Raw genomic sequence first — 121,617 nt, 5'->3', positions numbered from 1 at the left:
TAAATTATTATAATTAAAATAAAATTTAACATAACAACTTAAAATTATAATTTCAATCTTATCACGTGCATGGCACGGATTATTAAACTTGTTGAAAGATATAAGTAGATAGTGTATATAAATTATAATTTTAATTTATAAAAGAATAAAAATGTATTCTATTCTTTTTTATTCATTAACTGAACATTGTTTAATATACTGGCTCTTCAGAATAATTGATTCTTCTATTTTTTATATTTATTAATTTGAAATAAATATTAATTCGATACTTAAAAGATTTTAACGCTGATAAAATGGTCTCTGATTTTTTATATCAATAAAATAATTTTTAAAAAATTTTAAAAATTGACAAGCGTGTCTCTAAATTCACTGCAATACATTTCTAATGACAAAAATATCGAAGTCGCCACTGAATTTTGATTATATGACATATTTCATTGACTAATTATTGAATTGTCTTTTATAATTAATTAAATAATTACAAGCCGGAAAAATTCCCAATTCTTTTGTCCTAAGTTAGTCTCCTCCATGTTGAGTTTATCTTGCACCTTTTAGAGTTCGTCTCCCTATTCTTCTATTGTTGTTCCAGACATCACCATTATCATCATTATCGGTCTAAAAATTAGAGTCATATCTTTCTCAATTTATGATCCTCTCAATGATTGTATTTCTATTATATAATTTGATTAGCTAAACAACAAAACAAAAAATTCAGAAAGAGAAACAAAAAACAAAAATTGAAGAATAATAAAAAAAATTAGTTCAGCAGCAACTCTAGGAATACAAATTATGTTCATCAGACATCAGCATTCATTAACTCCATTAATAAAAAAAATTCAGCATAATCTAGTTTTAATTTTGTTCATATTCAAAAGATAAAATGCGAAGAGGTTGACTTACCAGAAGGAAGAGTGGCCGATGGCGACGAAGAACGATTTTGTTGGAGGTGGCGACAAAGACTGGACTGCAATGAAGACAATTCTCCTCTGACGCGACGAAGGTGATGCTTCTACGTATGATACGACGATTCTGCCTCTAACGATTCTCCTCAGGCACACAAAGACTACGTTCTCCTCAAGCTGAGTCAGGCAGACGATGATGATGTTCTCCTTTGTTGGTCAAGCGCGCGAAGACGACGTTCTCCTGGACTGGGTCAGGCACGTGACAACGATCTCCTTAGGTTGGGTGACAGGCGCGCGACAACGGTTTCTGCGGTGACCTTGAGAGTGAGAAGGAAAAGCAGTGAGAGGATGAGCTCGGCGGTGAGAGGGGAGGGAGGTGGCAAACAACCGTGAAAGGGGAGGAAGGTGACAGACGGTAGTGACAAAAGAGGTCGAGGCATATTTTCCAACTTAATAAAACTTAGGGTTAAGTATTTTTTTTCGTCCCTAAGGTCTAAGGCTAAAATCAAAATCGTCCCGACCTTTTTTCGTTATTAAAATCATCCTCAACGTTACAAAACGTTATAAAATCGTCTTTTTCTACTTCAATTTTATTTTTTTTACCAAATCACCATTAATAAATAATAAAAATAATTAAAGATAATATTAAAAAACTAAAAAAAAAACCACCCCCACTCCCGTAACCCCCATCCCTTCCTCATGCCCCTCTCTTCAAAATTTCATCTCCAATCCCAACCCCAATTCTTCTTCTCTCCGTTTTCGCCGCCCTATTTATTCGCTTCTTCTTCCGCAGTGAAGCAGGAAGAACAACAACGTTCTGGTTTGATGACGATGAAGTTTGGTGTAGTAATTGTCATCAACAATAGTTCTTCTTTTTCATCTTCTTCTCCTTCTTTTAACTCCTTTTCCATTTTCCTTTTCCATTACCATGCTTACATGGATCCACAATCTTCTTCTACTTTGCATTTGAATAACCCATTAATTCATGTTTTTGGGAAACAACAACAACAACAATAGTAATTCGTTGTTTCTCTACCAGCCACAGAATTTCAGAGATTTTGATACCCATAACAGTTACAGTGGTGGTGGTGGTTAATAGTAGTGGTGGGGTTTTGGAACTTCGAACGAAGTTTCAAGAAGCTGTTCGTCGTTCTTCTTTTCTTTTTATTTTTTTAATATTTGAACAACATAAACATCATTTATTTTTTTAATTTTTTAAATTTCTGTTGTTTTGCTGTTTTTGGATATAAAAACTGAAATTGTAATTGATGATTATTAAATTACTGTTTAATCTAAATTTTTTGTTGATTATTTTGTGAATGTTGATGTTAATTTATTTTGGGGCTATTGTTGTTACTAGAAAAAAAAAAGTGTTGTGAGTAATGAATGGCTATGGTGGCAATGGTGATGGTGGTGAAGAAAGGAAGAGGGAGGAGGTGGGAAGGGATGATGATGATGTGAAGTGGAGATTTTTTTTATTATTTTTGTTTAAGGGTAAAATTGTCTAAAAATAATATTTTTAGACAAAAGGACGATTTTATAATGTTTTGTAACGTTGAAGATGATTTTAATAACAAAAAAAGGTTGGGGACGATTTTGATTTTAGTCTCAAATCTTAGGGACGAAAAAAGTACTTAACCCTAAAACTTAGGGTCCGTTTGAGAAGTTTTAAAAATAACTTTTTTAAGTTTTTGACTTATGAAAAGTAGTAGTATTAATGTCTGGTGCAATTTTCAAAATTAAATTGCAGCTTTCTAAAAAGCTATTTATGAAATTATAGAAAAGTTAAAAAAAATGATTTCTCTCATAATACTACTACTTTTTATCACATTTTTTATAAAATAAGCACTTTTAAAATTAAAAACTCAAATACAAAATAACTTATTTATAAGTTACTTTTAATATAGTTATTTATTACTTAAGTTATTTTTTCAAAAGTAACTTAATTAAGTTGTTTTTCCAAATTAGACCTTAGAACAAAAGATTGGAGATTTTCAATTTTTAAACTAATTATAAAAGACAATTTGCTAATTACCTAAAGAGACATGCCATATGAGTGAAATTTGATGGCCACCTCAGCGTTTTTGACGTTGAAAATATGTTCTAACGAACTTAGAAACACGCTTGTCAAATTTTAAAATTATTCTATGACTATTCAGATTCTTTTAAACACCAAATTTATATTTACCTCTTATTTAATTTATTTAGATAATTTTTAAAAAACAATATTAAATTACCGATTAAACTAAGAGGCAAAAGAATCAAATATTATGAAGAAGAAGATTTAATTTATTTTAAAAATCATTCTTAATTTTAAGTTTTTTTTAATAATCGTTAATTACCGTGAAATAAATTGTTAATCAGCAGTTGTAAATTGCAGTCAAAGCACAAAATCCCTCCATCAAGAAAAGTTTCTATTCTGGTATAAGTGTTATATTTTAAAAAGTTATAATTGAATTTTGATATGAGATTAAAATTTTTAATTAAATATTTTTAATTTTTTTAAAATACAATTTTTTAAAAAATATTCGTTTATGTATTTGATATAAGATAAAATATAAAATATTTTTAAAGTAAATATTTTGGAATTAATGTATTTTATAAAAAAACTAATAAAAATTTAATTATAAAATACATAATTACTTGAAAAGCATAATTCGTGGCTTCCAGCTAATTATAATGTCAGTGTCTTCAGGGCATCCCAAGTAATTCGCTGCAACTTCCACCAGACCAGATTATCATGTGTCTTCATAGTTGATAATTTACTTTTCACTAAGCTAAAAAAAGAAACAATTTTATTATAAAAAAAAATACAACTTTTCCCACACTATTCCCATTTCCCAGTTGCCACTTCCCTTTCACAAGCCTTTTATTTTTTTTAGCGCCATCAAATTCAATTGAAAACAATTCTCCGCCACCCTTAACCTCCCTTCTCATTCTCAATAAATCTTTGTTCTCAAGCTTCGTCTTTTCCGGGTTCCCACATGTTTCTCCGATCCCAAACCCCAAAAACCGTTTCGGTCTCATTGCGAGGGGCTTCGGCTGCTCAAACCAACAAAAACGACACTCACAGCAACCAAAACGACACCCCCATCCCCACCCTCGTGTCCGAGTTGCGAGCCACCATCACTCGCGATTTTGACCGAGTCGAACGCGCCTTGCTCGAAAGGGAATCACGTCTCATCGTGGCAATTCAACAGAAGGAAAAGGAAATCGCGTCCCTCAAAGTGAAAGACTGTATCCAAAGCTTGGATAAGTTGAACCCCGAATCACATCTCAGGGAGTTCAGAAATGGAGGAGCAAATGTTAAGAAAGAGGAGAATGTCGGTTCTGATTCGAGCGTTGCTGGAAAGTGCATGCATTGTTTGGAGATGAAGGACGAATTGGAGAAAGAAAAGGATGTGAGTGAGTCTCTTAGGGATAGGAACATGCAGTTGGAGTTTGAAAAGTCTGAGCTCTTAGAAGAGAAGAAGAAATGGGATGATCAGAGAGGTTTTGTTGAGGATCTTATGAAGAGGATCATTGAATTGGAAGCTGAGAAGTGCGGATTATTGGAAGAGAAAAAGAAGTGGGATGCTGACAAGAGTGGGATTGATGGATTGAGGAAGGAGGAGAGCCATGGCGCCCATGAGGCGTATAGGAAGAGGAAGTTCATTGAATTGTGTGAGAGGGTTTCAAGGTTGAAGAGAGAGACTGCTGAGGATGATAAGTTGATATCTTTGGATGACAATGGAGGTGCTGATGACGGTGATGGGAGCAACACTGAAGAGAATAAAACGGTTCAGATTGATGATAGTGTTGAGAAAGATTCTGTGGAAAGGAATGAAAATGTTGGTCATTCTTCAAGAGATTCAACTATACTGATCATACCAAGCAAAGATGGTCTTGGTGTAACTGCTGCTTCAGGTAATTGGATATATATATACGCCTTGATTTTAATTGCAAGTTTACTGAATTGGTTGGAATGAATGTAATTTGCAAAAAGCTTTGTGGATAGTATATGGTATAATTTATATAGAAAATCAATTTAGATTAGTATAAATTTAAATTACTATAGTTAGATTTAGAATAGAATAAATTTTTAAACTAGTGTAGTTAGATCAGTATAAATATTAGTATAGAAATTAGTATTTAAAATTAGATTAAATTAATATAGAAATTAAGAATTGAAATAAGATAATATTAGTATAATTTTAATTCTTTTAACATAATATACTTTTATTTAGTAATTTCAATCTTCATTTAGGATAACTAACTTTAGCTTAGGGTTTAAGTGTTATTATTTTTCATATTAGTATAAATAAATTATAATTTTATTTTAAGTGGCAATGTTATAAATATTTATGTTGGTATTATGTTATTTAAATTTAAATTTAAATTTCTCAGTTTAGGATTATTATGCTTTAAGGCAGAAACTCACCTGCAGTCGACTGCAGGTGAAGTTGCTTCTGGATGGCTGACACGTGTTATTATATGGTTTAAAAAAAATCGATTTATTTTATATAAATGGTTTATTTAAAAAAATCGGTTTGAATTGAACCAAACAGTTACTTTTATTCTCTTCTTCTTCGTTTCACACGTAAAATTCGTTCTCTTCCAATCCCTTTTTCAGAACTAATATGAAACTTTCAATTAGGTATGTTCCTTTTATTTATATTTCTTAATCAAATTTATTATTTCAAATGTATTTCTTAATTTATGTTTTTTAATGATGAAAATTATTTAATAAATACGTACATATTTATGTCATCACACCATTTTGATGTTCAGGATCATAAATACCAAGATAATTCATGGCAATTTCATGTGATGGAAGACAAAAATGTAATTATGGTATAACGTAGACTAGTTTGATAGCATGAACATTGTTGAAATTTTGGCATGATCTCTTTCATATTTGTTATATATCTCTTTAGTTGGTGATGTTATAATTTATTGTGATGATATGATGGTAGTTTAATTGTATGAGTTAGGTCTTTTTTATTTGGTTGAATTTTTTCTATGGCTATCCTATTCTTGATGGCAATGTCAAAATAAATATTTTCATTAGTTGTTCTTTTTTTTCTCTATTTTTGAATCAATTTTATTTTGAAAAAATTTATTAAAAATTTTTGTTGTAAACAAAATTAATAATATTATGTTCAATTATTTAAGGAGACCAAATTAATATTTTGATTAGATACTTTTGTTTTATTGAAAATAAATTCTAATTTTATTAAAAAATAAATTCTAGTTGATAAATAAAAACACAAAAACGTGCATGATAGTGAAATCATAATTTCTAGATAAGTAAATTATAGTTTTATTATCTTAAAAAATAATTTATTTATAGAATAATATTGAAAAATCAACAATAATTTGCATGAAAATAGTTTATTAGTAAAATAAAAGTTAATTGATTGATTACCATAAAATTTAATTTAACGATAAATTTGCAATTGAACATATTTTTATAACTTAATTTAAAATCTGTTTACAGCTTAATTTAAAAGCAACTGAAAATGTAAGTTATGGGAAACAAAACAAAACTCATCAAGAAAATAGAAACAGAGACACAAAAAAGGACAGATAATATTATTTATGTCATTTCTATAAAAAAAACCGTGAATTTTGTTTCTTTTTCAGAATACTAAATTTTACTTTTTCAAACAATTTGTATATATATATTTGACAAAAATTAAATAAAAAAAAGTTCAGATAAATTTAAAGAAAAATTGGTCAATATGAATGAAGAAAAAGAACATATCAAATTCATCTGTTAGGAATTTAGGAATAACACGTAAAAAGAATTTAAATTATTTTAAAAGTAGTTATTTGGTCTATTCAAACCGATTTTTTTAAATAAACCATTTGTATAAAATAAATTGGTTTTTTTTAAACCATACAGTAACACGTGTGAAACGATCCAGAAACAACTTCACCTGCAGTCGACTGCAGGTGAGTTTCCAATATTTAGTCGTTGAATTGTGGAAATTATTTGTTATTTTTTCTTTTCATTTTTGAAGTTGTACATTGTGTGCAGAGATAGAACCCGATTTGCGAAGAGATTACGAAGACACCTTGTACACTAGACAAGGTAGAGCACATTGCAGGAAGGCTTGAGCAATTGGTATAGAACTTATATTTTGTTTTATTGTGTTTTCTGCTTTGCAACATTTAATCTAATTGGCTATTCTTTTTTTATAGCCTGCCAGAGTCTTACGGACGCGACGACGCATACCCACGCAGCCGAGCGAGCTAGTCAGGCCGCTCCTTAGACGAGCAGGTTTTGAACATGTGGCCTTTATCCTTCAGTTCGAGCATGATTATGCGTTGGTCTCTGCATTAGTTGAGAGGTGGCGACCTGAGACACACACCTTTCATTTGCCGTGTGGGGAGATGAGTATCACTCTTCAAGACGTGGCTTATCAGTTGGGGCTTCGGATTAGTGGAGATCCTGTTAGTGGTTGCATGGCAGGCTGGGAGCTTTTTTATGAAGGACGGAGCATTGTTGACATATGTCAGCAGTTACTAGGAGCTGTACCAGGACCTGCTGATAGACAGAAATGGAACATCAACTTGTCCTGGTTCAGAGAGACTGTGTGCGGGAATTTGGAAGAGGACGCAACGCCTGAGCGACTTCTTCAGTACACCAGAGGGTATATTATGCAACTTATTGGGGGATTCTTATTTCCGGATCAGTCCAACACCCGAGTTCACCTCAGGTGGCTGCCTCTTTTGGAAGACCTGGATCAATGTGGTCAGCTGAGTTGGGGTTCTGCTGTGCTTGCCTTTTTGTACCGCATGTTGTGCCGGGGAACATGTTACACGCAGCATAACATGGGTGGTTGCATGAGCTTGTTGTTATCGTGGGCTTACCATCGTATCCCCTCATGTCGCCCAAAAGGATTTGACCAGCGGAGGTTTCCCTTGGTTGAGAGGTAATAATGTGATCTGTTTTTTTGTTTTTATTATTTGAACTTACGGTGTATGGATGTATATTTCTTGATAGCTCATTACATTGCAGGTGGGTTGGTTATGAGCAGCGCAATGACTCTGAAGAGTTTAGACTTCGGTGGTGGAGACGGCTTCTCAACAACCTTGATATTCATAATGTATGTGTTCCTTGCATTTGTCATTTTGTATACCAGTTGCCTTGTTATTTACTGTGTTATGTGGATATTGTGTAGGTTGAGTGGATCCCGTATGCTGACCCAGATATCCAGCATATTCTGCCACCGATTGTGTTTGAGGGTGAGGAGTCATGGAATGCCGTCTGTCCACTGTTGTGCTTTTCGATTGTAGAGTGGCATCAAATGGATCGTGTTGTGAGGCAACTGAGTGGTTTGCAGCACATTCCTACACGTCCACTGAACATTGATGAGATGCACGTGCACGATGGACGATTTGGTAGGAACGAGTGGTACCCTGACTACTTGAGTGGTTGGTACGACATGTGGCGGGACAGGGGGCTCAGTCGGGTGCGTATTTATCACAGCATTGATCTGCGTCCCTCGCAGAAGTACATACAATGGTACCTCGGGTGGGCACATCTAGTCTTGGTTGGGCACGGTGACCAGCAGGATCCTATAGCTGGACGCATACCACCTGATCTGTCAGATTACACGCCCCATGCTCCTGAGATTCGACAACCAAAGGATGGGGATTTACCAGAGTTGCATCCTGGAGGAGGGCGACAGCTTAGGAGAGTCAGACGCAATGCTAAGCACAGACACGAGGCTCACCCGAGAGAATAGGAGCCTAGAGATGATGATATCGGGGTTTTGCGATTCACAAGTGCTATCCCTGAGGATTACCTTACTCTTGAACCACTATGTCCAACACTGTCTTTACAGGCCGTCGTAGATGGACTCGCCAATCCAAGTCATCAAATGATCCACCTATATAGCAGTCATGCTTGAGACAGCCTACTCATGATTAGCCTGATCCATCCTATTGTTGTGTGCCTCAATTCTAGTCACTGGATCTAGTATCGGCATTTGTGAATCAAGGATTTGGTATTCAACCGGGACCTATGATGGATCAGTTTTAGATTATGGTCGGATCGTCGTTTTCAGGTGCAGCAGGACCATCGCTTCCACAGGTAGAGCATGCCGCGTTGTAACGTCTGGGGGTAGCCCGGCGTATTATGTTCAGGAATGTGCACTGATGCATGCCTCTCCCCCACCCTCAATTTATGCCTCACGACATGTGAATGATCCTCGTCCTGAGATACCTCCTCACTTGTGGGTCTTACGGATTTCATGATACCATATTTTAAAGACTCTAGTGTTGATGCACCACGCGGCAGAGGGCAGAGGGACATCCGTCCCCTCCGTCCCCTATGTGGGACGGGAGGCTGCCTCGAGCCACCACTTCCTAGGCGTGGTGGACACGGAGCCAAGGGTAGTTGTTATTACGCTTATTTATTTATGACTAGATCCTTTTATGAGGCATGTACACCTAATGTTAGATAGTTTGATGAACTTTTGTTATTTTTTTTTTTGGTATAGTTTGATATCTGTATAATTCATTATAAATGTCATAATTGATGGATAAGATTGCATAATAATATAGGAAAATTATCACCTGTGCAGCACCTGAAGTGCGGAAGCGGAACATGATATTCATTGTACGAAAGTGTAGCCCGCTAATTGTTTGTCGTATAGTGGATAAGATAATTACGCAAATGACGTTTGTGAATGGCGGAACTAACTCAGAAACAGAAAAAAATTAAATAAGCTGGTTGTGGTTTGATGGCTTAAGAATTCTTTTTTACGGTTGGATTTTGGTGGGTTTGGAAGCACCGAAACAATTATGTATTCAATTTGAATAACCGTTGAAACAAGAAAAAGATAGTTTATCTTATACGTAACTCAGCTCAGTGATTTTCTTCAACTTCAAATCAGTTAAAAGAATGTGATTCCCTCTTCTCTTTTGAGTGTATAACAACCCTCCTTTAAATATGACAAAAGTAAATTATGATGCAAGCTTGAGAATTGAAGACCATATTGAAGGGTGTGAATCTCTAATTTGAAAAAATTTGGACAATTGATTACTAGGTCATTTGGGCTCTATTATTTGTGATTGCATTCTTAGAGCTTTTTGCTATTTTGTATGGTCTTTTATTAGTTTGAAAATATAATTGTAAAAATGTCATCTGTAAAATGGTGGATCCAAAAATTTTTCTTCTAGATTAGTAGGTGTTGGTTTGGATTAATTTTTTTTAATGAATTTTTTTTAAATAAAATATTTTTATTTAATTTAAAATCTATTTGGTTAAGTCTTGTAAAAAAAGTACTTTTATTAAAAAAATAAATTACTTTTTTTTAACTAATAATACTTTACTTTTAAAAGAAACAAAAGTAAAGACATTTTTAATATTTAAATTTTTTTTAAAAGTCTATTTAAATATAAATACTTTTTTTTAAAGCCAAGTTAAATTATCCTAAAAAGCATTCTTGGTGTTCACAGAATATAAATACTTCTACATGAAAATTAGAGATATTTTCAAGAAATTGCATTGCAAAAGAAATGCATATTCTACGCATTGCAGTGCAAATGGCACTGTAAATCTTATTGACAAACCAAACTGCTTGGAATTGTATTTCTCAAACGGAGTGACTTTATTCTTGACTAAAACCCCAAAGTGGTCCCTGAGATTGGGCGAGTTACTCATAGTTGTCCCTGACTTTCAAAATTACCTAAAAATGTCCCTCACATTAAGCTCCGGGACCCATAGTTGCCCTGCACCCCTTTCCGGCGCACAGTCAGCAAACGGAGGGATGAGCTGGCACCTCCCTTGCCATGTTGGAGCCAGCAACGGCTAGCTGATGTGGCAAATCGTAAGTTTGTACCCAATGTGGTCCTCAGGCCATTAAAACCCTAAAAGCTAAGAATCATTATTATAATTAGTTTCTCTTCTTCCCCTCTCCTTCGTCCCATAGATCTGGTCCACCATTGTCATTTAACGGAGATTCTACTGAAGCTCTGAAGCAATGTTTAGAGGTGAAGGGCAAGCTAGTAGGAGCTCGATACAGTCAACAAGCAATGGATACAAGGCAAAGAACCAAAATCGTAGCAGGCCTACGCGTGTACCAGAACGGTGTGGTTGCGGCTGCCGACCTGTGCTCCGGTGGTCGGGGACAAATTCCAACCCAAATAAGCCATTTTTTGGGTGCCCAAATTGTAATGTTAGTTGTAATTGTTGAAATTTCCTAATTTTTCATTCCTTCCCCAAGTTCTAATTTGGTTATTGAAACATTTGTTGATTGCAGACAAATGGTAAAAGATGGTGTGGTTTGTTTGTTTGGGCAGATGTTGGGCAAGAGGCTGTGCCTGCAAAATCAGAAAGTGTTAACTATAATGATGAACAGAAGATGACAGAAGATTGGAGGCTGGAGAAATTAGAATCGGATGTTAGGAGTCAAAAGTTTATGATCAAATTATTGTTTCTGGTTGTTTCTGTTATGCTGTTGTTGTTAGTAGTGGTGTTTTGGAAACTTTGCTATCAAGGTTGAGTGATGATGTGATTGAGTTCATATGTGTAATATTTGCATGAATGAAAAAAAGTTGCTGAACATGTAACTGTGTTAGCCAACCTGTTAGAGATATTAACTACTTTTTGTACCACTAAAGTTAATCTGAATGTTTAGCAATAGCAAAATATAGCAATAGCAAAATATATTCATCATTTTAAATCAACAAAGTCATGAGTCATAAGTTTTGACTGCCTTACAAAGCCATAAGCAAGGTACTGCTAACAAGATAAACATAACCATATGTTTGGTAACAAAATACTCATGAAACACAAAGTGAACCTAACCGAACAGCATGTTAAACCAAATTACTTTCACATTGTCTTATACAAAATAACTCCCAATACAAGAAGCATATTATAGAAAAGTCTTCAATCTTTCTTCCTAGGTGCCTTAAATCCCGAAGTTGGAATGAACTTTAGGATACTGCCAAGTCTTGTAGCTGTTCCTGAGCTAGCACCTTGCATGGGATTAATTGGCGCATTGGCAGAAGTTGGTGAAATAGATGATTTTCTCTTTGGTGGCAGCTTATCCGGTCTTGAGTTAGTGATAGTACATACTTCAGCAGCCTACAAGAATTGTAGTATATGAGAGGATGCCTTATAATTACATAAGACTAAACGGTTGAGGAGTGGGAAAGATAAATTGATTACCTGCTGAGACTCCTCTGGTTCAGAGTAAATTGGTTGAGAAAGCTCAACTTCAACTGGTTGGACATTAGTGTTTATAGAGTCAGCTGGAGCATCTTTACCAACGTTGGCTTCATCAGCAGCATTCTGATCAGGTTGAGGAGTGGGGTCAGGATCAACAGCATTCGAACCATCTTCAACAACATTGACTTCAGATCCACCTGTTTTCTTAGCAGCAGCTTTTGCTTTTGCAGCAGCAGCAGCAGCTTCAGCAGCAAGAGCGTCTGCAACTTTTTTCTTTTTACAACCCCTTTTGGTGTGGCCTTTCTCCCCACAGTAGCTGCATGTGAATGGTGCAAGCTGTCTCTTTAGATTTGTGTTGTCCTTGGTGGAAGTGGGTTTGGATTTCTTGTGGCCACTTTTAGCTTCATCTGTGTCCATCCGCCTTTTTTGTTGTAACTTACCTGGTCCCCTCTTAACGTTTGGAGGTTGGGGCTTAAGAGATTCTGAAACCTCCCAGAAGGTCTGCCCAGGAATGAGATTGATATGATGCTGATATGTCTCCCTATATGATTCCATAGTAACTAGTTTGTGGCAAAAATCTTCTGGATTTTTGTTTACCCTAGCTAGTGCAGCACAGGCATGCACACAGGGTATTCCTAAATTGAAAACATGAAGGAATCAAGTAAGTGCTTATTGTATGGTAGTAATGTATGAATAAACGCTACTTTCCAAATAATAAAATCTACCTGTCAGCATCCAAAATTGACATGTGCAAAGGTACTTTCCTAGATCAACAACATGGTTGGCTGGGTAACCATGCACCTCAAATTTCTCATAACCTGTATCACCTGTTCATATTGGGTGCCAATGTCTTGACTCTTTTCTCACTTTCTCCAAACGACTGTGAATTACTGGCGGCAACTTACCCACATGATTAGCTAATTTAACCTTATTCTTCGCTATTGTTCTCATGACAAACATTCTCACACCTTCAAGTAAAGTAATAATTGGCTTGGCCTTGGCCTCTTTAATTTTGGAGTTGAATACCTCACACGCATTATTACATATGCTATCTAATTTAGGCCTGTGACTGAATTGACTCCTGGTCCAGTGTTCCCCTCCCCACTGTGATAGATATGCCCATGCATCCTGGTTGATGCGCTTGATTTTGTCCATGTTGTCTCTGAACTCTTGATACGTGGTGGCTCGTGCACACTCCCACAACAAGGATCTTAGTTGTAAATCCTTCCATTTCTTGTTAAAATTCTGCCATAAGTGCCAAACACAAAAGCGGTGATGGACCCGTGGCATCACCTCTTCCATTGCTGGCAACAAACCCTGAGTACCAAATCAGATACCATATCAGCATAACAGTCCCATGACCATAATTCACACTCACTATAACAGTCCCTGACTTCTGACAAATTACACATAATAGTCCCTTACTTTTGACAAATTACACATAACAGTCCACGATTACTACACATACACCAACAAGAATGCATACAATTCCCTAGTGAATAAACAGCATAGAACTTCAACAACAATTTTTATCTCTACTCATTAATAACAAATTACACATAATAGACCACGATTACTACACATACACCAATGAGAATGCATGCAATTCCTTAGTGGATAAACAGCATAGAACTTCAACAACAATTTTCATCTCTACTCATTAATAACAATGAACCTTTTTATAACATACTAATGAATTAGAAAATACCTTCTGCATGTCAGAGATAAAGCACCATCCATGTTGCCTATAGTCTCCAAGGTCCTGGTGAAGCAACTCAAGAAACCACTTCCAATTCTCTTTGTTTTCTACGCCAACAATTGCCCACGCTATGATGTAGATATGGTGATTGGCATCCTGACCCACTGCCGAAAGAATTTGGCCACCAAATTGAGTTTTCAAGAAAACACCGTCGATTCCAATCAACGGTCGGCATCCGGCTTTGAAACCATTCTTGCATCCATTCAAGCACACATACATTTTATCAAATACTGGATCAGATTCTGGTTGGGGAGTGCAACAAATTTCAACTGTTGATCCAGGATTAGTCTTGAGAAGTGTAAGACCATAATCCCTCAGCATTTTGTATTGTTCCTTTTCATCCCCGAACACAGCATTTCTTGCATCAAACAGGGCCCTTGAAATTGAGTTCTTGTTCAATGTCAAGTCAAACCTTGACTTGAAGTAAGTGGCAGCATCACAATGCTTGAAATTTGGGTACTTCCTAACCTTCTTCACTAGTTTACTGGCCACCCAATTTCTGTTAGCTGCCCTGTTCTTGTCTTCCCTTGGGCATGTATGATCATTAACAAATGTCTTTATTTGCCAACAAGTATCTTCATGATCCCTGGATGCATACACCACCCATGGACATCCTTTCACCTGACATGTAGCCCTCATCCTCACATTGTCATTCTTCCTGAACCTAACCCTTCTGCCCTCTTGGATTGTGAACTCCCTAACAGCCTCCTTAAAGTCCCATTTTGTGTTGAATTTCATGCCAACTTCCAGTAATCTTTCTTCGGCCCTTGGCTTATACAAACTATCTTCGTCACTATCATATGAATCAGAGGATAGTGCATCACCTCCCTTTTGTCGTGCTTGCAACACTGCCTTTCCCTTAGCAACACTCCTCGTACAAGGCCTTGAATTAGTAGGAGGTTTTGGATTTTGATTAGTAGGAGGTTTCGGCTGTGGATTAGTGGAAAGTTTTGGCTTTTGATTAGTGGGAGGCTTCGGTTGTGGAGGAGTGGAGGGTTTTGCCTTTTGATTAGTGCGAGGCTTCGGCTGTGGATTAGTGAAAGGTTTTGGCTTTTCATTAGTAGGAGGCTTTGCCTGAGATTGATCATTCGAATTGGCAAGAGGTATCTCCTGACTTGGAGAGTTTGGATTCGTCAGAAATTCTGGCATAGTTGGAGGTGTTGGATTAATAGGAGGAGTTGGATGAATCGGAGTGTCAACTGTGTTGACAGGTATTGGCTTGTTTTGGGGAGATTCAGTGCTGAGGTTCCTCTCTTTGTCATTAGGCACAGCCCCTTCTTCTTCTGCAAGAACCACTCCTGTATTGTCCATGCCCGCCTTTTCCTGCTGATCTTCTAAATAATCTGGAGATGACACCCCATGTTCGAAATACACATCCACCAGACCATTATTCTTCTGAGCAAGGAAACACATCTCCCTAAGCTCGTCGTCACTCTTTAGATTCCTTAATCCAGTTTCTAACTTCCTCCCGGGGACTAGCCACCAACACTGAAGGATCTTGTCATAGCCTAACTCCTTGTAATAATTCCTTATGAAGAAAACGTCCAAGGTATCCTCATCCAGATCACCTAGGCAAGTTACGTTGTCAGGGGTATACCTCAAATTTCCTTCATCATCTTTCTCAAAATTTCCTCCATGATGAAACATGATATCCAATAACACATCCATCTGCACCAACAAATCAATACCATTGAATCACCACCATGCATTAACCCAATGTTAAAAATATCTCTGTTTCATTGCCAAAAAACAGAGCATACACACACCAAACCCTTTGCCCTAACTAAAATCCCTCAATACAATCCTTTAAGGTAATGCAACCATAAAACTATAAGACAACCCAACACAGTAACAACGCAATCATACACCTTCATCATTTATGATTGATGAAATAAATTAAAAATTTTTTTCAACCAACACATACCTTCAACGGCGAAGAAGACAGACAAACCACTTGCCTCCAAAGGAACACCAAACTATTCAAATGACCTGTGGCAGTTGAGGAGACGGAGAAGATGAACCTAACTCGCTGTCATTGATGAGAGAACGGGAAGACGAAGACTGAGCGTGAAGGAGAGGAGACGAAGTATGATAGTGTTCAAACAAATATGCTGAAGGCAAACCGTTTTCAAGGGCTCCTTCTGTATGAACGACGTCGTTTACTTCTTCATTGGGCGCCAAATCCATACTGCGTCGTTTCAGAAAGCTCCAGCATGGCAAGGGAGGTGCCAGCTCATCCCTCCGTTTGCTGACTGTGCGCCGGAAAGGGGTGCAGGGCAACTATGGGTCCCGGAGCTTAATGTGAGGGACATTTTTAGGTAATTTTAAAAGTAAGAGACAACTATGAGTAACTCGTCCAATCTCAGGGACCACTTTGGGGTTTTAGTCCTTTATTCTTAAAAATTCTCATTCTCCTTAACTTTCTTTCCCGTTATTCGGAAAAAAGAAAAAAAAAATCTTGTTATCAAAATATCCGAGACAGAGAATGAGAGAAAAGAAAAGGAAAAATCAGTAAGCAATCAAGAAAAAAGATTAGTAAACGATGACTTATTGACTTAATCCCAATCTAAATGCGTAGGTTTAGCATGCAATTTTAGTAATCACTAATCACTATCAGGGACCAACAGTCACCTTCCCACTATTCCCATTTCTCAGTGACATGAAATAAAATTGAAACATTTCTCCACCACCACCACCTCCACGACGCTTATCCTCCCTGCTAATTCTCAGTACATTTCTTTTCTTAGGCTTTACAACACACTCTCATTCTCTCTCTCTCTGTTTTTCAAGCTTCGTCATTTCCCCGGTTTCCACATGTCCCTCCGTTCGCAAACCCCCAAAACCGTTCCCGTCTCACTGCGAGGGGCTTCGGCTGCTCACACCAACCAAAATGAAACTACCATCCCCGGCCTCGTGTCCGAGTTGCGAGCCACCTTCCTCACTCGTGATTTTGACCGAGTCGAACGCGCCTTGCTCGAGAGGGAATCACGCCTCGTCGCGGCGATTCAAGAGAAGGATCAGGAAATTGCGTCCCTCAAAGTGAAAGACAGTATCCACAGCTTGGATAAGTTGAACCTCGAATCGCAGCTCAAGGAGTTCAGAAATGGAGGATCAAAGGTCTTCGTTGAGGTTAAGAAGGAGGAGAATGTTGATTCTGATTTGAGCGGTGCTGGAAAGTGCATGCATTGTTTGGAGATGAAGAACGAATTGGAAAAAGAGAAGGGTGTGAGTGAGTCTCTTAGGGATAGGAACATGCAGTTGGAATTTGAGAAGTCTGAGCTCTTGGAAGAGAAGAAGAAATGGGATGATCAGAGATGTGTTGTTGATGATCTTAAGAAAAGGAACATCGAATTGGAAGCTGAAAAGTGTGGGTTATTGGAGGAGAAGAAGAAATGGGATGATGCTAAGGGTGGGATTGATGGGTTGAGCGAGGAGGAGAGACATGGTGCCGATGAGGCATCGATTGAGTATTGGAAGAGGAAGTTCATTGAATTGAGTGAGAGGGTTTCGAGGTTGGAGAGAGAGACTGCTGAGAATGATGATGATGATGATGATGATGATGATGATGATGATGATGATGATGATGATGGAGGTGGTGGTGGTGGCGGCCATGATGGTGATGGGAGCAACAGTGAAGAGAATAAAACGGGTGTTGAGAAAGATGCTTTGGAAAGGAATGAAAATGTTGGTCTTTCTTCAAGGGATTCGGCTACACTAATCATACCAAGCAAAGATGGTGCTGGTGTTACTGCTTCAGGTAATTGGATAAATAATCTTGATTTTAATTGGAAATTTACTGAATTGGTAGAACTGGATGGAATGCATGTAATTTGCAAAGCTTTGTGGATAGTGTATGGTATAATTTATTGGAAGAATCTATTTGTATATCTTTTTTTTTTTCATCTGTTTTTTTCTTTTTCCTTGAAAAAAATGGTGGAAAATTATACTAAAGGATGTTGAGAAGCTTGTGGGGTATAAAATTCTGAGGATCAAAATTGAGTGTCATATAGCGATACTAATTTTTTGTGTGAGGTTTAGGTCATGACTCTGATTTGTTTTGTAAAAAGTAAAACAATGGCGTTTTTGGTGATTGATTGTGTCAATATGAAACATAGAACTATATCAATTGATGATTGTTTTTTCTTTTGTATTTTGGGAATTTCATGTTGAGATAGTTAAAAGAAGGGAAAGTAAAGGGAAGGTTTAAATATTAAGGAAGGAGAGTTTAGTTAATTATTTGCCTCCCCGTCGGTTGCGTTGATCTCAACTGCAGTGGTGGCGGAGAGGTTGGTATCGTTAATAGGGTGCCAATTTCTTTACTGTGTGGGGCACCGGCTAGTATGAATGATGTATTGCCGGATGATGATGACGATGATGATGTGGAGCTAGACATCATTGCTGATGATAGTGGCGATGACATTACAACGAGTAATCCAGCTGGGGCTGGCGGTGGTTCTTGCTCTGGGTCTCAACAGTACTCTTCGCACTTTTCATTTTTGGACTTGGATGCCATGAGACAGGAGGGGATTCCTGGGGAGCCCACCGGATTTGGTGCCAGAGATACCCAGGGTACCGGAGGTCTTATAGAGTTCCAGGTTGGTCAGCAATTTCAGGATAAAGAGGAGGCTGTGTTAAGCGTGAAGACGTATAGCATCCGACGCGGGGTACAGTACAAAATGGTGGAGTCCGATTATCGCTGGTACGTTGGTAAGTGTATCGAATTTGGGAACGGGTGCGCATGGTTGATTAGGTTAAGTCTCCGACAACGCAAGGGTATTTGGGAGGTAAAACGGTACAACGGACCTCATACTTGTCTTGCAACGTCGATCTCGAGCGATCACAGGAATCTTGATTATCATGTGATATTGGCTTTCATCATGCCAATGGTTAGAGCTGATGCATCTGTCTGCATCAAGGTACTGCTGAATGCGACAGAGACATATTTTGGGTTCAGGTCGACTTATAGGAGGGTTTGGTTGGCTAAGCAGAAGGCTGTGACATAGATTTACGGAGATTGGAATGAGTCATACAACGAGCTGTCGCGATGGGTCTTAGGTGTGCAGACGATACCTGGTAATGTGGCAGTGCTAAGGACGAGTCCTATTCGAGGGGGGGCAGGTGGACGGCTCGCAAGCCTATTTTCATCGGCTTTTTTGGACGTTCCCACCATGTATTGAAGCATTCTGGCATTGCAAACTGTTGGTGAGTATTGATGGGACCCACCTGTATGGTAAATACGGGGATACACTGCTCGTTGTAATTGCACAGGACAAGAACTCCAACATCCTGCCGGTGGCATTTGCACTCTTGGAGGGTAAGAATGCGGAGTCTTGATTGTTTTTTCTATTCCATCTCCGCCAGCACGTGACCCCGCAGCCGGGTATCCTGGTGATATCAGATAGGCACAATGGAATCAAGGCTGCACTTGAGGCTCCCGACAGAGGTTGGCTACCACTTGCTGCATATTGTGCATTCTGTATTCGACATGTGGCCACAAATTTTGCCCTCACTTTTAAGGGCAAGGATGCAAGGAGGCTTCTTGTGAATGCGTCCAGACGCATACCCTGCTACCGTCACATGCTCGTAATACATCGGTGGGGCTGCAACAAGAATGTACCACAATGTCTCTCAGTTCGGAACATATTCATACAACTTCATTCACTAATGCACACTACCAAGTAATGTAACGCCTTAACATGGAAAATAACACCATATATCGATCAAACTGGGCCTATCGAGCAAATATCTTTAAATCATATTTCTTAAAAAAAAGAAAAATATTACGATACAAAAATTTGGATTACCGATTACTATTCATGTTAAAAAATAATCTTACTTTTATAAAGTTTGACCAGTTGTTGTCCTTACTTCTAACACTATCCTATTTATTTGTGATCACTAATAAATTACTAGCAAAAACCACTTATATAACAATCCTATCTAACTTAACGACCCTACATAATGACTATCATTCTAACATATAAAAGGCAAGAATATGAAAAAAAAAACTCATTAAATCCTAAATTAAAGGAAAAAGTTCGCACTAACCTCCTCATTGATGACAACGGCTATATGAGCGACTCCATTCAAACGATAAAATCTGTCCGGGTTATCCCCCATTAACTGAATATTCTGTTCAACCCTTTCTTGGAGTCGTTTGGAAACACTTTTTTCTGGGATTTGGTGGGTCAGGGGTTTAAAATAGTGGTTCGAATGAGGTTGTCTCGAACACTATTTATAGGCAAAATCATTGTAATTCGAATTGGGTTGTTTCGAAATACCATAGGTAACTAATTTGTGGGTAATTCGAGTCAGCATGCTTCGAATTACTATGTGAGTTGAAACCAGGTGCTTGTTCGAAACATACCAATTCGAACTAGTATGTAATTCGAATAAGGGTAATTTGAATTACTATGATGATTTGATCGATGCCTAATTCGAATTGCATTCAAACTACAGAAAAACATACTCCTGGTAAATCCTTGTGACATTTTTCTCTTGTACAGAATTGTGTAAAATCTATCTCAACTTGGTTGATATGCGTGTTTTGCCCTAGTTTTAGCGTGCAATTTTAGTAATGACTGATCACCTTCCTACTATTCCCATTTCTCAGTTGCCAGTTCCCTTTCACAAGCGTCTTTTTGAGCGCCATGAAATAAAATTGAAACATTTCTCCACCACTACCACCTCCACGACGCTTAACCTCCCTGCTAATTCTCAATACATTTCTTTTCTTAGGCTTTACAACACACTCATTTTCTCTCTCTCTCTCTCTCTCTCTCTCTCTCTCTCTCTCTCTCTCTCTCTCTGTTTTTCAAGCTTCGTCATTTTCCCGGGTTTCCACATGACCCTCCGTTCGCTAACCCTCAAAACTGTTCCTGTCTCACTGCGAGGGGCTTCGGCTGCTCACACCAACCAAAATGAAACTACCATCCCCAGCCTCGTGTCCGAGTTGCGAGCCACCTTCCTCACTCGTGATTTTGACCGAGTCGAACGCGCCTTGCTTGAGAGGGAATCACGCCTCGTCGCGGCGATTCAAGAGAAGGATCAGGAAATCGCCTCCCTCAAAGTGAAAGACAGTATCCACAGCTTGGATAAGTTGAACCTCGAATCGCAGCTCAAGGAGTTCAGAAATGGAGGATCAAAGGTCTTCGTTGAGGTTAAGAAGGAGGAGAATGTTGATTCTGATTTGAGCGGTGCTGGAAAGTGCATGCATTGTTTGGAGATGAAGAACGAATTGGAAAAAGAGAAGGGTGTGAGTGAGTCTCTTAGGGATAGGAACATGCAGTTGGAATTTGAAAAGTCTGAGCTCTTGGAAGAGAGGAAGAAATGGGATGATCAAAGATGTGTTGTTGATGATCTTAAGAAAAGGAACATCGAATTGGAAGCTGAAAAGTTTGGGTTATTGGAGGAGAAGAAGAAATGGGATGATGCTAAGGGTGGGATTGATGGGTTGAGCGAGGAGGAGAGAAATGGTGCCGATGAGGCATCGGTTGAGTATTGGAAGAGGAAGTTCATTGAATTGAGTGAGAGGTTGGAGAGAGAGGCTGCAGAGGATGATGATGAAGATGATGATGATAATGATGATGATGATGATGATGGAGGTGGTGGTGGTGGTGGCGGCGATGATGGTGATGGGAGCAACATTGAAGAGAATAAAACGGGTGCTGAGAAAGTTGCTCTGGAAAGGAATGAAAATGTTGGTCTTTCTTCAAGGGATTCGGCTACACTAATCATACCAAGCAAAGATGGTGCTGGTGTTACTGCTGCTTCAGGTAATTGGATATATAATCTTGATTTTAATTGGAAATTTACTGAATTGGTAGAACTGGATGGAATGCATGTAATTTGCAAAGCTTTGTGGATAGTGTATGGTATAATTTCTAGGAAGAATCTATTTGTATATCCTTTTTTTGTTTCATCTTTTTTTTTTTCTTGAAAAAAATGGTGGAAAATTTTACTAAAGGAAGTTGAGAACCTTGTGGGGTATAAAATCTGGGGATCAAAATTGAGTGTTCATATAGCGATACTAATTTTTTGTGTGAGGTTTACGTCATGACTATGATTTGTTTTGTAAATAGTAGAACAATGGCGTTTTTGGTGATTGATTTTGTCAATATGAAACATAGAACTATATCAATTGATGATTATTTATTCTTTTGTATTTTGGGAATTTCATGTTGTAACTTAACTCTGTAATTGAGATAGTTCAAAGAAGGGAAAGTAAAGGGAAGGTTTAGATATTAAGGAAGGAGAGTTTAGTTAATTATTTGCATCATGGTTCTTTTGCTATTAGATGAGAATCTAAGTTTGCATTTTTGTTTTGGATGTAAGCTTATGCTGGTGTCTTCAGTTGGGTTAGACCTTTGTAACCATTTTTGTTGTATACTGCTTTTTCTGTTAGGCATGTTATTGAGTGCATGATATCCACATTTACTTGAATTAGATAAGGCATTACCTTCTATTCCATGGCATTAACATTTGCATTCAGTTTAAATCTTTTTGGAAGTTCATTTACTGTGATTATGAAATTGCAAGCTCCAATATCTTATGGTTGGCCACTTAGATTTTGTGAATTTTGTTTAACGCAGAGTTTTTTTCGGTGATCAATGTAGCATTAATCTCATTAGTAGATCAATCCATTTTGTGTTAGAACTGGTATCACATAGGGATAATGAACAATAAGCCATAACCGAATTGAGCAGAGGATATGAAACATGTAACTGGTTTCTTTTTTATTTGAGTCATGTTGCCTTAAGTACTTTCGTTATGTTAAAGAAATGCCTATTCTCATATGTATGTCTAACTATGGTGGAAAGTGGAACTAAATGTGCTCAATTACCAAATTAACTAGATGCTGGATCTTCATGAATTCTGTAATAATAAATTAACAATTTGGCTTCAGAGTATTTCTTTTCATTTTCATAGCTTGCATATTCTGTTGGCAAATGTAATATCATGGCACTCTAACATATATCACTTTGTTTCCAGCAAAGGGAAGTTTGGGGACGGCAGGTTTCATCTACATAGACAGTGATGAAGATGAGTGTAATTCACAGCGAACATTGCAGAGGAAAGACACTAAGCCGAAGGTTATGGCGGATAATGAGATTCTGAGTTCTTCAGGTGCTGTCAAGCGAAAGCAGCGTCCAAGTGCTTCTATAAGTGATGTCGGTAGGAACAACGACGTCTTGGATGGCTCAGATTGTGATACTGCCAGTAACAGTTGCAGTTCTTCTGGTTCATTATATGATATGGATCAGCTTCCTTTGAGTTCACTTACAAGTAAAAAGAGAATGAGAACTGAGCCAGACACTCTTTTGGTTCGAACTCTTCACCAAAGTAAGTGACAAGCGTGTGCATAAGAAATAATGTCTTGAATACATTCGCTTTTGCTGGGCATTTCGTGTTTTGTCTATATCAAAATGTAATGAAACGTTCCCTTTGAAAAGAAATGTCCAAAAGTACTTAATTTTGTTTCAATTTTAATAGCCTTCCCCTAGTCTCTTGGATCAATTCTTCTGGGAAAGCAAGAACTATATTTTCCACTATATGAGTATATGTTGCTTAAGATGTAGTCATGTAGATTATTTTATTTTTTGTTACATAAAGATCTATATTTTCTTCATAGGATTTCGATATACTTATTGCTCATGTGCTTTATTATTTAGTGTCTTTCTCTTTCCTAAACATGGACGTGTATTTATCAGTTCACTTCACAAGCTATCTTGTTGAAGATCTTGTACTAAAGTATCTAGTCATAGATGTAAAAACAACCTAAAAAACCACCTCCTTGATATTCTAGTATGTTTCTGATGTGATAGCTAAAAGCTTACATTTATAATGATCTCATACTAGTTGCAAGGGCTTTTCATTGAGAACCCATGTTTTCTTGCCCCATTGTGAACTGAGTTCATAATTCATTTATGCGTTTTATACTAACAAATTTATATCCTTATGTGATATTTTTAAGTTATTTAACGTTAGCGTTAAAAAGTTAACCGCAAAAATATCATTAAAATATTTTCAAATGGTACAAAATAAGCAAAAAATATAAATTCTTTATAAGCAAATTGTTAGTGTATTTGATTCGAAATTTTGTAAGAGTGGTTATATAATTAATTAATTATTTAGAAAGCACATACAAAAATCAAAACTAAAATTTTGATCTTTATATATTTTTTTTTTGATCAATTTTAAAAATGTTTTTGACCATTCACAAAAAAATTGCAAAAAAAATTTATTTAATATAAAATTACCAAAGTATAAAGATAAAAATATTTTATTTTTCGATCATAGTTACAAAAAAATAAAAAATCACATCAAAATTCAACTTCTAGAGTTTTATTTGAGAATATAATTTAACGATTTAATATTTTTCTTGATTTTTAAATTATTTTAAGATTATTTGGAGAGTTATTTTTTGTCTCCAATTTGATAATTGGTGACATTTTTGTGGTTTACTCTCATTTTTTTCATTGAACCAAATCACACCAAACCGAACCGGACCGAACCGCCAATACAAATGAAATGAATATCCTATTCCTATCCCATGACCGATCCCCCTGCATAAACCCAAGCAGTAACACGCACAAACCTGGTGATTCTCAATCCGCTGAACAGTGTTCGCTCTCTCAATCATTGTGTCAAGAGTATTTGTGCATGAAAACAGCTTTACATTGAACCACAACTACGGAATTATATTTAGCTTGCGAAATTTCGAACTACTTAATGATAAATTTCAATGCTTTTCATTGATAGGAGGGGGATATTCTAATTAGTAATTACCATCCTTTCCAACTACATGGTAGACCTTGACCTGTTTGTTCCGGGTGAGTTATTTGCTCCAATCGTTCTGATTCCTCTTTGTTTTTTCCTTGCCCTTTGTTTTCCCAATTTGCTTTGTTTGCCGGTTGATTATTACTCACGCTTCCTTGTCTCTGTCTTTATTATTGTTTTTGGTTTTAATTTTTATGCCCTCAAACTGTTTGATGAAATGTCACATTTATGCTTCCAAATAACGATGGGTCTGGTCTGGTGAGTGATAGAATGCACTCATGTTTTCCTTTCCTTTTGATGCCTTGCATATATTAGCTCAGTGATGTTGATTGTTCTTCTAGTTTTTTTTAGAAAGAAAAAAGTTGTAAGAATATTGTAGTTTGGTATGCTTGAGACCTATGCATATATAGCACCAAATTGTGTAGTAGAGTAATAGAAATTGTTAATTTTTGTTAACATCAGGAGAAGCATTATTAAGAACTTGGAAAAAGAGGCGGTAATGCGTTAGAGCAGTTAGTTTGTTCCGATGGGGTGGAGATCACGATCCTACGCTGGCCTCTTTCTGTCAGTAGTAAGGATTGTGAAGTCACATTCGGTGCCGGTCTCTCAAAAGTGGGTATTATTCTGACTTTTTTGATGGATAATTGTTTATACATTTGTGTGTTGGTGAAATATTGGTTGAATGTCACATATGTGTTGCTCTTTTGGTCTTTCCAGGTCCAAAGTATTTTATTATTCAGCTCCAGGTGTTTTAAAAGGTTGTTTTAGTAATGTCTATGTGATGAATTTTCAAGGTTAGATTCACAATCTCCTACTGATAAAATTCTTAATTCCTGTTCACTTCGACTGGATGGCAGTAGTTAATTACTAGATGTAGCAATTTGTATATTCATGATTAAATTTCTGAAAGAACGTAGAATTTCTGGCTTACAATTTTAAAATTTGTATTTGGAGGATCACTAACTAAATGCTTCTTTATTTTCTTCAGTTTTAAAATTTTGTGATTAAAAACATATCTCATTGATTTCCATGGAAGATTTGCGTTGTTTTGCTATATATTGTGCATCTTTTAAGGTTTTTTCTTTTGGTAGAAAGTCGATAAATTGTGGACTAAATTCAGGTCTTGTGCAAACATAACGAATAAAAAGGGACTGCCCTAAAATATTGATTTTCTTTTCTTTACTTCACTGAAATTGGTTAGAAGACTCAATTTGATCTCGAACTTGTTTAAATGACCTACTAAGTCACTAGCAAATGTTGAAGAGCTTCTTAATTCTTGACTATAAGTTATTATTGGAAGTTCCTATAATAGCTTATAGTAACTATGTAAGAGTGACAGAGAGATAATAGATAATACTGTATGCATTTATATACTATTTTCTTCGGCAACGTGTCTACCATATTTAATGATAGAAATCCCAAATAATTTGTAAGCAGGATTAAACTTGATCCCTTACGTAGGAATTTGTTTTCCTCCTCAGACCATGAATATTATCATGTCCCTAAATAAAGGAATATATATATTCCTTTTGTGTTATGGAAAACAAAGACAAATAATTCCTCAAGAGGGGTCCTCCTTGGACCTTGATACTGGTTCTGGTTGTACTATGATTAGATGAGATTTTATAAAAGATGAAATGAGTTCCTTCTTTTTATCCATGATTATTTATTTATTTATTATTCTTTTTGTTGTGTTACATTGATAAATCTATTCACTATTTTGTTCTGTTTAACTAATGATCTGTATTTCCAGCAATTAGAACATATGCTCGAGGTGGACGCAAAGGTTATGATCTCTTTAGCAGCAGAAAACCAGGGAGTGCAGATTTCAGGAAAGCCTGGGCGACGGAGATGGATGAAGATAACACTCTATGGACAGGAAGCGAAGATGAAACTGATGAAGAAAATGACTCAAAGAGTCATCTTGATAAAGAGATTAGGAAGGCAAGACAGCAAGCTAAAGAACACGCAGATCTGATCGATGCTGATGACAGTGATGAGTTAAGAAGTGTTTGGTCTGACACCGATGAAGAGAAGACGCTGTGGACTGGTGATGAAATGGATAGTGATGATGACATTCCTACAGAAGCTTATCCAAATGAAAAAAGTGATAAGTACATAGATAAATTGTTTGAGTTTGATGAAATGCCGAAATATAGAACCATCTCAGAGATGTTGAAAGCCGAACAAGAACCGGAAGAGTTATCACCAGGAAAGCAAGCTCGGAAGATCGCTGTTGAGAATGCTCTCAAGAAGCTAAAGAAAGGTCCAGATGGGAGGTACACCAATGTATGGGAAGTAATGAGTGACTTGGACATTCTTATTGGAGCATTTGAGAATGTTGTTTCAGGTCCAGAGTATACAGAGCTTCGACAAGGAGGGCCTAAACAATTGAATATGCAGTTTTTCAAGGACATACAAGCACGTATGAGAGATCCAAATTACAAATTCTCACCTGAGTTGAAATTGAGACCAAAGAGTAAACTGGTCCCGAGAAAAAAATGGCAAAAAGCACAGGCTAGAAGGAGAAAAGCACAAAAGAGGTAAAAGCCAATGGGCTTACATTCTAGTTTACCTTTGTACCACTTATGCTACTTTTTTAAGGTAATGTTTGTTTCCAGAGACTGGGATTGGGACTTAGTATTGTGTTTGGTGGCCTAAGACTAGAACTAAAATTTCAGTCTCGGAATACAAAATTCCCTTTAGTACCTCCAGAAAATGGGAACACAGGGGGCTGAAATTTTTGGGAATGGAGATAGAAACTTTAATAACATTTCCTCTCAAAAATACCCTTATTTAACTTTTCAAATTCCAAATCTACCTTTTAATCTCTGTATTTATGTTAAACTAAATATAATATGGAGACAAAACTCAGTTCAGTACATTTTACATCAAACACAGTGCAAAGACTTAATTTAGTCTTTGTTTCCGAGTCTCAGTTTCCCTTCCAAACGTAGCCTAATAGATTAGAATACAACAACAACAAAGGCTTATTCTATTAGGGTTGTTTCTGAGTTGGGGTTTTACGGGAAAAAGGGAAGGAAAGGAAAGGCTTGTAGTGTTAAACTTTAAATTTTTTACATTACAATCCCCTTCTTTTCCTACTCTTCCCATCCCTCCAAAATGCCAGCTCGCAAACAACCCTCTTAGACAGGGTCGGCTACATAATTAAATCCATAGTTTAGTCAATTTATAGTTAAACCTTTGTAATATTGGATGAGAATGATGTATACCAATTGATTAGATATTTCACTATTTAATCCATGCATGAATATTCTTAGTATACATATATACAGTGATGCAGAATTCTAGTAGTCATATTTAGTATGTATTGTGTGTATATTTGATTAGTCTTGAAGTCATGTCTCTCTTAGTTTTTAGCTCTTTGGAGTATATAATTTTATGGTTTCCAATGCTATGAAATTGAAATTCTAACCTATAGTACCGATGCTAGGAAAAGTATGTAGTCAAAACTGAAACAAATGTTAGTGAAGTGCCTTGTGTAGACTATAGCAAATGTCTACGATAATAATTGATGTATTCTACTAGACTAAGGACTTTTATTAATAGTAGCTTATAAATAAGTTATTTTGTGTTTGGATTTTTAGTTATAGAAGTACTTATTTTAATGTTGTAACGTTTGGATAAATAACTCAAAAAATACAATTTTTTATACAAGAAAATAAATATTAAAATAACGATGATAACAAATATTTTTTAATATTGAATGTTGATTTTACCTAACCTAATCACTAAGATTACAATCAATTAGGCAATTAATTTTTTATTTGTTCTTTTATTAGTTCCATTTTTTTTAGCGCTTTCAGCATTCGGTTTCCCACTTAATATCCTTAGAAACTAGTTATTCTACTTCACCTCACCCATAACGGTGTTCTTGTATGTGGTGAATAGTAACAAAATTCTAATTCACAATAATCTTGATGGCAATGCCAAAGAAATTATTGTGTAGTTAGTATTTGTTGTTTTATTGTGTATAATATGGTAGGTGAAAATAAAAACAAATGTAAAATCATTAAAATGTGTGTCAATGTATATTTTGTTGCTGTTTTTTATTTTTTATTTTTTATTTTTTTACTCCTATTAGAACTCCCTCCTCCTTTATTTGGGTCAAGAACTTACTAATTATAAAAATAATAGTAAGCTATATAAAAATAAAATCATATGTGAAAAAATAAAATTAAAACTGAGATTTCATACCACACACAATGTTAAATACAAATTTAATAATAAAAATAGAGTGGTAAAATGATAAAAAAAATACTGGAGGGTCAATACTTTCAACAGATGGGTGGAAGGCCAGTATTTCGAGCAGAAACAGTAAATATTTTTTACAAAAGTGGTATAATAACTCATCGAGAAGGAGAAGTCATATATTTCTATTTCTTTAAAAAAACTGTAAATTAACTTTTGGGGATAATTCAAAAGTAAAAAAAAAGTTTCTGCTACTTTCCAAACGGGCTCTTATAATATTAAGTGCATTTGGTAATTGTTGAATTGAACACAAATCATTTGGAGTGAAGTAAAATTTCAGTAAAAACAAATCAATTAGTAAGTCAGTATTTACTTAGATTTCGCTCTAAAAATGGTATGGTCATGCATGTAAGCAAGAAACTGGGTTGGTTTGTATACATGCTTAGCAGTACAAGCAATTAGTCCACACAATTCAATCTCTCTCACTTCCAAATCACAATTCAGAACCTATACATACTTGATGTTATTCTTTCTTCAAAACATTCTACTTAATGATCTTGTCCTTGAAGGTGGTTTGCGAATAGGAGGAGGATAACAACTAGGATTGTTCTCATAATTTTTACCAAATTCCATTCCTCCATACCCATATTGCTGTACAACAAGCACAGAAGAGTAGGAACCAAAGCTATTTGATGCCACTAAGTCCCCAATAACACCTAGTTCAGGGAAATCAGTCCAATCCAACATTTCAGACAACACCCTTGAGTGCCTACCTTTCCCTTGTCCCAAAACATATAAATCATAACGCTTTTGATCAAATTCATTAACCACTCTAGGGATATCATCATCACTTTCCACATATCTCTCTTCATACTTTATTGTATCCTTATTGTTCACTCCCATAATCCTAAAATTATTCACACAGCTATCATCCAACTCTCGTTCCTTATTCTTATCTAGCACTGCTGATAGTAGTTCCTCATGGCCAGATTCCTTTTTTTGATCCTCCATTGCAGCCTTGCCACACAAAATAATCCTCACCATAGTGAGTTGTATCCTGTGGTGTCCTGCCATCCTCCACGCAATAGCCAAGGCTTCGCGATCATCAGGACCCCCAATGAATAACATGATGATGTGCAAATTGGCATTCAACAATGAATTAAGGCCGCGATCAACGAAGATCCCCACGGAGCATGGCGCATCTTTCATCACATTCTGGTTTATCTCGCTAAACACTTCTTTGGTTACTTCTAGGTTGCCTTCGGAGCTCCAGTGCTTGTGAAAAGGAAGGAGTACCAATGATGCTTGTTTCTCCATTGCTAGATTGTATATGTCACGGTTAATCGTCGCAAAAGGTGACATGATCATGCTGGTTTCAGCATGGTTGCCGCTATGCACTTGTGCAAAGAAATGGAAATGACTTGCTATCGTTTCCATGTCCTCAAATGATTGTGATTGTGATTGTGATTGTGAGAATCCGAGCGAGCTTTGATGCTCGAGTTGAGCAGAGACAAGGCTAGTGACACGACCTTTGAGCTCAACGAGTTGAACTGCTGTCACTCGCAAAGAGGAGACACTGATACCACTTAAGGCTTCTAGGATATTCACCATTCCGCTGGCATGGCGAGGATTGTGCACACAAACCAAGATTCGAACTTCTGTTTGAAATCCTAGGTTTTGTATGGTCCTTAGCAGGTTCATCCTATAGGCCGTTTTTGGCCTGTAAATGACGTTGATTATTGGAGACACCATGAAAGTCATTATCAGAATATTAAGTGTCATGATTGAGAATGCATATGCACTTATAAGCTGAAATGGGGAAAAAAGAATAAATGCGTCAGTGTATTGATCAATAGAAAGTGAAAGTCTTGTAAAAATAAGTGTCATTTCTAAAGTATACTGTTATTTACATATGACCATGATAATAGAAAGTGATAAAATTATCTCTATCTAGTTTCAAATAACTAAAATAGTAATGGGAGATAATTTATCTGATATAGAGGAGAAGATAAACTATGAAGTATTTACAGAGCACATTAATCTTTTATGCTCTCGCCATTAATCAAGTGGTGTTTTAGATGAACATACAAGATAACAATGAATTGATGATATTATTAAGTGTGTTATATGGGTTGATCCAAATTTAGATCTTGTCACATCCAATATCAGTCTTTGGCGTCATTAAATGAAATGGATTAATTTTGATTACAACTGTGATTCCATATATTGGAAACATTAATCTCAGATACCATTTGTCATTTATACATTGAGGGAGTTAGACAAAAAAAACACAAGAGTTATATATATATACACTTAGAATAAACTACCGTTTTTTACTATAAAAGATTTAAGCACTGAAAATTTTAATAATAAAAGATATAAATTGACTTGAGATCTATTAAAAAATAGATGAGTAGTTCAACAAATTAATTTAAAATAGATAATTTGTTGGGTAGTTTTGTCAAATGATTTAGATAGTTTTGTTGAACTAGCTCAATTATCAAAATGAATCAGTTTATAGTTTTCATGATTAGAGTCATTAATATTTGAATTTTTCATGATAAGAAACAATAACAATGCTATATATACTCAAGATTAGATGAACAGAAAAAAATATATAGCATTTTTCTAATCAATTTAATTAACCACCTTATTATCCCATGCAATGTTGAGCACTATGAGTGACAAGACGCCTTTGGTGTTCATAAGCAACCCAAAAGCCAAACTCTCTCTGAAAGGCATACCATAGTAGCGAGTAACTGCAAATGTTGTAACAATCTTTGTGAAGATAGACAAGATCACTATAACAACAAAACCCAAATCTACAGTCTGCAAAACCTTAACTATATTGCACCTCAAGCCACCACTGAAAAAGAACAAGGGTGCTAAGTATCTAGATCCAAAATCATCCGATCTCTCCATCAACATCTCTGTGAAGCTTCCTCGTGGAATGGCGAGGCCGTAAATCAACGCCCCGACGAGGGGATTCACGCCGAGGATGTCGGTAAGCCCCGTGGAAGCGAAAAGCCCCATGATCACAAATGACAACTGGTAATTAGTCCAGTCATGCTTGTTTGGTTTCTTGGCCACTATCTTCTCTAGCAAAGGGCGTAACACAAAGTGGCTTAAGAGAATAAAAGCTATGACACATAGCATTGAGAAAATTGCTCTATAACCATTAACAAGAAATGGAAACACCAATGCAAACATAATCCAGTTATAGAAGTCATTGTGTGTTGCTACTGTTAATGCCAATTTTCCAAGCCTAGTGTAGAGAAGTTTAAGGTCCACAAGAATGTTTGCAAGAACAGGGAACCCTGTGATACTAAGAACCATAGACCATATAAAATAGCATTGGGGTCTATTATACTCATATGTTTCAACATAATTTTTTAAGAATTTCTTGTCCACTATTATTACCAAAGAATAAATTCCAGTTCCCAATATCATTGGAATCAGAGTGCTGCAAATTGCAATGATTGTGGGCTTTTTAGGTGCTCTTAAAACAAAATCTAAGTTCATCTCAAGCCCAGCCATGAAGACATAGAAGATGAGACCCACTTGTGCTATGGTTGAAACAGCAAGTAGAATCTGTATAGGGAGAAAATCTTGAAATAACTTATTACTCCCTCCCAATTGAAATATTGAACTTAGCAACATACCTGCCTATTGCAATAAAATATAAATTAAAATAATATCTTTTACTGATGATTAACAATGTATTTTAATTTAGAAAATAAAAGAAAAAATATTATCAAAATATAATGGTGTTACTTTAATTTTAACAGTATTTGTATAAACTTTTATACACACTATAGCTATAGACACCATAAACTCCACCTTTCTAGTGAATTCAAGTTCTAATTTTTAGTCATAGTATAATAGACACGGAAATAGACATGAATAAGGTAAACCTCATATATTTTTTTTCTATTCATTTGTTGAATTTCATTAAAATGCATTTGTATTCTCCAATATTTATGTTTCCTTTCCATGGTTTTGTGCTACTCTTATAATGTCACAAAATAAATTAAGATGTAACTGAATAATACCCAAAAAAGAATAGAAAATAAGTTTTATAATGCCACTTACAAGAAGATCAGAAACGAGATGAGGCTGACTTAAGGGTCTGAGGAGGTAGTATACCAAACGCGAGCTAAAAACAACGGTAATGGTTTCATAGATAAATATAGGTAAATAATTCTTTAACAGGTCCTGTGATTTCCATAAACATAATTATTATTTTCATTTTAAATCACGTGCTGCTAAATTTTCATACGCAATCATTTTAAATTGGTTTTTTATTCGTCAGAATTTTAACATCTGCATGTAACTTTTTTTTTTTCCCCGATAGAAATACCAATATAATGAAACCTTAGAAAAGTTATTACCATATAAATTAGTTAACAACTTAACATGACAACTCAAAATTTTATAAATTTTTTTTTCAAATTTTAATACTCTAGTGTAGGACTTGTTTTCTTGTCTATTTCTTTCTTGAATCCCGTTACGTAAAAGATTAGCCACCTATATAAAACTAAAAAAATGAACTATCTTTATATTTTTAATTAAATTTATACATAATATGATTAATTAAATTAAATTTATACTTATGAAAAATATAATTATAAGAACAAAAAATAAAATACGCATTAGTTGAATAATGAAGGATAATTTTTGTTATTCATAAATAATTAATTATGTAGCTGCAAAAATTTGATTATTTTGATGATTAATTATTCTTTTAAAATATATGTGAAATATATATAAATATAGACAGATTTATAATTGCTAATTTGATGGTTGATTTTTAATGTTAGCATAGTATTTTTGCTTTTACAAAAAAATTAAATATTTTAATTTTTTAGTTTCTTTTATTCAATATTTTTAAACTACTTTTTAGCTTACTCTTATGCTTATAAATTAGATGATGTAAGTCTTTATGTTGTTTATGAGAAAATAAACTTTTTTATCATAAAAATTAAATACAAACAATTTTAATTATAAAAATATTAAATTAATTTATATTTTTACTATTAAAATTATTAATATTAAATTTTTTATGATCAGAAATAATTTAGACAAAAATAATAATTTAGCAAATTTGGATGATTAACTATTTAACTACTCTTGGATGATCTGTCATTGTGAGCACTCTTTGATGAATTTAGTTAAAAAGTGCTTTAAAAATATTCGATAAAAGAGTAAAGAAAAAAGACTTTTTTTTAATACATTGAGTAGATAAAAATTTAAAAGTCTTGTTAACAAATATTCTGAAGAGATTAAAAAAATAATATTACATGACTAATAAAATTAATAAAATATTTTTATATTAAATTTTAAATTCTAAAATTTAATAATATAAAAATAAAATATTAAACTAAAATATTGATAAATATTTATAAGAAGTATCTCTCCCCTAACCTTTATTTTCTCTTTATTATTGTCCTTTTCAAACACGCATGCATTTATAGCTATTAATCTAACGGTTGGCACCTAGGATTGATTACTAATAATGGTGTTTGTTGCAGTACTATAGTAGAAGAGTATATATTTAAGAGATTTAATTTTTAGCACATGTATGTTGGTCCATATTTTTTCACTTACAAGTTATAAATACAAGTGCAATTAAATCTTCTAAAAAAGCATCACATACTATATAACACAAATCAAGGAATAATGTGGATACTGATGGGATTGTGTATTGTGGCTGTGTTAGTGATCTATGTATTTCATTGGATTATTATTCTTAAAGACCCAAAATTCAGAAACAGATCTTCTCTTCCTCCTGGTTCATTGGGTATTCCATTCATTGGAGAGACCCTTCAGTTCATGATTCCAAGTTATTCTTTGGACATTCACCCTTTCATCACAAAGAGAATCCAGAGGTATGTACTAACTTATTCAGAACAAAATTCAACTTAATGAAATGTAGATTGGCTAAAGTTTTTATTTTATATTTTTATAATAATGTCAAAAAGTTTGGATTTAGTTTTTAGGCAGTATGAAATTGTAAAAACTAATGTTCAGTCACATACAAATTTATAAAGTAGCTATTTTTCGAACGTATTACTTGAATTGTAATTTAAATACATAAATTTAATTATTAGATGATGTTTTAAGGTTTCTTACCAACGCATTTTATATGTCTTATTAGACTCCTACAGTTTTTACTTTTATATATATACCGCTATCATTATAAAGATGAAGGGAAAAAAAACAACTTTTTTTCATGTTGATTGAGAGGTATTTTTGCGGGCAGCGAAAATAGTAAGTTACATTAATTCAAAAAGCGTTTTCATTAAAGAAGGTGCTGAGTATGCTGTCTGCAAAGGTGCCTCTCACGTAGTACACAACAACAACAACAACTACTACTACTAATAATAATAATAATAATAATAATAATAATAATAATAATAATAATAATAAATCAAGACATTCTGGATAAACAATTTAAAACTCTCACAAATTACAAATAAAATTTTTATAAAACTAATTTTTGTTATTATTTAACAAATTTTTTAATAGAGGAGTCGTATTATTTTAAAATAAAAAGATTGAGAATCGAAGTGTCTTTTTTTGGACAAGGGGCCATTATCCTTCATGAAAATGGATAAAAAATGTCAAATATTTTAGACATGTGGTCCTTTGTATATCAAAATTTTTTTATTGTGCATTAAAATTTATGTGCTCTAATTTTCTAAACATATATAAGAGAAGAAAAAAATAAAAACGATGAAGTCGATAATGATGATAATAAAAGAGGATGAATCGAAAAAAAAAGAAGAGAAAAAATCAAACAACAACAGAAAAAAAGAGAAAAAAGAAGAGACGACAATGGTGGTAGCAGCGACAATGATGATAGCGGTAGTAGCAGTGACGACGACAACAACAACAATAACAAATGAAAAAAATATGCTTGAAAGCAATAGTATCTACATATGTACGAAGGAGAAAAAGTACGCGATAACTTAATTAAAAATTTGGTTTAAAATATGTTTAGATGCCTAATTTTATTGTTTAAGAAAATAATTTTAAAAGAATGACATTTTAGTATTGAATTTTGAAAAAGATGGTACATTTGTAAGAAAACCTAAAAAAAAGGTTAATATGTTAATATTTGGGTTTACTTTTTTTTTCCCCATAAAAACAAGTGAGCATGTCTCCTCTATTTTCACCCAATAGGTAGGGGTGTCCATGGATCGGATCCGATCCGCATATCCGCGGTGTTTATCCGAATCCGATCCGAAAATTGCGGATATGAATCCGATCCGCAAGGCTTTCGGATCGGATCGGATCGGATCCGATCCGCACACTAATCGGATCGGATTGCGGATTTTGTGTTGATATCCGCAAAATTAAAGAAATAAATAAATAAATATTCTTTTTATATTTTATTTCAATTAATAATTATCATATATATTATATTATTTTAATTTATTATTTAAAAAAATATGTTTAATATTATTTTAAAAGTAAACATATTTAAAAGAATAGAAAAAATGAATTTTATTGATATTTTTTTAATAAAAATAAGCCTTTAAAAATATTTTTGTGTTTTGCGGATATATCCGATATCCGATCCGATCCGATCCGCAAATGTGCGGATCGGATCGGATCGGATCGGATCCAACCTTAAAAGTTGTGGATATTGGATCCGATCTGATCCGATGATTTTAATGCGGATCGGATCGAATTTTTGGCCATATCCGATCCGATCCGATACGCGGACACCCCTACCAATAGGAATATAGAAGATGTAACACCTTACCACGTAAAGTCTTACGCTATAGTCATAAATCAAAGATGATGAGGTATTATGACTTCTAAAATAGAAAAGTACATACATATATTTCGAAGATAATAATATAGCTAGGAGCTTATGAAAAAAGATGACAAAACAAATAATCACATTACATTCAAAACATTGAAGATATAAAGTGTCAGTAAACAGAAACAAATGAGACATATATATATATATATATATATATATATATATATATATATATATATATATATATATATATATATATATAATTCAAAAGGAGATACATAAAAATACTAGTCTCGACCTGCGAAGATAAGACTGGCTAGAAAGTATATTATAGAACTAGAAGTTAAACAAAACATAATCCTGTTTATCCAAAGATTAACCTCTAAGAGGGATATACATATACATATATCAAAAGTGGAGAAAAGTACTATATAAATATAAATAAATCCGAAAGTAAAGTCTTCGCTTCATCAATATTCCAGCGCACTTAGAGAGGTGCTTCATGTCCTGTATCTGAAAACAAAATTCGACAACGGGTGAGAACCCGAAGGTTCTCAGTAGGATAATAATTCCAAATAGAGACTATATAAAAAGATATGAACCCGCTAGACAATCCTAAACTCCAATCAACACAAAGTTCAAGCCTAGGGTTCTTTTCTAAACCAAACAGAAAAAACTCTTATAGATACTTTTAGTTTATCCTTTACTTGTCTCTTCACTTATAAAATTCTTTAATACAATAACAATTCTCTCATAGTTACAGACAAATAATTTTAAGTTAAACAATGTATTCATCGGCCTTAAATCAATACTACCATAATCTCTTTTCTATTTGTTAATCATCTCAATCTCTAACGATTGTCAACTCACCAAACTTGGCTACGATTCAAAATTATAACTCTCATCTCATCATTCATCTCATATTAAGTGGAACAAACCATAATCCTTTCATCTACTCAAAAAGTACCAATCTCAATTAAATTCATTTTCATCATCAAGCCATATCAATACATCTCATTAATAACAACTCTCAGCATCACCACCGCCAGTATAAAGGATTTATCAGTTATTCAAACACATACAAAGCAATATAAGAAATACACAAGTAGAGAGAACAGATAAAGCAATTAGGTCAGGTAACATATAGATATAATTAACCAACAAGGCAACCCAAATACAAGATACACACCCAATCAAATACACATAAATGCAAATGATGCATACCTGTTCTACTGGCCATGAGCTCACGTGTCGGATAAACTACAAGAATCCGACACACCCGATAGCTAACCCGGACATCGTCTCACTATACAAAGAGAATTCTCAACCTTTCAGGAGGGAATCCTCAACCTCCGCAATTAGAGAGAGATTGTGATGTAACGGTAGAAAATTCTCAACCTAGCTTGTTCATGCCACAGCCAGAAATTAAATCGAAAGGAAGTCTCAACTTTCTCCTTTCAATTTTTTGATATAACAAGAGAGGAAATCCTCATTCCTCAACCTCAGCTTATCTATCATAGCAAGAAAGAAAATCCTCATCTCAACTTGCCTATATGTGAGCAGAACAAAGCCACCGTCATCACCATATCAATCCAAAACTTATTTCAATTCAACATAATCAAACATAACCAAAATTCAAATTAATAATATAGAATTGAATCAAATGGAATCCTCAACCTTCTATCCAACTCCCCGGTGCAACAAGAGAGGGAATCCTCAACCTCAAATTTGTCCACCGCAACAAGGGAATAAATTATCAATCTCAACTTGTCTATCATAGTAAGAGAGAGAATCCTCAATCTCAACTCGCCTTTACGTGAGCGAGACAACGCCACCGTCCTCACAACGTCAACCATAATGCCTTCTCAATTATAATCGTAATACGAGAGAGGAAATCTTCAACCTCAACTCGCATATTCATTCCGGAATATAGTGTCCACCATACTCTTGGAATATAGTGCATATCATACTTTTCAGTCATAATCTCGTCATAATCCCCATTCACATATACAAATGTATAATCTGAAGGAAATCCTCAACCTTCCTAATTTGTTATCAATTTATCAAATTTAGGTTCATTGATCCCTATCTTTTATCAATTATCAACTCCATTAACTCATGAGCGGGATAATATCACCGTCCTCATCACGGGTGGAACGAATCACCATCCCCGTAACCATGTCATCCGATTTAACCAAGCATTTATCCGAGAATAATTCAATTCAATACCTTCAATATACTCTCACTTATTCCAGGGCCTAAAAACTATTTATCGGACCTTAATTGGGGGTTACAAAAAGTTACAAGTTTGTCGGGAAAGCCAAACAGTCAAAAACAGAGTTTAATTGAGAAAATAAGACTTGTGCGTACGCATCACCCTTGTGCGTACGCACAACTTGAAAAATTCCTGAGCGTGCATATGCATACCTCTCATGCCTACACACGAGCATTTTTCCTCGCTCTGTCTTGTGCGCACGCACCATACTGTGCGTGGACACCATACTAGAAATTCTGATTTTCTGGATAATCTTAGAATTGATCTTAAACCTTAAATTTTTAATCATTCATAACTTCCTCTACAAAATTCAATTTTTCAATATTCGTAAACCATTTTAAAGCTCTCATCACCACCTTAATTTTAGATAAATTTTATTGAAATCCAAACTTTGGCACCCGTTGAATTTAATTAAAAACTCATTTTTACCAAATTTACAAAAGGCTCATTTCAACAAATTTCCAAATCCAACTTAGTTCAAACTATTCTAAAACTTCTTCGATGCATTTCAACACTCATCCATCATCTTATAACCATTGAACACCTAATCAAGTAAGTTCTAACATAATCATTCCAATTTCACAAGTTTTCTATCAATAATCAAATTAACAATTCATCATATAACCAACTTCTCATTATTCAAATCAACAATTCACTCTAATGCCATTTTTAAACACTTCAAACACTCACTTATCAATCCCTATCCATTTCAAGCGGAATCGACCCAATCATAACACATTTAGCACATTCCTTCAAACACACTCATTCACAACAACAACATACAACACTCTCAATTCATCCAAAACTCATTAGTTTAGCAATCAATTCACACATGGTAATCACTACTTACCATGACTTACCTAATAGGGAATATCACACCCTATCTCGACCCCCGACCCAATTCTCATCACTTAGCCTTTTATAGGCGAATATATCACAACACTTTTCAATTCAACCATACATATGCATCATTACTCAAATTCATGCTAATACACATTATCATTTCAATCATCAACCAACACAAAATCCACACTAAGCATCAATCATTCACAACAATTATTTTTATTCAATGCTATCTAGGGATAATTAACCTAGATTTTCACATAGTGTTACATGGTGTCTATCTAAAATTAAGATTTGTACCTTAATGATAACGTTTTCAACCTCGAAAAAATCTTCTCCGATAATTTCAACCTCACCACTCCGATCCGCAACTCAACTCCATACCAAATCAACCCCAAGGCCAATTCCAACAAGGCAAGATAATTCACACAATCTAATCACAATAATTATTCAATATTTATGCTAGGGTTTTACTTAAAATTATGGATAATGAAGAGAGTTAAGCTTTCTTACCGTATCTCACGTAATCTTTGGCCGAAACTTCATTAAAACTCAAGGTTGAACCTTCTCTAAGCATTTAAAAAATCGAAATTCCTCAACAACTCAACCCAAAATGCGAATTGAAAGGGAATGGAAAACTGGACAGTAATTTTATGTTTATTTATCATAATACCTAGATAGAATTAAAGAGGGATTCAAGACAAACAGGCGCAAACGACTTGTCAATCGAAATTCCGGATCAAAAGTTATGGACAAATGAAGATGATGATGAATAGTGCCAAGGATTTTGAGCTCTCACATCTTTTCTCTCTTCCTCTACCATGTCTCTCTCTCTGTTAAAGGGGGAAGATGCTGAATTCACTAAATTTGAGGGTTATATACCTTGGGCTTAGGCTAAATATGGGTTCAATTTAATTGTTTTAGCCTGTTGGCCTAATTTTGTACCAAAATTTTTAATATTAATCTTTTTAATTCGTATTCTAAATATTTTCACTTTTTCAAATTATAAATTCTAATTTTTTAATCTTCTTTACTCATACTTAATTTATTAATAAATATTTTTTAAATTTTATAGAGGACATCCACCATTTACAACAATTATTTATTATTTTTTTGTCAACAGCTTTGGTTCCATATTTCGAACTAGTTTATTTGGTCAACCAATTGTGATATCAACAGATTCTGAATTCAATAGTTACTTGATGCAGCAAGAAGGTAAATTAGTTGAATTATGGGCAGGTCCTGTTACTAAGATTTTTCAACAATCTGATGGATCTGGAATACCTTTTTCTAACATCCACAAGTACATTCGAAGTATCACTTTAAATCATATTGGTGCTGAATGCATAAAAGAAAAGTTGATTTCTCAATTTGAAGAAATGTTTATAAAGACTTTGGATCAATGGTCAACTCAAACATCAATTGATGTTAAACAATCTATAACAAAGGTATATACATTATTGAGCAATTCTTTCAAAATAAAATAAAAAAATTTTAAATTTTAAAACAAATTAATTCAACTTTATTTATCAAAATATTTTTTATAGTTATATGAAAAATCAAAACACTCTAGAATGATCTGCATACAAAATAAAAGCAGATCGAAAAAGAGTACTCCAATTTGCATACAAAGATCGTCTTAGAGTGATCCGATTTTGCATACAACTCTAAAAAAATATATTTAGATAAATAAAATTAAAATAATTTATTTTAAGATTTAAATTTTTTTTATTTTAGAAAAATTTTCATATATATTGTTTTGCTAGCTAAAACTATTTCGGAAAACTAAATTATTGAACCATCTTATTATTCTTGTGTTGCAGATGAACTTTCGCTTTTTTGCAAAGCATTATTTTGGATATGATATTGAAAATTTATCTAGCAATTTTGAAAGGATATCAGAAGAATTATTCACAGATTTTACAGAAGGGTTGAAGACAATTCCATTAAATATTCCAGGAACAAATTACCACAAATGTTTGAAGGTATGAAATCTTAAAAATTAAAATACCAAATTTGACTTCTATATCGTCCTATCCACTTATATATATATATATATATTACTAAAAGTGAACTTTTAACTAAGTTTATATGAATAAAGTGGCATACTCTTTTTTACACATTTTTTCCCAACATAGAACATCTTAATTATAAGATAATCAAAAAAATAATTATAATGTATTATTATTAATTAAGTCTAATTTTTATTAAAAAGTGTTAATTTTTTGTTTATTCAATTTTTCATGTAATCAAATTAAAATTATTTTTTTAAATTGGCATGTATTTTAATTTTTAGGTTTAATTATTCTGTTAGTCTCTATAATTTTACCAAAATTTTAATTAGATCCTTATACTTTTTTTTCTTTCAATTGGATCATTACATTGCTTTAAAATTTTTTATTTTATAATTAAGTCCTTCCTAGTATAAAAAAATTAGAGTTAACTGAATATTTATTCGTAAATTAAAGATATTCATAATTAAAAACCTAACTAGATTTTTTACTGTTTGTATTTTGAAAAAAAATATTCTATTATTTTTAATGTATTTGATATAAAAAAAACTTAATTACAAAATTAAAAGCAGTGTAGAGATCTAATTAAAAAAATATTATGACCTAACTAAAAATTTAATAAAACTACAAAAATCAACAGAATAATTAAACCTAATTTCTATAGGTTTGTCAACAAACTAACGAATCCAATTAAATAAAAATATATTTTCTGGTCATATGAGTTTTACCAACTTGGCCATAGTATAATAATATTCTAGATTTTCAATTTTTTTCTTTACTTTTTGCTTTTTTGTTCTTTCTAAATTTCTTATATTTTTATCTTAAACATTACATGTATATAGTTGTTTTTCTATCTTTCTTTTTAGGGTTAAGTAAGATTTTATTCTCTAAGGTATAGCCCGAAATTTTTTTTTGTCTCTAACCTTTTTTTTTTATACAAAATCGTTCCTAAAATTCAGCTAAATTTTAAAATCGTCATTCGAACCAAAATACCCTCCTCTTTCTTCACCAAAATACTCAGTTTTTATTCTTCTTTTTCTTCTCCATCACAGTAACATATCTTCTTCTTTTTCTTCTTCTTCATTAAAGCATCAGCAACAACAAAAATGAAGTAGAAACAATGTAATAAACATAAAAAAGCAAAAATAAAAGCAGAAGCAGAAATATTTTTCTTCTATATTCAAAATCAGAAGAAATAAAAAAAACAGAAATAGAAGAACAATGAAATCAGAATGGAATCAAAATCAACAACAACAATAGAATCAAAATTAGAATCAGTGTAATTAACAAAATCAACAAATCAACAATGTAATTAACCAAAGAAATAGAATAAGAAGAATCAACAATATAATTAACAAAATCAACAAATTAGAAGCATAATTAGAACCCTAGGGAGGAGCAGCGGCGAGGAGGCAAACCAGCAGCGAGCGACGAGAGGTAGCGGCGAACAGCAGCAACTGGCGAAGAATAGCGACGAGCAGTGAGTGGCGAGCGGCGAAGAGCAACGGTCCCCCTGCTTCTTCTTCTTCTTCTTTTTCTTCTTCCCTTCCCCGTGGTTCCCTTTCTTCGTCGCCCCACCTTCTTTTTCTTCCCCTCCCCCTCCTCCTTCTTCTTCTTCTTTCCTTCTCCGTGGTTCCCCCTTTTTTTATATAATTTTTTTGTTATAGTAGTTTGGTCTAAAATTTTAAAATTTTAATAAAAATAACGATTTTGTATGAAAAAGAAAAGATTGGGGACGAACAAAATTTTTGACTTATATCTTAAAAATCAAAATCGTACTTAAACTTTTTTTTAACTACTACTTTGGTTCATGTTCATTCAAAATACTTTTCAAAAATTATTCTTATATTTTCCTAGATAATTAATCATGATTACACTTGCATTGTAAACACATTTATTTTCACAATCAGATTTGTGTTTTAAAATCTTGATAACTCAAGTATTAGTAATATTCTAATCAAATGATTCAGGTATGTAGTAGTAAAATGTCTTATATGTTTGTCTTTTTTCCTAAAAAATATTCAGATTATACTTTTATTTCTAATTGAGTTAAGAATGGTAAATGATAATATTATTAATGCTTATTTATTTTTGATACGTAACCTATACTTCGATCACCAAAAAATTCAGTGTAAAACGATAAAATCGGACCCAATAAACTTGAAAAAGGAGACGTGGTCAGCAAAATCTGCTCATCTCAAATAGAATTCGATAACCAACCCAAAATCTCGGAACTATCCACACAACTGGCAAAACATCATCTATAAAGCTGAATACATAACCTCGGCTAATGACCAGGTTCTACTTTTAGTTTTATATTAGCTTAGCATATTCATTAAACCTTTTTATTGACTTGAGCGTCGGAGTATCTTTTGCAGGTATTCCCACTGCGGTATTCAGTTCAGGCCGACGTATAGCTCTCTCTCCTCAACGACACATTGCTCGGAATTGCTATAGCTCGGCCACCCTTGCATGGACAAATCACTAGGCACCCACCGTGGGGCCGGAATTTATCTAACCCCACCGTCTTCTTTTTCTAGCTTTTTACTCTTTTTTGCAGGATTCCCGATCCTCAAGCATGGCCGATAATGGGATCCAACAACCCACACAAGCAGAGATCCTAGCTCAGATTGCTGAGCTTCAGGCAGAGATTCAGAGGATAGCTGAGCTTTCTGCCCATAATAATGCTGGAAAGCATGAGGAAGAAAACTCCAAAAGCTCGGCTCAGGGCAATACAGATCCCCTGAACATCATCCCGCCAAAGGAAAAGCTAACATTGGACAACCCTTTCTCCGAAGAGATCACCAATTTTCAAATGCCGAAAAATTTCGTGTTGAGCCATACAAGGGGTTTGGTGATCTCCGCGCTCCTGTTAAGAAATTCCAATCTATGATATTTTTTAACGGCGCTAACAATGAGCCTGTGCTTTGTCGAGCTTTTCCTACTTATCTTGATGGTGCTGCATTACTCTGGTTTTCCAAGTTGTCTGCAGGTTCAATTTCTTCTTTTGAGGAGCTGGCGAGATCTTTCATCGATTACTTTGTTGCATCAAGAATATATGTGCACGGATCAGACTACCTAGGCACAATCAGACAAGGACAACACGAAAGCCTAAAGGACTATATGACTCGGTTCGGTGAGGCAACCATGGAGATTCCAGACTTAGACCCGGCAGTCCGACCTATGGCACAAAAGAAAAGAAACCTAGGGGAAGAGAAAAAACAAGCAGCACTAGAGAAAACCAAGAAGCTCCTCAATGTAGGTTTCATTAAGGAGATCCACTTCACCACATGGCTCTCCAATGTGGTAATGGTAAGGAAAAGCTCAGGTAAATGGCGCATATGCGTCGACTTTACAAATTTAAATAAAGCTTGTCCTAGAGATGCTTATCTGTTACCTTGCATTGATAAATTAGTAGATAATGCTTCCGGTTTCAAAAGCTTAAGTTTTATGGATGCATACTCTGGTTATAACCAGATCCTAATGCACCCAGAGGACCAAAGCAAAATAGCCTTTATTATGGAACATGGGAATTTTTGTTATAAGGTAATGTCCTTTGGTCTAAAGAATGCAGGTGCTACATATCAAAGACTAATGGACAAGGTATTCCGACAACAAATAGGTCGGAATATGAAAATTTACGTAGATGATATGGTAGCAAAGACACCTGCATGAGGTTCACATTGCGACAGCTTGTTGGAAGTTTTCAATCAAGTTCGAGCATACAACATGAGACTCAATCCAGAAAAGTGCGCCTTCGGAGTTCAAGGAGGAAAATTCCTCGGCTTCATGTTGACTTCACGAGGGATTGAAGCAAACCCAGAAAAGTGTGGTGCAATACTGAACATGGCAAGCTCGAAAACAATAAAAGAGGTTCAACAACTTGCAGGAATAATAGCTGCTCTGTCACGTTTTCTACTTGCAGTGGCAAACCGATCATATCATTTTTTCCAAACAATCTCTGAGAATAAGAAATTTTCATGGACTGAGGAATGTGAAAAATCTTTTGTGGAGCTTAAACAGCTCTTAACATCACCTCCAATACCCCAGAGACCAAAAACAGGTAAACCATTGCATTTATACTTATTAGTATCTAACCATGCCATAAGTTCGATTCTAGTTGTTGAAACAGGAAAAATGTAGAGGCCAGTATACTTCATTAGCAGGTTATTACAGCCAACGAAGATAAGATACCCGAAAATAGAACAGCTGGCACTAGCACTAGTCACCACAGCAAGGAGACTAAGTCACTATTTTCAAAGCCACACAATAATAGTACGAACTGACTAACCTCTGAGGCAAATATTAACCAGACCCGAGCTTGCTGGATGATTAATCAAGTAGTCCATCGAGCTCTCCGAGTTTGACATTCAATACCAGTCAAGAAAAACCCTAAAATCACAAACACTGGCCGACTTCATCTCGGAAATGACTGCCGAGACACAACGCACAGAGATAAGTTGGAGTTTACACGTAGATGGAGCATTAAACAAAAAAGGAAGCGGAGCAGGCATACTACTAAAGGAATGAGACAAAGTAATAGCTGAGCAATCACTATAGTTCTACTTTACTGCAAGCAATAACCAGGCAGAATATGAGGCTCTATTGGCTGGACTAAAGCTCACCCAACAACTCAAAATACCTCGGATAACAGTTTATTGCGATCCTTACTGGTAGTACATCAAATCAAAGGCGACTACCAGGTAAAAGATCCTTTGTTAGAGAAATATTGGCTCATAACAAAAGATCTTATTTCAAAGTTCAATGAGTTTAATATTATTCATGTAAACCGAGAACAAAACACTAGAGCTAATGTATTATCCAAATTAGCCACTACTAGACAGACAACACACACACCAGCACTATCATAGTTGACACTTGATAAATCGAGTTTTGAGCTAACCACAATATCAAGTATCACACAGGCATAGGATTGGAGGACACCTTTTCTCGAATACATCAATGCAGATATAGTGCCAAAGGAGGAATCAAACCTACCGCTCTTTCGAAGAAGAGCAAGCTTTTACACAGTAATAGGAAACACCCTATACAGGCGAGGATACTCACAAACCCCCACGAATTTGGATGAAGCTGGGTAGGAGCGCAATTCAACCAATACAAAACACCACACTCAAACTCGGTAAAAGGAAGTCTAACACCTAAATCAGTAAACAAACAACTATACATATAGAAGAAGGACCAGTCACACAAGCGGCCACAAACACGGTCACCCTCCCCACAAGGTAATATCTCTATATCAATACCACTACCCTCCCTAACCCAGATACCCGAGCCAAGAAGTTTAACAAAGTCATAATCATTAAACTGAGAGACATAACTTTTAACCATTGGGTCAACCCAACTACAAGGATCATTTGCATCAACCACAACCTTTTCTTTCTCCATCAATCAGAAGAAACGAAACAAAGTAGGAAGTAACAGAAGAAATAAAAAGTTAACACTCACCTTTTTTAGACATTCTGTAACCAGACATATAAAGTTCCCAGGAAAGCAAAATTATTCAACAAAAAACCAAAGGTTGCAAGCACAATTATTACAACAAATGACTAAGCAGTTACATATGGAACGTTTTTAATCTTAACCGTTAAAGAAAACCAAGTTCAAACACCTCTCAATCACACGGTCAGGGACACCTAGAAGCACGCAACACATATCAAATCAACCAGTCATTTAAGGCGCGAAGAACAAGGCAAGAATTAAATGCAAAAATGTTTCAAATCTTTGCATAGAACCAAGCTGAGCTTGGGGGCTACAAGATATGGACACAACAACAAATCCATGGCCGAGGTATACAATATGACAACTAAAAGCTCGCCTTTGTCCTGTCCAAACCAAGGCAAGCTTGGGGGCTATGATACGTAACCTATACCTCGGTCACCAAAAAGCTCAGCGTAAAATGATAAAATCGGACCCGATAAGCTTAAAAAAGGAGATGTGGTCAGCAAAATCTGCTCGCCTCAAACAAAACTCGATAACCAACCCAAAATCTCGGAACTATCCACACAATAGGAAAAACATCATCTATAAAGCCGAGTACACAACCTCGGCTAAGGACCAGGTTCTACTTTCAGTTTTATATTAGCTTAGCATATTCATTAAACCTCTTAATTGACTTGAGCGTCGGAGTATCTTTTGCAGGTATTTCCGCCGCGGTGTTCAGTCCAGGCCGATGTATAACTCTCTCTCTTCAACGACACATTGCTCGAAATTACTATAGCTCGACCACTCTTGCATGGACGAATCAATTTTGATTATGCACTTTAGTATCGACGTCCGAATCAATTCCTAAAAAAAATTGTTTCGTATTAGTTTTTAACAAATTTTAATTATTAAATTGGATTTTAAATTTTATTTCGTTGGACAAATCAATTTTTACATTATATTATTTGTCTATAAAAAGAGATTGATATGAAAATTTTATAAATTCTTAAACATTGTTATGTCTTTATTAAATAACGATAAAAACAGTTGATTTGTCTAATTTTTTATTAAAATTTAACATTAGGATTGATTTGTCTAATAAAATAAAATATTAAAAACCAATTTAATAGTTAAAATTTTTAAGACCTAAAATTTTTAATTAAATTTTTTTGAGGCACTTATTTGGAGTATTACTCAATATTGAGTTTGGTAAACTAATATTTGATGGCATATGTAATTCAGTCGACTACTTATTTAGCTTTCATATATGGTTTTTATCATTGTTTTAAAAACGAATCAAACTGAATGGTCGAATCGGTTTAAACGAAAACTAATGTTTAATTTGGTTCGATTATCAAGCAAAATCATTCTATTTTTAAACCGATGACTGCAAAACTATTTGAAAACCAATGAATCAAAGCGAATCAGAACCCTATTTTTGAACCCATACGATTTTTGAATTGGATTTCGATAAAAAAAAAAAAGAAGAAGAAAGAAAAAAGAATAAGGCCTATCATAAAAAGAAAATATATTCTAAACAATAATCTATCTAATAAAAGTTTCTACTTACTTCAGTGCTGCATAAAAATATTTTCAATTTTCCCTATAAAAATAACAAATTTGACATTAATCTACCAACTACAATATATTTATCATACAACATAATATAAATTTTAAAACTAATTATAAATCTACCAATTATACCTAACTATTCAAATGCCCCTCAATATATATGTTGTCTTCGTTCAAACGATTAATATCGCTAATGCGTTGCATTGTTTTCTTCTTTTTCTGTATCTTCTCTTCTCTTTTTCTTTTTTGTCTTATTTTCTTCCTCTTCTTCTCTTTACTAATAATGAAATCTTCTCTTTACTAACAATGAAATGAAATGAAATTAAATGAACTAATATATGGACATTATCTACATTATATATAAACAACACTAACCTAATTCCGCAAGCTATGACTATGAAAAAGTGAAACAACCTTCTCCTCTTCTTCGAGTTGCTTGCACAGAGTGCAAAATTGAGCCGAAAAAAGTTTGTATTATCTATTTTACTTTCCTTGGATATGAAATTATGTCTCAGAAGTTAGTAGATTTAATTATTTTGTTAGTCTTATAATTTTACTAAATTTATAATTAGGTTTTTATATTTTTTTTCAATTGGTTATTTACTCTGTTTTTAATTTTGTAATTAGGTCATTTCTATTATAAAAATTATTAGAGTTAACTAAATATTTTTTTACAAATTAAAAATATTCATAATTAAGAACTTAATTAAATTTTTGATTATATATTTTTTAAAAAAATATTCTGTTAACTTTAACATTTTTTTATAAAAAAAACTTAATTATAAAATTAAAAATAATATAAAAACTAAATTAAAAAAATATAAAAATTTAATTAAAATTTAATAAAACTATAAAAACTAATTTAGTATTACTTATTTCGTAGCCAGTAACTATAAATTGGCTTTCTTAGTGAATTTTACAAGTACAACTAGTGAAATAAGGGTGACTGTGAAATTGTAGTATACTACGTAAAAACATAAATATTTCTATTATTATCTAACATGTGGAAGATAAGTAATTTTATTTATTAAAAAAACCAACCATAATATTTTACAAATATATTATTATAGAGTGAGGGTATGAGAATGATTGAAAATGATTGTGTGCAAGTAAAATTAATATGTAACATTGCTCTTATGGTAGAAAGGTAAACATGAATAATTTTGTAGGTTTAGGTAATATATGCCTTAAAGACATATGCTAAAGTTATTATTGTTAGTAGAAGTTTTAAAATTTTTACTTTAATAAATGAATAATAAATATATTAAAATGTTAAATTTTGTATATTTTTCTGTATAAATTTTTTAATTAATAATATTAACATATATTCTTAGAGCATAATAATACTTGATTTCAATTTAATTTTATTTTGGTCTCACAAAATGCAATATTAAAATATATGAGGTCATATGTCATGAATAGTAATTTAAGATTAAATTTAAAATTTTTCATTTTAATATTTAATTTTAATTTAATTTAACCTTTATACAAGGTTGCAAAATTTAATTGACGGTCTCTTTATACTAAAATCATTATCATTTCTTTAATAATTTTCAATAGAAAGTAAAATTTTAAAACAAATACTTTCTATAATATTAGATTTAAACTCTGAAAAAGCTCTATTAAAGTTGCTCTTGAGGCACATAATACTTACTTATTACATCCTATTTTTTTTCCTTAAACATCCAAGTAGAAAGGTTAAAATGTGGGAGGATGCTCTCATAAAGACGCGTAAAATATCTTTTTATAAAGATACTTATGTGTCACATTATTATTGGACGTGTTAATGAACCGATTATTTTTAAATTTTTTAACAAACTAGAATAAAACCGATTTTTTTATAACCATAACAATAAACTCAATTATTATCAAATTTGATTGAACTGGTCAATTTACATAACCCATTGAATCATTGTTTTTTTTGTTTTTATAAAACAAAAATCAGGGATATATTTGTCTTTTTTATCAAAAATTTTAAACATGATTCGATTTAAATTGTGTAAATCGGTCGGATCAAATGGGGTCTAATAATTATAACGCAGACAATTAGATTTATTATTATTGCTATAATAAATTAATTTTTGTTCTGATTTTAATAAAAATGTCCAATAATACCATGATATATGTAAATGTCTTTAAAAGAAGACATTTTTAGTATCTTTATCCAAGTGATCTCCTAAAAGATTACTGATGTTTTCTTTGAAACTGAGTTCATTCAGGAATGGAGAAAAGCATTTAAAATTATCAAGAATATTTTAGAGGAAAGGCGCAATTCGCCAGAAAAATATGGAGGAGATTTTCTTGACCAGGCAATTAATGACATGGAAAAGGACAAAATTATGAATGATGACCAAATTGTGTACCTCGTATTAGGGATATGGTTTGCTAATTCTGCATCAATTTCATCAATGGCACAATTAATCTTCAAGTTTTTATCAGAGTATCCTTCAGTCGTGGAAGAACTAAGAGTATGCAATTATATATAAGTTCATACCAAATGTCTGTATCTACTATCAACTAGAGTTTCTCACTAACCATTATTTTTCTATGTATCTTAGGTAGAACATGAGGAAATTCTAAGAAGCCGAGACAAATCAAGAACTTCATCATTGACATGGAATGAATACAAATCCATGAAATTTACACGACATGTAGTTTAAAAAATACCAATCTTAATTGCTTCTTTTTAATTTTAACTTAATGAAATTTTGTTTGGATGGTATTAAATTGATAAAAAATATTTTTTAATGTATTTGATAAATTTTTAATAGTAAAAATAAAAATATTAAAAAAATAAAAAATATTTTTTTACGAGCTATAATTTATAACTTTTTAAAAAATCTATTTAACTTAAAAATATATTTTAATATAATAAATAAATAAATAAATTATTTTTATTTATTGTATCCAACATAATTAATAAATAAAAAGATATTTTTGTATGAAATATTTATACATCATTTTTTTTATTATTTTTTTTAAATATTTAATTTTTTTTTAAAAACTCACTCAAACAAATTCGAAAATAAAGAAGGAACTTTAATCATTTATATTTATCTAAAGAAAACATTAATTGGTTTGTTTTATTCTTTGTAAATAAGTAATTCTTACTATGCATATTTCAGGTAATGAATGAGACCCTTAGGTTCTCAATTTTGCTTCCTGGAATATTAAGAAAAACATTGAAAGATATTCACTTTAAAGGTATACTACTACCTACAGTTCTCTCTAAATATCCCAAGTTCTGTAAGATGATGATATAATATGTTTAACTTTTATAATTTTACAGAATATATAATTCCTGCTAATTGGATCATCCTGGCTTTTACACCAAATCTTCATATGAACTCAGAAATATATGAGGATCCACTTACTTTCAATCCATGGCGCTGGAAAGTGTGTATGAAATTTTCATTTCCTTTATTTATCTTATTACTTTGTTAACTTGATCACTAACAAATATTTGTTCCATTTTTTGAATGCAATGAAGGAGCTTGACTCCTTCACTGTGTCCAAAAATTTCAAGCCTTTTGGTGGAGGATTGACACAATGTCCAGGAGCTGAGTTAAGTAGAGCTTTCATAGCCACCTTTCTTCATGTTTTGGTCACAAAATATAGGTAACACATTAAACAATAATTCTCATAAATGTTCATAAAGCTATGCACAAACATATATATAAACTTTTTGTTAATTATCATCAGGTGGACAAAAATCAAAGGAGGAAAAGTTGTTCGGAATCCTATTTTGGAATTTAGTGATAGAATTCACATCAAGATTTGGGAGAACCGTGAGAAAACTTAAAGTTTTATTCAAGTTCAAAAAGAAGAGACATCAATAATTCAATATGCTAAATTAAATAAATAAACTATGAGCTTTGAATTGTCAACTCAATGCTTAAAAACATCTCTCTTTCTATTTGTAATTGTAACGTTTTTTTTTTCTACGATATTTTTCAACCCGGGAGGATACCCCAATTTGTAAAAGTACTATATATATGAGAGGTTTTAAGTTGTAGTTTAATTTGCACAATCATTGTGTGGTTGTTGCAATGCAAATCTCTTAAATTGTTTTTATAACTTCAAATTAATTTTGTCTATTGTGAACCATTGTAGCCTTGATACACTTAGATTGCAATCAAGTTATGTAAATTTAAACGGACTAAACAATAGAACATTAAAAGATAAAATATGATGTTTTTTACTTCACACAAGCTTAGTTAATAATCCCTTCATAGTCTTAGGCCTTATAATAAAACCGGTTAGGATCAAAGTAAAAACACACTTTGTACAAGAATATTTAAAGGGGGGTTTGCTAACATATGTTATAAGAACATATTTTAAGAGTACCGAATATGCTGGGATGAAAGTGAGCACATAATGCAAATGAGAAAACATGCCTAAAGATACTTTGTTAGACTTGGTTACAAAAATGACTTATTCATCTAGCATTTCTGTAAATATTTTATTAAAGGTTATTAAAAAGATATATTTTTTATATTTTCAATACATTCAAAAGATCAAAATTTAAAAATTTATTAGTATTATACTATTAAAATAACTTTTTAGGAAAAAAAAGGCTAAATCCATATGTAAATTTTAGAAAATATTTTAGTAATTTGATTTTTGAATTTTAAATATGTTCAGTTCAGTTTTTGTATTTTATAACTATAAATAAATCGATTCTTTTGTCATTAATATAATTAACATAATATTTATGTGCACAACTAATTATCATTATATAATAGTTTAATACTTAAGGACATTGGTCACAAGTCACAACACATCCCAATATAAATACCAACCATGCAATATAATAAAAAGTTAAAATTTTTTCATTCAAACCTATATATGGAGGGAAAAAAATTTCTTTCTATAAAACTCTTTCAAAAAGTAACACACAAGACAGGAAGAATGAAAATGCACTTAACCTAAATCTATTCAAAGAAGTGACCATATCAAGTTAAGGAAAACGAAGCAGCTGTTTTGCCTAAATAACATGTAACTTTCATTGCACAAAATAATAGAGAAACTAAGAAGATGCCCTACCATCAATTCAGATACATTTTGCATAAGCAATCAGATGACCTAATATCTACCCAATTGGATCTCATTTGTAAACAATTTACAAAGGCAACAATAGGATTTTTCGCCTACTTTCTTAATTAATCACCAGCAGATTTTCTTCTGTGGCTTCAATAACGTGGAACAGAGACCTGCCACAATAAGTTCTGAAGTTATTTAATCCACTATGAGTCTTCCGAACTTGCAAGCACATTTTTGAATCAGCACTACCTTGCAGTCTTGCACCAAATCGTAACCAAGGTAGACCTTTGGCTCTCTCACATGTATGCAGGCCTTCTGGGATGAAAATTCAACATCCAATGATAGGAACCGAGTTCTAATAAGTTCAATTCCTTTGGAAACATCAAGACAGCAATGCCACATCATAGCTGCAAAGCTAGGTCTGGTTGCTGTGAGTCAACGACCCCTGAAGATTGCTTTGCAGGCGATCCTGGAGATTGGAAGCCAATATTCAAGTCAGGAGGAAGTGTTTCCTGCTTTTGTCTTGGTTGGGTAGGAGGACTTAGACCTTGCCAATGGGACTGCATTTGGAATCTAGATAGGTCAGCCGATGCCAATTGAGGGATGACCATAGGTCTGTTTGGAAAATGTAAGGCAGCAGGTTGCGGTGCAAGTGCTTGAAATGGAAAATTGTTCTTGTCAGATTGGAAAGGCAATGATCCAGAAGGAAAGTTCCCCCGAATCTGGGATGTATGCTGCTGCAACTCTCTTGACGAATTGTACAATGAATATGCAGATATCTGATTTTTGGGTGAGCTCGAATTGTCAGGTACTTGCTTAAAGCCTCCTGCCCCTACAGACATCCATGCACGAGCAGCAGCAGCTGCTGCTGAAGCATTGGCCGAATCATCTCTCTGTCCAGGTCGATCCGATGGTATGACTGGCTGAGTATTAGCCCGGGAATGATTTGAAGCTTGTTGTTTTTGAGCCCTTTCAGCAAACATTCTCATCAACTGAACTGGGTCACTGACACTCTGCTCCTTGCCATGGACAGGAGGAGCTGCTCTCCCTGCTTGGTTTGATGTACTTTCGGATGATGGACCAGTCACCTCTCTATTAGAACTGGTATTCATGACTTTTCCATTCGACAATTCTCCACTAACAACTCCATTAGTGTCCGGCTGTTTGAACAATACAGATGGAGCAGCATTCAAGTTCCTTGATACCATTTCTCTGGGCTTAGACAAAGTTGGAGGAGCATTACTTGGAAACTTAGCAACTGAATTGGAATTATTTTGATTAGCTGAAAGTGCAGAGTTCAACTCCACTTGTTTGAAACCTTGAGTCTCAGACTTGCTGAAACTCTTTGATTGGACACTCTGTTTCTGATTATCAAGATTGTCAAGGTCAGCAGAAGTATTGGGCCTTATCCCTGCAGAACCAAACAAAAAGGGTTTTCCCTCTGATGCAAGCCCATTGGGAGGACAAATTGAAGACTGCTTTCCCTGAAAAACTTGCCCATCGCCATGGTGTTCAACGGTGGGTTCCACAATCTTACAATTTCTATCACCCTTTATAAATTCACTCCTAGAATGCAACTTCCTAACCAGACTATCATCCTTTTGGATACGGTTGTTAAACATTAATACTGGGGTTGAAAGTGGTTCATACTCTCCAACCCAACCACGACCAAATTTATAGCCATCTGGCAGCGTCTGCTGAATCTTCTGGGAAGCAACTTTCCAAGCAATAAGCCCTAGACTAGCACTAAATCGAGCCAAACTCCTAGCATAGGAATAATCTGCATGAAGTCCAACCTATATCCAAAAAGAAAAGAATGATATGAGAATGATGATTTGAAGAAATTAATTCAAAAATTAGAAATCAGTGCTATTGATACATACAGTGACCAGATGCTTTGGTTCAGTCTCAAAAGTCATAAATATTGAATCTGATCGTGTAATTGATTGATTTGACATATTATAAGATGCACGACGATCCTCATCAAGCGCTAACGACCGCCTTCCCATCTTAGAGAGAAGACCTCTCCCTGAAATAAATACAGCAATAGACTTAAGCGAAAACAACATAATTTTGACCCCATTATCCTTCTCTCAGAAAACATAGATGAAGGCATAGCGTATGAGTGCAGACGGATGAGAACAAGATCCCCTGTTTGAGATACCTGAAAAAACATCTTCAGCTTTCTCTTGAGTTGCATCAATCATGAAAGCATTAGCCTCTAGAATTCCATCAATGATTCCAGGCCTCTCACAGCTACCCCCTTGCACTGGATAAGATGTTGGCTGTAGATCAACAGTAGTAGCAAGAGTTGCCCCTGAGGAGAAATCAGAGCCAATAGGTTCCTGTGAGGGTCGACCTGGTGGCCTCTTTCCTGGCTTCTTAACCAAAGCATTAGATCTTGATTTTTGTTCCAGTTTCAGCTCAGCCTGAGAGCGTTCAAAGGCTATCCTTAACTTCTCAAACTTTTTCCCCCCTTGTTCTTGTATTGCTCGTGCCTGAAACAGATACAGGTCATAAAGTTCACACAAAAATGGTTAGTGATGCGGTGATGCCACACTTGTTGGTAGAGAAAACAAGTATTGCGCTCTTTACCTGTTTGTGGTATATAGTCTCTGGTGCATTGTATTGCATTGCATTTGAGCAGATTAAAAATACATCATTCTGTATCCAACAATTTCATGCACAAGTAAGCAAAGTTACAGTATTTTTTGTCTTGCAACTTTTACTCATTCAGGAAAAAAAATCAAGATTTTCATGCACTAGATCCTAGAGGGATCTCATAGTAGAAAAGTAAGTTCATTATCATGTTTCTTGAATATCATGTATAACCATTGTAATTGATTATGAAAAAGCCAGTCCAAAGGGTTTACATTCTAATTTCAAACACCGAATACTTTTTACCGACGCATTGTTGACAAGCTCCCCAATCTTACAGAATCCACTAAATGAAAAGAGAGAGAATGTAACCAAATAAAAAAAGAAACCGAGAGAGAAAGCAGTCTGCCAGTCCCTGATGTTCAATTTCAAGTCTCACTCAATTCCGGGAATTGTAAGCAGGCTCATGATCACACAACATTGCAAAACAATAAAAATCTCAAACAAAAGACAAAAGCTCCTCTAATAACAAATTCACAAACAATCAAGAAAAGTTCTTATGCACCTCAAATTGCTCCAAAGTAGAATAGGATCCATTTGCCAACTTCTTCCTTACAGTGGCAAAGTCCATGGGATGCTCAATCACATCATGATAATCGGGGAGCTGCATGACAAACAAAAATTGAGCTTCCAACCCAGGGGTGTCTTCCAAAAGCAAGAGTACCAATTCAAAGAAAGAAAATCTCACACACCTCTTCGGGATCAACCGGCTCTGCAAACACACCATAAGTGTCCTTCCTGCCATCATACAGACCCAAAATTAGGATCACCACGCAATCATATGATAAAGCAAAACACAGACAAAAGATCAAGCACGAAGTGGGAACACCGAGAACCCATACTTTTGAAGCTTGTCAAGGATCAATTCTAGTGTCCTCTTATCAGGCAAGGGAATCCCAGATGTATAATTCGTTGGAGTTCCTAACAACGAAGACCGGAAAAAACAAAGCAAAGTCAAGAGAGAAACAGAAGCATGTGTATTATCGAACCCTTTTTATTACCCAATCCTACCATCCCTTAAACTTCAAAACTAAAAAAGAAAAAGAAATTAACAAATGCACCCTCCAACAACAACATTACCCAATTGAAATCACACAAACCTGAAGCACTGTGGAGCCCTTTCAAACCCACTTTTCTGCCTTTTGCCTGTCATCATAACAAAGAAACACAAATACCAAACACAATTAATAATGTAATTCAAAAACGTACTGCAAAGGACCAAAAAAACGCACACTCTTACATAATTGCCGTGGGAGTTCGAGTAGACACAGACAGAGACAGTCATAGCCCTATCTGTGAGAGAGAGACACACAGAGAGAGAGAGAGAGAGAAATAAGGTTTTGTGGATGGTAGTTTTGACAGTTAACTTGTTAGTTTCTCTCTCTCTCTCTTTCTCTCTCTCTCCGACTTTGACTTCTACTTTCACATTATACTCACCATTTCTTCTTCGTCTTCTGCATCCTCGTTCTCTTCCCGTCCTTCAATTTCATCACAATCACCTCTTTCTTCTTCTTCTTCTTCTTCTTCAAGCGCGTGTTCAGCACGTGAATAGGCGCGAGTGTCCTCTTCCTCTTCTTCTTCTTCGGCTTCTTCTTCAGCGTCATCTTCTCCTTCACCTCGAGCTGCTGCTGCTTCTTCGTCGTCGTCACTGTTGAGCTTCTCAACGAGCTTAAGCTTCTTCTTCTCGCGCCTCCTCTCGTCCTCATCCTCGTCGAGGTAATCGTCATCGTACTCAATGATGTTGTACCTCACATTCCGGCGCCGGAGGCTTCGCCGGATATCCGACTGCTCGGCCGATTGAGACTCGGCGGAGCGCCGCGCCAGATCCGCCTTCGATGGCCTTCCCTTCTTCTTTCTCTTCCCGATCTGACCCATCAGAAAACCCGCTCCCTTGTCCCCCACTTTCTCTCTCTAGTTTCTCTCTCTAGAAGGTGCTACTTTCTCTCTCTTGCTTGGCCTTGTCCTCCTCCATTTCCCATTTTCCTTTGCTTTTTTTCTTCGATGGAGGCGCAGGTTTGCTAGCTCCGAACCTGAGGCTCGGGTCAGTCAAAAGAAGTTGAGTGAATTATTAATTATTTAATTTTCAGCAGATAGGCTCGGATCAAAGAATAAGAAAAAGAAAGAAAAGTTAACATTCTTTTTATTCCTTGAGTTTGAATAAAAACTAAAAAGTAAAACAATCTACTTAAAATCACCAGCTACTAAACATGATTATGTGTGTTTGTGTTCATATCTCAATGTCTTATTTCTGTAAATAAATGTAGCCGTACAGGATAGGTCTTTTAGTAATTTTTTTTTAATCAAAGATAAAAAAACTTAAATTCATAATAAATACGAAAAAATTATGCCATTTGAATTATAATTTATTAACAGATAAATTTTATAGTTTACAAATAACATAAATTATAATAAAAATACTTTTAATTATTAAATCATTTACAAAAGCATTTTTTAAATTTTTTAATAAAAATACTTTTAAAATATTTGAAAACATGACAAAGCTATAGGTAAATCTATAATAAATAATTATCTATCAAGCTTAAAACGTGTACTCAACAAACCCTATAATAATGAATACTTTATACACTTATAAATTTCTCACTAATATTGTATCAAATCCCAACTTTTAGGAATGCGTGCTCTAAGTAATTCTTAAAGCAAAAAAATGATATCACACTATTTCTTCACAACAACGAACACTATTAATACACATGTATGTAATATTCTTCTCCAAATGTGTATTAACCTCCGAATTTTGTAGAGACACCGATTATAATTATACATTGAAGTAATTTCATCTTCAAGAATCAACAAAGAGTTACACAACTCTCTTTTTATAATTTGTTATACTCAGAGAGAAAAAAATCAAAATTCTCTAAAAAGTATCTATTTATAGGTATTTATCTTTGTGGGTGCCACAAAATTAGTGATAACAAATTATTTTATCAATTAGTTGTTGTAGGCTTTTTAATACTTATCTAATCAATTGTATTATATATCGAATCGATACGTGTTTTTTAGTCATTGTATAAAATATTTAAATTTTTACTCTTCTAATCATTTGGTCTAACCGATTGATATAACCCATTAACCGAATGATTACACATTAACATATATAAAAAATCTGTTATAAAAATAGATTATAACTAACAAAATTAAGCAGCTTTTTTTAATAACTCCGTTATAAAGAGTAAAATTAGTTACTTAGGGGTGTTAGTAGTGGAAGCGCATGTATATATTTCACTCTAATGTGCTAAGATTAATGAATAATATTTTCTAATTCTTTCTGTATAGTTTCATTCTTCAGTTTATTTTTTTTTGTTTATTTTACATGCTAACACAGAGCGATAAAAATTCATAAAAGAAGAAATCATCAACAACCCATCACTTTTTATTTTCCAAACATTTTATACACCCACTGCAATAATTGTAAAACTACTTTTTATTCCTTCACCTGAAAAATTGAACAATGACCTTTTTTTAACTGGGGATATTCTACAATCTTTATAATTTCATGTCAAAAATTTAAAGATTACTTAGGTATTATTTGGGTGTAATATGAAAAATAAGAAGAAAGAAAATAGAAGAAAAAATAAATACTTTTTGTGGGATTAAGTACGATTTTGGTTTCTAAGGTATAGGTAAAAAAAATTATTTTAAACTTTTTTGTATAATAAATCGTCCCTAAAGTTTAAAATCATTATTTTTACTTAAATTTAAAAATTTTGGACCAAATTATCTATAATAAAAAATTATAAAATAAAAAAAAGAGAGAAGAAGAGTGTTTCTACTCTTGCGAATAAGGAATGGAAGAAGAAGGGAGAAAGGAAAAGTAAGAAGAAAAAGTTGTTCACGATCTACCTTTACTTCTGTTTTCGCCGCCAAAAATTTAAAACCAAATTAAATTTTAGGGACCATTTTAAAACTAAGTTAAGCTTTATGGATCATTTTGTATGCAAAAAAAAAAAAGTTGGAAAGGAAAAAAATTTTCGACCTATACTTTAGAGACCAAAATTATACTTAACCTTTCTTTGTGTGATGTTTGGATGAAGATAAAATAGATGAAAAGAAAATAAAGAGAAATTTTTTTTGTTTGAAGAAAAGAAAAAGTAAAAAAAAAAAGAGAAAATTATAATAAAATAAAATTACATTAACACCCTTACCTATATTATATATAAAATATAATTTATTATTGCTTTTTCTATGTTACATAAAGGGTAAATTTATAATTTGCTAACTTTTATCAATTTTCTTTGTATAGTTGAGAAAAAAATTTTGACATGGATTCCACATCATTTTTTTTCTCTTCCACCTAATTTCTTTTCTCATCCAACCAAAAAAAAACTTATTTTTTCATTCATTTTTTTCTACATTTTCTTTATTCACAAATTCGTTTGATCCATACATAGTATTAGAAAAAGGAAATATTTCAGTTCGCTATATCTCAACAGCAAATGCACAAGCTCAAAAAGAATCAAAGACATATAGAGAATGAAGACTTGATGACTAAAATGTTGTTTCATGGTTACTTTAAACATCGAGTTCTTGACTGTCACTTTACTCATGAAATTTGGAGCCGACTTCATACACAGTTTACATCCCAAATCACAGCACGTATTAGACAACTTCAATTACAATTGAAGTCAATAAAAAAAGTGGGATCAACATCAGATTACCTTCTTGAAATAAAAAAAAGTGGTTGATTCTCTTGCTACTGTTGGAGCTCCCTTAACTAGTGCAGAATACACCAATGTGTATTCTTAGGACATCAAGAAAGAAGGAAAAATTCGAAATTTTACCTACACAAGTGGAATAGAAATAATGGGCTCGGCAAGAGTTTCGCGTAGCCGCCAACGGCACGCGAATCGAAGTACCATAGTGCAAGATATGGCGGATTGAAGTGAGATGTGAATAGTGTTAATAGGGTTTTCTCTCTTTTTTTTCCTTTTCTGCATGTGTTGTGTTTTGTGGCTGAGTGTGGTTCATTAATTGGGTTATATACATTGGGCTTGGGTCTAACTTGGATCTGGTCAAACCCATTAGTGTTTTCAACCCGTTTGGCCCAATTTTGGGCTAAACCTTTAAAATTAATGTCCGATTTTCAATTTCTAATATTTTTCTGAGGTTTTCTACTGTTTTTATTTATTCTCGCCCAGTACTAAACAGGCCTAATTCTCGTTCTAAATGTTTGGAACCTACTTTGGACAATTTAATTATTTAATTAGATGGTTAATTAGTCTCGGTTCTTACAAACACTACTTGAAATAACAATGCAATCACAAATTTAGCCATCATTCAATCTGCAGAAAATTGAAGCATTACATTCTTTTGTTCTTGCTAACCAAGCCAGGATCATCATTCTTTGGCAATACCCTTGGAACGAGTTCTGCAGTATGAGTGTTTGAGTCCTAGATAACAACACATATCAAAAGCATTAGAAATATAAAATTCTGAAGCAACACTCGTTCATCACGATAAAAATAAATACACCGTTTACATGAAAATGAGAATATTATAATATTATTACCCTAACAACAGCATAAAAAAGTCGGCATTTAGCAGGGGGTTAACCTTCTAGTTCATTCCTGTCTCTTTATATGCCAAATTACACTCTTTAACCAAATCCCTAAACTCAAATTATAAGAAAGATAATATTTTCTTCTCTAGAAAAGAAGGGGGAGACGGAGTGAGACTGATATGGGGAGGAAAGGGTTGTCAGTGAAGAGCTGAGAAGGGATCCCTTCGAAGACCTCGAGGATCACGAAGTCACTCTGTAATCTGAGAAAATTGAACAAAAAAGAAACAGAATATATAAAAAATTGATAATTTATTGAGAGATATAGAATATATAAAATTGATATTTTAAATATTTTTTAAAATATATAAGTTATAATTTATTGATATAGAATTATAGACTATGTTCTTATTATTTGAGCCAGTCGGCTCGTGAGTTTTCGATGAGTCAAGTTTGAGTTTAAGAAATATGCTCGATTGTTAATGAGTTGAGTCGTGAATGAAGCTCAATTTTCATGAGCCGAGCTTGAACTTGGTTTAGCTCGACTCACTTCTAACTCTAATAACAATTGTTATTACTATAACATAATAGTTTTAAAACATATTTAGTATATATTTTTTAAATATTTATAAAAGCTTTTTTTAATTTATAATATTTAATATTTAAAATAAAATATAAAATAAAAATTAATCGATATTGAAATTCTTAGAACAGTTATTAAACTGTTCCGAAAACATACTATAATTTCCTATAAAGTAGACCTTATATAACTCAGTATAAAAATATTATGAGATCTGCTATATATACAAGTCTTTTTGGTATATAAGTTGGCCCAAATTTAACAAAAACGACTTTCAGTTTAGATTTCGTGTAAACACGCGTTTCCCTAATTCTTGAATAACGCAAACGGTTCTTTTCCCTCAATCAAAATCGCAACGCTCAAAATTCAAACAAAGATCAAAATCTCTCAAAATCGTTGCAAAAAGTGAAAAAAGTTGCGAAGTTGAATTCGAAAAGAATTATGAGAAGACGAAAAAGAAGAAGCAATAGAAGATGAGGAGGAGGAAAAGAAAGAGCTTTGAATTATGTAGAACTTATCAGCACACATACACCAAAAATTCTTAAACAATATACTAAAATATATTCGTGTTACACCCAAATTTGCTGCAAATATAGAAAAATATTTTCTCTAATGTTGTATTTTTTTATTTATTTCTTTCTTTTAGTTGAATGAATGTAAGTTCATCCTCTTCCAAGTAATTTTGCAGCATTATGTGTTTCTTCTTCTTCTTCTTTGTTTGATATTTTTTGTTTTTATTATTGTTAAGAGAGTAAAACATAAGAAACTTGAGAAGATAAAACAAAAAGAAAAAGATGAATAAGAAAAAAAAGAAGAAGATGGTGATTTGATAAAAAAAGAAGAAGAAGAAGAAGAAGCAGAAGATGAGGAGGAGAAAGATGAAGAGTTTTGAATTATGCAGAACTTATTAGCACACATACACCAAAAATTCTTAAACAATACACTAAAATATCTTCGTGTTACGCCCAAATTTGCTGCAAATATAGAAAAATATTTTCTTCTAATGCTGCATTTTTTTCCTTCTTCTTTTCTTATTTCTTTATTTCTTTTAGTTGAATGAATGTAAGTTCATTCTCTTCCAAGTAATTTTGTATCATTATGTGTTTCTTCTTCTTTGTTTGATTTTTTTTTCTTATTAAGAGAGTAAATCAAGAAGAAACTTGAGAAGATAAAACAAGAAAAAAAGATGAATAAGAAAAAAAAAGATGATGATGATGATGATTAAAAATAAGAAGAAAAAGCAGTAGAATATGAGGAGGAGGGAGAAGAAGAATTTTGAATTATGCAGAACTTATCAACACACATACACCGAAAATTCTTAAACAATACACTCAAATATCTTCGTGTTATGCAGAAATTTGCTGCAAATACATAAAAATATTTTCTTTAATGCATAACTTTTACATTACATTCAATTCAAACTATCAACGACGAACAACAATTTTCACAAACAAAAATAACATTATTCATCTATATAATCATAAACTACTAACGAAAACATTAACTAGAATCGAACCACATCTCAACTACTTGATTAGATTCAAAACAATAGTAAACTTCGTTCTAGTTCAATTGACAATCTCAACTTGAATTATTCATTATCTTCAACAACGAGATAATTGTTTAAAATTGATTTTAGAGCTTGATTTCAAAAATGTAGAGAACGAACGAAGAGAAACGCAGAGATGGAAGAGAACGTAGGTCGAAAACGTTGAGAATATTCGAAAACAAAAATAAAATCATTTCGAAAAAAGCAGTTATATATTCGCGCATTGATTGAAAATTTAGTTAGATTAATAGGCACATGAGATAAATTAGAGTAAAATGACTTATATGGACTTATATAGAAAAATGATTTGTACCTGGAGAATAATTAAAATATTATTTATATATTAAAATTAATTATCATATATTAATATATAATTATTTAATTTATTTTTAATATATATATATATATATAATTATATATATATATTATATTATATTAATAATTAATTTGAGTATATGTAAACAAAGCAATCAAATGACGCGAGATAAGCATAAACACCACAAATCTCGTACACTTCAAAGAAGCTTACCCTTTCATTAAAAGCTTTGTTTAATGTCTACCTAAAATAAATAAATAAATAAAAAACAAAAACTTTATCACTTACAGCATAGAACACACCACTTGTATTCTATAGTGTTCCGGGTGTGGAACCTTTGAAGCTTCTTCCTCAGTTTCAGAATTACAAGCTCCTATCTTTCTAAAATAATGGCTTCACTTTCTCTCAACATGGTTTCAGTTCCACCAAGAACAACAACAATCTCATGCACAAGAACAAGGGTGCCTTCACTTCCTTTCTCATTCACTAGTAGGTTGACTCACCACAGCACTCACCACAGCACTTTCTGGTTTTCTTGGTTGTTGAAAGAGTACAACATTGGGTTTCGCAAAGTACCATTTTGAGTGTTCTTATGTAACATGTACTAATTTGCTTAGGTTTTGTTTTTCATGAATCAAATGACACTCAATTTTGTTATTTTTATGCTTTTTTGGTGCTTGTGTGAAAATTGATTTCAGGGAGGAGATTAAACTATTAGAGCAACATAAACCGATACAAATAATGGTCATTTGTGCTTTCTTGAGTTACCATTTTGATGTTCCTTTTTCAATTGGTCATGTTTTTCTTAACATTTTTTCTTTCTTTGTTGGGGAGGTGGGAGGTTGGGATTGAGCAGTTAAGTCTCAGGCACCGGATAAGGCTCCGTCGAAAGACGGTTCAAGCATCAATCAGCTTCTTGGTATTAAAGGAGCTGCTCAAGAATCAGTGAGTTAATCAACTGTGTGTTTTTTTGTTGAGTTGTGATGGTTAGAAATTTGGGTTTAAATTTTCATTATGAATGCACAAAATGATCTCAAATAGATTTAATAAATAAAGCTTGATTAGCACCACAATTTCATGCACATTTTGCTTATATAATATTTGTACATTATGAGTTATATAGTTTTAACTGATAACCTGATTTAGTGAATTCACTGGCTTTGTTTTGTCTATCTGCTGATCTTGATTCATGATTTGATCATGTTTGATTTGTTTCTAAAGCATCATTTCTATGATTGAACTGTCTTTGACAAGTTCTTAATCATTTTATTGCTGCAGGTGAGCTGGTCAGGCTTTGTTTGGGACACTCACATCCGACATTATTGTCCTGACGTTACTATACAGCATTCGAAGGTTCTTTTTCGTTTCAATGTACATTGTACTCTCTCTAGAAATTATTCATCATACTAAACCATTATTGTGTATCTTTATTATTTGTGTGTTGTTACCTTGATGACAGTTAAATTTAGTTTTGCAAGATAGAGTTAAAATAAAAATGCATTTAAAACTATAAAGTCGATATTACAATAGGTCTAAATCATATTAGGAGACCACTTTAATAAAAGATACTAAAAATATCTTTTTAAAAGATGTTTATATATGTCATAATATTATTGGACATTTTTATTAAACTGGTTAATACTTTATTTTTTAATAAATTAGAATAAAATCGGTTTATTATAACAATAATACTAGACCCAATTGTCCGCATTCAATTTGATTCGATCGATTTACACAATCTGAACCGAATTATGTTTAAATTTTTTGATAAAAAGATAAATATATTCCTAATTTTTGTTTGAAAAAAAAAACAAAAGAAAACGATAGTCTAGTGGATTTTGTAAATTGGTCGGTTCGAACGAATTTGATAACAATTCAGTTTATTGTTATTGTTATAAAAAATCGAATTTATTCTAATTTGTTAATAAATTCAAAAATAACCGGTTCATTAATACATCAAATAATAATACGATACATAAGTGTATTTAAAAAAGACATTTTACGCATTTTTATAATAGCATCTTCTATCATATTAAGCCATGTTTTTGTCAACGAATTTGTATCCTCTAAAATTTGAATTTCACTTTATTTCACTTTAAAGAATAAAGTGTGATCTTTTACCATTTATTTCATAAGTAGAACCAAGAATAAATATGAAAGAGAAACTATTCAAAATAAAAAATTATATTTTACTCTTTAAAATAAAATTCAAACTTTAGAGAATTCAAATTGTTTGCGAATAATAGCGTCTACTCTCTATATTCCAGATGGTCCTTTTGAGTTTTGACATTTTTGGTACACTCACAAATCAATGTATATAAGAATTGGATTTATTAGTGTATCAGAATTGTCAAAAGTCAAACTGCCATTTATATGGAATTGACGGTCTAGAAGGTGGCAGATGATTTATAATTTAAAAACGGAAATATCTAAAATCCCGCCTCTCTCACTATCCCATCCCCGCTCTTTCCCTCTCCTCCCTCACTCCTTTCCCGCCTCTCCCTCTCTTTCTCTCTCTTCCCCATTTTCTTCCTTAAAATCCCTAATCCCTCCATTTCTTCACCTCTCTCTCTCTCTCTCTCTCTCTCTCTCTCTCTCAGCCGCTGCCATGAACCGAAGGGTTAGAACAACCATCCCTCAACACCACCACAACTTCCACAAGTACCTAAAACCGGGTGCCCTAGCTCGAATCCGCGATTCGCGCATCATCAGCGCCAGATCTCATCGGATCGGCTCCATCTGCCAGATCCCTCTCCGTCGCACTTCTCCTCCTTCCTCCCCGTTGCATACTCCGCAGGACACCACCGCCGCTCAACCTCAGGCCAACGCTGCTGCTTCTTTTGACGGTTTCCCGTTCTTCGTTGCCAGAATCTACGGACCTCGCTGTCCGCAGCGGAAGAAGCTCATGGCCGCCAAGTCCGTTATGTTCGTTCCCGTCAGTCCTGCCGCGGACTCTCCCGATCTGGTCATTGACTCCTTCGGCAGTGACTTCATTGTGGCCAATTAAAAACGTCGTTTCTGATTTTCTTCTTTCAGAGGCGGTTATTCGGCTATAGTATGTAAAGTGGTTTAGATGTGTAGATCGACGTGCTCTTTGTAGTACTTCTGTTCGATTAAATGTGCAAAAGAATTGTTTAGATAGGGTTCAAACTCAAATTAATAAAGTGCAATCATGATGATTGGATTTGAATGGTCAATAGATTCGTTTTGAGGAAAATTGGAATTGCAATCTCTGATTTCGGTATTTTCTTTATAATGCAGATCCTCGTAAGGGGCTTAAGATTTCAACAGTATGCTTGTTTATAAGCATTTACTTCAATTTGTTTGATGATCAATTGACTTATGATAGGTTCATGTTGAATTTACTTTGTTCTGATGCCATTAGTAATTAGCGATAATAGTTCTATTTATTTTGCCACTTGTCTGTTACGGTTTTCTCGTGTTTATTAATTTGATACAATTATTACTGTTTGCGATAATAATGTTGAATTTACTGCTATTTATGTTGACCTAGGGAGTTTATATGTTATTTTAACTTTTTCTTTTCTCCATCGCGAAATGACATTCATGTTAGTAAGAATTCTGATTTCTCTGATAAAGCTGGAATGATATAACTTGATTCACTTTACTCTTGTCCTGCTATTACATGGAAGCTTTGAAAATCTGTTTTTTGTTTTTGTTTTTAATTTATACTCCATTATTTGTGTTAAAAATCCTATATATTTGAACCATTGTAAATTTGTAATAATGTGTCTTCCGTGGTCTGCATTTCTACTACAGTCTTCAGTTATTGAAGAAATTTAACTATATATGCCTGGAGATTGTAGAGATTTTGCTTGAACATGCATTGCATAAGGGAAGAAGCAATAACTCTCTCATTGAGGTACATGAAAATTTGATCCTAACTTAATACGTTATTTCACTAAGATGTTTGATACATTAATATACTGTGTAATCAATAAAACCACGACATGTAAACCAATTATATGAACAGGAGTTTGGCTTCCATGTGTACAACTAATTTAGCAAGAGCTGAAGATTTTTTTTTTAAGTAGTTTCTTTGGTGAATCATATTCCCTAACAAGCTTGCAGGATCAAATGAAAAGAAATCATATTTCAAGATTTAAAAGAAACACGATGAAGGGCTGAAGGCTACAAAGATAAAAGAAAAGACAAACCTGCGTTGGTTAAGAACCAGAACTATGTCACTATTGAGGATTAAAGTTATTCTATGAGCAATGTAATAACTGTGCATTTTTGAATCTTGCTTTGCTATTTTATTTCAGGTGTGAATTCTTGTGAGAGTCAACATTGTGTGTGTCTATACATCTTTTGCTGGCTTCAGTACATGAATACGAGAATCTCTCCCTTTTGCTTGAATTTCTTGGGTGAATACATCTAGGTGGTAAAATGGTACATAATATATACATGGTGAACCTATAGCATTTCTCTTTTTCACATCTCAGATATACTGGCATGCTATCTTAAGTATACAACAGGTGATCTTTATACTTTTTTGCCTCAACTAAGCAACAAAATCCACAGCTAATGAATGTGGGAAGGATGGAAAACTCTACATGATGGTGCATAGCTTGCTAATGTTGTTGGTTCTGTGAGTTGTATTCAGTTGTAGAGGAGAAGCCTTGAAGAAACAGTTACGTTTTCTCTGTGGAATCTCAAGGTCATAGGTTCAAGTTACGGAATCAGTCATTGACAGTTAGATCAAGTTAGATTGCCTACATTACACTCAATTGCCTTCCCAGATCTTGTCTAACGCGGGATTCTTGTGTTTTTTGCAATTTGTATTCAGAAAGTGCGATCTGTGTATTAGTTTCTAATTTATGCTGTTTTCAATTGTGAACTTCGACCCCCACAATGTTAGTTTTTAAACTAACAAGTTTGGTTTTGATAGGTTTGTACAGTACAGAGGGTATAGAATATGTGGATGTTTTGGTGCGCAAAGCATGTAATATTGTAATGTATCACTGATGATCTTCATAGAATCATAGCAATATTAGAGTGGTGACTCAAGAAGTATAGAAGGATATATGTAATGTCTTATATTGTGTTTGTTATGGGTATTGAATTGTATTAAGGATAGGCGAAGTCTATGGTGTAGATGCCAAAAGACATCCACACTTGCAGAAGTAACGTGTTTTACTTTTCTAAGTGACATTTGGCGTCTTTTTGTCTTATACTGCAACTTTCAGCTTTTGTCTATTTAAATATAGTTAATTATGTCGTTAAATTTTAATGACATTCATTTTTTTTGGTCACATAATAGGCAGAATAAAAAATTGAACAATGTATTCAGTTGGGCTAATAAATCTGTCCAAGCATAGCTTTTTCTGTTTTTCTTTTTTCTAATTATGCACAGTAACAGTATAAAGTGCAAAATAAAATCATGCAACATATTGTTTGGTTCCTTTATTAAATTTACTCATCTAACAATTATTTTTCTGATTATAAAAATAGACTTTATAATGTCACGACTCCTTTCAAGAAATATATAACGGTCATAAAGTTGCTAAATTTTTTTTAATTTTTTAATCATACTTATAAAAAATTATATTAAAATCAGATATTAATTAGGTGATACGTATTTTAAATATTTGTAATATAAAGAATTCAAATATTATTTAAAAATTATTAGTTTATATTTTTAGAATGTTCAATTTAATTTGATATATTTTGATTTTGTTTAATTAGTTATTAGATTGGGCTTTATATTTATAAGCTTATGTTTTTTTTAACCTAAAAAAATGTTATAAATACCTCCTATAACTATTGTAATCGTCGAATTGAGTGATTAGAGATGTGAAAAGTCTTTTTTGGTTTCATGATGAAATCATGGTGTAGACAAGTGAGGTTGAGTAAGTCTTTGTTGTTGTTGCATCAGAAAATTAGTTGAATGTTGAGTGTGTCCTTTCGATTCAATTCTCAAAGTATAGTATAGACAAGTTAGGTTGAGTGAGTCTCTTTCTTATTGTATTAAGAAATTGAATTAAAAGTCAAGTGATCCTCTTTGTATTCAATTTCAATTTATCATTTGTTTTCTATTTTAATTTTAATATATTTTTTATTCAATTTCAATTCTTGTTTTTTGTTTATTTTAAATTCTATTCTGTATCAATAGACCTATTTAGAATATATGTTTAACTGTTAAATACTTTATTACATTTTAAATTTGAGCTTTATTCTAAAGTAATATACTCTTAATTCTTTAGAATTGAATACTAATAAAATTGTACAATAATAATATAAATATTAGTTAATATATAAATATTAATTAAATTATCAAATATATTTTAACCTTAAATAAAATTAATTTTTCCCGCGTAAAAGTAAAATAAAAGGATATTTACAAACTATATATATTTTGTAAAACTTAAAGTTCTAACTCACAAATCGTATATCTTAATTACTCACCAAATTAATAAATATATATTTGTATAGCAATAGGATTATAAATTTTAGCATTGAGCCGAATAAAATATTTCATCGTTCAAAAAAGATATCAAGGAAAAATTTAATAAGCCCAACTGAATGATTTTATTTGATTCCATGTATATCAAAATCTGAATGTCATTAAAATTTTAATAACATAATTAATATTATATTTAAACAGACAAATTCTAAAAATTACCGTACTTTTACTACACAATATAAAAGAGGGTCCATTTACTGTATAGATGCATGTTTGTACAAATTTACAGATTTTGATTTAAAAGCGTGTCACTAAAAGTGTTGCTTAAAGAGAAAGTGTTACCCTTAATCGTTAACTTGGCTCTGATACCAATTTTTAAAAGTAAAACGACTTTAAAGATTGTTCAAAAGTATTGACCATAATTCTGGTTTTTATAGTTTTTCAATCTTGTTTTAGTTTATAATATTCTTTTTTGCATGGATTATTGTATATAAAATCTTTTATCTGTTTGTCTTTTTCTTTAATATATTTTCTTAAATTCTCAAAAACTTCTTTTATTTCTACACTTTCTGTTGTTTCTAAATATCTTTTTAATTTTTCAACTTCATTCTCCATTTTTTCTTTTAACAGTTTTAATTCTTTTAAGTCATAATATGGTTTTCCAGGCATTTATAAATTTTTTAAGTTTAACTCCAACTTGTTTATATTTATTCTTATTTCTAACCTTTTTATTATAAGGTCATCAATTTCGATCTGAAGATTATTTAATTCCCTTTTATACTCCTTTATTTTACTTTTTAATTTTTTCGCCCTTTCCTTTTTATTTTATTTTCTGGTCTCTCAATCTTTGTATGCTTCATTATTTATCTTAGAATTTTTGCAAATTCTATCATCGATTCATCACTATTTTCTAGAGATTCTATTAATTTTTCTAGCTCTTCGACTTCTCTTTTTAACTTGTCATAGATTATTTTTAGAGCTTCAAATGCTCTTTGATTTATTTCAGAAAACTGTAAATAATTCAACCGATTTTCTCTTTTAAAGAGCTCTTGTTTTTTGTCTTGATAAGTTACATATATTTTTTCTTTATTTATTGTCATAATTTAATGTTTAGGGTTTCATTTAATTTTTCGACCTTTTTTGTTAATTCTTTTATTTCAGAATTTTCTTCTTTAATCTTTAACTTGGATAAACTTAAAGGGCTATTAATTTTAGATTCTCTTATTTGAAAATTCGATGAAACTAATTTTCCTGATGGTTCTTTTAATAATAGAACTGGATTTTCAATAGCTTTATATTTTGGTATTTCTGTTTTTACAATTTTCTGAAATAATTGATCAACATAAATTCTTTCTCTGTTTTTAAATATTATACTATGATGGCTATTTGTTAAAGCATAATTTATTGCATATGTAATTGAAAATGGTTCATCGTCTTGTTCCATTAGATTCTTTCTGTGAAATTTATAAGCCAAACTTATAGATCTTCCAATATTTTCAGTTGATAAAGGTATAACATATCCAAGATGGGCATTGAATTTAACATTTACGTTTGCCAAGTTTCCATGAACAATTCCAATTATTTGATCTATTGGGTCATCAGTAATTCTTTTGTCACAGATTGCTAAGCTTATTGGTGAATTAATTCCTTTCATATATGTAGATTTGATTAAGACTTGTATAGTACTAATATGAATCCATCCAATTTTAGATCTTTTTTGTTGATCCTTAATTTTCTCAATCTGTTTACTCAATTCTTCATCATTTATCAAAGCTATTTCAAGTTCTCCATTGGCGGATTTTATCTTTATAGGAGCTTCAAGTTGAATTTTTCCATAGTATATTATATTTTTTCTATTAAAAACTTCTTTTAAAAGATTTTCTTTATTAAAATTTTCATTTGATTTGAGATTTAATTCTATTTTTAGAACAGCCTGTTTTTCATTATCTAATAAAGCATATAATCTATAATAATCAGATTCTTCTGTTAATTCTAAACTTTCTAAATAATTCATAACTAAGAGATTAGGATAAAGGCGTACCTTTCTGGAGAAAAACTTCCTTTATTTAGAATATTTTACATAAGATGTTTTTATCTCCAGAGGAGAGATTGTAGATACTAACTCCAGAGGGGAGTTTAGAATTGGTTTTTCCTAAGGGAATTCTTCTTCAGACTATAGAATCGCCTCGGCAGCTTCCTCCTTGCTCTCCTAGCATATGAGTACTCTTAGCCTTCTGTTTTCTATTGTCTGATGCTTCTACAATTGCCTAAGCAACCTATTTATAATAGTTGGGTTTGATGGACAATTCCCATCCTTACCCTTCTTATGACGTCATTGCTTACGTCATTGTTTGTTCTCTTGCACCAGCTACATTGTTGGTGCTCTATGACCTAAGTGCTTACGTCACTATGCAATAATGTTAAGAGATGCTTCAGATGCACTGTCCTCCTCTTTTATCATGTTACCCTCAGATGCATTGTCTTCTTCCTTCATCATGTGAGTTGATTCCGTTTCATTATTGCTTTCTTCAGATAACTCTGAGACACATAACTAGCACTTGTGGTCTTCTCTGTCTTTTATCAAATAGCAGAGATTCCTCTTTATCCCTTCGGGGAGCTTTTCTAAAAGTCCAGATAAGTTATAGAATGCTGATTCAAATTCCACCAAGAGTCTCATCTCTCTTTCTTCAATTTCATTCCTTTTACTGGACACAAGCAGAGTATTTCTACTTTTATAATTAATCCTTGTGTGAGATTCCTTCGTTATTTTTTGAGTTCTTTCAAAGACCCTTGCTAACGTGCTGGCTAGCCTTCCTTCATGACTGTAAATTGTTAAATCTTGAATATGATCAATTGGTTGAAAATTTTCTGGGAAGACGGACATGAATATTACTTGGTGTGCTGGAACCAAGCATTCTTCTTCTTCATTAAAAATAGGTTGACTGTTTGTAAATTTTAGGGATATATCCCTTGGATTTACATTGTTAATCATATTTTTAAATCTCTTTACTGCATCAACGAATCCTGCAGGAAACTCACTAATAATTTTTAGATCATTAAAAATTAAAATTGTATCAATTAATCCATATTGGAAAAACTGATAGGTGTCAGACGGGGAAGCATCTGGAAATATAACCAGCTTTGTTAGCTGTTCTTTGGCAATAGGATAATATCGCAAAATTGCCCTTTTTTCTTCAGTCCAATTCAGGACTATGTTAAGGGTTTCTCTGAGATTTGTTCTACAGACCCTTTTCTTTTCCTTGATTTCAGCCCTTGTAGGAATATTTCTTATTATCCCTGTTCTCTGGGTTTGAATTGGAGCTTTATCTGCTCTTTTTAGGGTTTGCTCTGGATGGAGAGCTTCATATTCCCTGAAGGATTCCTTTGCTTCTTCTAGTGTTAAAAACCCTCCTTTATGAATTATCCTTGATTGATGTGTAAATGGTGCTGTTTTTTCCCAGGCATCATATACTCCTTTCATGGGGCCATTATAAATTACATAATATTTTTTATCTTGGGTGGATTTTTTGATAATTTCAGCAATCGTTTTATTTTCTGAAATTTTTTCTTCACCTAATTTGTCCTCCACCACGCTTAGCTGGCTGAACTCTGATGGTTTTGGTTGTTGTGTTGATTTCATTGCTTCGACGGCCTTCTTGAGGGATTGGATCTATGTCCTTATTTGCTGACAATGCTTACATTTTTCGAGCTCTCGTTCATATTTTTGAATTTCTTGATCTAATGCGTTGTAGACGAACTCCATTCTCTTGTTAATGTATCTGCAATAACATTTTTGTTACCCTTAATATATTCAATTTTTATTGGATATTGTAACAAAAATAATTGCCATCTTACCAATCGTCCGTGATTATAATCAACTTTTAAATTATATCATATGAAACCTGTTAGGTAACTTGAATCTGTCCTTAATGTAAATTCTCTGGGTAGTAAATCAATTTTCCATTTCTTAAGAGATTTAATTGCTGCTAGAGTTTCCTTTTCATGAGTAGTATATCTCTGTTCTGTTGGAGTAAAAGTCCCTGAAATATATCTGCAAAGTAATTCCTTTAGGGAATATTTAGAATCTAGTGATTCTTTTTCTTGTTCCAAACTTTTTATAGCTTTCTTAGCTTTTAGACATCCTGACCAGGTTATGTCTGAAGCATCTGTTTCTACTATTAAGTAGTCATTTTCTTCTGGAATATAAAGTTCTGGAAGTTTTTCACATAGTTCTTTAATTCTTTGAATTTGCATACTATCTTTTTCATCCCATTTTCATACTTTTTTAGTACTTATTTTTGGAAATAAGTTTTTAGTGTATTCCGTTATATTCTTTAAAAATCCTTGATCAGAAATATAATTTATACACCCTAAAAATCTTTGTAATTATTTTCTATCTTCTATTTTATTAGGAAATAAATTTACCTTTTCGAGAACATTTGGTTGAAGTTTTAGCTTTCCTTGAGTGGATAGAATTAATCCAAGAAACTCTATTTCTTGTTTTGCTATTCTTGCTTTCTTTTTGCTAAGGACTAATCCTTTTTCTTTACATCTTTCTAAAACTATTAATAATTTTTGAAGACGATCTTCTTTATCTTGTTTTGTAAAAACTAGTATATCATCAATGTACACTAAAACAAATTCATTTAACTCTTTTAGATTTTCTTCCATAAATCTTTGATAAATACCTGGGGCTTGTTTTAATCCGAATGGTAATACATTCTATTCATAGAGCAACACACTTGTTGATTCTTTTGTTGGGCAAGTAAAAGCAGTTAATTTCTTTGTTTCTTCGTCTAAACGAAGTTGCCAATATCCTGATTTTGCATCAAGAGATGAAAACCAAGTTGCTCCGTTGATTTTTTCTAGAATAGAATCTTTTCTTGGCAGTTTATGAGCATCACCAATAGTTGCTTCATTCATCTTCTTATAGTTAATAACCATTCTTCGTTTTCCCCTTTTAATTTCATTATTGTTTTCGACATAAAAGGCTGGAGCCGCATGAGGACTTTTACTTAATCTTATAATTCCTTTTTCCAAAAGATCTCTACATTCTAATGAGAACTCTTCTCTATCTCTTGCGGAATAAGGAATTTTATTTGGAACATTTATTTCTTTTGTAGGATCTTTTAATTTAATGCTTACTAATTCGTTATTTGTATTTTTAATATCTAGAGAATTTTTAGCACAAATTTCATCCCAAAGTTCTTCTATCTTTATTTCAAGATTATTTTTTGGAATGTTTATCTGAAAGTATAAATTTAAATAACATGTTTCTAATATAGAAAATATTTTAAATTTTAAGATTTTATCTATAGTAGTAGTTGGTATTTTTATACGTTTTGATTTTTGATTTATTGAAGAATCGTGTGGAGCTTTTAAAACTATATATGTTAATTCTGAATGGATGATATAACTTTAAAAAGTTATTTCCTATGATAAAATCCATTCCAGAATCTAACATATATATAGATGGAACAATGAACCTATAATTTTGAATAAAAATTTCAGCCATCTCTACTTTTTGGTCAATTTTATGTATTGATTTGTCAGCTATTCTAACTCTTAAAGGTTTCTTTAATTTTTTCCAATCAAGTTTTATATTTGAACTAGCAAAGCATTGTGTTGCTCCAGAATCTATAAAAGCATTTATAAACTTTTTTGTTATTTTTATAGTAATAAATGTGGCATTATTACTCAGTCTCTGAGTCTGTTTCTGAGACATATTCAAAAATATAGTCTAAGTTATCATCAGATTCCTCTAACGGTTCCATGAAACAAGACTTAGCAATTTCTATTTGTTTAGTAAGATCCTTTTTATCCTTCTTTTTCGGACATTCATTTGCATAGTATCCTTCTTCTTGGCAATACCAACACTTACAGTTTTCTTTTTTATTCGGGCAATAGTCACTTTTTTGTCTTTTGTTTTTATTGTTATTTCTTTTTTTAAAATACCTCTTTTTTCTCCAGTTTGGATAGTATTTTCTTTTTCTAAATTGGTATTTTCTTTTTCTTTGAAAATTTTTATTAAGCCCATATTTTTGGGGTATCTCTTCATTATCCTGACAGCAAATTCTAATTATATTTGCAAATCTTTTTTGAGTTGCTTCTTGCATACAACGTTCTTTTATTTCCTCTCTTATTGCAGAGGTTGCTCCACCAAAATTATTTTCAATTGTCCCTCTATTTATTTCTCTTATAAATCTTCCCATTATAAATTCATTAGCAGGATATGGAAGTTTTGTTATATACATACTAAGATAATGATTTTTATCTTCTTCTTTTAATTTGTAATAATGTATTCTATATTCACATATATAAGACTCCACATTACATAGATCATATATCTGAATATTAGCTAAATAATTTTTTGCTTCTTGATATTCTTTATTATAGACTTCTTGTCTATGATCTATAATATTTTTTCCAAAAAATTCTTTGTATAGAATCATCATTATATATAATATCTTATCATAAGCTGTTGTTTTTGTTGCTAACTCTTCTATTATTTGGTTTTCTATTGATGTCATATAATCTCTTATAGTTCCTTTAGTATGAAACCCTATGTAATTCCAAATATCTCTTCCAGACAATTCACTAAGTTTTGGATTAGTAAAGGCTTCTAATAAAAAGGAATTCAACCAATTTTTGAAAATTTCTTTTTCATTCTTTTTACAATCTAAGTCAAGCATTCTTTCTCCTTCCATTTCCTGAATTTTAGGAACGTATTTTGACGGTATTTTTGTATATTTTGAATCTTTATTTATAAATCCTTTTTTAAAAGCATAATTATCAAAACCTGTTTCCCATTTAAATTGAGATTGATTATCCTTAGATGTTCCAACTTCATTTTTTACTTGTATTGGAATTGCTGGTTCTTCGTCACTTGAATAATCTAGGATGTATTTTTCGTTTTCTATATTTTCAGGATTTACGAATTCTTCTTCTATTTGAAATCCATGTTCCATAATATTATTTTCTTGAGCCATTTTTAATTGTTTAAAAAGCATTGTAACTTCTTCTAATTTTTTTTCAATATTCATAATTTCAATGGTGGTTTTACTTTTAAATCTGTTATGTTAATTATATTTTGACATTTTTCTTTTTTGGGATTCTCTTTTTCCTTATTTCTTTGAAATTTTATGGATACTAATATTTCTTCAAGCATATCTACTATAGAATTTAATTGCAGATTAAAAGTATGATAAAGATGTGGAGAATCATTTTCATGGTAATATTTTTTAGAAATTCCGTGTGAAAAATAAGTTTTTTCAGGTTTTTGAAGTTCTTCAATAAAACTTATAGTAAAATAAAGATTTTGAAAAAAATCATTTTGTATTGATTTTAGGAATTCAGTGTCATTACAATTAACATTAATTAAAATCATTAATTTTTAATCTATTAATTTTGATAACTTAATTATTTCTTCTCTTAAATCTTCTAATTTACTTTTTTTCATAAGGTGACGCTTTTCTTTGTAAAGAGTTACGGTTTTAAGTAAAAAGTGTGACTTTAAAATGTGTAGTTTAAATTTTGCCACGTAAACACATCTTTAAATTTTGATCTGTACCCTATAATTCCCTTATAAAAGATAGTACAAATTACAGATGCCAAATATCACTCGTAAAATCAAAACATGTTATTTCTACGTGTATAGATATGTTTTGACATTTATACCATAAACTTCGCCCAATGGATACCAAAATCGCATATATGAGTTTATGGATATGCATATGTACTTACATGAAAGATCGATTCTATCAACACAATTTGAAAAGTTTGCCTTTTGTCATACTGGGAAAATAAATAAATAAATAAATAAATAAATAGTCAAATTTATTTTTAAAAAATTAATTATTTTTTAAATTAATTTTTAAAATATTTTTTAATTAAATTCGTCTTTTAAAATTTTGAATTAGTCACGTTAATTTTTTGGTGGCGTTAAAATTTGTTGTTGTGAGTTATTAGAGGAGGAGATAGTGAATCAAATAACGTAATTCTTCAAAGCGTGTGTTATATACACTTTCTTTTAGGCTTAATTTGTTCCCACCAATATACAATGGTGTATAAAATGGATTATTGGCGAATTTTTTGTAGAATACAATGAAGAACACTTGACTAGTTTATGCACTCACGCAGTCAAACCTTACACTAAATGATAATTTACAGGATAATATTCTCTATTATTTCTTTTGCGCATAAAGAAAGTGTTGAGTTGGATCAATTTGCAATAATGAAAATGAGGAATATTTATATATACGGAATACATGCAACATGCAGCTACGTACTCAATAGATACAATTTTTCAAATAGTTACAACCTTTCAACAACAGACATAACTATTCAAATAGTTGCAACCTTTTAACAGGCATAACTTTTAAATAAGTCACAATTCTACGAATAGATGTAAGCCTTCACACATATTTTAAAAATGGTGAAAACTCAGGTGAAGTCAACTTCACATGAAGTTGATATCTGAGAGCGTTAGATGAAAATTTAGTCAAATCAGTCAAATCATCTAACGGCTCTTAACTATCAATTTCACGTGAAGTCGATTACACGTGAACTTCCACCTTTAAAAATATATCTCACAGTTGTTACATGCTAAATGATATAGGTATGTCTAAAATAAGTACAATAATTTTATTTGTATTAAATATGCCACAATTATATAAACTATCATATTTCATTAAATGAAAATCAAAAGCTAATATAAAAAAAAGTATTGATAGATTTTAATAAATACTGAAAATCTTGGTACATAAATAAATATCTTTAAATATACAATACTTTAAATAATAATATAATTTTTTATTTTTAAATAAATAAAAATAAAACACATAAATACAAAAAATATGAGTATTTTTTATTTATTAAAATTAATTATTATATAATAAAATTTTATAATATTAAAATAATATTTTAAATTGTAATATAAAAATATAAAATAATTAAATTTTATTTTATATTATTCGATAAATAATTAAATTATTATATTTAAAATTTATTAACAAACTACTTTTGTTGAAAATATTATTATATAATCTAACTTTTTATCAAAATATTTGTGAAATTTAAAATATTTATAATTTTTTTAAAAATTATTCGTTAATTCTTTTATAATTTTTTTTCTTTTTTTTTTAGTATTACAATTTTAACTAATTATTAATTAGTATTAATTGTTCACACCGACTATTCATTACTTCAAGAATCCTAAGTTCTACAATTTTTTCTTTGTTATTTATTTATTTTACAATAATTTCGGTACATTTCAGTTTTCACCCATTTTGCTTCAAACTTTTCAGCCAAAAATTGGTTTGTACGTACTATTGAATATTCGAGTCAACTAATTAGGCGAACCAAATTTGGAGTATACACTTGACAAACCAAATGGCCAGGTCCCATGCTCCATGTGACATTTTAAGATGAGCCAAAACTTTATTGCTGTCACTGAAGTCAGTCAAAACTCGTGCATTGATAATATGTAAGTTGGTTATATGGTTCGAAATTGCTTTGAGGTTCGATCGATTCTTTCGAAGTCAATAAAAAACGACTAAATATCTGGTAGCATCCTCACAAATAGTTGATCATGAACAAGTGGCGATTTTACAAGCTGGATTATTCAGAATAATAATACAGAAATAACATAGAAGAAAATATAGAATTTTAGTTGAATAATATAAAATTGTACGACCTTGAAAACATAGGTTATATCATCATAAAATTTGTGTGTTTGCTTCTCATGTTTTATTTATCTTAGTAAAATTTAGATTAAATTTTCATACCATGATTTTCACTGTTTTAGTTCTTTAAATTCAAAATTCACTAAATTAATTTTTGAGATTAAGCTCTAAACATCATATTGGTTCGTGGCGTTAAGTCAATGAACGAAATATTTAGTTAATTCTGATTTTTCACATCAGACACGGGACTAAATCTTGGTTTGGTAAAAACGTTTTTAAGAGGTGACAAGCTCCTCTGTGTTTGGTAAATAAAAAATACCATGTGCTTGTGCAGTTTTGAAAAGATCGAGATATTTTTAAAAGTAATTAAGTTAGAATTTTTAAAAATTGGCTTGTACTTTTTAAAATTTAAAAGTTTAATATAACCTCATATATTAACTAATTTTTAAATTTAACACTTAAATTTATGTCATTTATAGTATTTTTAAATTTTAAAAGTTATTTTACCAAACATAATTGTTATTATTTGTGTTTATTAAAAATTATTTTTAATTTGATTTACCAAACATAAATTCTACAATTTTTAAAAGTAAAAGTTTTATTAAACTAAGCCTAAATGATGTCGTTTCGTTTTGGCACTTAAATAAGGCAAAAACCAGGGATTTTATGAGAATAAGGAGAGATTAAATGGTTTGCACATCGTATAAATTCTTTTTCGTCTTCACACTTTTAAGTTGTTTAAGTGACAAAACGAAACGACGTGATTTAGGGTTTGTTTGGGTGAACTTATAAGAAAAGATTTTTTTTGAGTTATCTTCTTTTAAAAGATTTTATGGAAAAATAAAAGTAATTTTATGTTTGGGTATTTTATGCAAAAAGATCTTTTTATTTATCGATTATGTTTTGGCATAATAATATAAAAGTACTTTTTTGTTTATTTATTATATGAAAAATATCTTTTTTTTAAGAAAAAAAACTTTTAAAAAAAGATATAAATTATAGTTTCTCAAAAAAAATGTTTTTTTTTATTTTTCTAATGTTTTTATTTTTACTACTAAAAATTTTTTAAACACGCTAAAAAATAAAAAATATATTTTTCATTGAAAATTTTTTTTTAATCAAAATAATAGTATAATCAAAAAGTACTTTGTTAATTTAGTGCTAGAAAGAATCTAAGAATTAATATAATGTCCAAAATTAGATTTTGAAAACTAGTATAATAAATTTTAGATTTAAGAAACTAAAATGGTAAAAACTATTTGAAAATCATTCTAGAGATTTAGTATAAAATATTTATGTATTTCTCTTTAAAGTTCAAGTAATTATTGTTAAAAAAATTTATGTGTTTGATTTTTTTGTCTTTTAAAAAATTTAAGTATTCATTTAAAAAAAAATTGTGTTTATCGTTAAAAATTTTTTAATTTCTGCTTTAACATAAATAAATTTTATGCTTATTTTTTTTATAAAATTTATGTATTTATTATTAATAAATCTTTATATTTGCTTCTTATTTTTCTTTTAAAAAATGTATGTTTATTTTAAAACAAAATTTCTGTATTTATGTCACAAAAAAAGGATATTTCTTTAAAGTAAATAATAATAAATAGGATACAATAGAATAAAATTTAAACTCAACTCTAATTTTACCTTTGGATTTAAACTCCTTAATCCAAATGCTATATGTATTTAAAAATTTTCAATCTAATTCTATTTAACCTAATGTGTAAAAAATAAAAATAAATTTATTTTCATTCAAACATAATGTCTAGTCTTTTCATATTTCATAATATTAAATATTTTTTTTCTAAAGACGGTATTCATCTAATGGTACATCTAATGGTACGTGGTCGAAAATGATCGTTGAGAAATATGGTCAGCATTTTTTAACGGGTTAAGAATTTCTATTGATACAGTCCACCATGTTCAAAAGTCGTTATGATTCTAAGGGAGAAGACAATCACAAAAATAACTCTAAGACCATGCGTCTTTAATTCTAGAACAATCGATCAAACAATGAGTGACTGTTTCCGTTGCTTCATAATATTAAATATTATTTATGTATAATTAGCAAATTAAATTATTAGTTTATTAGCGCTAAGTATTTGGAAAAAAAACTTTCCATTTTATGAATTTTCCAACACATGGAAGACTTTCCTTTTCTTTTTCTTTAAGGAGAAGAAAGAAAGAAAGAAAGATAGAAAACGCAACCTACAAAGTTGGCGCTACTCTCCTGGAGTGAAGAGTAATGCGGAAACGTATTGCGTCGAAAGCAACGACAACGTGATCATCTTCCCATCATTGCTTCATTCATCTCCAACGGCATTCATCAATTTTCTGACGTCATCTTTTCCTTCTCTTCAGTATTTCCTTCCAAACTCAAACCTCTCTTTACTCGTCACTTCTCTCTTTAATAACTTCCACTCTTCCACTTTGGACCAAAAGTCAACAAGTCAACCATTTCCACTGAAAAATCTTCTCCTCCTTCTTCGTTTTGCTTCACAGTAAGCTTAGGTACTCAGTTTCTCTAATCTCACTATTCCTCCATAATCATGCACCTTGCAACTGTTGATGATATTCTCCTCCAACCGCTTTTCACGCGTTATGTATCTGCTTCGTTGAACCTAATTCTGTTAATTGCGCTGCTTCTGTCATGGATATGGGAGAAAGTTCATGCGAATGTGAACCATAGAGAAAACAATGAAAGAATTCGATTACGTAGTGATGGATTCTTGTACTTCAAACAAGGTCCACTTTTTAGCTTAGCTATTTGTGTGTTCAACCTTGTGCTGTGCTTGCTAACCTACTTTTACTTGTATGAAAATGATGGTGGTACTGGTTCCTCAAACGAAGTTATTGTTGCAATTTCTGATTTTGCTCTTAGATCACTTGCTTGGGCTGTTGTTTGTGGTTATTTGCAATTTGGAAGCTCCGGTTCTTGGGGACATTTCCCCTCAAGTTTCTTGAGGATTTGTTGCTGGGTATATGCTGTTGTTTCCTTTTGTTGCATTATAATAGACTTTATAATCTATGAAAAGCAAGCTTTCTTGCCGATTATGTATCTTGTTTCCGATATAAGTGCTTTTATTAGTGCTTTATTTCTGTGTTATTTGGGGTTTCCCCGAAACCATGTTGTTAAGAATGCCCCTCTTGAAGAAGCCCTTTTGAATGATGAATCTTTGGTGAGGAACGGTTGTAATCGCAATGAAACCAGAGGAGATGGAAATTCATTGAGCTATTACAATGCTGGATTCTTTAGTTTTCTTACATTCTCTTGGTTGAGTCCATTGATATCTCTAGGCAATAACAAGGCTTTAGATATCGAGGATCTTCCTGTTCTTCATATCAATGATAGTGCCTATGGGGCTTTTCCAAATCTTAGGGACAAGCTTGAGTCACAATGTGGTGATGATGGGAAAGTAACCACTTTTAAGTTGGTTAAGGCAATGTTCTTGTCAACATGGCAGCTGATCTTACTGTCAGCCTTATTTGCATTCGTGTACACTTGTGCTTCTTATGTTGGTCCTTATTTGATTGATTTCCTTGTTCAATACCTCAATGGGGAGCAAATGTTTGAAAACGAAGGCTATGTTTTGGTATTGGCATTTGCTGTTGGTAAGTTTGTGGAGTGCCTCTCGCAGAGACATTGGATGTTCAGGTTCCAGCAGATTGGGGTTAGGATACAATCAATGTTGGTGGGGACGATCTATGCTAAAGGTTTGAAGCTTTCGTGTAAATCGAAGGATGCTCATAGTAGCGGAGAAATCGTGAACTTGTTGACTGTTGATGCTTCAAGGGTTGGTGAATTTTGTTGGTACATGCATGATCCATGGGTGGCTGTTTTGCAAGTTGCTTTGGCCTTGTTGATTCTGTATCGGAGTGTTGGGCTTGCTTCAATTGCTGCTTTTGTTGCCACCGTAATTGTGATGTTGCTAAACATGCCAGTGGCATCATTGCAAGAAAAATACCAAAATAAGTTAATGGAGTTCAAAGACAAACGAATGAAGTCAACGTCTGAGATCTTAAAGAATATGAGGATTCTGAAACTGCAAGCTTGGGAGATGAAGTTCTTAGAGAAGATCATTCAGCTTAGGAAGGCTGAGGAGATATGGCTAAAGAAATTTGTCATTGGTTCAGTGATTATTAGATTTCTCTTCTTTAATGCCCCAACTTTTGTTGCTGTGGTTACTTTTGGTACATGTGTTCTTATGGGCATACCACTTGAATCAGGGAAGATCTTATCTGCACTCGCAACTTTCCGAATTCTTCAAATTCCCATATATAGCCTCCCTGACACAATTTCAATGATAGCACAAACTAAGGTCTCACTTGATAGGATCACATCATTTCTTTGTCTAGATGACTTGCAAGCCAATGCAGTAGAGAAACTTCCGCATGGTAGTTCTGATTTAGCAGTTGAAGTTATAGATGGAAATTTCTCATGGGATTCCTCTTCCTCTAGTACTACTCTGGCGAACCTAAATCTCAAAGTTTTTCATGGCATGAGGGTTGCTGTTTGTGGCACTGTTGGATCTGGAAAGTCAAGTTTACTTTCTTGTGTGATTGGTGAAGTCCCAAAGCTATCTGGGACCATTAAAGTGTGTGGAACAAAGGCTTATGTTTCTCAGTCGCCATGGATACAAAGTGGTAAGATAGAAGATAACATACTATTTGGCAAAGAGATGGACAGGGAAAAGTATGAGAAGGTACTAGAAGCATGTTCCTTAACAAAAGACCTAGAGGTTCTATCATTTGGTGACCAGACTATTGTTGGTGAGAAAGGAATCAATTTGAGTGGTGGACAGAAGCAAAGATTACAAATAGCTCGCGCTCTTTACCAAGATGCTGATATATACCTGTTTGATGACCCTTTCAGTGCTGTGGATGCTCATACAGGATCTCATCTTTTTAAGGTCTTATTTTTCTATACTTTGAATTCTTTTGCTTTTAGTGCAATTATTTCTAATCCCCGTATAAATTCTGTCATTGTTGCTTGCATTGTTGATCAAGTAGAAATTTCTGAAATATTGATCATATGTTTATTGTTAATTAAGTACAAATTTTTGAAATATTGATAATATGTTTGCACAAACGTTATCTGATTTTACATGACTGCTTTATTGCTTTAGGAGTGTATACTCGGCCTTTTACAAACAAAAACTGTGATATACATTACTCATCAGATAGAGTTCTTACCTGATGCTGATCTAATATTGGTGAGTTATTATTATTATTATTTTCTTTTACAGGTTCTCATGTTCATGAATTCACATTTAATTTACTTCTCTCTGACTTTTTGTCTGTCTTGCTTATAATTTATTTAGGTCATGAAAGATGGAAGGATAACTCAGTCTGGAAAATACAATGACATTCTCAAGTCAGGCACTGATTTTATGGAACTCGTAGGGGCACATCAGGAAGCTTTGTCTTCAATTAAATCTTTAGAGAGAAGGACTTCAAGTAAATCTTTAGAGAGAAGGCTTTCGAGTAAATCTTTTGAGAGAAGTCCCACGTCTAAGACATTAGGTCTCACCGTGGAGGATAGTGATTCACTAAGTTCTTTTGGAGAGCAAGACTTGGAAAACATTGATGATCAAAATGGTAAACCAGACGAAATAGTTGATAAAAAAGGCCAACTTGTTCAAGACGAAGAACGAGAAAAGGGTAGAGTTGAGTTTAAAGTCTACTGGAAATACATGACAACAGCATATGGAGGTGTTCTTGTACCCTTCATATTACTTTCACAAATACTTACTGTAGCTTTGAATGTTGCGAGTAATTACTGGATGACTTTGGCAACTCCAGTTTCTGCAACTGCAGAAGCTGCTGTTGGAAGTGTTACGCTTATGGCTGTCTATGCTGCTTTAGCAATTGGAAGTTCCATTGGCAACCTTGTCAGATCAATGCTTACTGTGATATCTGGATATGTGACTGCAACCATACTCTTCAATAAATTGCATATGTGCCTTTTTCGAGCACCAATGTCATTTTTTGATGCCACCCCAAGTGGGCGAATCCTTAATAGAGTATGTCCTAATAATTGATAATGCTTTGCTTGCTATTTTTGAGGAGACAAGTTCTTTGCTATATCAGAGTTTTGTTGATTACCTTACCTTTTTGATGTATCTCTTCTTTTTAATTCTTGAATAGAATTGTTTGTCTAAACTTTAGTTCTGATTTTTGTTGTAGGCTTCAACAGACCAAAGTGCAATAGATATTAACATTCCAAATATATTATGGGCAGTTACCTTCAATCTGGCTTTTGTCTTGGGAAGTATTGCAGTGATGTCTCAAGCTGCATGGCAAGTGTTTATTGTATTTATTCCGGTGGTCGCAGCATGCATTTGGTACCAGGTAGTTTTCTAAATTAGCTCAAAACGAACCTGATGTTTATTTTTATTCTTATTCCTCCTCCATGTTTTTCTGAAGTACGTTTACATCATGAATCAAATGTTTAAAAGTGCATTGAATTTTATTGCTTGTTCTCGAAAGTTCTTAGACGTAGAAAAAGAAAAATGCATATGAATCTTACTGATGATATTGTACAAAACATAGCAGTATGTATGGTAAAAATATAAGTAAGTTGATATTGTGCAGCAATACTATTCAGCATCGGCACGGGAATTGGCACGGTTAGTTGGTATATGCCAAGCTCCAGTAATACAACATTTTTCTGAAACCATTTCTGGATCAACAACCATAAGAGCTTTTGAGCAAGAATCAAGATTCGGTGACATAAACATGAAATTGACGGATAGATATTCCCTACCAAAGATGTTTTCTGCTATAGCAATGGAATGGTTGTGTTTCAGATTGGATATTTTATCCTCCATCACATTTGCGTTCTGTTTGATTTTCTTGGTATCTTTTCCAAATGCAATTACTCCTGGTGAGTTGTTCAAAATTCAAATTACATACATACAACAATCCTTGTGACACTTTGGAAGGAAACCTCATTTTACTAATTCACCTTTATCTTTTGTCAAGGCATTGCGGGGTTGGCTGTGACGTATGGGCTCAATTTAAATTCACAAGTGGTTAATATAGTTTGGTTTCTTTGCCAATTGGAGAACAAAATTATATCTGTAGAAAGAATTTTTCAATACACCTCCATCCCAAGTGAACCTCCTCTTGTCATAGAAGACAACCAACCTGATCCTTCATGGCCACCATTCGGGGAGGTTCATATCCAAGATCTACAGGTACCCACAAAGAGTTACTCACTTGTTTTGTTTCAAAGCGACTGCAACTACTCGTCATGAATCATCTCTCTTAAAAGTTTTAAAATTTTTTGTAGAAGCATATGAATGAGTTTATATCTTAACAACATGTGCTCTTACACATGTCCCTTATGGCTTGATGCACTGGCAATGTACAGTTCCTCCTATTTTGTGATGAAATTCGACCTTTTTTTATCTATAAAAATCAGTTTAACAAGGATGGGTATTTAGATTACTTGGCTGTAGAGAACTAGGATCATGTTCTTGACTGTTTCTCTCAAAAACTTAAGCTATTATTGCGGGGTCACATGGATGACTTTTTGTGTTGACTATACTGTTATTTGGTTCATGACTTTTATGTGGTAGAGTGAGATCATTAATTAGACTTTGTGTGATTTAGGTCAGGTATGCTCCTCACTTACCACTTGTATTACGTGGACTTACTTGCACTTTCGCTGCTGGAGCAAAAAATGGCATTGTGGGAAGAACTGGAAGCGGGAAAACAACTCTAGTGCAAACACTTTTCCGGCTTGTTGAGCCAGTTGCTGGAAAAATATTGATTGATAGCATCAATATATCTTCAATTGGAATTCATGATTTAAGATCCAAATTAAGCATTATTCCACAGGATCCAACAATGTTTGAAGGGACTATAAGGAACAACTTAGATCCACTGGAAGAATACACAGATGAACAAATTTGGGAGGTAATATGGTTTGCCTTTGACACTTTGAAGAACTGATCTTTTTATTAACATACTAATATGCTTCGGAAAATATTTTAGGCTTTAGATATGTGCCAACTTGGAGATGAAGTAAGGAAGAAAGAAGAGAAGCTGGACTCCATAGGTTTGACTTCTCAAAACCTAAAAGATGAATAAGATCTTACAAGTCAAATTGTTATGTATATTTATAGCAAGAATATATTATAATCCTTTTTGTTGTTAATATTTGTCACGGTATATGCACATTGATTAAGAAGCACATTATCAATATTTGACTATAAATTTGTTTACTTAATAACTAGTTTATGGTGTAAATGCTTTGTTGTTTATTGTGCTTAACATTGTGTGAAGGGTACATTTGGAAAATGCTTAATAGATGTGACATTGAAATATGAGAACAATGGATATATTGAACTAAGTTACAGATATTGTGAATCAAAATAATTATTATATTATATTATATTGCATAACATTATGAATTCTATAGTTACCGAGAATGGCGAAAATTGGAGTATGGGTCAAAGACAGTTGGTCTGCCTTGGCCGCATCTTACTAAAGAAAAGCAAGATCCTAGTGCTTGACGAGGCTACGGCATCAGTTGATACAGCCACAGATAATATTATTCAGCAAACAGTTAAGCAGAATTTTTCAGGCTGCACAATAATTACAATTGCTCATAGAATAACTTCAATCCTTGACAGTGACATGGTTCTGTTTCTTAACCAAGGCAAGAATCACTTACCTTCTCTTTCGTTGCCTTTCTCTTTTTTGTTTGCCATACTTTTTCTCTTGCCGGGAACATGAGTTATGTTAATATTGATCCTTCAGGACTTATTGAGGAATATGATTCACCAAAAAAGTTGCTTAAGAACAAATCTTCAGCTCTTGCTCAACTAGTTGAAGAATACACTCGAAGGTCAAACTCTGGTTTTGAAAGTTGAGACACCAGTGAATTGAACCTTGTGTGGAACCAAATGTCCCGTGGCCTATATTTTAGTGATCTTCACATATTTCATTGTTGTTGAGACTTGTATAGGAATGGATCAATGGAACTTATCTTATGTCATTGAATGAATGCTTATGGCTGTAGTAGAAACGTAGAATGAGTAAAAATTCTATTTTATGTATTGTTAATTAAAAATAAATTTATAGTAGTGACATATGTTAAACCATATACACGTTTATCACATATGTATGGTGAATGAAAAATTGAACTAAGATCATAACAAAGCTAAGTAAAATGACTATCGGTTCCAACTCTTGATCACAAAAATTCTGACTGAGTTTATGAAAATCCTTAATACAATACAATACCCATAACAAACACAATATAAGACATTACATATATCCTTCTACACTTCTTGAGTCACCACTCTAATATTGCTATGAAGATCATCAGTGATACATTACAATATTACATGCTTTGCGCACCAAAACATCCACATATTCTAATACCCTCTATACTATACAAACCTATCAAAACCAAACTTGTTAGTATAAAAACTAACATTGTGGGGGGTCGAAGTTCACAATTGAAACCAAACTCCTGTTCATATAATTGGTTTACATGTCCTGGTTTTATTGATTACACAGTATATTAATGTATCAAACATCTTAGTGAAATGACATATTAAGTTAGGATCAAATTTTCATGTACCTCAATGTGAGTTCTACAATGTTGTTCTGTCATTAAAACTGCTTGATTCTTACGATAACTACCTTAAAAGGTAATATTTATTTAGTGTGATCCATCATTCAAATAACAAGAAAGCACCAGATTTCCTCATCCTTAGACAATAGCAGGTGAAATTTTGGCACCAAAACTATACAAATTCAAGCATTTTCAAGCACCTACAAATTCATGCATTTTACCATAAGTACATGGTTCTACAATCATCTTTCTTTGTTTATTCTTTCATAAACATCTTGAAATGTACAGTAGCAAGATATAAAGATTGTCTTCTTTCTATTCTATACATGGAAATTTCTCTCTTGAGAATGCAGGGGAAAAATAACCCCTCTCCTCATTCTCATGACAATATACATCTATACCATACTATATAATTTATATTTATACAACTAGAGATTCAAACTACTATGAAACACAGAGATCGAAACAAAACCTTAGGTTATTTGATCTGAATTCCAAGCGGGAAGATCAATATTCATTCTTTCCACAGGAGCACGCTCATTCGTTTCACGAAGTTGAGCCAGCCGATTCTGCATGCTTCTGAATGAAGGAACATCAATTATATGAGATACACTATCATGGTACAATGGATCTTCATAAAAATTGACAAGAGCCTCAGCTGCATTATCCCTTAGTTCCTCAAAATCATCATGCAACAAGTCAATGAAGATTGGAACCACCCCAGCATCGGAAAGTGCAATTCTATTCACCCTATCATAGCTCATCTGAGAAAATGCACCAGAAACATTCTCCTTTACGTCATTGCTTCCACTCCCCAAAAGCTCAACAAGTACCGGAATCACGCCTGAATCGCGCACCACTGGTATTGAGTGGTTGTAAGTTGATAGATCCCACACCACATTAGCAGCTGCAGCCTTCGCCTCATTATCACCATCTCTCATAATCCTTACTAAGTGCCCAACAATTTCGATGGCGTTAGCCTCATCAACAGCCAACACGCAAAATGCATCCTCCGCGATGTCCTTACCAGAAGGATCGCCCCCTTCAAGAAGCTCGGAATAAAGGGGGATAGCCCCAGCTTGAGCAATTGACCTAATGCAATCAACATGAGCAGAGATCACACCAAGAGTATTCCCAGCCACAAGCTTCGTGGTGTGATCTCCGCTGCAAAATAGCTCCACAACTGGGAGTATTGCACCCAATTCAACAACAGCCCGCCTACCTATGTTGCACAAACACAGACAATTATTTAATACAACACAATACGATGCGTAAATACAACAATCTAATGATAGCATCAATCACAAATTTAGCAAGTATTTGATGCAGACACATAATGAAGTATTTGTAATTTGTGCAATCATAGTCGCCTACCTTCTCTTGTAACTCCAAACATTCCAATTGCTTGACATGCCCTCTCTCTGGAGACCATACTACCAACACCAACAGCCTCCACAACATAGTGAAGAGCATCAAGCCTAACTATTTCCCTCCTAACATTGCGCCGCAGCGCCAACAAACTCAGAATCTCCAGCAAATACCTTCGAATTCCCCGATCCTCGCAAGAACTCAACTTATCTACAATGATACCTAACCCACCAGCAGTAGCAACAACAGCCCTACTTGTGTTACAAAAACCAACCACAACCAACAAGCATTTCACAAGAACTTTCAGAAACATCCCATCAGAATGAGGCAACAAATTCAGAAGCAATTGCGCAGCATCGTTTGCACCCATTTGAGTTACCAACTCGTCACTCCTGCAAGCTATGCACTTCAAGCAATAAGCTGAAGCCATTTGAAGAGAGAAATTGGCAGAATCAATTGAACGGTTATTGTGGCCAAGGATCTCCATAAGAAAGGGTATGGTGCGAGCCAATACATGTTCAGGGGCGTGTTTGGAGTAACGAGCAAGCATGGACATGGCTTTGATTCTCTTGGACTTGGTCCCTGTGGCTATTGCATTCTGAAACTTTCTCAGTTCATTTTCCCAATCAATGTCACCACTTTCACTTTCATACATTTTTCTTCTCTCTCTTGTTTTTTTCCCCAAATGACTTGGAACTTCAAGCCCAAATTAATTGTGGGACTAATAGAAAAAGTACCGATGAAATAACACAATCAAAACCTTCATAAAGTTCTAAAGATAGAGAAGGGCCTGAATTGAAGAGCAATGAATTGAATTTAGGTATCATACCTCTGGAAAATCGAAATTGCGATGAAAATAATGGTTGGTGCTAACGAAACCCAACTGAAGCAACGGTTCAGGAAAAGAAGAGGTTCGGTGAGCCATTCTCGGACTCTCAGCAGTGTTTAAAGGGAAAACTCACGTGCAGTTTCCGTCGAGTTGTTTGCTGTGAATCTTGATTTGACATGTTGGGACCAAAATTTTATGGACTAAATTTTTAAAGTGATTTTTGTGATTGATGTTGTACATTAAAATAGTTGTTAAGATTTTAATTGTATTAGTTATATTTTTTATATTAAAAAAATGTATTATATTAGTCTTTGACATATTTTTTGATGATGTGAATCTTTGGTAACACGTGTTATCTCATGGTTTGTTTACGTGTAACGGTATAATAATGTGTCGATCAACAACACGAGATATGCTGACGTGGATAATTATGTCACATGTCACAATATTATTTTGTCACGTGTCGGATTATAGTATGTGTCACAATGTTATTTGTTCACATGTCATCTACTATGTCATCACTATATATGCACTAGATTAGTCTCTTACTTTGCATTAAATAATTTATTTTAATCCCTGAAATTGAATGTCGTGCATTAAATTAGTCCCTTTATGAATTTTTTTCTCATTTTTTTTATAAATTCAATTGATCACAGCACAAGTGCGTTAAAGAACGAGTGCTTGACCCAATTTGGTACTGCTCTTGGCCGAATGACCACAAAGAAAGCAGAATCAAGTTGTCATGGTTCCGAATCTTAAAGTGGCGCCAATATTTGACTGATCGAGTAAGTAGGAAAATTTATGTGAAATGTCATATAATGTGTCTATTTAGTACGACATTATTTAGTGACAAGTATGGAATAAGTTTGGCATTTATAGGAGCCTCAGCCTCAGCTCTCTTCCTTGTGAACAACGCATTTAACCTGTAAAAAATTGTCTTAATAAGGGCTAGCTGTGACGGGAAGATTGTGTTCCTTTTTCAATACTTTGTTAATGCACTCTACTAGGTTGGTTATGACCCCAGCGATATCCACCATCATATGCCAAGGCATACTGTTGTCGAGGGATATTGTCCAGCTAGTGCTTGTAAGCCTTTTCCCGCTCACATAATCTCTGGTAATACATATTGAATTCATTGATTGTTTTAGAATAGCCTATGTTGACAATTAGCTTCTGCATAAGTGGCGCCTTGAACCTCCTCAAGAAGTTTGATACTATGTGTCTAATGCAAAACATATGAATAGTTCTCGGATATTGCCATGCTCAATTACTATGACATAGTGCTGATGTAATTGACTCGTGTCGATCAGAGATAAGGGCAACACCATCTCGATTAACCACATGTGTTTGCAAATGGCTAAGAAAAAAGTGTTAAGCATCGACAATCTCACCCTCCCTCGACTATGGCAAATGCAAGAGCCACGATATTTCCATTGCCATCTTGTGATACTGCAACTAAAATAGCTCATTTATACTTTTCATATAAATGTGTGTCGTCAACCTAGACTAGTGGCTTGCAACTTTTGAATGCTCTAATACACGGGTAGAAAGTTCAGAAGACTCACGTCACAATCCAAAGATCAGCCACTAACTCATCTCCTCGGTAGCCATATGCAGTTTCGAACTCAACAGTTGCTGATGGTTCTTTTGTAATCATTGCTTCAAATTATGTGGGCAAAGCTTCATAAGAAGCTTCCCACCCACAAAATATTTTCTCAACTGTCTTTTGCTTGGCCAATCATACTTTGCGATAACTTATCGTGTAATTGAACTTCGATTGCACTTCAGCAATGATGGATTTTACCTCTATGGACGGGTCGGCTTGAACTAATGGCTTTATCGCTTCTACAATTGTATCTGAGTCCATTTTAGTATGATATTGAGATATGGTACTTCTGGTGCACGTGCAATAATACTGTCTTTTCATAAGGCTAATTCTAAGAAGTCAATCACAGCTTGTTCCTTACTGTACGCATTTAGTATAGAATGTTGTCGATTCTGATTCATACACCCTGTAATCAACTCCTCTTTGGATGGTATACTCTTTAAATTGATGCAATAACAGCCTTTCAAGAGTTAAACTTCATTCTAACAACGAATTCACCATCAATAACAACAGCAGAAGTCGCACCAATAATAACACAAAAATAAATCTAAATATTATTCTATTAAAATAATAATAATAATAACAATAATATTAGTAATAATAATATAAATATAAAGCAAACAACAATAATAATAATAATATTAAAAAAGCGACTAATAATAATACTAAGACTAATTTTTATAATCATCATCACCACCACCACCGTTGTTACTCGTAACTATAACAACAACGACAACAATAATAATAATAATAAACAATGATTAATAATAATTATACTAATTATAACTTTTTTAATAATAATAATAATAATAATAATCACAAAATTACCTGTATTGACGTATTTAGAAAATTCTGGTGCATGCATGGTATCAAGATTTAAAGTATGTATAAAAGATGGCTTTTCAAATAGATTCTGGCCTGCTAGTGCATTTGCAACATCAATCACGTCTTCACCACCTATTATCTCATCTTCTTTCACATCTTCACGTGGACTAATAATTTCATAAGTACTTTCAAATTTTTCGTCGCTTTCAGTATTATAACCCATCTACTCTATATTGGATTCCGGAAAACCAACATCATCGATTTTCTCAAACTCAATACACAACTCGGTAAGTGAGGTATGTACTCTAGTTTGATGATACGTCAAAAATATTTCTTGCATACTAGCTTCATCAGCCACATGCATTACTTGAGATTGAACGAAATCACCAAATACTAGCTAGCACATGTTGCTTGTACAAAATATTTATAGCTCTCTTTTGCATTTGATGATCTACACTTTGAGAAAGTATACTTGTAAAACCCGTAAAATTAATAAATAAATGACCAATAAATTAATTATTATTTAAAAAAATTAGAAGATTAAATTTTATAGTTTACAATGAAAAAATAATTAAACTACGAATTTTGACACTAATTATAGTTGTAAGAACCGAACCGGTGATCAAATCGGTCAGGTTACTGGTTCACTGGTTTACTAGTTCAACCGATAAAGCACTGGTTGAACCGGTAAAACCGATTCTACGTAAATAAAAGATATAAAATAATCATAAACTTAAAAAATTCAAAATACATATCTTCAGTTCTTCACCAACATTTTAAAAACAACAAAGTCTCAAATTCTAAAGATAACTAATACAAAGATAGACATGAAATTAGTTAGTACTACTACAATAGTATTTTAATTAAACACAACAAGGATAACAATTCATAAACTATATCCAAGGAGTTCATCTTTGTTCTTACAAAGATGGTGTTTGTGATAGTGTATTCGCTGAAGCCATTCTAAAACAATATGAAGTAGCAAAAGTATAAAACAACAGCAACCCTGAATTTCCTATTCCCTATTCCTTATTCCCTATTCAGCAACCTTAAATTCATAGAACAAGCAGATTCATACTAAACAGATTACTTTAACAAGCAGATTCATACTAAACAGATTCATAATTTCAACAAGCAGATTCAAGCAGAACAAACCAGAAATTTCAACAAACAGATTCAAGCAGATTCAACAACCTTAAATTCCCTATTCAACATCACCTATTTCAACAAGCAGATTCATACTACACATATTCATAATTTCAACAAGCAGATTTAAGCAGAACAAACCAGAAATTTCAACAAATAGATTCAAGCAGATTCAACAACCTTAAATTCCCTATTCAACAAGCAGATTCATACTAAACAGATTCATAATTTTATCAAGCAGATTCAAGCACCAAACAGAGCAGAACAAGAGCATTAGAACAGAACAAGAGCATTAGAAGAAAAACCTGTCCGATAGAGCAATAGAAGAACAGAACAGCTTCATAATTCAAAACAAGAACAAAACAAGAGCATTAGAAGAAGCGCACCAACCTGTTTGATAGAGCAGAGGACACAGACGATGGCAACCGCCAACCTATCCGAGAGAGCAGACGACGGAGACGGCGCAACGACGGCGACGACGAAGCCGAGCAAGGAGAAGCAACGAAGAAGACGATGAAGTCGCTGTGAGGTGAGGTGACGTCGTCAGAGGCTTGAGAGTTGAGACTAGGTATCGCGGTGAGGTGAGGTGAGGTGAGGTGAGCCGAAGAAGACGACATAGACCGACAGGCAGCGGTGTTGTGGTGAGTGACAGAGTGAGGTGAGGTGAGGGGGGAGTAAGGTTGGGGGAACAGGGATGGGGGTGGGTAAGGTTCGAGTGTTACATTTTAAAAAAAAAAAAAGAGCTAGCATATATGTGCCCAACTTCTTCTTTATTCTGAAACTGTGCCCAACTTGGAACTCCCCTGGACCTGGGCTCTCTTGTGAATCTCTCACACCAAAATTGGATTCTACATCCGGTAACCCCCCTGTCATATAGCATCCAAATCTAGAGTCGAAAAGTGCGTCAAAGTACTGTTGAGTTTCCGAACTCGATGCTCTACCAGTCCCAACAGGAATACTCCTCCCTAAATCATCATCTACCGCATCTGGTTCTCCAACTCCCCTAGATATCGGAATCATAACAGGGGTATTCATGTTAGCACCTAGTTTCGCGATCTTATCGCGGTGTAAATCAGCTACGAAAGACGAAGATGCCACCAAATCTCCCTCAGATGCAATTAAGGCACAGATGAAGACGCAACAACAGGGGTTGAATTAGAAGCTGGTGCCGTTGGTAACGATGGATGATTCCAGTTCGATCCTCCTGAGTTAGAGACCACATCCACAAGCTTAGCCAATAGTTCAAGGATTCTCACCTCCGGAAACTACCGCCGACAGTGAAATAAAACTTGCAAATCCTCGTCACTGCCTATCACAAACGAGTCGTACTTCACTCCATCGCAGACAACAGAGATCGGAATTCGATAGTATAGCTTCATGCATTCCCAATTTTTGTAGTACAGTGTTCTGAAATCAACAAGGCTCATAGAAGGTCTGATAAAGATGCTCAACAGATCCTTATCAGTGAACTTTATTCCCAATTACTTGTTTTCTTAATCGTGCATTATTTGTAGTGCATAAGAACTAGAAAACTCTTCTCACTAGCCATTATCAATTTACCCACAACTAAACAAAAATTGTTATGACCCTATTTTATAGAACACGCATCCTAAGTAAATCGAATTTACCCAATTTGATTTAATCACATGCACTTGTTCCCTATTAAATCGAATCAGATAGATTTGAATTATAACTCTAGCCCTACCATGTAAATCGAATCACCCTCATTCGAATTGCATGCATGAATGTCCCCCATCATAAATCGACATAGCCTGTTTCGAATTATATGGATTTACGTTTTTCAACGTAAATCGAATCATGTTAATTTGAATATCATGCAAACGTGACAAATCGAACTAGATTATTTCGATATACATTAACCGAAAGTAAATCAAAATAGCTTGCTTCGATTTACATAAAATTAGGACACCCACATAACGTCTTTCATTTTAGAAGATTCATATAATTTCTACCTCAATTCATTTCTTTTTATGATTTGTCCTTTTATAAATTTTGAAAAATTGATAAAAAAAAATTAATTGATAAGTTTAACTTGTGTTCTTACTCTTTAAGGTATATGTTAACTAAATTCATAAAATTAACAAAAATATTTAAAAGATAATAAAAATCAACCCAAAGCAACTCAGATATATCTTATTTTATGTTTCTTAATTAACACTTATCTTATTTTATATCTCTTACTACTGTTGAAATAATTGAATAATATTCTATATAATAAACGTATAATTATAAATATTATAAGTATAAAATTATAAATGTTAAATTAAATAAAATAACATTAAATTAGTTTTTGCCCGTAAAATTAATTTAGATCAAAGGAAAATATGTATTTTTGTCTAAATAAAAACATGGAGGAGAATATCATTGTTCTTAATTGACTGTCGTATTTAGATTTTTTTAAAATTAATAAAATCCAAAGAACAGATATAGTCACTGTTAATAAAATATTAGTGTCAAAATAATATTTATGAAAAATATATCTGTTGTAATAATAATAATAATAATAATATAACGATGATGATGATAACAACGTAATGTTGAAACTTAATAAAATTCATGGCTGTTTTGGTAATCGGGGTAATTCTTAGAAGCAGTAAAGGTCATCGAGGATTATGCAGATAATATTGCCTGAAATCTGTGATTACTTTACAACTGTTTGTATTTACAAAGAGGGATTCAAGGAACCAAATTTAGAATAGTGATTAGACTGCAGAAAGTAATGATGAGTTTCACATAACACATGCATCAACTAAAAGTGTTAATTCTTAGTCTCCTTTTTTTTCCCCTTAATTTTTACTATCATCAACTATTTTACTTTCACAAAAAAATATATATATAATATGGGTGTTTGCATGTCTCTGGATTTTAATAATTTTTAATCATCCTTGTGTTTGCCTTTTTTGGTAGCATGATATCTCTCTACGAAATTTAACTATAAATAAAAGCCATTTCCTACTTTCTTCATTCAGAGAGAAAACATTCGTTCAAAAGATTTGTGTTTGGACCTCTTTGCATACGGTTTAATCTCATTCTGCTGTTTGATGGGTATGTAGATTAAAAGATTTTGGTTATTTACATGCTTTTTTTTTTCTTTTGCTCAGGATGCTTTTCTTATGAAGGGTGTGTTATGATTGATGTGTTATTGAGTTGTAAATGTTGTGATTTGCCATGTAAAATTGACTATTCACTTGGAGGGAACATATATGTTTGATGCATAAATTTTTCTAATTTTTGCCATTTGATTAATCCTCAGTATGCGTTCTACTTATTTCCAAATTAGCAGAAAAAAAAAAAAATCCTTTCTTCTGCTCCGATCGCAAACAAAATAATGAGACAAATCTGTCTGTTTGAATATCTTAGTTAGGAAATAGATATCTATTATTTGATAAAATTATCTGTTTTATTATGCTTGGTTAAAATATTTTAATAAACATAAAATAATTCTTACTTTTCGTTAAAAAAATTTTATAAAAAGAATTTTAAAAAAATCTTTTAAAAAATATTATTAAAAAGAATAACTAAAATCTCGATTTAATGTTTATCATTTTTGAATAAAGAAATGCTGATTGTCTTTTAACTTGTAGTTTTTAGTAAATATTTTTTATTATTTAATTAATTTAAATATTCACTTTTATGTATCAGTTATTAAAAAAATCAGGAGAATTATTTATTTTTTAATTTCTCTGTTTTTGTAAAGATCAAATAAAATACAATATTTAAAAGATACTTAATTGCTCCGGATTTAATTTACTTTTACAATTTCATGTAGAATGTATTGTTGCAGAATTGTTAATATTTTGTTCCAAAATTGTTGCAGTGAAAATGCTACAAGGAATGGATATATCAGAGTACACGAGAATTGTTTTCGACAAGCTTCAAAAATTCGAACCAGAGCATGCCACAAAGATAATTGGATACCTCCTTGTTCAAGAACATGGCGAGGAACAGATGATTAAATTGGCTTCATACCCAGACCACCTGATCCGTGAAGTCGCTTTCAAAGCCAAAACCGAATTCCAAAGACTAACCACACTTCCAGATCTAAGGCACTTAATCACCCTCCAACTTTCCTCTCCTTCTTGGGATCATCACTCTTTCTCGGAGCTTCAGAAGCAGTTCGAGATCTTCGAAACAAGAATGGCAAATGATTACTACATTGCAGATTCCTTGCCTTGCAAGTTAAGAGGCGGAAGGAGGTTTTCGAACGAGTTTCCGGTGAAAACCTGTCACTATTTCAACAAAGGATATTGCAAGCATGGAGCCAGCTGTCGCTATTATCACGGACAGGCTGGCCACGAGATGTACGGAAGCTACGACTATTCTTCTTCTTCTTCGGTTCAGGGGGATCAAGTGATTTCGGCAGGGTCTTTGGCGAATTTGGAGTCGGAAATCGTGGAGCTGTTGAAATCAAGAAAAGGAAGCCCGATATCGATTGCTTCGCTTCCAATGGCGTACTATGAGAAGTATAACAAGGTACTGCAGGCTGAAGGTTATCTTACTGAGAGCCAGAGACATGGTAAGTCTGGTTATAGTTTGACCAAGCTTCTTGCAAGATGGAAGAATTGCATTCGCGTATTTGACAGGTCAATTCTTATTCTACAAACTCTTTTTATATGTAAACATTTAACATCTACTCCAATAGCATTGTTGTCACATGAAAAACTCTAAATGGTGAACCTTGTTTTAAAAGGGATAAATATATTCTTTGTTTATGAAATTTGTTAAAAATTTTAAAAATATTTTTAAATTTTATTTTGTTTTAATTTTGTTTTGGATAGTTTCAATTTATATTAAATATATTTTAACAATTAAATGCTTGTTTGGACGTTATTAAATTGATAAAAAAATATTTTTTTTATTAATTTTTTTTATTTTTTAGTGTGTTTGGTAAATTTATAATAATAAAAATAAAAATACTAAAAAAATAAAAAACATCTTTTTTGAGAAATTACAATTTATATCTTTTTTAAAAAAATATTTTTCACATAATAAATGAACGAAAAAGTATTTTTATTTTATTTTATCCAAATATAATTGATAAATAAGAAGATTTTTTTACATGAAATATCCAAACATAAAATTACTTTTACTTTTGTAAAATATCTTTTAAAAAAGAATCATTAAAAAAAAGATATTTTCTAAAAATGGTGTCCAAACAAGCTCTAAATTTTCAGAAAATTTAAAACTAATTCAACAATAATACATGACAACTATGTCTGATTTATTTAAGAAGCTATTCTTGTAAAATTGTTATTGAATTAGTCCTAAATTGTTTAAAAAAATTAGCTATCCATAATATATTTGATGTAAATTGAAATTTTGTTAGACAAAATTAAAACAAAATAAAATTTAGAAATATTTTTAAAACCTTTAACAAATTTTAAGAACAAATTATATACTTTACCCTTTAATCAATAATGTATTATGTTTTTCTTTACTTGATCGTTTTTGTTTTTTGACAAGAGGTCTACTAGGTGGCTAGTAGTTTTTTTTTGGGTAATATGTAGCCAACATTATAGAAGATTTGCAAATATAATGATCTGAAAAATGATATTGTCACTGATATTTTAGTAATGTGTATAGACTATATAATATAATTTAATTTTGTTGATGGTTGATTAATAGGCCTCATGGGCAGCACGCAGTGGTTTTGGCAGAAGATGCTCCAAAATACATAGGAAAGGGAGAGTTTGGTCAAAATATTAGTGCGTCAAGACAAATATATTTGACATTTCCAGCTGATAGCACTTTCACAGAGGAAGATGTTTCAAACTACTTCAAGTAAATTGAATTTTAGGATGTGTCCGTTTTTCTCACATCTATCTGTTTTGTGTAAACAAATTCAAATTGGTTAATAATGTTTCTCCTTTTATTAGCAGCACCTTTGGGAGTGTTGAAGATGTAAGGATTCCATGCCAACAGAGAAGGATGTTTGGATTTGTGACCTTTGTTGAACCAGAAACTGTTAAAATGATTTTGGAAAAGGGAAATCCCCATTATGTTCGTGGCTCTAGGGTGCTTGTAAAACCTTACAAGGAGAAGCCAAAAGTTGATAGGTCTCTTCCTTCTGTCTACTCTTACTCTCATTTCCTTATCTTCAAGTTATCTAAACTTCATAGCATGTGCACTTAAGTTCTTAAATTTTAAAAATTGCAAATTGTTCATAGAATCACTTTACACATTGTTAAAATTTTTAGGCTAACATGCAAATAATCGAAAGTTTAGGGATGTAAAATGCAACCAATCCCTTTTTTATTAGAAGTTGATTTTAGTTTTATGCCTTCAAATTCTCTTCTTGCAAATGACAACTTATTACTTTTCTACAAAATCTTTATTTAATTGTATAATTATATATAAATTTCACTTAAGAAGATTCTCCATGCCATTCATTCCATATTCTAGTTCTCCCTACCATAATCTCGAACCAAAAATTGAGTTATTCACATTTTTATGTTCTTAGAGCAGAATGTGACATTGACAATGATAGTTACTACTACTAGTATTATCTATTATGTATCAATATTTAACCATGAATATTACCTTAATTAAGTAGTGTTAATTTCATCACTTGAATGCAATATGCGTTTCATTTTGAATGCAGGAAGTACGTAGAGAGGATTGAGCACCCTGATTGTTATTCGTCTCGCTATGTAGGTCTGGATGCAGAGCTTACAAGTGAGTATGATATTTTCAGTTTGGTTCACACAATAAACTCGCCTCTTCTTGTACTTGATTTATGGTCATAGTGAAACAATTTAGCCACGAAAGTGTACGGAACAAAAATGGGTCTATAGTCCAATTACAAAATGGAAAAGTCTAGGGACAGTAATTTTATTAAATTCTGACCAGTATCTAACTAGCAAAAAAAAGTGAGTCATTGGATGAAATCTCATACAAATCTCACACCATTAAAATCATCATTGATGGCTATTTGATGGTTACAAATAAGAAAAGTTGATGTCTCCTAACACTCCTCCCTAACGAAAATTTTTTAATTAGACTATAAATCTATTTTTACTCCTTACAAGTAAAATTTTTAATTAGACTATAGAAAGCTCCTACATTGCATCTAATACAGGATCTTTTGATAGTTCCAAGAAGATGCGGTAACCCTCAAGGCCTGAGGAGATTCCTCATTGAAGAGCAGGAGCATGCTCTTGAATTCCAAAGAAGACGAGTTGCAGAGTTACAGCTAGGCCGAAAATGGATGTCGAATTCACCCCATTTTGGCTTTGACATGGAGGAGCTAAAGGTTCCTGATGGTCTGTATTAACTTGTTTTTCATATTTGCTTAATTCTTTCATTTCATATTATTTGAAATGAATTCATACTTGCTTGCAGATCATTTCAATCATCAGTCCACTGGATCCTCCAGTAGTTATGCTTCAACTGACAAATCTGGATATACAAAAACAGAACCTAACTATACTGATCAGGACAGGTATGTTTCAATTTGTCAAATATTTATCATACATCTTTTGCACTTATTAGTATTAACTATTAACATTTATACCTTAGTTTTATTTTTTATTTTTTAATTTTGTGCAGCTGTGAAGGATTGAATCTCCCAGAAAGTCCATTTGCATTTCCGGTAGATAATGAAATTTCAGCCATGGTATAAGTTTGGAACACATTACATGGAAATAGAGTTAAAATAATTCTAGGCAAAAGACAACCTGTGTAGCTTGAAGAGACAGTTTGAATGGTGGAACTAACAAGTAAAAATAACTTAGTAACAAATATTATAAGACGGCTATAAATTTTACTCATAGAAAGATGCCAAAAGGTTTGTTTTTTAGATGATTTAGATGGGGTTATTTAAAATTAATCCCTGGGTTAAAAGTAATTAGGTATCATGTACACTCTCTGTTATACTTTTAGGCCATAATTATTTGGTCAGGTTTGGTTTGGTTTTTTTGAGTGGCTTTTTGGATATTACTATTTTGTATTGTTACACCACTCAATAAATTTTTATTAATTTCTTTTAGAGTAAAATAACAATTAGATTTTAGAAATTTTTAATTTTGGACTAATTAGTCTTTGAAAAAATAAGTATTATTAGGTCCTTCACAATAGTAACAATGGATTTTGAAAGAAAAAAATATATTAATTAGATTTTTTACAATAGTAACAGTGGACATGTATGTTCCAGCAATGGATAGTATGAAACAAAAGGGAATTACTCATATATTTCCTTATCTACGATATAGTTTAGAACAATGAATTCTTTTGAGTTTTTATATAGCATTTATTTGCTGGTTTTTGTTTGTCTAAATAGCATTAAAACAGGTAAAATTTTACTCTAAAAGTTGTTATCTACATAACAATCTTTTATAAATAGACACATCATAGTAATTAATGATAAATACATCATAGTGTCATACTAATTAACGGTACATACAAGTATACCGTTAAATTTTACCTAATGAATTGATAAGAAGACATAATGCGTCTATTGTTTGATATAGCGAAAAACTAAATTAATATTTTTTTCTTCAAAAAATTGAAACTTTTAGAAATTTAATTGTCATTGTATTTTTATTTTTTTTATAAAATTAACCCCATTGTTCTTTTATGCATGGCTGAATAAATTCTGATCATATATTTGCTATGTTTTTGGCAAAACTTGAGGTTTTGTTTGTTTTACCAAATTTTTCGGCTTTTTTATTTGAATCTTTGATAAATATTAACCTATAGAAGATAAAATCCAAAATATAAATAAATATATAAAAGTTACAAGAACAACATTAGGTTTAGACATAAGATCTTATATTTTAATTTATGGGATAAAATTATTTAATTAATTCTTATAATTTTATTAAATTTATAATTCAATTTTTATAATTTAAAATTTTTTAATTAAATTTTTATATTATTTTAAATTTAATAAATAGGTTTCTATTATATTAAAAATATTAAAATTAATAAAATATTTTTTTAAAAATTAAATTTCTAAACCTAAATGTTCTTTCATTTTTTAAATATTTTATTAACTCTAAATATCTTTGTCTTGAATGAGACTTAATTACAAAATTTAAAATAATACAAAAAATAAAACTGAAGAACAAGGTCGAGTAGACGACGACGAGAAGAGTTTCAAATAAACCATCGCGACGACGAGAAGAGGCCAAGCAGCAGAGACTTTCTGCGATGGTCGCTCTGTCTGTCACAATGTCGTGGCTAGGGATGCTAATGGTAATTACTGGTGAGTGTGACTGTGTAAGGGGATATTGAATGCTAGTGAGGGTCTGAAATAGAAGACCTCTGGCGAGGAGAAGGGTTGGGAGGGAGAAGGAGGGAGAATATTCCAGGATTAGTGGTTTTTCCACCTTTTACATAAATTCAGTTATCTAATCGATTTGGACGATTCGGTTTAGTTTTAAAAATTTAGACATATTTAATACATAAAAAAATTGAATCAATAGTTGTATATAATAACATTAAAATTAAAATTAAATGTATACATAAATTTTTTTAAAAGAAATATATTAGTTTTCTTTTTAAAAATGCATTGATTCTTTAATTATATAATTGTAGAAGTTGAAACATTATAAGCGATTATATTCATTTCATGACAATTAAACTTTCAATAAACATAAAAAAATCGCATTATGTTATATTTGATTTTGTATTTTGATTATAAATTTAAATTTGATTTAATATATTATTTATAAAATTTTATTATAAATATGAATTAAATATAATTATTACCTTTTATATAAAATGAATTATATATAAAATTTGGTTATAAATATAAATAAGCGTGAGAAAACTATAAGAACACTCAACATTCTCATTCTATATAACAACACTAAATTTGGTACATTAATGAAAACAAAAATTTAGATATTAGAGCGAAGACAGAACAAAATATAATTATGGACAGTGAATACTGGCATTGATGAGAACGGCATCATTGGATGTTTAGAGATCATTTCTCACAAAATATGGATGAATTTTAGTTTGACATTTCAAAACAAGAATGTTATTTACTTAAAAATACATATGATGTGTTTATAGAATATAGCTAAAACAAAAAATATGCGCCTATATATGCAGGCATGGGTGCATGAAAATTGAAAAGGGTGTGTTAGAAATAAGAGACTAAACTAAAAAAGGATGGTATATTATTAAGTGTATTTAAATTGTATATTTAAATTGTCTATTTAAGTTGTGTGAAATGATATAATATAAAAGGTATTTATAGACATTAAGAGAATCGTAATAATAAGAACGTAATCTCCTATAATAAATATTATGATATACTAAATAATCTTAATTGATCTTCTAATTATATTCTAACAGAGTGCATACATGGAGCCATGGACTACCACGCTTAAGAAAAAGAGAAAAAAAAAACACAGACAATAAATAATAAAGTTTATATAAAAAACGGTGAGATCAAACTTTATATTTAATTATTTATTACACACCAAATAGGAATAACCTACTATTTTACTTATAAGTTTAGAATATTAATAAATTTAATAATAAATAAAAAAATTAGTTTTATACCTACAAAATAGTATAACAAAAGTATCTAAATATTAATTTTATTTATTGGTAAATTTGTTAACATTCTAAAACTGTAAAATGATATTTCATTCCTTTTTCATAAGTGTAAAATTAGTTTTACTTATTCATGCCATGTAAATTGTTTGAAAAATAGAAAATACTTCTCTAAATGATTTATAAGTGAAATTCAAACTCTACAACATATAGTAAAATTTTCTTCGCTTAAAAAGATAAAAGCCATCAAAAAAAATTTTCATCTTCTTCTTTTATATATTATTTATATTTTGATTTTTTTTCCTTGTTTACTAAACATATTTTTATTATAAATTCATCTATTTTTAATTTTTGAAACATTAATTTTATAAATATTAATTGTTAGAAATCCATAGATTTTTTAACCCTCAAAATTATTTATGTTACATCATTAAAAAAAGAATTGAAAGTACAAAAGCATTTCTAAATTCGTGAACATAATTGAAAGAGTTTTATTCTATCGAATTCTTATTTTAGATTAAACAACAACTCTTTGATAGAGTAAGAGTTGTAACTTGCAAAGTAATTTTAGAATATTGAAAACCAAAATCCTAAAACTCTATTTATACTTGACTATTGGTTCTTATTAATTCCTGAAGGTCCAAGTAAGATAGAATATTTTGTTTTATGTTCATTTAAATCCAAATTAAATAATAACACTTATTCAATTTAGTATTTATAACAATAACTGAGATCACTTATATATTATATATCATATATAATATGAAATAATTAATGTGATTATAATCAATTATATGTATTATCTATAAATAAATTAGAGAAATTATAATTTTCCAACACTAATAAGTTAACTATAATAAAAAATTAAAGCTAAAAATTATAAATTTTGAGAAAAAAAAAAGGATTAATTACAAGAATTTGGTATCCTAGTGTTAAAATTCTGGCTGTTACTGCACCAAAGTGTTAGAAAATTTTCACTATTATTTTCTAATACTTAAAAAAATTTAGTAATATTTCGTTAGTTTTTTTTCCTCATTTATATAGTGTGAGATAGTCATTTGGTACTAGAAAATTCTTTTTAGTTTTCACTATCATTGTATTTCTTAATCTGGGTGGAGATGACACTTATTTTTGGAGGAAAAATTCTTTTTTTTTTACCAAAAATAGAGAGATTCGAATCCACAACTTCTTAAATGAGTATAGAAAAATTATGCCATTTGAGCTATAACTCATTGGTAAAAAAAAAAATTTTCCATTTGAAATAGTTTCGAATTATATTGTCCACGGTGACGAGTGAGACATCTAAATATCAATAAATCAAAGAATTATTATTATTGTTATTATTATTAGTTCTTGCCTTATTCTTCATATTTTCCTCTATCTCAATCCGTTAATCTCTTTTTATAGAACCTTACACTTCAACTATGTCCACTGAAAATAATTTTGTTTTTTCATCCGTTGATTGATTCTAGATCATTTCTCAAAAGTGATACTTCAAAATTCAACTATCATGCAAAAGGAAAATCAACTCTGAATTGTATAAAGTCCATAGGTCAAATAATACATATCTTAACGAGGTTATATATTTAGTAAAAAAAATAATAGATCGGGTCTTGATTTATTTTCTAGCCTTCTTCACTAATATTAAAAGAAAAAAAAATCTTTTGACTGTTGAGTATTTTCTAAAATAAGTAGTTTATAAATTATATATATACATAATAAAATGTTTATTGGCCTGGCGATGGAAGTAGGAAATGGAATAAGCACTCTATTTTGGAAAGATAATTGGCTGTAAGGTGAGCCCTTAAAACTGACTTTTTCATAACTTTTTTTTATTTCAAACCAACAAGGATATATGATAGGGGAGTGTGGATTTTGGGATAGGTTCGAGTAGATATGGAGAGTTGTTCCAATGGGAGCTGGGACTTGTCAACCAGTTTCATGAGCGGCTAAGACCGGTGAAGTTGGCAGATGGTCAAGAGGATCATATAGTGTAGAAGTTTGATTGTAAAGGGGTATTTTCTACCAAATCTGTGGTGCAGGTTCTACAATCGAAAACTTTGTCAGCTGAGATCACGAGCTACAGTTTTACAAGTTCAGTCTGGAGAGGAGTGGTACCTTCGAGAATTGAACTTTTTGGATGATTTGTGCTTGTGGGTAGAGTTAATACCAAGAAGAGGTTGAGTAGGTTAGGCGTTATTATGCCAACTTATAACATATGTGTACTCTGTAACAAGGAGGTATAATCGGTCAAACATTTATTTTTTTTCTGTGAACTAACATGGCAAGTGTGGTGCAGTTGGTTGCAGTCTTTTGGTGAAGCTATTCCCACTACCATAAGGGAACTGTTTGAGAGTTGGACTGGTTGGCATAAGCGAAAACAAGAGCAGAAAAGGTGGTTGACTGGGTTCTTTGCAGTAATTTAGAACATTTGGGTGGAACGTAATGTTAAGATCTTCAATAATAAGAAGCAGCCAAGCAGGTGTTGACTTCATAATAAGGAGGTCATTTCTGAGCTACAATAAATGGACCGATCGTGATCCTTTTGATTGTTGATGGCAATGCCGAAATTGACAGGAATATTATGTATTTTCATGTAATACTTGTTGTTTGGCTTGTTTGCTCCACTTTACAATGTTGAGCTTCTTTTATTTCAAAAAAAAAATTCTAAACAAACCACGCACTTATAAAAAAAAAGTTATGTCCCTTTTTATTTCATGCTATATTTTGCAAGTTGATAGGGTACTTTTCTTTTATGATTATGCAATTGACCATAATATTGCAATTTAATTTTAAGGAGCTTGTATATATTTGGGTCAACATCTGAGATCATCCGTATTTGTTTCCGTCAAAACCCAAATTATTATTCCTTTGGACATTGACAGTATGAACAACCCAATATATTGCATTGACAAGTACGTACGTTTCTTTTTCAATTAGATAAAATAATCAATCCATCAATGATTCTTCTTTGCAAATATGTCACTGCTGATGTCAAATTTGAAAGACTCCATGAATTGTTAATTAATTCTGTAGTCTCCAAGTCTGCAATAATATATGCAATCGTTGTCCTTCTCTCTTTATGTTTCAACATTTTTTGTGTAGTCTTTGAAATAGTAATTGGTAAGGACTCTTTATTACGATGATTTTGAAGAGTCACTTACCCTGTCGATGTGATATTTCATTTATGTAATGTCAATTGAACTTATATATGTAGAGACACACTACAAAAAATACGGTCAAAATTGATTCCAAATTGACAGTAAAATTGTTGATAATGTTAGAAATTGATAAAAAAAATTTGACGGGCTAGTGTGCCGCTTTTAAATATGTCGATTTTTCAAAAATCTAATAAAATCAATACCTTATTGAACCAACTATAAATTTTAAATAAAATCGACATTTTTTTTGTCGATAATATAAATTTAAGATTTTGACATATTAATAAAAGCGACACTCTACCTGTCGATATTTGATTTATTAAAATTGACGAACTAGTCGTCGATTTTATTGTTAAAGTATTGACAATTTGGTCGTCTATTTTTTATTTTGTTTTGTCTATTTTAAATTAGAAAATAACATTGCCATTAATTTTAATAGCCATATTTTGTAATTAATTTTTTCATTTAAAAACAGTAGATAATTAATGCAAATAAATTTTTAAATATAGAAATAAAATTTATACTAAATATTAGATAATGAAACAAATAAACTTTTAACTATATAAATAAAATTTATACTAAATATTAGATAACGAATTTACAAATTTATCAAGATAATAAACAATTTTCTAACATAAAGATTCAAGACAAGATAAATAACTAAACACAAAATATTCCTCTAAATCCACTATTAATACAAAATATTCAAAATAAAGTAAATAACCCTACTTGTATTCGTAAAAATAGTCCTCATCTGAGTCGTTGAGATCATTCTCCATTTGAGAAAAATCTTGTGACTATCCTGGTGGCTGCGGAATAGGAAGGGGTCGTTTGCCTTGGGTTGTGCTTCTTTGAGAACTTGAAAAAAGTAACAAGAGGAGGTAGGGGGACATGTGATCCATAACTACTAGGACCTATCACCCTCATATACTCAGTCAAGCTGCTGAGTTGACGACTAAACTGATCCATCTGTGAATTACTGGTGTTGAGATCCTCACGCAAGAATTTAACATTCTGTTGTCACTCTCTTTTCTCCCTTTGGTAGCAGTCTTCAAGTTCTCTATTTAGCGGCATGTTGTTCAATTTTCCTATTGAGTATTGTGATCCGCTCTCTAAGATCCAAATATCGGTGCTGGTAGTCGTGGTTGGCCCATTAACTCGAGGTCGTACCATAGAAGAGTTCCTTACCTCACTCATGCCATATACGCTACCTCTTCGTTTTTCACTTACTGTCTCAATCCATATGCTTTTTTCAGAGACAAACAATAGATTAGTTACAGTCTCTACAGCAGTCTACCACTCTTGCTTAGTCTGAAATATGCGCTCTTCAAATATTTCCTACAATAAATATACAATGATTGGTAAACTATTATAAGTATCAATAATGTAAAAACTAGAGATGGTGGTGCGGGTGTGATGGAGGAAAGCAGCACAAGTGTGACAGAGGGATGGCAGAGAAGGAGGGTTGGGGCATGAGAAGTGGTGAAACGAAAAAATTTGGGTAAAATGATGAATTTGGGTAAAACCAAAGGCACGAGAAGTGTACCCTGGAATCATTTTTTATTGATAAAAATCGATGGCAGTTTCGTCGACTTTAATTAGGAAAAAAAGAACACCCTACCCGTATATTTTATAAATTAAATCTACACTATCCATTTGCTTTTTAAAAATGATCTGGATCGTCCAAATTTATCGATAGCAGCATGGTATCGATATATTAAACACTAAAATAAACGTCATATCCGTCGATTATAAAGAAAAAATATATTCTTCATCATCGTCACTAAAATATAAAAGGCTTGGTGGTCGATTTTAATATTTTATTTCTAATTATCTATTTTAAATTATATCGACAACAAATCGTCATGTATGAGAGAAAGAGAGTTAAATTATTAGTTCCTAAAAGATTATTCATTCTTTAAATTCGTCCTTGAAAGATTTTACCAATTAAATTGGTCCTTCAAATATTATAAATTAATCATTTTCGTCCTTCAGTCACTCAATTAATAGTTTTCGTATACGATTGATGATATTAAACGATAATTCACATCATACATGACATCTAGCATATCTAATTAGACGTTGAATAAATATTTTATGAGAATTTATCAATTTAGTGTAGTTATATTAGGATTAAATTGATAGATTTATATAGTTACAGTGGCTATAGTGTTTTTAAAAGTGTTGCTAAAATTAAAATAATGGTTTTTTTATTTTTAAACAACACTTTTTAAAAAGTATTGCGTAAAAAATATTATCAAAATATAAAAAATATAATTTTAATTTTAACAATACTTGCATAGTTACTATTAACCGCTGCTAAAAATTTAGCCGCACGCTATATTTCAACAGATGATCAAGCGCTGCTATTTGTCGGATGTGGTGTAATGTGTCGTTAGTGATTTGTTAACAGAGTTGACGGTAAGACAACATTGAGACGACTTTGAAATGTTAGGGACTTAAATAAGATGAAAACATTAAAGACAAAAATAATACATTACTCTTAGAAGAATTACCAAATTAAAGAAAATGAAAGTGAGTTTTTAACAGAAAGGAAAAAAAGAGGATGATACATATATAATAAAGTATAAAATTATATCTTTTGTTTCTAATGTACTAAACTTCATTAATGTTTAATTTAAATAAATTTTATTTTTAATTTTAAAATAAATTTTAATTTTATCCTTTAATAATATTAATTTTTTACGGTACATAATTATTTAATTATTTAATTATTTTTTAATCACATCTAAATAAATTACTCTTAATTCATTATTTTATTTTAAATAATTTTTTAATTTTACTTTTAATAATTTTTACTTATTATGAAATGCTTGTAAAATGACTAGTAACTGAATTTGTGAAAAAAAAGAACATGGTACATTTAATAAAGTATAAATTATATATTTTTTCTAATATACTAATTTTTTAATATTTAATTTAATTAAATTTTAATTTTATCTTTTAATAATATTAATTTTTTATATTAGATAATTAGTCAATTATTTTTTAATTATATCTAAGTAAATTATTCTTATCACATACATTACTTTTTTCTGAATAAATTTATTTTTTTAATTTTACTCTTAATCACATTACTAAGGATAAAATTAAAAAACTGAATAATTATCTAAGTAAAAAAATAATATTATTGAAGAATAAAATATTAAATTTATTTTAAAGTTAAAAATAAAATTTAATTAAATTAATTATTTAAAAAATTCGGTACATACATTAGAGACAAAAATATATAATTTATATTTTATTATATATGTATCATGCTTTTTTTTCTGAAAGTTTATCTACTAGTCATTCTACAGTATGAGTAAAAATTTTTAATTCGTAATGCAATTTGTTCCATAAAATCAACTATTATTTTATTTGATTTGGTAATTCTTTTAAAAGTAATGCATTATTTTTATTCCCAACGTTTTCATTATATCTAAATTTCAAACGTTTTAAAATTGTTTCAATGTTATTCTCCTGTCAATTCTGTTACGTCAGCATATTATTAAGGTAATTTTGAAAAGTTAAAAACTTAAACCAGACAATTTAAATGTTAGAGACAACTTTAAAATGTATTCTAAATATTAGAGATAAAAATAATACTTTATCATATATATATTGAGTTTTTCTAAAACTAAAAAAATTAAAAAAAATTAAAATCTAATTACTTTTAAATAAAAATAATAAAACTCACATATAATAAAAAATTATAAATTTAATAATAATCAATCTCTTATTTTATCATTTTATAATTCTCCTCACTCTAATTCGGCAATGTTATTGTTAAGTAAACTTCCTAATTATCTACTCTCGTTTCATAACCTTTTTTAACAGAGTTTCTATACTATTGTCATGTATGTATATATATATAATTGGATTGATCTTTTTCTCTTTTAATCCATTTGCACTAAAATAGTCGAATTTTAAAAACAAAAAAATCTCATCTTTGGATAGGTACAAAGAGCCACAAATTTGGACTATAGGAGTATAATGATAATAACAACGATTTTTTTGAGAGGGCCATAAAATGTTTATCACAATTCACAAACATAGGGTATGAATGGACATATAATAAAAGGAAAAATCAGGAAATTCAAAAACTTAAAAAAAAAATTAGACCCAATGAAAAGTGAATAAAATCACAGCAAAATAAATAATGACACACGGATGACGAGAAATTCTTGTCATTCTAATGATGACATAAATAATATTATTAATAATATCATGCCGTGAATGATGGTTTGTTGAAAAACAAATTAAACAGAAAACAACAAAGTGAAATAACGAGTGAGAGGGTTCAACTTGAGTTATGTATAAATCAACTTAAGGTTGATCGACTTGTGAATCATTCATTCATTTAAATAAGTATTTAAGAGTTTGAATATTATTTTATATATATAATAATTTATTAGTCAGTATCAATTTTTTAAATAAAACTTAGATCTGTAACAGTATTAACATGTCAAATTAAAAATACCATGGACAAAAAAAAATTTGATTTATGTATAACAAAATCTTTGCAAGAAACCAATTTTTTCAACTCTGAGGGTACAACGGATGAGCTCAGAATCGCATGCATGAAAATCGAGATCACTTTGTTCACCTTTATAAGACCATTTGCAGAGTCTTCTCACATGTTTCAACATTTTTTGGCATTGTAACGTGACTTAACCCACCACCATGTCTTTTTCATTGACAAATGCAAGCTTTTGGACTTTTACCTTTGAATTTTGAAGGCCTAGATGATCCAATATATTAATTTATTAATTAACTTAATAAAGTTAATACAAATCAGGGAAGATTTGTTCATCGGCAGAAAATACTAGCTACGTACAGGGAATATCGAAGTCATGCATATATTAGTTATTATTATATTTGACCTCATATAGTCATAAAATTAAATTTAATCATTAAAAATAATTATGAAAATTTGACTTCATCACCTATATTTTTTATATCCATCACTGTTTATAGGGTTAATGTCTCGCGTTTAACTTTAAAAAGGTGAAAAACATATTGTTTGACCTGAATTTTCTTGTATTAAAATTTTTGTGTTTTCATTTTTTTAAATTTATTTTCAGTTTTTAGAATTTTGTAAAAATTTAAAAGTAAAAAAGTATTACTTTTATTTTTTTTACAAACATTTAAAAATAAAAATATAAACTAATTAAACACACTCATAAATTCGTATATATATATATATAGCTCTTGCTATGGTAGGACACCTGCCATCAAGTCAAGAAGAAAAAGAAAAGAAAATTCTTGTCATGCCATTAGGAAAATGCTGATATTAGACTTTAAGTTGTAAGATGTACTTGTAATAAAGTAAAATTTGACGTTAATTAGTTCCTTGACCGTGATTACTTCGCTTTGGCATGTAACAAAACGCTTAACTATTATTTCAATCCTTAATATTTATGGAAAAGCTATATATCCATGTAAAAAATACATGCCAACACACGTGCGTTTTCCCACTTCACAGTCGTTTGTTATATATGCGCTTCATATAACGTATCATGTTTTCCTCCTTTTTCTTCATAGTTCTCTTCTGTTCGCGTTTTTCTTCTCTGTTCGCATTCTTTATTATTGATCTACATTGAATTCAACGTGATAAGCTCCGTCATTCTTCTTCGACCTACACTTCTGAATGGAAACAATGAATGATTCAACTTCAAATCAGTTGAATGAGGTTATTACGTTGAGACAACTAGGGAATGATTGCTGCATGCTATCACAATAATCTTAAACATTGAACAAAGTAAAAGGAGGCCACCAAATCGAATAACATTCATTTGGTGAACCGAAATCACAAAGGCCACCGAACCGAACAATGTACATGTGGTAAATAAATGGTGATCAACTTTCAATCAACAAGAATAGTATTTCTCCTTCTCCTCCTCCTCCTCCTCCTCCTCCTTCTTCTTTCAAATATGCGCTCGTAGGTTCTTCTTCTTTTTCAGTTCAGTGGATAGTGTAATTAGGACTTTGAAATTGGTTGTTACTCTATTCAGTACTTCTTTTGCATGGAGAAATACTATTCTTGTTGATTGAAAGTTGATCACCATTTATTCACCACATGTACATTGTTCGGTTCAGTGACTTTTGTGAGTTCGGTTCACCAAATGAAAGTTGTTCGGTTTGGTGGCCTCTTTTTACTTTGTTCAATGTTTAAGATTATTGTGATGCGTTTCGGAAGAATAATCCAAATCGCACTCATTCAACAGATTTTGAAGTTGATTCATTCATTGTTTCAATTCAAAAGTCCAGATCAAAGAAGAAAACGAAGAAGAAGAACCACAGAGCTAAATACGTTGAAGTAAATCCAGATCCATAATGAAGAACGCGACTAGAGAAGAAGAACAAAAACAAGAAAGAAAACGTGAGCAGAGGAGAACGGTGAAGCCTATAACGCGAGCAGAGAAGAAGAAGAAGAAGAACTCAGGAAGAAGTAACGTTTTTTCATAATGAGCGGGAGCGTGTTTTCACTCTCAATAATGCGCGTGACTCTATTTGGGATTGAACCAACTTGGTTACATGGTTACATGGATGTGTAGTGCAGGAAAAGCTCTACATCTATGTAAAAAATACATGGATGTTATCCAAGTAACTTCCTACACACACGCGTTTTCCCATCCCACAGTCGTTTGTTATACACGCGCCTCATATAACGTATCACGTTTTTGTTCTCTTCTTCTTCTTCAACCTAATAAAATTCATCATTCTCCTCTGTTCACGTTTTTCTTCTCTGCTCGCATTCTTCATTATTGATCTGCATTGAATTCAACGTGATAAGCTCCGTCGTTCTTCTTCTTCTTCTTCGTTTTCTTCTTCGATCTACACTTCTGAATGGAAACAATGAATGATTCAACTTCAAATCAGTTGAATAAGGTTATTACATTGAGACAGCTAGGGAATGATTGTTGCATGCTATCACAATAATCTTAAATATTAAACAACGTAAAAGGAGGCTACCGAACCGAACAACATTCATTTGGTGAATCGAAATCACAAAGGCCACTGAACCGAACAATGTACATATGGTGAATAAATGGTGATCAACTTTCAATCAACAAGAATATTATTTCTTCTCCTCTTCCTCCTCCTCCTTCTTCTTTCAAATTCTTCTTCTACTTCTTCTTCTTCTTCAACCTAATAAAATTCGTTGTTTTCCTCTGTTCGCATTTTTCTTCTCATCTCGCATTCTTCATTATTGATCTGCATTGAATTCAATGTAATAAGCTCCGTCGTTCTTCTTCTTCTTCGTTTTCTTCTTCGATCTACACTTCTGAATAGAAACAATGAATGATTCAACTTCAAATCAGTTGAATGAGGTTATTACGTTGAGACAGCTAGGGAATGATTGTTACATGCTATCATAATAATCTTAAATATTGAACAAAATAAAATGAGGCCACCGAACCGAACAACATTCATTTGGTGAACCGAAATCACAAAGGCCACCGAACTGAACAATGTACATGTGGTGAATAAATGGTGATCAACTTTCAATCAACAAGAATAGTATTTCTCCTCTTCTTCCTCCTCCTCCTCCTTCTTCTTTCAAATTTGCACTCGTAAGTTCTTCTTCTTCTTCTTCAGTTCAATGGATAGTATAATTAGGGCTTTGAAATTGGTTTACTCTGTTCAGTACTTCTTTTGTATGGAGAAATACTATTCTTTTTTATTGAAAGTTGATCACCATTTATTCACCACATGTACATTGTTCGGTTCGGTGGCCTTTGTGATTTCGGTTCACCAAATGAATGTTGTTCGATTTGGTGGCCTCTTTTTACTTTGTACAATGTTTAAGATTATTGTGATGCGTTTCAGAAGAATAATCCAAATCGCACTCATTCAACTGATTTTGAAGTTGATTCATTCATTGTTTCAATTCAAAAGTCCAGATCAAAGAAGAAAACGAAGAAGAAAAACCGCAAAGCTAATTACGTTGAAGTCAATCCAAATCTATAACAAAGAACGCGAGTAAAAAAGAAGAAAAAGAACAAGAAAAAAAATGTGAGCAAAGGAGAACGGTGAAGCCTATAACGTGAGCAGAGAAGAAAAAGAAGAACTGAGGAAGAAGTAACGTTTTTTCATAATGAGCGGATGCATGTTTTCATTCTCATTAATGCGCGTAACTATATTTGAAATTGGACCAACTTGGTGACATGGTTACATAGATGTATAGTGCACCCGAATATTTAAATAAAAAAATAATCTTTAAGTTTTATTTCAATATTATTTTTAGTGTTTACGAAAGCTTTTTATAGCAATTTTTTTTTCAAAATTATTTATCACTCGTTGACCTTATATTTAATTTATCCTCGACAATTCAACATTATTACTCCAACATCAATATTTCTTTGTTATTAGCAATGGCAATTTTTTTTTTGAAAAAGACTGGTGGAGCTAGAAGTGTTAGTCTTCTAGCAATTATTTTTTATATTAATTTTTTTTTGTCTACGGTATTTTCAGGTCGACATATCAATTATTAATCCGCCACGAATCTAAATTTTATTGAAAAAGACAGATTTTAGCAGAGACGTAGGATGATAAGAGAAACCGCGTGGCCCAATTCTACACGTTGGAAGCAGAAATCTGTCTTTTGGTCTTTACTCAATATACTCGTTACTCACACGCTAGCCGACGCCATTCATTTCTTCCTTTCTTGTCTCAACTCAATTAAACCGTAAAAAATTGAAGCACTCATAATTTTAGTATCAAAAAAATATAAATTAATTTCTAATTTTTTTATAATTTTAGTATCAAAAAAATATAAATTAATTTCTAATTTTTTTTATAAAATACTTTTTTTATTTAACACATTTTATTTTCAATTATTATTCTTGTCAAACAATTATTTTTTTACGTTTTAAAAAAATACTAATTTATTTTATAATAAATTTTTTAATCAAATTATTTAAAAGAGATAGACTAATCCATCATATGGGAATAATTCTCCAAGACTTTTAGAATAATACAAATTTGTTGCGACTATAGTATTGGATCTAAAATTTAGAGTAATTATTTTAATTCAGTCTTTCATGATTTTAAAAGTGGATATTTTAGTCTTTAAAAAAAATTAATACATAGATCAATCATTTTATTTCGACAAATAAATCAGTCTCTAGTTTATTTTCTAACAAAATAATTACTCAAACTAATTCCTAAAATTTAAAAAACAGATATTTTAGTCTCAAAAAGAATTAATACACAGATCAATTTTCAAGAAAATTGTTATATTTGATAGAAAAAATATTAAAAATTGATTTGTATATTAATTTTTTTTGAGACAGAAATATCTATTTTTAAAATTTTTGGAGACTGATCTAAGTAATTACTCTATTAAAAAATAAATTAGGATATTTGAAAATTCTCCAAGATTGATTTGGGATAATTACTCTGTAATTTATTAAGAGATCAATTTAAATATTTATCCTTAATTTATTTAGAATTTTAAATAAATTACCTTTAACAAAGTATTATAATATTATTTAAATTAGTTTTGTTGAACTAATATTAAATGTATATGAAATTAATTTATATCTTTTATTGCCCATCAAAGTAATTGTTTTGAATTTTTACAATTTCGTAAATATTTTAAGGTAATTCAAGTGCAGTCGATTTTATATAAAGTTGATAGTTAAGAGCTGTTAAATAAAAATTTAATTAAATCAGTCAAATTATTTAACGACTCTCAATTATCAACTTCACGTGAAGTTGATTACACCGAGTTTTCATCCTATTTCAATTAGATTATTTACTAATTGACTAGGGGGTGATTGGCTCACCGTCCATACTTACTTCCCGCTTATTACCTGCGCTTTCATTTTGTTTTATGTAGTTTAATGTCCTCCTTCTAATACCTATTCTCCATTTCTCATCATTACATTTCCGTTTTCACTCTCAATATAGTAGTATTCAGTTGTAATATTAATTCACTTTTTTTTATATACAAGTTGTAGTTTATATTTAATGAATAAGTAGATTATTTTAGATTGTGTTTCAACTTTCAACATAATCTCAGTCTAAGTCGTAATATTTATAACAGAAATCAAATTGTGGCTTGTTATGGACCCTGAGGACCAACTACCCTTACAAGGTCAAGTGGTCAACCAAGAAAAAAAAAATCTAAAATCGTATTATTCTTAATTGTCATGAGAATAGCATCTTTATTTTTAAACGTGTGTTTCCGTTCGAAACTCAATTTTAGTATCCGTGTTATAATTTTTATTTTTGCACCATTAAAAAGATTATTCAATTATTTGACATTGAAATGAAAAATGTGATAATAACTTAAGAGCATCTCAAACTTGAGAAATAGCTAATGACAAAGAAGAAGAAATCGAAAATTTTTATCAGTTAAAGTCTCTGAAATATATTTATCTGAAGAATCACTCTCACTAGATGACCTGGTTTCAGTAATTAATTATGAGACTAACTTAAACTTATTTTGATTTAGAAAAAAAAAAATGAAAATAAAAAATACCAAAAGTATAATATAAAATTATGAATTAATTTATAATTATGATATATTTGAAGGTATTTAGTAAAAAAATGTGTCAAATTTAAACTTAATTAAAAGAATAAGATAGATATATTATTAATATGTATAAATTATAGAATTTTAATATTTATAACTAAAATTTTTATAATTATTATGATATTTTTAATATATATTTATTGTATTTAATTAGTATTTTATGTTTTAATAAATAATAATAAATAAGAATTTTTTTTTTAGAAAAAATTTACTAAATGATTATTGGTTGATTTTTAAATTTTGTCAAATTATTAAAATTACTGATGTGATATTATTAAAAGAGAAATACGTAACTTAATAAATTCATTATATAAGAAATTAGTATCAACTTTTATATAATAAAAATAGATTTGGATAAACAACAATAAAAAAAAACTCATTAGTAGTCATATTTATGAATATAAGAAGATAATATAGTGTTTGGTTGTGATGAATTATGGTACTTATAACTTCTTATATAAATAAATTATTTTGGACGCCACTATCTAAGATGTAAAATTTTCAAATTAAATTTATCCACATCTTGAATACAGTGCATCATAGATAAATTTGTTCAGATGTTGGTGTTTCAACATCTGGAATACGAGAAAACTATAAAAAAAGTTCTATCTCAAATACACCAGTAATCTTTGTTTAAAAATTATGTCAGTGCATTTGGGATATACTCATAAGTCATAACTATGCTTTAGTAATTACATTTAAGATGAAATAGGATTATTTAAATGGGTAAATATTCTGTAAATTTCACATAGCGATAAATAAAATATTTCTTAAATTTATATAAAAAAATTCATATTATATGTAGTAACAGTGGCGGAGTTTAGTTCAGACAAGGGGTATGGTCTCTCTCAAATTTTTTATAAAAAATTTAGTAGTACTTTTTCAAAAGATAAAAAATAGTTTAATTAACTTAAATATTTTACTATAACTTAAAGTATCTAATAAGTTCAATAAACAACACTCTCTCTATCTTTAAGTTCAAATATAAAAAATTAGATATTTTTTATTTATTTAATTTAATATTATTTTATATTTTACTATTTATTTAATTTAATTTAATTTTTTATATGATAAAAAATAATAGAATATTCAATAAGTATTAATATTATTGTATTTGTATAAATTGATAAAAAATTCAATAAATATTATAAATTTTAGTATTTGTCTTTCTAACTTTTTCTTTACATATTTTACAGGATATATATTCAAATTTTTATATAAAATAATAATGAAAAATCAAAAAATTAATATATTTTTTAAGAGGAAGGCTAATATTTAAGAAGGAGAACATATAAATTTTACAATATTAATACCTGTAGATAGTTTTTCTATTTTAATGAATCACGAAAAAAGTGAGATATAACCTTCAAAAGTTTAAAAAGTTACATCTCATGACTTTAACCTTAACTTTTTAGAACGAGATTTTGAAAAAGGGGTTTAAATTTGGCAATATTACCCAAATTAGATAGATGAGATTAGACGAGCTTATCTTAAATATGG

The 121,617-nt window shown here is 32.0% G+C and overlaps 8 protein-coding genes and 1 long non-coding RNA gene across 14 annotated transcripts; 6 read left to right on the top strand and 3 right to left on the bottom strand.

Annotated features, from left to right (window-relative positions):
- Positions 1 to 16,497: 16,497 nt before the first annotated feature.
- LOC112790880 (uncharacterized) lies at positions 16,498 to 23,483 on the top strand. The gene is made up of 2 exons (XM_025833498.2): positions 16,498 to 17,588; positions 22,823 to 23,483. Exons 1-2 carry the CDS (start codon positions 16,646 to 16,648, stop codon positions 23,179 to 23,181), a joined length of 1,302 nt encoding a protein of 433 aa, XP_025689283.1. The 5' UTR covers positions 16,498 to 16,645; the 3' UTR covers positions 23,182 to 23,483.
- A 902-nt stretch (positions 23,484 to 24,385) lies between these two features.
- LOC112790852 (uncharacterized) lies at positions 24,386 to 27,897 on the top strand. 4 transcript variants are annotated; one of them, XM_025833451.2, is made up of 5 exons: positions 24,386 to 24,431; positions 24,593 to 24,663; positions 25,073 to 25,222; positions 25,328 to 25,404; positions 26,364 to 27,897. In XM_025833451.2, the coding sequence occupies exons 3-5, from the start codon at positions 25,137 to 25,139 to the stop codon at positions 27,155 to 27,157; spliced, it is 957 nt and encodes a 318-aa protein (XP_025689236.1). In that variant the 5' UTR covers positions 24,386 to 24,431; positions 24,593 to 24,663; positions 25,073 to 25,136; the 3' UTR covers positions 27,158 to 27,897. The 4 variants fall into 4 exon arrangements, with proteins under 4 accessions (XP_025689236.1, XP_025689256.1, XP_072091808.1 ...); XM_029296110.2 differs by having other exon boundaries at positions 24,409 to 24,663; positions 25,073 to 25,226; XM_025833471.3 differs by lacking the exon at positions 25,328 to 25,404 and having other exon boundaries at positions 24,394 to 24,663.
- A 1,411-nt stretch (positions 27,898 to 29,308) lies between these two features.
- Positions 29,309 to 32,482, bottom strand: LOC112711086 (cation/H(+) antiporter 15-like). Its single transcript, XM_025763636.3, has 2 exons — positions 31,472 to 32,482; positions 29,309 to 30,721 (listed from the first exon to the last, which is right to left on the bottom strand). Exons 1-2 carry the CDS (start codon positions 32,480 to 32,482, stop codon positions 29,357 to 29,359), a joined length of 2,376 nt encoding a protein of 791 aa, XP_025619421.1. The 3' UTR covers positions 29,309 to 29,356.
- A 1,998-nt stretch (positions 32,483 to 34,480) lies between these two features.
- On the top strand, positions 34,481 to 52,755 carry LOC112711079 (cucurbitadienol 11-hydroxylase). The gene is made up of 9 exons (XM_025763631.2): positions 34,481 to 34,710; positions 40,838 to 41,162; positions 41,538 to 41,699; positions 50,960 to 51,208; positions 51,299 to 51,391; positions 51,866 to 51,944; positions 52,030 to 52,136; positions 52,231 to 52,358; positions 52,443 to 52,755. The coding sequence occupies exons 1-9, from the start codon at positions 34,502 to 34,504 to the stop codon at positions 52,540 to 52,542; spliced, it is 1,452 nt and encodes a 483-aa protein (XP_025619416.1). The 5' UTR covers positions 34,481 to 34,501; the 3' UTR covers positions 52,543 to 52,755.
- Positions 52,756 to 53,721: 966 nt separating this feature from the next.
- On the bottom strand, positions 53,722 to 58,600 carry LOC112790845 (uncharacterized). Its single transcript, XM_025833439.3, has 9 exons — positions 57,879 to 58,600; positions 57,542 to 57,587; positions 57,284 to 57,362; positions 57,134 to 57,179; positions 56,947 to 57,045; positions 56,379 to 56,447; positions 55,948 to 56,281; positions 55,667 to 55,812; positions 53,722 to 55,579 (listed from the first exon to the last, which is right to left on the bottom strand). Exons 1-9 carry the CDS (start codon positions 58,314 to 58,316, stop codon positions 54,185 to 54,187), a joined length of 2,652 nt encoding a protein of 883 aa, XP_025689224.1. The 5' UTR covers positions 58,317 to 58,600; the 3' UTR covers positions 53,722 to 54,184.
- Positions 58,601 to 64,652: 6,052 nt separating this feature from the next.
- On the top strand, positions 64,653 to 67,598 carry LOC112790436 (uncharacterized). The gene is made up of 2 exons (XR_011867016.1): positions 64,653 to 65,346; positions 65,680 to 67,598. It is a non-coding gene; the product is annotated as an uncharacterized lncRNA (long non-coding RNA).
- Positions 67,599 to 82,647: 15,049 nt separating this feature from the next.
- LOC112790829 (ABC transporter C family member 3) lies at positions 82,648 to 89,624 on the top strand. Its single transcript, XM_025833413.3, has 10 exons — positions 82,648 to 85,421; positions 85,638 to 85,724; positions 85,833 to 86,534; positions 86,698 to 86,862; positions 87,106 to 87,397; positions 87,496 to 87,710; positions 88,129 to 88,434; positions 88,513 to 88,576; positions 88,940 to 89,179; positions 89,281 to 89,624. The coding sequence occupies exons 1-10, from the start codon at positions 83,061 to 83,063 to the stop codon at positions 89,391 to 89,393; spliced, it is 4,545 nt and encodes a 1,514-aa protein (XP_025689198.1). The 5' UTR covers positions 82,648 to 83,060; the 3' UTR covers positions 89,394 to 89,624.
- LOC112790833 (uncharacterized) lies at positions 88,881 to 92,524 on the bottom strand. Of its 3 annotated transcripts, XM_072235700.1 has the most exons (4): positions 92,301 to 92,524; positions 91,478 to 92,192; positions 90,576 to 91,325; positions 88,881 to 89,536 (listed from the first exon to the last, which is right to left on the bottom strand). In XM_072235700.1, exons 2-3 carry the CDS (start codon positions 92,124 to 92,126, stop codon positions 90,577 to 90,579), a joined length of 1,398 nt encoding a protein of 465 aa, XP_072091801.1. In that variant the 5' UTR covers positions 92,127 to 92,192; positions 92,301 to 92,524; the 3' UTR covers positions 88,881 to 89,536; position 90,576. The 3 variants fall into 3 exon arrangements, with proteins under 3 accessions (XP_072091801.1, XP_025689212.1, XP_025689204.1); XM_025833427.3 differs by having other exon boundaries at positions 91,478 to 92,515; XM_025833419.3 differs by lacking the exon at positions 88,881 to 89,536 and having other exon boundaries at positions 90,335 to 91,325.
- Positions 92,525 to 99,679: 7,155 nt separating this feature from the next.
- LOC112789710 (zinc finger CCCH domain-containing protein 18) lies at positions 99,680 to 103,899 on the top strand. The gene is made up of 7 exons (XM_025832114.2): positions 99,680 to 100,481; positions 101,524 to 101,679; positions 101,778 to 101,954; positions 102,500 to 102,573; positions 102,990 to 103,160; positions 103,240 to 103,339; positions 103,447 to 103,899. Exons 1-7 carry the CDS (start codon positions 99,721 to 99,723, stop codon positions 103,517 to 103,519), a joined length of 1,512 nt encoding a protein of 503 aa, XP_025687899.1. The 5' UTR covers positions 99,680 to 99,720; the 3' UTR covers positions 103,520 to 103,899.
- Positions 103,900 to 121,617: the final 17,718 nt, after the last annotated feature.

The sequence above is a fragment of the Arachis hypogaea genome, chromosome 1 (genome assembly GCF_003086295.3).
Source record: "Arachis hypogaea cultivar Tifrunner chromosome 1, arahy.Tifrunner.gnm2.J5K5, whole genome shotgun sequence".
Classification (NCBI taxonomy): Eukaryota; Viridiplantae; Streptophyta; class Magnoliopsida; order Fabales; family Fabaceae; genus Arachis; species Arachis hypogaea.
Note: the sequence above shows the minus strand (reverse complement) of the source record. Positions and strands in the feature narration are given on the sequence as shown.

What these genes read in the sequence shown, in the direction of transcription:
- LOC112790829 (XM_025833413.3), top strand. Translation starts at nt 83,061, where the DNA reads ATGCACCTTGCAACTGTTGATGATATTCTCCTCCAACCGCTTTTCACG. An exon ending in CTGATGCTGATCTAATATTG is followed by an intron (nt 85,725 to 85,832) that starts GTGAGTTATTAT and finishes TAATTTATTTAG; the next exon opens with GTCATGAAAGATGGAAGGAT. An exon ending in TCCAAATGCAATTACTCCTG is followed by an intron (nt 87,398 to 87,495) that starts GTGAGTTGTTCA and finishes TCTTTTGTCAAG; the next exon opens with GCATTGCGGGGTTGGCTGTG.
- LOC112789710 (XM_025832114.2), top strand. Translation starts at nt 99,721, where the DNA reads ATGCTACAAGGAATGGATATATCAGAGTACACGAGAATTGTTTTCGAC. An exon ending in TGCATTCGCGTATTTGACAG is followed by an intron (nt 100,482 to 101,523) that starts GTCAATTCTTAT and finishes GTTGATTAATAG; the next exon opens with GCCTCATGGGCAGCACGCAG. An exon ending in AACTATACTGATCAGGACAG is followed by an intron (nt 103,340 to 103,446) that starts GTATGTTTCAAT and finishes AATTTTGTGCAG; the next exon opens with CTGTGAAGGATTGAATCTCC.
- LOC112790852 (XM_025833451.2), top strand. Translation starts at nt 25,137, where the DNA reads ATGGGGTGGAGATCACGATCCTACGCTGGCCTCTTTCTGTCAGTAGTA. An exon ending in TCGGTGCCGGTCTCTCAAAA is followed by an intron (nt 25,223 to 25,327) that starts GTGGGTATTATT and finishes TGGTCTTTCCAG; the next exon opens with GTCCAAAGTATTTTATTATT. An exon ending in CTATGTGATGAATTTTCAAG is followed by an intron (nt 25,405 to 26,363) that starts GTTAGATTCACA and finishes CTGTATTTCCAG; the next exon opens with CAATTAGAACATATGCTCGA.
- LOC112790880 (XM_025833498.2), top strand. Translation starts at nt 16,646, where the DNA reads ATGTCCCTCCGTTCGCAAACCCCCAAAACCGTTCCCGTCTCACTGCGA. An exon ending in TGCTGGTGTTACTGCTTCAG is followed by an intron (nt 17,589 to 22,822) that starts GTAATTGGATAA and finishes CTTTGTTTCCAG; the next exon opens with CAAAGGGAAGTTTGGGGACG.
- LOC112711086 (XM_025763636.3), bottom strand. Translation starts at nt 32,482, where the DNA reads ATGTTGCTAAGTTCAATATTTCAATTGGGAGGGAGTAATAAGTTATTT. An exon ending in ACATTGCATGGGATAATAAG is followed by an intron (nt 30,722 to 31,471) that starts GTGGTTAATTAA and finishes TGTAAATAACAG; the next exon opens with TATACTTTAGAAATGACACT.
- LOC112790845 (XM_025833439.3), bottom strand. Translation starts at nt 58,316, where the DNA reads ATGGGTCAGATCGGGAAGAGAAAGAAGAAGGGAAGGCCATCGAAGGCG. An exon ending in AGCCGGTTGATCCCGAAGAG is followed by an intron (nt 57,046 to 57,133) that starts GTGTGTGAGATT and finishes TTTGTCATGCAG; the next exon opens with CTCCCCGATTATCATGATGT. An exon ending in AACCAAAGCATCTGGTCACT is followed by an intron (nt 55,580 to 55,666) that starts GTATGTATCAAT and finishes TTTTGGATATAG; the next exon opens with GTTGGACTTCATGCAGATTA.
- LOC112711079 (XM_025763631.2), top strand. Translation starts at nt 34,502, where the DNA reads ATGTGGATACTGATGGGATTGTGTATTGTGGCTGTGTTAGTGATCTAT. An exon ending in TTAAACAATCTATAACAAAG is followed by an intron (nt 41,163 to 41,537) that starts GTATATACATTA and finishes CTTGTGTTGCAG; the next exon opens with ATGAACTTTCGCTTTTTTGC. An exon ending in CAGTCGTGGAAGAACTAAGA is followed by an intron (nt 51,209 to 51,298) that starts GTATGCAATTAT and finishes TATGTATCTTAG; the next exon opens with GTAGAACATGAGGAAATTCT.
- LOC112790833 (XM_072235700.1), bottom strand. Translation starts at nt 92,126, where the DNA reads ATGTATGAAAGTGAAAGTGGTGACATTGATTGGGAAAATGAACTGAGA. An exon ending in GTTTGGAGTTACAAGAGAAG is followed by an intron (nt 91,326 to 91,477) that starts GTAGGCGACTAT and finishes TGTGCAACATAG; the next exon opens with GTAGGCGGGCTGTTGTTGAA.